This window comes from Solanum verrucosum, unplaced genomic scaffold, assembly GCF_900185275.1.
Source record: "Solanum verrucosum unplaced genomic scaffold, falcon-dt-bn FXZP01000022.1, whole genome shotgun sequence".
NCBI lineage: Eukaryota > Viridiplantae > Streptophyta > Magnoliopsida > Solanales > Solanaceae > Solanum > Solanum verrucosum.
The window spans coordinates 2574264-2718442 of NW_026020086.1; the positions used below are offsets into that span (position 1 = coordinate 2574264).

The 144179-nt window shown below is 33.4% G+C and overlaps 9 protein-coding genes across 16 annotated transcripts; 6 read left to right on the forward strand and 3 right to left on the reverse strand.

Moving 5' to 3' along the window:
• Nucleotides 1-1327: 1327 nt before the first annotated feature.
• On the reverse strand, nt 1328-32358 carry LOC125824467 (transcription initiation factor TFIID subunit 1). Of its 3 annotated transcripts, XM_049503847.1 has the most exons (23): nt 32119-32358; nt 31781-31842; nt 23092-23198; nt 21677-21739; nt 21430-21475; nt 20534-20791; nt 19092-19192; nt 18261-18429; nt 17073-18162; nt 15699-15901; nt 15351-15588; nt 10858-11194; nt 9533-9742; nt 9274-9366; nt 7295-7501; nt 6646-6849; nt 5640-6126; nt 4335-4525; nt 4093-4218; nt 3910-3966; nt 2834-3826; nt 1820-2159; nt 1328-1715 (listed from the first exon to the last, which is right to left on the reverse strand). In XM_049503847.1, the coding sequence occupies exons 2-23, from the start codon at nt 31824-31826 to the stop codon at nt 1708-1710; spliced, it is 5574 nt and encodes a 1857-aa protein (XP_049359804.1). In that variant the 5' UTR covers nt 31827-31842; nt 32119-32358; the 3' UTR covers nt 1328-1707. The 3 variants fall into 3 exon arrangements, with proteins under 3 accessions (XP_049359804.1, XP_049359805.1, XP_049359803.1); XM_049503848.1 differs by having other exon boundaries at nt 1559-2159; nt 4093-4212; XM_049503846.1 differs by having other exon boundaries at nt 1559-2159.
• A 2813-nt stretch (nt 32359-35171) lies between these two features.
• LOC125824476 (bifunctional dethiobiotin synthetase/7,8-diamino-pelargonic acid aminotransferase, mitochondrial) lies at nt 35172-45912 on the reverse strand. The gene is made up of 14 exons (XM_049503859.1): nt 45197-45912; nt 43848-44018; nt 43377-43638; nt 42955-43038; nt 42186-42306; nt 41289-41437; nt 40739-40833; nt 39417-39532; nt 39196-39342; nt 38312-38445; nt 38068-38199; nt 37746-37880; nt 36401-36513; nt 35172-35515 (listed from the first exon to the last, which is right to left on the reverse strand). The coding sequence occupies exons 1-14, from the start codon at nt 45910-45912 to the stop codon at nt 35350-35352; spliced, it is 2541 nt and encodes an 846-aa protein (XP_049359816.1). The 3' UTR covers nt 35172-35349.
• Nucleotides 45913-46788: 876 nt separating this feature from the next.
• LOC125824534 (zeatin O-glucosyltransferase-like) lies at nt 46789-48453 on the forward strand. Its single transcript, XM_049503934.1, has 2 exons — nt 46789-46816; nt 47683-48453. Exons 1-2 carry the CDS (start codon nt 46809-46811, stop codon nt 48419-48421), a joined length of 747 nt encoding a protein of 248 aa, XP_049359891.1. The 5' UTR covers nt 46789-46808; the 3' UTR covers nt 48422-48453.
• A 411-nt stretch (nt 48454-48864) lies between these two features.
• Nucleotides 48865-56633, reverse strand: LOC125824492 (dihydrolipoyllysine-residue acetyltransferase component 2 of pyruvate dehydrogenase complex, mitochondrial-like). The gene is made up of 19 exons (XM_049503879.1): nt 56485-56633; nt 55261-55354; nt 55000-55121; nt 54816-54898; nt 54672-54712; nt 52719-52774; nt 52548-52622; nt 52347-52439; nt 51634-51864; nt 51464-51536; nt 51204-51292; nt 50933-51018; nt 50779-50854; nt 50049-50116; nt 49903-49969; nt 49712-49807; nt 49538-49640; nt 49367-49462; nt 48865-49281 (listed from the first exon to the last, which is right to left on the reverse strand). The coding sequence occupies exons 1-19, from the start codon at nt 56521-56523 to the stop codon at nt 49211-49213; spliced, it is 1659 nt and encodes a 552-aa protein (XP_049359836.1). The 5' UTR covers nt 56524-56633; the 3' UTR covers nt 48865-49210.
• A 1225-nt stretch (nt 56634-57858) lies between these two features.
• LOC125824485 (uncharacterized) lies at nt 57859-66947 on the forward strand. Of its 4 annotated transcripts, none has more exons than XM_049503868.1 (15): nt 57859-58307; nt 59356-59435; nt 59695-59812; nt 59920-60098; nt 61644-61726; nt 61806-61990; nt 62566-62627; nt 62795-62903; nt 63012-63128; nt 63389-63508; nt 63652-63772; nt 63857-64013; nt 64877-64949; nt 65885-66012; nt 66590-66947. In XM_049503868.1, exons 1-15 carry the CDS (start codon nt 58079-58081, stop codon nt 66710-66712), a joined length of 1884 nt encoding a protein of 627 aa, XP_049359825.1. In that variant the 5' UTR covers nt 57859-58078; the 3' UTR covers nt 66713-66947. The 4 variants fall into 4 exon arrangements, with proteins under 4 accessions (XP_049359825.1, XP_049359827.1, XP_049359826.1 ...); XM_049503870.1 differs by having other exon boundaries at nt 58155-58307; nt 59351-59435; nt 59651-59812; XM_049503869.1 differs by having other exon boundaries at nt 58155-58307; nt 59351-59435.
• A 2102-nt stretch (nt 66948-69049) lies between these two features.
• Nucleotides 69050-72860, forward strand: LOC125824473 (LRR receptor-like serine/threonine-protein kinase EFR). The gene is made up of 2 exons (XM_049503856.1): nt 69050-71816; nt 72340-72860. The coding sequence occupies exons 1-2, from the start codon at nt 69155-69157 to the stop codon at nt 72687-72689; spliced, it is 3012 nt and encodes a 1003-aa protein (XP_049359813.1). The 5' UTR covers nt 69050-69154; the 3' UTR covers nt 72690-72860.
• Nucleotides 72861-99055: 26195 nt separating this feature from the next.
• On the forward strand, nt 99056-106201 carry LOC125824471 (serine/threonine-protein kinase ppk1). 3 transcript variants are annotated; one of them, XM_049503852.1, is made up of 9 exons: nt 99056-99381; nt 99622-102319; nt 102405-102509; nt 102789-102941; nt 103952-104115; nt 104257-104404; nt 104967-105086; nt 105170-105257; nt 105584-106201. In XM_049503852.1, exons 2-9 carry the CDS (start codon nt 99944-99946, stop codon nt 105748-105750), a joined length of 3321 nt encoding a protein of 1106 aa, XP_049359809.1. In that variant the 5' UTR covers nt 99056-99381; nt 99622-99943; the 3' UTR covers nt 105751-106201. The 3 variants fall into 3 exon arrangements, with proteins under 3 accessions (XP_049359809.1, XP_049359808.1, XP_049359810.1); XM_049503851.1 differs by having other exon boundaries at nt 99774-102319; XM_049503853.1 differs by having other exon boundaries at nt 99058-99381; nt 99774-102313.
• A 7263-nt stretch (nt 106202-113464) lies between these two features.
• LOC125824521 (transcription factor MYB36) lies at nt 113465-115705 on the forward strand. Its single transcript, XM_049503916.1, has 3 exons — nt 113465-113617; nt 114117-114246; nt 114839-115705. The coding sequence occupies exons 1-3, from the start codon at nt 113482-113484 to the stop codon at nt 115677-115679; spliced, it is 1107 nt and encodes a 368-aa protein (XP_049359873.1). The 5' UTR covers nt 113465-113481; the 3' UTR covers nt 115680-115705.
• Nucleotides 115706-140585: 24880 nt separating this feature from the next.
• LOC125824639 (protein DETOXIFICATION 16-like) lies at nt 140586-143473 on the forward strand. Its single transcript, XM_049504037.1, has 7 exons — nt 140586-140831; nt 141203-141747; nt 141947-142033; nt 142139-142434; nt 142551-142669; nt 142989-143075; nt 143432-143473. The coding sequence occupies exons 1-7, from the start codon at nt 140586-140588 to the stop codon at nt 143471-143473; spliced, it is 1422 nt and encodes a 473-aa protein (XP_049359994.1).
• Nucleotides 143474-144179: the final 706 nt, after the last annotated feature.

Sequence of the window (144179 nt, forward strand, 5' to 3'; positions counted from 1 at the left end):
TATGCGTGCGTGGGTGAAATATCTGGGGGTGTAGTAAAAGGGTCCCACTTAGAAGACTATTTTAGAGAGAAAAAGAAAGAGAGTTTGATATCTTTTTGGTATTTGCTTTATGTCTTTGATGATGTTGGGTGGCTGCCTTAGCTTTGGATAGAATGGTAAGCAAACCAATTAGCTTGAATGAGTGTACACAAGATCTAGACCATTCATTTTGGGTGATCTCACGTCACCATAATTTTAGGTGGTGTCATCTTTTGTCCTTTTTTGAAAGTTTTATAGTCAAGAGTTTTTATGGGCCTGAATTATCACTTTAATCATAAACTATTGATCATGATATATTTAAGTTTAGTTAGTCAAGTAGAGAAGTATTTTTTGAGTGTCAATAGTTGAGACGTGAATTATTAGTTTAATTTCTAACTATTGATCAGGGTGTATTTTAGTTTAGTTAGTCAAGTAGAAAAATATTTTTAAGACTATCAATGTTCGAGGACAAAATTAATAGCCACGCCAAATTTAGGAGTGTTGTAATACTTTCTATCCTTACATTATTTATATTGAAAGATTATAGTGGGATAAGAAGTTCTACTTTTCCTAATAAGGTTTCTTGTATTTGAACTATGAGGATAATATCACTTTAATAGAGAGCGTGATTTACATTTAAGTAGAATTATTCACTGCTTTTGGAATAAATATGGTATCAAATCTAATTAAATTTGAGACAATTAACCTAACAATACATCATACTATATAGTTTCGTCATAAATTGGAACGTCCTCCTCCAACTAAACGACTTCCATAAATTAGTCGATTTATTTTTTTGGAATGAAATTGTTTGCTTCATTATAAAGATTAATTAAAATTCTAACAAAAGTGCATCCTTGTGAAAGGTACTTTATTGCAGCCTAATGTGCAAAACTTATGTTAGGTAAGGATTAAAGATTCGACACTAAAAATAATAATACATGAGTGATATATAATAAGTATCCAGTAATTACAAATAACTATTTCAATAGTTACCTAACAACCATCACTTCAACAATTAAAAACTTCAAATAAAATGACTTTTGTGAACCATATGCATTAAAAAAATAAGGCTTTCATTTTCACCTATTGCTTTTCTTCGACTCCATGTCTGAGAAATAAGTAAAAAAAATTCAAAATCTTATCTAGATAAATATCATGGATACATTATTAGTAGTACATAATACAAGAGCCGAGGATCTTTTAAAACAGTCTCTCTACCTCCACAAATGTAGAGATAAGGTTTGCATACAGAATGAAAATGCCACCATGATGAAAAGTCCTCAACAAGAAAGAGCAAGATGTACTATGAGAAAAAAAAATCCTATTAATTAGCTGAAATTTCATTCTATTCACATAGCTGAAAGGGGCAACCTAGAACTCAGAGGACTATGAGGAATAACCGAATAATTGCTATAATTTACACAACTAGAATGTTTCGCACAAACTGCACATATATTTCACATAATTGAGCTCCCACTCAACAATTAAGATACACTCATCATTCTCTCCTCCACACCTCATCATCGTGTTGCCTTGACCATGGAGTAAAACAAAATGGTCGATACACAGAATCATCAGCTACTAAATCTCATTATACAGTTAAGATACAATCCCTTCAGTCGCGTCTTGTTTATCTGATACATTTGTTGGGGTGGCTGCAACTGACACATCTAGAAGATCTATCCTTTAGATCGCTGAACAATAGACACTAGATTGTGAGTAACCAATGAAAGCTGCTTAATGGAACTTAAAATCAAACAGAAACAAGGTTCAAATATGAAGTATCATCACTCAATACCAGATTCAGCTTCAGCTAAGATGGACTCATTCTCTTCCAGCAAGTAGTCACAAATCTCTAGAAGCTGATCCGCAAGGGGAGGAATACCTGGGTTGCGCCCATCATTGTACAAATGTGCATTGATAGTGATCTGTGCCACATCATGCCTGAATTGCCCGCGGTTTTTATATTCCAGTTTCCTGGCTTTCTCTTTGATGGTAGATAGGTCCATAGGGCGCTTTACATACTTGTGATAATCTGGAGCTTCCTTTCGGGTCACTGGCTTCAAGAAGAGGTATGATACGTTCACATTGTTCTTCAGTGTATCAACAATTTCTTCTAAAATATTTGACAAACCAACCTTCAAACAAATTCAACCACATCTTAGTTAAATGAAAAGACTACGGCACTACTGCCCCTTGGTACTATAAAAGAAGTAAGCAACTCTTAGAAAGAACAGACCAAATAAGATCAGAGGTTTTCTTGCTAAAATCTTGCAGTTCTACTTCTAACTGCAGCTAATTGACCAATAATGACAGAATTATGCATACAGAGAATGTATCTTGCTTAAGGTGTGACAATCAGACGTATCAGAAAAATCAGACCTGTATGTTATTGTTTGCCTAAATGATTGTGTCAAACAACACTTACTAGAGTAGATTCGATCTATATTCCTATGAGAGTAAGTAGGCCTTTATCTTATTCCCTTTCTATTTCACATACAAGGAGGCATGAGTCTCAGTTTTTTTTTTTAAAAAAAAACAGAAACATCCACCCACCATGATGGTAGCTAGACGAGTATTCTCTTACCCAGTACTATTAATTTCTTATTGGAAAATTCTATGAACACCACCATGCAACCAAATTAGCAAATAAGAACATGAGAGAAAGGTCAGTTAGACCACTTGGACGCAACACAAAATGCAATAAGGATTAGATGATCTAGATCTGTGGCATCTGTGGCCATAGTCATGGACTATCACTATTATTACCTGCAGAAGATGAGACAAAAACAAGCATAATAGATTTAGTTACCTCTCCCCCTCTTCGGCGCTTTGTTGGCGGTGCATGCTCTTTAGCATGCCTTCCGGACTCGAAAGTTTGTCTCCGCTTCACCGATCTGTCTCGATCTGGTATCCTTCTGTCGTTCCTTCTGGGAAGAAAATCATCCAAGTAATCATCTCTCATTTCAGTCTTCTTCTTTTTCTTCTTTTTTTCCTTTAGACGTTCTTCTTCCTCCCTCTCTCTTCTTATGGCGTCTTGATAGCTTTCAATCGCCGCTAATTTCTCCTGTTCTTCTAATGCCTTCTGTCGCTCATATATCTGGGCTCTTTCTTCTCTCTGCCTCACAGCAATTCTCCTCCTCTCCTCCTCTTCCCATAATCGTTTATCATCCATTTTTTTCCTTCCTAAAGTCTCTTCATAGAAGTATTCCCTCTCTTGCTGCCCCAAGTACGACAATTCGTTGATTTTCTTTGTCTTCCTGAACTCCATGCCACTGCTTCCATCCAAGAATCCTTCATCCACACTTGTGGAGTCCTTAAGCTGCTTAATTACAATTTTCTTGCTGCGATGTGAGTCTGCAGTCTCCGTTGGTGGCCTTACCAGAATGGAAGGCTTGTGAGCTTCATTGGAATCATCCTCAGCTCTCATCTTATTTGAAAACTTAATTTTATTAAATTTTATGGGGGGTGGTACAGTTCCAATTTCAGCATCTGAAGTCACTGGTATGTCAGAATTAATTGAGGTCGCAGGAGTAGGTTTATCAGGAAGTTTGTCTGTTGAACCACATTTGACCTTCAGAACTTTGGCCTTTGAACTGGAATTATCATCCTCATGAACTTCGACCATCACATTCTTCGTTCCACTTTTTTGGATGGCTTTCTTTGAGAAGATCTGGGGCTGATCCAAGAGATCAGTAGAACCCATAGATTTTCCTGTAGTCTTTTCCAGATCAATGCTTTCTGCTCGTGCCTCCACATCTTCCCCATACTTGGGACAATTCTTATTAGTTCTCATGTGACCAAGCTGTATGATAAGACCAGTCAATTGATTAGCCTTCATAACTTTTTTGGAAAGAATATGATGATTATTCAAATATAACCACAAACCTGACCACAGGCTCCACAGACAAAACTGTCTCTTGCTGACTTCTTCTCTTTCATGGGCTGTGTCCAAGGAGGAGTATCACATCAGTCACGCATATTACAAGAACCAAGAAACACTAGGAAAGGATATATTCTAATTCAAAATATGCAGCTAAATGCTGTAGATAACTATGTAGGGACATTTACCTTTATTCCCTCCCCTAGTATTTTAACTTTCTTATTAAACAATCCAGAGTCCAGAACATCAAACTTTTTCTTGGGTTTCACCTTGCTAGATGGGGTTCTTTTAGCAGTAAACCCTTCAGCCTGCAGCTAAAAAGAAAATCAGAGAATTGTGTCACCTGGTTGGCATATAAATTACATGCCTACAATGTCCTATTTTTATTAGTGGGGCACAATAGAATTACTGAGGAAGAAAGGGAAACAACCTCCTTCTGATCTCCAATGAAATCCAACCCATTTAGCCCATCAAACTTTATGCTTGGCTTGGCAAATATCTGAGGTTTTTTACCCCGATCAGTGCTTTCAGTACTAAACCTGTATCTTATATCTGGCACGAAACCAACTTGTTCGCCCATGGCTTTGTCCTTTTTTTTCTTCTTCCGATCAGCTTCATCATCTGCAAGATAGTAGTTAAATACAAACAATACCAAATAAGAAACATATTTTAAAATAGGCTGCACTTGCTGGCAGGCAACACATAAAATGGTTTCTACCATGAAGAAAGATGTTATGTGTAAGATTATTCTATTGAAGAAGAGGGTTACAATCCACCTTAAAGGAAACTTCTTGTCTTATACCTATAAAAGGGAGTAGGCAGCTTTCTTATGTGCACTTTGGATCAATTTATATATCAACCTCTATTTGGTCATATTTCCTACAATCTTCTTAACCAAAGCTAATTCTGAGTTGGTGAGAGTTTCAAGGATAAGATGCAACTTAACAACTTGTCAAGACTTCTATAAAATTTTAAACAGTACTCAACTCTAGGCCAGGAGTAACATTGATGCTTCATTTGTGAACTTCACGTGAAAAAGGATTTTAGTATTGACTGTTAAGAAGTCCCACATCGATAAAGGGATGGAAATTTGGTCTCCTTATATGGACTTGGACAAACCTCCCCTCATGAGCTAGCTTTTGGGGTTGAGTTAGACCCAGGTGCCATATCTTTACATGGTATCAGAGCCAGGCCCATCCCAGTTTGTTGTTCACCGATGTTGGGCCCCCAATTATAAGTGTTCACGCTCCAACCGAGGTCTGGACGTGCGGCGGAGTGTTAAGAAGTCCCACATCGGTAGAGGGATGAGAATTTGGTCTCCTTATATGGACTTGGACAAACCTCCCCTCATGAGCTAGCTTTTGGGGTTGAGTTAGGCCCAGGTGTCATATCTTTACATTGACCATGCTGATACATATCAACAAAGAACCCAATTCTTGACAATACAAATTCCCATCTCACAGGCATGAAGATACAGCATACTCCACCATCTTTACCCCTACCCAACCAGTAGCAGCATAAGGACCCACCTAATATGATTTTTCTCTCCAAAATTCTCCAACTAAATCTCCATTTTCCAGGAGAAATAGAAAGTAACATTGAAGTGGCACCAACAGAGAAGGTACACCAAATTCTTAAATTTTCTCAATCTTGCAAATTATAGCATCAAGATAACAAGGATGGACTAGAAACAACATATAATAAATATATACACATATATATACATGTTCTATACCATCCATGAGCATGCGGCATAATTCTGCAGCTTCAGCTGCCTCATCCTCGATCTCCTCTTCCACCTGAGCCTGAAAGGGGCGTCTTCTCATCTTGAGTCCTTTGACTCCATCAACATTATCATGTTTGGGCTCATGACTACCCTCCTCACCATCCTCGAAGTCCTCTGCGTCAAGAAGATTTTCCAAGTCACCAGCAAATGAGTCCAGGTCACTGTTCACTTCAGAGTCACTCTCATTTTCTTCCCCATCAACTGCACTAAGATTTTGGACTTGTCGGTCCCAGATTTCCTGACATTTTTCTCTTGTTTGCTGCTGCAGCTGCAAAAAGGACATGCGCTGGCCACGAGCATATTTGCTTATAGTTGTTGGATCAACTTTCACACCGGATGCAGCTTGCTCGCTAGAAAGCTTGCGAATCATAGCAATTCGGTGCCACCTTGTTAGTTTAGCAATCTGCTCCTCTGGAACATTAAACTTGAGAAGAACCTAAAATGTAGGGAAATACACTTGTGAATGAGCAACACATACTTGTGAATTGATAGGATAAAACCCATTGGGCTACTCATCCATAAACCACATTTGACTAGCCACAAGATAAAAGAATGAGAAGGGGAAATGGGGTTCAATCTGGACATGAGCACATCAGAGCCATAGGACAAGCAATCAACTACTCACACACCCATCAACTAGGCTGTAAACTAAATAAAAACATTTCCAACAGAATTAATTTTGTTCTGAATCAGCTTTCATAAGTGGTATATTCATTCAGGTTACAAAATCAAATCAGGGGAATTTATTTTCCTCGCAACTTACCACATAGTATAGTAGAACAAAAGAAGAACCAGTCGGTCCAGATTGATAACAACTAGTTCACATATATGGCAATGGAAACATATGTATGATATAAAAGCCAATTTAACTTTAACTAACCGCATTTGATGCCAAGTAAGTCAAGAAGCTGGAAGTTTTTAAAATTTAATCCTAATACTATCCCGATCTACTCACCTCGCGTGCAGCTTCCATGCTCAGTCTTCGTAGGTCTGCATCAGTGCCTGTTACTGTTGACCCTTTGGCAACAACTGCTTTTTTCTTGGAGATTGCATTTGGTATTGGTGCCTTAGGAGTGGTGCGTACATAACTGAACCCTAATCCCCGACCAGATGGATCACCAACACCAGTAATTTCCAGACGCTCAATATTTTCTCTGTCCTACAGAGAAGTATCAAGAAAGATCAAGTTTCAGGACTAGCTAGAATGCTATGAATTACAGAAAACAATGTGTATGCATATATAACAGCACTAACTCGATGAAACAGTATATGTTACAATAGGAATACTTATTATACTTTTTTAATGATAAAAGGAATGTTCCTTATACTCTATCAAGGCAACAGAAAGTTCTGAACTATTTAAAGACATCAAGGCTGCCATGTCAATGCATCTCTGATGACCAGATAAAAGGTTAAGAAGATTAAAGAAGTGACCATACAAGAACAAGAATGACCAAACATAGTTTCTGAGAAATATTACAGAATTCGGAATTTTATTGGGTTGTGTTTTCTCATACCACCCTTTCCTGGAATACACAATATAAAAGAGACGAACATTTTGTTGAAGACTAGACTACAAGAAAAATGATGCAAGTATGATCTACCTGGTTTGTACAGGCAACAAAGTTGCTACTCAAGTTCCAAGGTGTGATTAGAAGTTCCCTTTCAATATGTGATGCAGCAGCTAAAGCAATCGCTTCATCTGGGAGCTGGTTCATTGCAGCTGATAGACCTGTAGGATGAGTAAGCCGCGTAATACCTAGGCGCTTAAGCCTATACAGGCCAGCTTGCATGCTTTCATATGCACATACCTGAATCAAATGACAAGCACGAAACAAAGAATTTCTGATAAATGGTTGTAAACCCAATAACATAGTCAACGTTAAACGGTAGAGAAGAAGAGACCATATTGGGGCAATATCAGTATAGCGAAAAACATTACTACATTCTCGGAAAATAACATTTGAATCCTAGTTTGCACCAAGGTCAAAAACTTTCAGAAGTCACAATCTCTACCCACTTTGTCAGTTATGAAAATGAAAGGGAATGAATTTTAAATTTCTTATTGCAACAGAGTCCCACAATTTGAACTACTCAACAAGAAAAACAACTTATACCATTCTTGATGAATTATGTTCTAGGTCTTTAATGAATGCTTGGTTTATGTTATGGAAGAAATGTATATGTGATATCAGATATTGCCTCGTCCTAGTTATATATGAAATGAACTAAAGATATAGGATTCTAATAGACTAGAAGTCCTTCCGGCCCCTTGTGACTGTGAATTGAGTGGGGAGCAGCATGATTTAGGCCTTATGTATGTTATATTAAATCTAGCTTAGTGACTATTGTTAAAGTTACATTTAAAAATAATAATTTTAAATATAGTTCAAATAAAGGAAAATTTAAGAACGAAAGTTTAGTCAATTTTAAAGTACCAAATATTAGGAGTTCTTACCTATTACAAATATGTAAAGATTTAATAGCTATAAATTTAATTAATTTCAAAGTCCGAAATATTTTAATTGAACGACAATTATTTGAGGAAAATAGTAAATGACAATTTTATCTATTGTAGAGTCTTTCAATGAAGAGCAAAAAGTTCAATCAACATTTCTAAGTTCCTTCATGCTTTTAGTATAATTCTGTTAAAGAATGCTATAGACAGCTTGGAAACCAAGATAAGGTTATTGACTCATGGCCCTGGAAATTGATTTGGAGGACACTACCTACTAAGATCATGTGCTTCAGTTGGTTAGCCCTCATTAATGCCAGCCGTACTATAGATAACCTAAACAGGAAAGGATATCACAACTGGTTAACAGATGTAATCCTTGCAATTGTCAAAAGGAAACAGTCAACCAACTTTCCTGCATTGTCCAGAAGCTTTTGGCCTTTGGAGCTTGTTTTTCAGCATTTTTGGATTAAATTAGGTAATGCCTCAGAATCTGAGAGAGGCATATGTGAGTTGGAGTCATTGGAAAGTTGATAAGACCATCAAGAAGATCTGGTTGATGATACCTGCTGCTATTTTTTGGAGCCTTTGGAAAGAGAAAAACAGAAGGTGTTTTGATGGCATTTCAACTCCAAGCCATTCTCTTAAGCTAAATGTTTAGATCTCTTTTGTTGGACACTCTTGTTCCCAATAACTAACTCAGTACAGCTTTTGGATTTTATTAGCACTTTAGTTCTTGATTGAGACATTGTATTTGGGGTAAACAATGTTCTCCTACTCTTTTGTTCTTTGGTAACTAGCCACCAGTGACTTTGCATCTCCTTGAAACATTACTTCATCAAAAGAAGCTATATAATACAGATGAAGACGTCTGAATTTGAATGCGCATTTGAATATTAAGCCTCCTCCCAATACCAAATGTGCTAAAGTGGAAAACTCCATCATAATCAAAAGATGAAGCTTTAAGAAAGTGTTATTTGTACCCAAGTTATTTTGACAAGTGCATGACATCTCTTAATGCATCAATTAAAGAATATTTTTTAAACTGGAGAGAGGGAGATCTTTTCAGGGGGGTGGAGGAGAAGATGAGAGAGAAATTTAAAACAAGGATCTTTTGAAAGAACTCACACTTTCCGGTGAAACCAGCCTCCTCAATTCCTCCTCGGATGGTATCCGAAAATTGAACCTCATAACCCATTGGAACTGTCCATTTGATCTTCTCTGCATCATGTCAGCACCCAAGTTACTTACCAGACACATAAGGGGAAGAAGCACACAAAGTGCCACAAAGACGAGTTTTAATAAATTATTTCCCTCTAATGCGGAGTTGAGTAATGCCTGTACTAAAGAATTTACCCAGGAATTGAATGATGTTTCACAAAAGTACCTGCAAATCAGCACAATGCTTGAGTCTTTTCCTAAGAAAGGCCTCTGACAAACTAGGGAACTGTGCGGACAGCTCATCTGCGCGGATGAAAGGACGGGAACCGCGCTTTTCAATAGCTCGAAATTCACGATACATATACACCAATAGTCTGTTCATTATGTAGGTCTGAACACCTTTTGATCCAGGAGAGATTACCTCCATGTGAGGCTCCTTCAAAGATAACAGGGAAAGGCAGATTAAACAAGGAAATAGATCCACCACATATTCGTACAGAAGCAATAACGAACAGATTAGTCATAAAATATTCATATTAATCATCCTCTTCAAGCATAAGATTTCGACATAGCTATAGAATGCTTGCACATTAAAGAAACATGGTTATCCTCTTCAGGTATAAACATCGACATAGCTATAGCATGCTTGCACGTTACAGAAGCATGTATTAGCATACTGCACAAAGAAAAATCCAATATCGAATAGGATCGCAAAATCTAGAGGACTAAGTGAATTGTCCTCAAACACTATTGTAAATTTGGCAACCTGAGTTGAAAGTTAATTGAGTTTATAGAGAGAATGTCATGCCAATACCTCCATCACCAAAAAGTAGAAAAATCCAAAGATAAAGGTAGTTACCACAACTAATGAAAAGCAAACTCTACTTTCCCCCAGGAATAAAAAAAGAAAAAAGCACATGAGTTCAATAAATATGTAGCTTCAGATTCCTTTTCCTTCACGAATTCCGGATCATCCAATTTTTAGCTTATTTATTTCAGATCTGTCAAACTACAATCTGATACTCCACCATCAAGGGCCTGGAACAGCATCAACTCATTGGCATGCCCTGACACTCAGGTCCTGCATCTCGCATGATCATTAAAAGATATAGTAATGGTGTGTATTTTGAATATGCAACTGGTCATCAAAGGTAGTTTTCAATCGCACTAATGAAAAAATTCAGGCAACGTAACATCAAGAGAACTTCTAACCAGATCTAGCAAAACAAGTTGAACGCTTCAAGAAGAATGCATGTGGGCAATGCAAAAATATGAGAAAATCAAAGGCATCCCCATCACAGGAGGACCAATTCATATGCCTTCCGAATTTCAAAACTCAACCTTATTATGCAACAGCACATTGCTTTAGGTTCCATACTGGCAAAAACATAATAACATGAACCCAGAAATTTTCATGATACAATGGTTCAATAAAGTCTACTACAACAATCAATATTTTAGCAAAAAGTTCATCAGAAAATGATAACATAAAATTTGCATAGTGTGATCAAGTAAGTACTCCGATGAGCCAAGTTAAGGATAGTAGATAACCTGTTGCCCTACAACATCAATCCTGTCTATCCGCCTTATGGACAGCTTACCCTTTGTTGAGCGAACCAACAAATAGTCAGTTGATGAGACCTTCTGCTGAAAAATTGGTGCCCTATACATATTTGTTTCAAGAGATGACTGAGCGCAACCAGGTTTTATATCCCCAAGGAAGGGGGATTTATCAGAATGATCAAGTGTGAGTACACTCCCCAATCCAGTATTTCCATTGCGCATCAAGGTGCCTTGCTGATCATTTGGAGATAATTTTTGGTAGTAAGTACACAATCTTGCACCCATTCCAACATTTCCAAGGAGCAAAGGTCTCTCCTCACAGTATCTGCAAGTAGAAGAGCAGACAAAAGTGTTGAGCAGCAGACTAAGGAAAAACATCATAAAGTTGTATATACTTGAAAAGAAGTGATGAAATTCTTTTTCAATATTTTAAATCAAAAGGTTTCATTAGAAACACAACAAGGTGGTGACGAAAATATGTACCATGTGATTGCATAGAGTGCTACGTTATAAAATCTATCCAATTGTTATACGAAAAGGGATCTACTCACACCTAAAATTTAGATTGAAAAAAAAAGAATTGTATTCATCAATAACACCAAGGTGGTCACAAAAATATGTATGGATGTTTTTATGGAGTGCTCATCTGTCAAATCTATCCAACTGCTATACAAAAGGGGGTCGTACACCTTGGCACCAAAAATATAGATGATGAACAAGAGCAACAATATCCAGAAGATGAAGATGAAGTGCTTAGTTTTGTTTCATTTTTGGTGTAAACAGGAGTATAGGGAAGATCTAGAATCAAGTATGGATGTCTTAGGATCATTGTAAATTTTTGTTAAAAGGGTTGAAGATCTTCTAGATACTCCTCCTCAATTGTAATTACGAAACCTGTAACTTGTCGTGGCAAGTTTCTGTTTTTGTGGAAATAGAATACAAGTTGTTACCTTCTCAAAAAAAAAAAATATATATATATAGATGAAAGAAAAAGGATCTTTTAATGCTTCATATATCCACCTCTATACTGTTAAATTAGGTATTGGGCCTAACTCACACCCCAAAAGCTAGCTCAAAGGGAGGAGGATTGCCCAAGCCTTATAAGGAATCCAATCATCTCACTAACCACCAATGTGGAACTTTTGTCATTCTTTAACACCCCACCTCACGCCCAGTGCTTAGCATATGGTGCGTGGGCAATTTTGATCACAAATAGCATTTAAGATGCTATTTGCACAATTCACAGGGAAAACAATTGGCTTCAGTTACATCTCAGAAAGTAAAATTCTTTATTATCCTACTCGGATATTTTGAATTTCCATTACAACAAGAAAAAAGAAAAAGCACTTCAAAAAATTCATACCAATAAACTACTTATGTGCGACACGAATCTCCACTTAATCAATGCAACAGACCTACTCAACTTTGACATAGATCACTTTTCTTTTTATAAGCAAAGGCATATTATTCATCTATCACAGCACCTAGAGAGTGCTGGATGTTTATCAGTACAAAAATGAGTGTCTCATCAGATCATCCTTAATTAAAATTCCTACATTTAGATGATGATGATAATCAGACAACCAGTTACTTCTATTTAATAAACGAGAAATCCCCATGGACCAGGTAGTGCTCAGTTCTAAACTTGGCGGATGATGGGTCAGTCCCTCTACACTTTACTTAAATACCAAGCCTTTTCTATGACAAGGTTCGAACTAGTGATATGCGCGCCTATTCAACACATCGTGTGTTGCACTTTTACCACAAGAATGAAACTACGGCCCCAGAAAAATCAATCAATCTTGCATTCAATATCCACAATATGACCATCCTCTCTAATCAAATACCAGCATAATTGTTATTACATTGGTCCACGGTGTCACTACAATGATAGTGCCTCTATTAGAACTCCTGCCATAGCAATGGCACCTGTATAATATTAATTTCTCACAACAAACTTATTACCGTCCTGCCAAAGCAATGGCACCTGTATAGTATTAATTTCTCACAACAAACTCATTACCCACTGTTATTCTCTTCTTCTTTTTATGAAGGTAACATATTTTATATTATCAAAAGAGTATCCCTCAGACTGTGTTAAGAGAAACATAGTTACAGGAACCTCCAAAAAACAAAAGGCCAATTCCTGAACTAGTTACAATGACCCAATAAAGTCAATTACAGAATCTACATTTTCTACTAGGGCCTTTTTACACCAAAATGAAATTAAAACATAAAATTCATTCTAATCTTCTGTTCTGTGTTAGCTACATGCCTACATCTTCAAAACAACTTGCATTCTATTCTCTCCATATTGTCCACCAGATGCCTGCAGAAATAATTCTCCGTCATCTCTTCTGCCTCTCAAAATTGCCTGGGTCATTCGAGCATGCTAACAACTCAGCAGTTTTCCTAGGCATTATCCATCTAAGTCCTTTCATACCAGGAAAACCTGTCACAAAGTACTGGTAACTTTGCAATGGATAAATAGATGGCTATTTGTTTCATTTCTTTCCCACATAGAAAACATCTAGAACACAATTGCATCCCTCCCTTAATCAGCATATCATGTGTTAGCACAGCCTCCTTACAAGCCAACAGAAACATGCCACTTTGAGTGGTATGTTGACCTTCAAAATGTGCTTCCAGTTCCATGTCCCAAAATGTTGTTGTTCAGACTTCTTCAGTATACCATATGCTGATTTCACAGTGAAGATACCTTTGCTGCCCCCTTTCCAAATCAATTTGCCCACTTTCTTCACATTTCCTTTAAAACCATCCAAGAGTCCGTAGAAGTCAATCATTTTAACAACCTCCCAATCATTAAGATATCTTCTGAAGTTCAAATTTCAACCTTCTAGACTGCAAACCTCAGCAACAGATGCTTGAGGTTGTTGCACCAAATTATAAATATCTGGAAACATTTCTTTAAGGGATCCATTGCCAATCCAATCATAACTCCAGAAAGATTTCTTTGCTCCATCACCAACCTTGATGCTAGTATTGTTGATAAAAATTGACCACTAAGATCTTATTGATTTCCACACTACAACATCTAAATACCCAGTGAGGTCCTACAAGTGTGGTATAGGGAGGGTGAATATTACTCCATTTACTCCACTTCTGTTTCGAAATTTGATCAGAAGGTCCCTTCACTTTGATCCGAGCCCATTTTAGATGATTTCTCAAGGTTGTCTCCTCATCTGTCTCAAACCAGCCACCACATTTATCTTCAATAGATTTGGAAATTTTTCGAGACCATATAACTGAAGCTATTCCCAATATTCTTACCCAAACTCCACCCAGTTTCACAGTTGCAGGAAGACACCCAGCTTCCAGCGATTACCATTGAAGACTCAACAAGTTATTTGTCTACCTCCATTCTCCCATCTTGATGTGTTCTGCCATTTTCCTGGAAGGAAATTCAAAGAGGAATTTTGATTCGTGCATCTCATACATTTGCATCCCTAGTATCGTGTTCCAGTTATTGATGGTCCAGATACAAATTCTGAGAGAATAGTAAACTCTTTGGCACATCGAAATTTCCTACTAGGCACCTGCTCAAAACATGTTCTTTGAGATACCCGGACCATCTACAACGATACGAGATGTGTGAGTGTTTGTACAGGCCATCGAGGCTCGTTTTTCTCCTCATTTATCTGCTTTGAAAACTTCAAAATAGGACTGCTACGCTGTGGTTTTAATGTTTCTTTGTATAAACAGGTCATCCCTGTAATAGCTATTGAAATTTCATGGCATGTTTTCACATGACTGACAGCTATCCAATTTTAGGGAAACAGGTAATGATGGACAATGAGGTACCACAACTCTTAAAGTCCGTACACTGAAAATAAAGCAAAAACTATAGTTTATCGAAAGAATATGGGAGAGGATATCTGTAGCATTCACAAGCCATGCAACTGGTCGTGTCTCACAGCCTCAACTTTCTGTCTATAAACCACTCTTTTCTTGAAACTATACTTCTTATGTCTTCAATGATGAACTTAAACAATCATGCTCACATTAAGATTCAGGTTTCACCAAAGCAAACCTAAGTCTGGGAATAACCTGGAGAAGCATATATACATCTATAAAATTAGCGGGTAAAGAGTTATAAGTGTGAATCATTTAGACTAGTCCCTTAACAACCAACAATCAGCACAACAGATTACCCTAGGGGTAGCAATTTCAACATTTTTGACATACAGATGGTTGTGTAAACAACCTGTCATTGTGTCACTATCCTCGTCACAAATATGTTTCAAGATGAGTGTGCCCCAGGTATCTACAAGCCAATGGTCAAGTGAATGCCACAAGGCGACACAAAACCACAAAAAGATGGAGCATCCACCAGAAGAGAAAAACTACTTGCAATTTAACAGGTATAGGGTATCTGTCCATATTGAGCGTGAACTAATCAAAGAAGAAAGGCCATCAAAATATCTATAGAAAATACCCAATAAATCTTTGGGTTTACTTACTCCATTAGGAAAACATGGCCATCTTTTGCGGAAAGATCAGATTTTTTTTTAAATGCACCAGGAGGACGCAGGGACTTGTTCTCACCAGGAAGCTTTTGTGCCCTAGGCAACAAATGTATCCTGGTACGAACAAGATGCAGCACAGAGTTTGGTGGCACATTTTGGGCAGAAAGAGATTTATCATCTTCAAGCTCCTTCCCACAGTAAATTATCTTCACTGGCTCAGACAGTTTGAAATCTATAGACAAATAACATGGTGAAAGTTAGTAATAGCTGGGATATGAAGGTACTAAATAGATTTAATATAAGTGAAGTTTAGGAACTAAAAGGATAGGAAAAATTACAAACCAAGCTTCTTGGATGCCTTTGACTTAAGGGAAGAAATGGTCTCCTCTGCTGCCACATGAAGTTTACTTCCTTTGCCACCCAAGCTTTTCAATATGATTTTCATTGGCCCTTGTGTAGGCAACTTTCTCTGTTCCTTAAGTACCACCTCATTGTCATGGGGATGCCATAAAGCTCTTGGCCGATGAAAATTTGCAATGTCTTTACTGCAAAGAGGAATAAATCACATCAACAAACATTAAAAACGAAGCAATCAACCAATACATATGATAAATCCAAGAAAACACACCTCCGAATCTTGTTAATAAAGGTCATTAGGTAGTCTAACAAAACACTGATGGCAGTAGGGCACTTATGATGCTAATCCCTAAGTCCATAGAGACTGATGCAATAAAAAACTGTTTTTTCCCTGGGTTGCTTAAGTCCTGATAAGTAAATACAGTCCAAAGATGTTCATTGAACTGCAAAAGCAGTCACTTATGGCTATAAAACACGCAAATAAGCCTGAAAAGTGATGGGTTGAGTTTGGGTTGTTTAATGGGTTAACTTTGGGCTACCTTTTGTCATGGGTTAAGATGGGTCCTGCCCAAACATAGCCCATGCCCAACTGATTATGGACGGGTTGGGCGAGTCAAATGAGTTTGGACAGTATTTATCACCCCTACTCTATAAGTATGACATCACAGAAATCTTCTTGGAAATGAAAAAGAAAGGTAAGTGGAATCTTCTTGGTCAGTCAATCATCATTTACTAAAGGGAGAGGAAGTAGAATGCCCATATGCATCGGTAAGACACCCAATGTTTCAAGTAAAGTATGTTTGTTTCACTTGTCTGCAGCAAAGGAGGCTAATCTCACAGCAGAAAACTTGTAGAGAAAGAAGATCACACAAGTCCGTTGCTTAAATATGTAAATATTTGGAAGGGACATGGAATATCTATAGTTGCATTGCCAAGTCGTAAGGTAGTTATGGTGGACACTGCTGAATTTGTGCAAATTACAGTGGTCAATATCACTGATAGCTAAGATGTGATTTTCGGTTGCGCCATCAGACAAAGCAAATGGAGTGGTGTGTTGTTCTTTTGGCACCTATAGATAATTCGAAAAGAAAAGAGCAAGACAGCTTTCGAAGGGTGTGAACTCCCGCCATTCAGATGTGGTCATGTTTTTCATGTTTTTGTTCCGAATAAACGTTTAATGCACCATGGGGTATAGATGATAGGGTGTTACTTGTAGAGAACTATATTTTTCTATCATTTGAATACCGGGAATTTTTCCCGCCACATCAATGAAGTTATTACTATATCAAAAAAGAAAAAAATTAGAGAAGAATTAACCATTTGTATAAGAGAGTGCCAAATGAAGTACACAAGACTTACTTGCTTAGCTTAGCCTTCATTGTCTGCAGCTTAAGAGCTGGTATTGAGTGCAGAACTTTGAGACCATGTGCAGTGCGTTTCTTTGAATGTGATTTTAGTTGCTGAGTTGACTTTCTGTTCAAATAATATTTGTCATTGGCAATATTGAAACGCCCGGATAAACCACTGAGGCCATATAACTCGGCAGAATCACCAGTACTGGGCTTCACTAAACCAGTTGTGATCATTGCTCCAGCATGAAGCATAAGCTGTTGGCCGTCCCTGTTATCCAGAACTTCAAAAAGCATTTGTTCGTCTTGAAGATCATATATGAGCTTTGGCTTCGGAAAGGGTTGATCTGGTTCCCAAATAATGTTGTCCACCCAAGATTCCTCCAGTATATCTCTATTTTGTAATGTAAGCTTGCTAAATCGCCTTAAGGCATCACTGCTAAGGATTTCATTAGTGTCTTCATCCTTCGGAGTATCTGTGCTCCTTTGCCTATCTGCATTCAAGCGGGACTCTAGTCTCAAAAGCTGAGGGTGATATCTTCCTTCTGATAATGAATTATCCAGGTGTCCTGAAGGTTGTTTTGAACCAAAAGGCTCCACAGAAACACTGCAAGAAAAAAAGGAGCTATGACCTTTTTCATGGGGTTCAATTTCTTTTTCTGACTGTAAACTTTGAGACTCGGCCTCCACATCCAGTTGTTTATCAGTCAATGCTTCATAATCAGGTTCAGAAATCTCACAACTCTCAGCAGTATTATCACTCAATGGAGGAGAATTATCCCAAATAATTCTATCCTCCCAGTCTTGCTGGTCAAGAGGATAGAACTCAGGACAAATGGGTGAGCTCCAATCAGCAGAAAGATCCATTGATAGATTTTCTTTCATTGGTTCAGCACTACAACAAGAATCCTTTTTCTCGATTTTTGGCTTTAAGTCATCAGTCCCTTGAACTGTTCCTGGTTCATTATCCAGCAACGTTAAAGCACTATCATGATGTACATGGGTCATCCTCAACCAAGGAAACTCTTCATAGGACCCTCTCAGTAATTTAACTTCATCTTCTTCAACAATATCCAGTGTGTCCATGGCCTTGTATTTGTCTGTTGATACAAGAATGTGCTACAGAAAGGCTCATCAACTGTACTAATACTACCAAACAGAACTGAAGAAAGAGATTTTTCTTATTTGCAAAAGGTACCTTTGGGAACAGAGCAACGTCGCTCCCTCTTCTCTGCTTTCTTCCGAGGTTTATGAAGGGCAAAAATTTCAGAGAACTTCAGAATTGCCACCCCATCTTCGACACAAAGAACAGGTAGTGGCAGAGAGCTTTGACTTTCAACTGGCTCTTCCAAAGCAAGAGGTTCTTCCTGACAACCAGCATAAAAAGCAGCACTGTTTAGAAAACAAGAGTTATTCTAAAGTAGACAACAGAATAAGACAATTACAGTCTCCATAAAGACAACTTATCTGCAGTTGTTAGCTTATGCCAAGCATAGAGTAGAAGTACATAATAGAGGAGAACAATATTTCGAACACTTAACAGAACTCCTTTCAAATAAACGCAGATCTACAGCGGAATAGACAGGAAGAAAAGAAAAAAGAGAGTGCTTTAATATTTGTCAACTTCCCAATAGTGATAAACTGAGAAGAAAAGAAAAACAGAAGTAAAACTAAAAGTTTTGTATATTACTAAGAGAGGTCCCCCAGAAATTATAGGATTTTAACTAACATTAAAAATACATATATCAAAGGCATTTATAAAATGCATTAACTAACATCATCAATCTTCAAGCATTAAAAGAAATTATTGTCATGGAAGATTATGAACTACTCAAATAGCTATTTCAGGAAAATCTCAAGAAGCCATTGATTGCTCGTAAATAGAAAGTGACGCAAGATATCAATTGTTGATGACCTATTTCACAAGAAGTGAGAAAGAAAGAGATGACATGCACTTCATGCTACAAGTCAGAATAAAAAGAACACAAAAAGATGAGTAGTTTTTCTTTTTAATTTGTAGAGGGCAAACCTCTTGAAGATCTTCACTAGATTCGAGAGCATCTGTGGATATAACTTCTTCTGGAACCTTATTCCCATGAAAAATGACTTCAGCTTCATTGTTGTACTCTCCTACAAACAGAACATGACAAATAGGTCTAACGTGAAGATGCAAAGAGATATATTTAACTGAAATAATGTAACTCCATGATTTATTCCTTTTCCTCCTACAGTAATCTCCCTATCCTTAATTAATTCCTCATATCTCAGCAGATCTTGGAAAGCAATCAAATTTTCATATCTTAACATCTTTTTTTTTCTTCAATGGAAGGATACAGTCAGGAGCAGAATTCTTTGATAGTGTTGTCCAGAAATTTTTGAGATGGAATACAAAGCTAACAGATACTAATCCACTACAAAACACAAAGTGCTCTACTTTTGATGTATATTTCGGAAGAAATAAAGTTACATCTCCTTTTTTCTTTTATTTTTTTTTCGGTTTGTTTTCCACCGGTAGTTTTAGAAAACAGAAGTTAAACACAAATTCGGTCCGAAAATAAAAAAAGATGATTGAAAAAGAAAAAGTGAATTTCGTTAGTTCTGAGAGGCAAATCTGAGCAAGTATTCCTTCTCAAAAACCTGAGCAAGTACTTCAACAATAAGGGCAGATTCAGGACCAAATTCAAACAGAGAGCGATTGTTAAAAGAAAACATGGTGTCTAGACCAGCTTGTGCTCGCCTCGACTAGTTCCATGTGATACCAGTTTGAAGAGCAGTTTGTCCCTTTTCCCTAAATAAACAAGCTGAAGCAAAACAAAATAAAAAGTACGCAACATGTCTTTTGTTATTCGCATTCGGTCCATCCTACCCGCAGCTCCCTGCCTCTTCCCGCTGCAAAATCCATCTGCTCATTCAGAGTCCTGCCATAGCGTCAAGGCATCTAACGCCCCCATGATCTTTCCCTCATAAGACCCCCCACCACCAAAAAAAAAGTATTTTGTCTCATGGACTTGTTCACAGCTGCTGCAAACAATTTTAGTTCACCAAAAATTGCTAGCAGAAAACTGAAATTTGACACAGAAAGCTGCAACAGAAAAAGAGTTTGACAAATACCTACCACAAAGACTTATCTCAAGGATCAACTTTTTTTTATCTTGTGTTCTAGGATAATATCTTGCTTTCACAATTCTCGTTTTATTTTCTGCTGCCCCCTTACAGATGGGACTCTGAGTTATGTCGGCTTTCAAGTTCATTTTAGGTGAGCAGCGCTTTCTGTAATAGAACTGAGGTTTGTACAAACTAACACGAGGAACAGCCCTTTAAATCTAGTAGTGGCAATCAGTGAAGAGATTAAAATATCAAAAGGTAAAGTTACACTCTAAAGATTGTAGACAGTCATCAAAACTTCTGAGTAACAATATAAAAGCATTTACGAAACACCAGTACCCAAGAAAACAATGCTTTTAAACTAACCTTTTACAGGAGTAGATTGAACTTCAGCAGTGTTCTCTACCACCTCCTGTTCCTTCTCTTCATTATCATCCTCATCATAGTTTTCATCATCGAAAACAGAATCACGATTCTCCAAAGTAGTTAGAGAGATTTCTGTTGAAAAATAATCCCTCTTCGGCAATAATAGGTCCTCTTCAGTAACAGTTTGTACCTCGGGTCCTTCATATTGCTCATCAATGTCCTCATAATCTACAGCGTCTTCAGCCTTCTCATCATAATCTGTGTGTTCAATGAAGCAGAGGGAAGAGTAGTAATGAGAAATGACTTCTGAAAGAAAAGATGGGTCGAACTGAATCTAATGGCTTCAGAATGATGATGAAAACCCAGTGTAAGCTCTATGAAACACTGAACCATGTGTTGTGTTTAATGTAAGAATAATAATTTAGAAAACAGAATAAAGAACTATAAGCCCACTGGAGCTTTAACACACCAAGGTCCAGATATAATAACACAAAGAAGAAATGCAGAAACGTTTTCTGGCACGCAAAAGACATAAAAAGAGTCTGTTAAACAAAAGAATGTCAGCTGCAGGTTAGTATTGCTAAGGAGCTCCATTTGGTGGAACTATTTCAAATATCAGCATCTAGCCTAACCATGAATATCAACTTAGTTATAATTTCTAGTATTTCCCAATTCACTGCAGTTATATGAATTATCAGAATGTCAAACACGTAAATTGTTGCTGGCTTTTTCTATAATGTATTACAGGTTCAAACCTATGCTTACAATGTCTAATTAAGAATGCTTTCACTTGTGATAAAAGAGAACTTTTATAGGACGAAAGAAAAGGACAAAAGAATTGTCAACGAAAGTATCAAAGAAACTGCATGAGAGGGCATTCATGGAAAAACATGTACCTTGTTCAGCAGCATCTGCAGATTCTTGTGGGGACTTCACTGACAACTGAACATCCAAGGGAAACAGATATGGAGAAATTATTAGCACCAAACCTAATCAGGTAGAAATTGGGTAACAATCATTCATATTTGTAGTACCTCATCCAAAATACAATACCAAATAAAATCATAGTGATAAAAGATTGGGACTACACTTCTCAGAAGATATAATTCCAAATTATAGAGACAAAAGAGTTCTGTTACATACATCTATCTCTGTCAGAGACGGACCAAGCTTGTCAGCTAAAGCAGCAAGATGCTCCTTGGCGTCCTGAAAAACATAATTTCCATAAGATTTTGACCTCTTGATAAGCAAAGATGACACCACAAGAAGCTCAAACAACACAACATGCGAGATCTGAAAGAGAAAATTGTGGAGCATGAAAATGAAATGAACGATACTTCCACAAATAGGTCATAAACCCTGCTAGCATCCTCCCTTGGATGAGATTGTTAAGATATTAGCTACAGGAAACATCTGGCTCTTGTTGCAATTGTTCTTATTGAAAGAATTACTACACTTAGGGGTCGTTTGGTAGTTGGTTAGGAGGTAAGTTATCCATGTATAACTTCCTGCATAAGTAATGCCATGTTTGATTGCATTCTTTTACAACATACCTAGAGTAAACCCACTAGTGGGGTCTGAAAAGGGTGGTGTGTACACAGACCTTACCCCTACCTTGTAAAGGTAGACAAGTTGTTTACGATAGCCCCTCGGCTCAAGTAAATCACATCATAGCATATCAAAGCGGGTACTAAAAGGAAATAATGGAGAGAAGAACAGTACCAACATTAGTATTACAATAACTGAAGCAAATGAAATAACATGTAATAATAAAAAAGAATAATCCAGTAGGAGAGTAATAATAATCATAATAGTTATAATTATAACACTGATAAAGAAACTAAACAACGCCCAACTACATACTAATCTTCTACCCTAATCCTCGACATCCATAACCTCCTAACTAGGGTCAGTATCCTCGGTAAGCTGCAGGTGTGTCATGTCCAATCGAATCACCTATCCCCAATACTTCCTCTGCCTACCTCTACCTCTCATCAGCCTCACCACAGTCAACCTCTCACACTGCACCATTGGGGCATTTGACCCTATACAATTTCCAACTTAATTCACACTATGTTTTTCTTCACAAAAACATTTGACCCTATACAATTTGCAACTTAATTTTGGGGTAGGCAGCATAGGCACAAAATATTTTGGAAGCAGGAGTGTGTGCTTTTAATTAGAAAAAGGTTTTCCCTTGGGAAAAACTGTTAACCTTCATGGTCCTCCCAAAATTTTGTACTGGATTTCAAGCGAGTAATGTATTCCTTAGGTTTTGCTCCTAGCGACAACTAAAATAAGTGAAAGGGAGCTTGAACACTTCATCACCCTCAATCAATGCCCAACCTCAGGCTGACCACTTTCCACATTAAAATAGAAAACATGGTCCATGTAAAGGTATAATGGAGTTGCTTATGCTGAAATCCCAGCAAATAATTATCCGGTTAAGTTCCACTGCTACTTGGAGACACTTTAGTACCAATACTAACATATTAATTTGGGGTCTCACAGCATATTATATAAGAGTCAAATTACATAGGGAGAAAGGAGCAAATCACCTCGTCAAGGTAGTCAACATCGAGATCACCAGAGTAGTCAACATTACCAAACATAAATCCCAAAAGTCGGTTACCACCGCCAGCTTCCTCATATTCTTCCTCATCATCTGCAAAAACCAGACATAGTTGTCAGTTAAATTACACTGAGATTGCCAGCTTCCTCACTTTGCAGAAACAAGTAGAAATAATGAGACGCTATAATGGACAGAAGAACTCAGCCCTGTAGGCCAAATCAGATAGTTCTTTGCTGATAGACTTTTGGTGTAAAAGGAATGGATAGAGGATAATGAACCCAATTACAGTTAATGGAGTTTTTTGTATAGTATAGCCAGGGTTTTTTCCTTTGCTCCTTTTTCTCTTTACCTGTTCTCTCTTCTGGATTCTTGTTTGAGGCACATTACTGCTGGTTTTTGACATCAATAATACTTACCCATTTCAAAAAAATATTAAGAATAATGAGGCCGATACAAGGCTTCAAAAAGACCATATGTCGGTGTAAAGGAACTAAGCTGGAAGACTAAGGATAGAAGCACACACAATTTGGAATTGATGTGGGAATGCTTGGAATTTCAACTATCATAAATAAGTATTCATAGCTAAAAAATGCTCCCGGGCACTAGTTTCGAGACAATCTTCTGACGTCCCTTCTGGACTTCGGAGGTTTTTTCTTTTCTCCGGTGGACTTCTTCCACCGGAATACTACTCTTTTTTTTTTCTTTCTTTCTCGTTCTTTCTTTCTCTCTTTTTTTTTTTTTTTTTTTTTTTTTAAACTCCATTGCTGTTCAGATGGACAGCAGAGTTTATTTCAGATCTGGGGGGAAGTCTTACGACATCACGGAGTCTAGATCAAAAGCTGAAGTATGGTATGACTGGGTTGAAGATGCTAGGCATCACATGAGGAGAATGGTTCTTAGCAGGGGAGCACTCGGTTGGGTCTGCAAAAGGCTAACAGAGGCTTCAGGGATCAGAGGGAAAGCAGCCAAGTCATGGAGATGCAGGGATTTCTCAACGAACTTCTTTATAGCTTTGAAATTCAATCAATACGGGAGATACCTGTCTCTAATTTCAGTTAAAGGTAGTGACAGAGCAGTTATTATACTCCCAGAAAGTGCATTCAATGAGGGGTGGGGAAAGTTAGCTAAGAAGATAGAAGCATTCATTAATAGGGGTATAAAACAAACAAAAGCATTTAAATTATCAGGGGAGGCAGACTATGCTGCTAACAAGGGGGGAAGGAGTTATAGAGACGTTTTGCAGAAAAGTAAATGGACCAGAATTGAAACAGAGCTAGCAGAAGAAGGCAGCATGTTGCAAGCTCGAGTCCAATTAGAAGACGAAGACCTATTGGCACGTTGTCTAGTGGGGAAATTTTTTGGAGAAGATGATACACCCACTAGAAATGATGTAAGAAGATGGGCTCAACAGACTTGGAATGGAGCGCATGGAGTCCAAGTCTATGATATGAATGGAATTTTATTTCTTTTTGAATTCCAGTCCAGTAAAGCAGCAGAACACGTTTTGATGGGTGACTGGAGAAGACAAGGGAGCAGATTAAAGCTTCAATGGTGGTCGCCGACCATTGGGGCTTTCCCAATAACCCATGAGTTCGAATGGTTTTGGATTCGAGTTCTAGGGTTGCCTCTACATCTCTGGTCCAGGCCAATAATGAAGGAAATTGGAGATCGGTGTGGCGGCTGGATAGAGACAGAAGAAGAAACCGATCTCAAAAATCATCTCCGTTGGGCTAGGATTCGTGTCAAAGGTCCGGCAAAAAAAATTCCGGCATCCATCGAGATCGCCGATGAGGAGAACATCTTCTCTCTACCTATATGGGTAGAATCGCCGGTGACTTTTCGTAAGAAGTACGATGAGGGAGCGTGTACAAGTAAGGAAAGAGACGAGGGTGGGTATCGAGGGAGGAACCCATCAGATCTGTCTAGGTGCAGAGATATTCATAGGTCTGAAAAGCTGCCTGTTAAACCTAACAGAGAAGAAAAGGTTTTTTTTGGTGAAAGAAGTCACGTGGGTGAAAAAGTCATAAAGGGGGCCACTTCAAAACAAATAGAGGGCCACTTGGTTTTAAACCCTGGCCCAAGTCATTTGGGCATGTTAAAAGCCCAATTTTCAAAAGACTGCCCGACAGAACCTGAACCTTTTATTTGCGATGTAAATCGCTGGGAAAAAAATCATGAAATTATATACTCCTCAACTGATCAGAATCTGATGGAAGAAACAAAGGTGAAAGATTCAATTAGCAATTATATACAATCGAAAGTCAACACACAGGTGAATGCTGAAGAATCTCCACAAATTTCGGAAGAGCTAAATGAAGAAGAAGCTGAGTTATATGGGCAGAATAGTTCAAAACAAATCACAATTCTGGGTGACCCAACACCCATTCAATGTGATGCTTCGGAATGCAGCAAAGAAGTCGAAGGCAAGGCAACAGAATGGGTACAGAAAAATCTGTTGAGGCTAAGCAAAGAGTTTGGAGTAGCTTTCGAGGGGTGCACAGAGGAAGCTTTCAATTTACTTTTGAAAATTGACCAGAGGAGGCTCAAAGAGTTAACAAAAATAGACCCCATCTCGGGGACATGTGAGAATCAGATGGTGCCCAAAGAAGTAAGGAATCTTATCTTTGATGTAAATTACAAAGATAAAGAGTCCAGGAGTGCAACAAGGAGTAGAGGGAGAAATGCAACCTCACATTTATCATGAAGCTAAAAATATTTTCATGGAATGTGAGGGGGCTCAACATGGATACCAAGAGGAATCTGGTAAGAAGTAGAATACAACAAGAGGGGGTGGACATAATAGTGTTGGTGGAGACGAAACTTAGGGGGGAGGTAGGGGAGAATGTGCAGCAGTTGGGGGGAAACAGATGGATGGGAGGAATGTGGATGGAATCTTTAGGTAGTAAGGGGGGTATCTTGATAATGTGGGACAAAAGAAATTGGAAAGGGGAACCAGTAGAAAGAGGAAACCAAAGCATTACCTGCAGTTTCAGTGGTTTAAATCAAGACCTCATCTGGTTCATCACTGCAGTATATGCATCATGCGATGGGAGGGAGAGAAAGGAACTGTGGGAGGAGTTGGGTGCAATGAGAAGCTTCTGTGAAGGGCCATTGGTGGTATGTGGGGATTTCAACACCACAAGGTTTCCATCTGAAAAGACCAATTGTAGCAGAATTTCCGAGGCTATGTCTGATTTCTCCAGTTGCATCAATGAATTGGAACTTGTGGATCCCCCTTTATTTGGGGGACCCTACACATGGAGAGGAGGGGAAAATCAGAAAAATGCTTCAAGAATCGACAGATTCCTGTACTCTTTTCCTTGGGATGAAATGTTCACCCAAATTAGACAAAGTACTTTACCTAGTTTGGGGTCTGATCATAATCCAATAGTACTGATCTGTGGGGATGAGGTTTTCAAAAAATCATATTTCAAGTTTGAGAAGTGGTGGTTAAATGTGGAGGGCTTTCGAGACAAAGTTAAGGAGTGGTGGGGTTCCTTTAATGTGACCGGCAGTCCTGACTTTATACTAGCCTCAAAATTGAGCTTCTTAAAAAAGAAGCTCAAAGAATGGAGCAAAGAAAATAGAGGCAACTGGAGGGTCAGAAAAGAACACCTACTGGAACAAATTGGCAGGTGGGAAAACATTCAAGTGCACAGAACATTAACAGATGATGAGCAACTTTTGAAAGCTCATATAGCAATGGAGTATGAGGAAGTAGCTAGAAATGAGGAAATCCATTGGAGACAAAGATCCAGAATTCAGTGGATAAAGAATGGAGATAAGAACACCAAGTTCTTCCACAGAATGGCGACATCCCACAAAAGAAACAATACTATAGAATCCTTAGTGATTAATGGAGAAGAGTCTTCAGATCCTGTTGCAATCAGAAATGAAATTGTGGATTTTTATCAGATTTTGTACAAGGAGACAGAAAGTTGGAGACCATCTTTGAACATCTTAGATGTTCAAACAATCACAGAAGAAGAACAAATTTTGTTGTCTAGAGGCTTTGAGGAGGAAGAAGTTTTGGAAGGAATAAAACAGTGTGCTGTTGATAAAGCACCTGGACCAGATGGCTATACAATGGCTTTCTTCAGTGTTTTTTGGGAAACTATCAAAGACGATGTGATGCAAACCTTCCACAAATTTCATGCTCATCAAAAGTTTGAAAAGAGTTTTAATGCCACTTTTGTAGCTTTAATTCCAAAGAAGGTGGGGGCAAATGAGCTAAAGGATTTTAGACCTATCAGCTTGATCACATGGGTATACAAGATCATAGCTAAGGTGCTGGCAGAAAGGTTAAAAAAGGTGATCAGTAAGCTAATAAACAAGCATCAAATGGCCTTTATCAAAGGAAGGCAAATCATAGATGCTGCACTTCTAGCTAGTGAGTGCATTGATTCTAGAATTAGAGGTGGAATCCCTGGACTGATGTGCAAGCTAGACATTGAGAAGGCATATGACCATTTGAACTGGGAGTTTCTAATCAATGTCCTAAGGCAGATGGGGTTTGGGTGGAGATGGTTAAGCTGGATGAATTTCTGCATTAAAACCACGCGGTTCTCCATACTTGTAAATGGAGAACCAGTTGGGTTTTTTCCAGCAGAAAGAGGCCTGAGACAAGGGGACCCACTATCCCCTTTTCTATTTATCTTAGCCATGGAAGGTTTGGACAGATTGATGAGAGTTGCTTCTCAGAATAACTGGATAAGGGGCTTTTCCATAAAGAACAGGGTAAACGATACAATTGAACTAACACATCTTTTGTATGCAGATGACACATTGGTATTCTGTGAAGCTGAGCAGGAACAAATTTGCTACTTAAGAGTGATCCTGGTGGTCTTTGAGGCTTGCTCAGGATTGAAAGTAAACTGGAGAAAGAGTAGCATTTTTCCAATTAAGGAAGTGCAACAGATTGAGGATCTTGCAAGCATCTTGAAGTGCAAGATAGAGAAGCTCCCAACAGTTTACCTTGGGATGCCTTTGGGTTCTGAGCACAAAGCAGGAAAAATTTGGGATGGCATTATTGAGAAAACAGAGAAGAAATTGGCTATATGGAAATCTCAATACCTATCTCTGGGAGGTAGAGTTACATTAATTAACTCAGTTCTGGATTCTTTACCCACTTATGTGATGTCCCTTTTTCCTATTCCTAGTAGCATAGTGAAGGTTTTAGATGCACTCAGAAGGAACTTCTTATGGCAAGGGAACAAGATAGAAAAGGGGTTCAACCTGGTGAAATGGCCTGTAGTACAACAAAGCAAGGAAAATGGGGGGCTGGGAGTGAGAAATTTAAAAGTTCATAACATGAGCCTCCTCTCAAAATGGTTGTGGAGATATAATCAGGAGGAGCAGACTCTATGGAAAGAGATAATAAACCACAAATATGGGCAAGAGGATTTGTGGTGCACTAGTGAAGTTAATGAAACTTATGGAGTTGGGGTGTGGAGGACCATCAGAAACCTTTGGGAGAGTCTAAACAACAACTCAAAAATTGTGGTGGGTAGAGGAGACAAAACAAAGTTCTGGCTAGATGATTGGTGTGGAAATGGGATTTTGAGGGACTTGTTCCCTATTCTTTTCTCAATATGCACAAATACCAACAGCAAGATACAGGAGATGTGGTCACCACAAGGTTGGAATATAATATTTAGAAGACTGCTAAATGACTGGGAGATTGATGGAATGGTGGAGTGTTTGGGCTTGATTGGTGGATTCCCAGGTACTACTCTAGAGCCAGACAGATTAGCATGGGGACATCACAAAGATGGGGTATTTTCAGTGAATAGATTATACAACTGGGGACTTAAAAGATGTGCAGGAAGATCCATTGGACCTTGGAACACAATATGGAAAAGTGTGGCTCCTGCCAAGGTGAAGTGTTTCACTTGGTTGGTTGCTAGGAAAAAATGTTTGACTCATGAGGCAATGCAGAAGAGGGGCATCAACATAGTATCCAGATGCCTCCTTTGTAAAGAAGCTCTGGAGACTAACAAACACTTATTCATGCACTGTAAGGTAACTGCTCAGGTGTGGGCTCTGTTTACAAGCATAGCCAATGAATATTGGACTATGCCTGAACACACCTCTGACCTTCTTAGCTGCTGGATCAAAAGGGGAGGCAGCAAAAGTCAGAAAAGATGGTGGAGAACAGTTCCAGCATGTATATGGTGGATTATATGGAAAGAAAGGAATCAGAGAATTTTTGAAGGAAAGGAGTGTACAATACAGAAGATCAAATGGAAAGTAATTACTACTTTAGGTTTTTGGTGTAAAGAACAGGATATAGAAGAGGAGATCCAATTAGTGGACTTCATAGGATCTCTGTAAGTTTTTCTTTTTAGTCTTTTCCTTTTGTTGTAACAGTTTTTTTTTTTGGAGGTGGCCAGCATAGCCCTTAATGCTGAGGAATATAAAAAGTTACCAATTTCAAAACTAAGGATAGAAGCACAAAGACCAAAACTTCTTAAAAGTAGATAAGCTACCAAAAATATGTTCCCATACACAAAACACCCAATCATCTATACATATTGGTACATCATGGATGCACCAAAACACAAGACTGAAATTCCCATCTACCTTGTTAATTATGAGATCCATTGCAACCATATGTGGGCCAAGAAACTCACGATATAAAAACTTAACATATAAGCACAACTGCACAAGACTCTGACAATTTCCTTTACTTCTTTCCACACTTCATATTTATTTTTTGACAAGATAAATGATTTTACACACTACATTTATTCTGGAAGGATAAGCAGTAACTTCTAAGCCGCCAGATCACAGGTCTCTTTCTCCAACTTTTAGGCACTAAAACCACCCTTATTCTGTCAATAAAATGGTCAAAGCTTTACACTTCCTCCCCCCCCCCCCCCCGGGCACCCCAACACACACACACAGACAATTTCCTATTTGATATCTAAACCAATCGAATGAGCCACTTAAGTTTCCTTACCTAGTGAAGAACATTAGATGAGCAAGATTCCGCTGGCCCACCTTTCTTCATTCTCTTTTGAATATATCATCAATTTTGAGACTTCCCAAAATCAACCCTGGACCATATTGCACTAACCGAGCAACCAAACTTCTTTTATATTCTTATGATAAGATTATTTATTTACAGCAAATATTGCAAAGTAAGTCTTCAAACGAAACGGAATACATCAATTAGACAGACCAACCAACTAACCCTTTGTTTTTTGAACATTACCAACCAACCCTTATTTCAATAGCATTGCAAGCTTGGATTCTTCAAATCCCACCCCACCCACCCACACTACATGAAATAAAAAATAAAGAAATAATTAAAGAAAAGGTGACATCCTAGCAGGATTGCAAGCTTCCCTTATCACTCAATAAAAGGGGGAAGAGCAGAGTCATATGCAGAGAAGAAGTATATGGAACTCTCAACAGCAAAAAGATGATGCTGATGAGGATGATGATAATAATAATAATAATCACAATGATAAATAAATAATAATATCAAAAGCTCTTTGCAAATACTAGAATGTCTTTCCTGCCAGTTACAGGATAAAGGAGAACTAAAAGTCCTCATAATTCATATCCAAACCAACTATAATTACTGGTAGGCAATCCAGGAGCAAACATTTGTAACAAAGTACGAGACCACATATATTGAGCATTCAGGTTGAAATGAGACATCAATCATACAGAAGCTCCTCCAACAACCTTAGTAATAGTTTCAAAGATACAATACTTTGACATAGTTCTTCTTGAGAAGAGGTCACTGAGTTTATACAACCAGGTGATCCAAGTAATAGAAAAATTCCAAAGAGAATGTTACAAAAATCGAAGCAACATGGAAACCTACCACTAAACCTCCATGCTACATAGTTTAACTTGAAAACTCATCAACAAGTATTAATCTAGAAAACCGACATGTTCCGAATAAAAGGTTTCTGCCCAATTAACTAGACATAGGAACATAAGATTTATAAAATATACCTTACTAAGAAAAATAAGCATTTTAGATACACACAAGTCACAATAAACACACTTCCCAAAGCACCCAAGGGTGTGATCTAAATGATGTAGGTACAATTAAGACTATGCAGACCAGGGTTTGAATTTGGAAAAAAAAAACTAGGTGATTTCTTTCAATCAGCCTAAGCCTTGATGGGAGAATGCAAATACTTGGCAGAAAAATTGAGGTGCAAGTTGGTTATCAGAAAAAAACTTGAAGCGATGAAGCAGCGGGTCAAGCTACGTATTTTAGGAAAATGTGCTTCAAACAATTGCATCCTCACAAAAAGCTTTTGAAACAGCTAGATTAGTATAGGCATTATCGAATCTAAAAAAGAAAAACTTTTGATCTCAACTTAGAAAGAGATGGATTAGTATCGCATTATCGTCCACAGGATACTGAAATTACTAATATTAATTGCAATTTGTAAATTTTAATTTCCAAAATATAGAGTTTTACTTCAAATAAGCTCAAGCTTTGCTCTAGGCTTCACCTCACCAAATTGTTTAACAACAGTTCACAATTCTTCACAAAATTACTGATTTTTCTTCATCCAGCAGATAGTTCAACAATAACCTAACCCAATGTAATCCCACAAGTGGGCTTCGGGAATGGTAGTGAGTATACAGCCTTACCACTAACTAACTATCAAAAGTAAAGCCCAAAAAAAAAGAAAAACTATTACCTTCATCACGCTCATCCCGGGATGAGCCACCAGGTTCATAACCCATCTTTAGGTCAGCAACTCTGCAACAAAAACACTTGATTATTCTTACACTAGCAAAGAACCAACCAAAAACACCCAATACAACCCCAAAGATTCTAATTCAGAAAAGAACCTCCTTTACTTCCCCCCCCCCCCCCTCATCCAAAAACACAAACCAAACTATAGTTTCAAATCGTTATACTTCAATTCATTGCAAGAAACGAAAAGGGTACAATTAATTTCACCAAAAACGAAAAGGGGTTGTTTAATTAGACACAAATAGATGATTAAACATACAAGAAGAAGAGAAAACATACACTTTAATTCGTAGAAAGCTGAAAAGTTCCTCTTTTTCTTTCTTTCTTTTTCGAATATTAGCAAAAAGAAAGTTGTCAAGATAACAGCAACATCGAGAGAGTATTGTTAGCAAGAATTTGAGAAGAGATTTTGGGTGTAATTCAATTTATTTATACAGATTCACTGCGTTCCCTTCTCTTCCCATCTCTGCTCGCTCTAAAGAAAATTTTTGGTTTGGGCGAAGAACAGAGTTTTGCCAAAACGGGTTGTTGGGTTAACCCGTTTCATGGACGGGTCAATATAAGAAAATTAACTTCTTGTTTTTTAAATTTTTTTATGTTTTTTACTTTTTCTTTATGTAAAAGGCACATTATTAGATATTAATAAAGTATCAATTGATTAGGTATTTGTGGTAAAGAAAAATACTTCTTAATTTAATAATTAAATTGTACATGAGAATTTTAAAATTCGAAGAAATAATCTTTTAAATCTTTCTTATTTGAAATTAGAGCCGTTAATTTGGGTAAAGATTTTTTTTTTGCTAACTAAACACATTTATTACCAAAGTAGTAATGTACAACTCAAAAAAGAAATATAACATCAGGCCTTACTCTAACTCTGCGGACTGACCTAGTAAATCACTATGCATAATCTCCCTATCTCCTAACCACAATTTGCTGAACTGGATAATAATTCAGTTGATTCAAACACCTAGCTATCTTTCCATGCATACTTGCTCAAACATAAATCTCTTGAATAATCTTTCTCACAATGATATCCTTGCAACGATGTATATTTTGAAAAACTCTATGATTTCTTTCCATCCACAATTCATAGATAGAGGCAGCAAGTGTCATTCTGAAAATAGTAGCAGCATTGCCCTTACCTTTGCACATTGTTTCATATCACTGTATTTCTCCAACCTAGTTTATCGCATGTCGATAGATTCCTTGTCAATGCAATACTTTTCTCCGCACATAGGAAGCTAAAAAACACTCAAAAAATAAGTGCTCTATATTTTTCCTATTCGATATCACAGAGAGAACATAGAGGGCAAACCTGCATTTCCCATTTTAGCCTCCCATCTTTAGTATATAGTCTACCATGAATAGTCACGTATAAGATGAGTAACCACTTTGGTAAGCCTAGATTGTTGCACATTGGTCTCCTTCGAGGCACACTAGGATGGACACCTATCAATTTATGGTACATCACTTTGATTGAGAACGTGTGTATCTGTAGCAACTCAATTTTAGTCATACCTACCTCTGTAATGTATTTTTGCGCCTTCAATATCTTTTGAACTATCCAACATGCTTGCTTTGGCCTTGTACCCCACAGTGATCCACTTTTGCCATAGTATATATGAACCCGGACTAAGATTTTTGGAGCCTATTTTTAGAAGAAAAAAAAACATTTTAGCCTGGTCCGGATAAGCCCGTTGGTCTGTGGGACTTGAGCAATATGCATTGGACCGGTCCGTGGGATAAATAAAATAAAATAAAGTATTAAAAATAACAAAAGTTCAAACTCAAAGTCTATTTTAAGTTTGAAATATTAAACTTTAGAATCACCAAACGTGATGTACTTAATATTCCTATTACTACCATATCAAATCATCATTCAACATGATGTACGTGTTCTCGCCAAGTATGGAAGTTGCATCCATCATGAAAATATTCAAACACTTGTAGCTAGTCAAAATTGGTGGCATGATTTTTCTCAAATTAATATATTTTTTTGTATATATTTAAATACTATACGTAGTTTTTAAATTTAGTTATTTTAATGTTTAACTAATTGATATTGTATAAATCGTAGATGAGTATGATAATGTCTTGTCAATATTTATGTTAATATTTTTAAATTATAATTGAATTTAAAAAATTATAAAAAAATATACTTTTAAAAAAAGTGGGTTGACCTGGTATGGCCCGCAACCCACGTACTGGTAGGTTGGTTTGCCTGTTTTCTGACCCACAAAAAATAGGTCTGCCCCACCCAGTCCGTTAAATCCAAAGCATGTATGGGCTAAGTTCGAATTGGATAGCCAACCCACATTAACAACTCTATTTGAAATCTAATTTTATAGTAATCTGATTTAGACTTTTTTGTTTTTTTTCTCAAATATGGATGTGTAAACTCTTTTATATAAGTAACTAAAAGTATATTAATCACATGTATTAACAAGTAAAATTATAATCAAGTTTAGACATTTGTTATTTTCTTAAGTAAACAAACATGAAACTACAAAAATACTATGAGACTGTGACTAAATAAAAGCACAAATTGTAAGCACTTTTTAATTTACATGAAGTTGTTTGGTCTAAATACAAGTTATACAACGACTAATAATATATAAATTGTAATTGATGAATTGTAAGAACAAAAATTATAATGCATATATTATTTCTTTTTATATTTTTGATTTGTAATAGAAATTAGCATATTCAATAAAAATAAGGCAAATGACATATGTTTGTAATTTGTCATTGACAAGTGCCTGTAAATCGCATTTTGTAAATGCGATTTATATGTCTTTTTTTTAATGAATGTGATTTATAGATCACATTTAGAAATCGTGATGTATCGTCATGATTATTAAGTCGCATTTAATAAGAATAATTTTATTAATCATATTTGGCATAGGCAATATATAATTCTTTCAAAAACTCCGATTTCAATATATTTTGTAACTTGTAAGTAACATTTGATAAAGAGTGATTTTTATAAATAATTTTCATAATTGTGATTTGCAAGTGACGTTTAACTATTATGAATTGACACGTTTGTTAGTCGTATTTGATAATATGTTTTATAAGTCACTTTTTATAAATATGTTTTGTAAGTCATGGGTCCATGATTTGTTAATCGCAATACTTGAGTTTTGCAACTTCAAATACTCAAAAACTACACTATTTTTGAAAGATACGACACAGCCCAATCAGCAGTTCCGAAGAGAGTGCCATCACAAGTTTTAGGAGGGTCTTCGCTTGTATTATGTATTTATCTATTCTCGTTATGTCTATATTGTGTTAGCTCCATGGGTAGGACTGAATATAAGGTATTTGAATATCCAAAAATTGGTAGTTATTAAATCCGATATCCAATCCAAAATCCATAAATTTTAAAAATAAAATTCCAAGTCTAATCTATAATCCAAAAATCTAAACCAAACATCCAAAAAGTTTGGATTTTGTGTTGACCGTTATGCCCACCCCTAGTGAACTCCTGAGCATAGATTCACTGGTTTAGAGCTCCTCAAGTCTTGAATACACCTTGTTTAACAAGTTGCTGCAACTCTGAGGTGATGTGCAAGGCCCACACATGAGATAAATGACATTGCCAAGAGGCCTCATATAGATTCCGTCTTCGCGGAGCTTCTGAAGGAGAGATCTAGCATATAGAGAAGCATACCTGCATGTTTTGAGACAAAATTCAGCTTCACAAGTACTACAAAAAGATGCAGTACAAGCAAGATAAAACCCGAACTGTCCACTTCATAGTTTTGGTGACAAATCTATATAGAAACTGATGCCGGCACTACAACAAACCGTTTCAGAAACACTTATTAGTATCAGATAATGAGTAAGATAACAACAGTCCTGCATATGGTAACTGACTAATTTTGCAATATATCTAAGAAAGGAACTGACTTTTATGGCGTTCTTGCTAATCAAATACCTGCACTACAAATCAGATGTATAAACATTGATTCTTTTATGATAAACTTCAAATACTAGTTCTTTTCTTTTTTGAGGAGGTAAAGTAATTTTATTGATACAGTAGCACAAAGGATGTGTTATAGGAACTGTACAATGTTGTCGAAGCAAAACAACAAAAGTAGCAAAAGTATTCCCTATCTAGTCCAGTATGGATTCTAACATCTGCAACACTAATTCAGCCTCATTTAGATTTTCCAGCTAAGCAAAACAAAAGTATACAATTAGACTTTAACTTGTTGACAGAGTCATACACTAGTTTTTTCATCTTCGACCAGAAATTGGCCTAACAGTGTTCGCCTTTGGGAAGGCAAATAAGTCCCTCATGTAAGTTATGCAAGCTATTACCAATGAATTATGCATGTCAAAAAAGCAGTCTCTAGATAGTCAGATATGTCTTAAATAAGCTTCTAAATGATTCTTAATTGGAGCTCTATGTCACAGCTTATATATGGTGCACCACTTTAATATGGTATTTAAGGTAAGCATAAGAATTTCCATGTTTAAACAATCACTGCATTGACAATCAAAACGAATAAGAAAACTTCTAATTTACAAGAAAGTAGAATAGACTGCATACCCAGCATTAGAGCCTTCTGCTTGAAGTTCCAATGCACATAGAGTCCCCAACACAACCACTCTATGCACTGCTGGAAGTAAGGAAATTTGTCTCACCATGTCTAAATCCCACAGCTGCAAACATCCAAGAAATGAAGTGGGAAACACAAAATAACATGTTAAAAACAACATGTTGGGAATTCATCTTTTATAACAGGCCCCTTTTCAATTTCTTTTACAAGGTGACCTAGCGTTGCTGCAGTGTTTTCCTAATTTTTTGTTCAAATTAATCGGTGGATAAAGGTAGAAATTTGGGTCAATGTAATGACTCTGGATACTTTCTTCAGTATAATTTGAATTAATGGCACAAAGAACCTATGTTACGACAAAGAGATTCATTTATGGGTATGTGTGTAGCACGGGTGTGTGGGAGTATGCATAGTTACAACAGGTCTTTTGCTACATTTCAGTGGCTTTTACAAAGAATCAGCACGGAGTACCCACACCTAATCAAGGCAAATGAGGGATCCATCTAATGTGGCAAAACCCAAACAGCAATTTTAAAGTCGATCAAAATCACACTTGGTGCTCTAGAGTGTGCCCCAATTTTTTTTATTGATGACAAGGGAAACCCGCAGCCGCTACCCTTTGGGTGCGCACGGGGTAAAACCCCCACTCCTATGCAATAGCTCGCAAACCACATAGGAGAGGTAATCCACACTAGGCAAGCCCGGTGCGACGAGCTCGACCCAGAAGTCAAACCCCTTGCTTTCGCTGGCAAGGGGTTTCGAACTTGAGACCTCCAACATGGAAGTCCTAAGCCCAAACCACTAGGCCACCCCGAAGGGTACGCCCCAATTTTATTTTATTTTGAATATTTTGGTATACTACACTAATATGCTAACCCAGCTTCGATAGGTTGCAAATTTATGGGCTCCAATTGTTTGTGCAAAGAAATTTTAATTAGGGAAATTGCATAAATAGCCGTGCACCCCAAAAAATAGCAGGAAGATGTATTATATATACATTTACGTATATAGGTTAGCAGATGTAAATACTTTTGTCCGAGCGGCCAAATGTGTAATTTCCCCTTTTAATTATCCTAGAATATTGTGCTGAATAGTCTGAAACAAGGACATTTACATGTTTCCACCAAAACAGTCTAGGAGACAAAAATCAGAGAACTGTACTTTATCAAGGGAGAAAACAGAAAACTGTTATTAGGGAACTTTCATAAAAATGAGGAGCGACTCTGTTTTCGGGAACAGAAAGGGAATGCAACTTTTAGTAATCGTTGTTTTTATAAATGCAAATTCCTAGTGATTAAACTACAATAACATTTATCAGCCAACTGCTTTTTCACATACCTCCCTGAGCAGCATGGCTTCAGATATCAGATTATGATTTGTTTTGGAGTCCTTAAACCATTTGATTGACTTTACAGCAGCTGTACAACCCACTGCATGAGCAGTGTAAGAGTGACCGTGCAAGAGTGCCTGGAGCTGAAGCAAAGGAATGAGGTTACACCACCAATCATATGATGTTATATTTGAGTACTTGAATTGGCCAACCACGAATGAGAAGCAAAAAGGGCATTTTAGCAGATCCAACAAAGTTTTGGCTGAAACAAGTTTTTCGCTCACAGAAGCAAATACTTGACAAGCAGATGGTAAACACTGATGAATATACCTTTGAATCTCCAACAAATGCTTCAAAAACAGCTTCTGATGCTAAAGTGACAGCCAAGGGCACAATGCCACCAGTCATCAACTTGGCAAAACAGGCTATATCTGGCTTACAGCGGATAAACTCCGTAGCAGACTGAAAAAGCAAAAGCCACAAACTGAAATTCCTAAAACCAGAGAATTGATACATCGAGTGATCTGGCTAAGAACCCAGAAAACTCATACGTCAAATAATCTAGTAAACAAACCTCTGCTCCCAGACGCCAGAATCCTGTAAAAACCTCATCGAAAATAACAGGAATTTTTTGATTTCGGCATTCTTTAACAAGTACTCTCTGAAATAGTGGATCAACCATTTCCATTCCTCCAGCACCTTGTATCACTGCAAATAATTGCAAGTAAACCGCATTGCTACAGAAACTTCAAGAATCATTACAAATGGCATAAAATATTCTTAATTAATTGTCACCATAGACATTAAAGAAAATCATTAAGGGGTCGTTTGGTAGAGTGTATTAGAAGAAATAATGCATGCATTAGCTTTGTGTATTAGTACTACCTTGTTTGGCAAGCATTAGTTATACACTCGTATATTGAGGTGTGCATTACTAATGCATGCCAATTTCCCCTCAAACCCTTTTTTACATCTTTTCCGTCATATTTGTGGAGGGTATCTTTGTAAATAAATAATTATAAAATAAATTATGCAATACATGCTATTTTTAATACACCAAACCAAATAATGCATAAGAAATGATCTTTGCACAACTAATACAAACATTACTAATACACTCTATTTAGCATTATTCTTATACACCCTACAAACGACCACTAAGAATATTTTACACAATATTACTTGTTTGTTTAGTAAGTTATAATAATAATTCCATAAATTAGAATTTTTTTTAATCTCATATAACCAAAAACTCCTATATGGAAAGCCATTGCGCATGTTTTTCACCAAAAATTTCAAAAAGAAAAGTAAACCATATATGATAAAGGTTATGAAAGAGAAAGATAAAAAAAAGTAAATGCATCTAGAATTATGTAAAGCATGAGTCGTGAGCAAGAAGGAAAAGATGGAGGGGAAGAAAAGACCAAAAAGAAACTTGTGCATATGTCAAAGTCTTGCCTGGTTCTATAATCAATGCTCCAGTCCGAGTAGATCCGCTTGAGTCAATAATTAGCTGTAGTGTTTTCCATATATACGAGTGATATATATCAGCAAGATTTGAAGTGTCACGGCTTTCCTTGAAAATATTCTCGCGCAAACTGAAAGCTGAAAAGAAAACCAATGCTTAGATTATTGAAAAACTGAAATAAGAATATCACCAGAATTTACGCTTCACTTACTCAAATCTTCAAGACTGGGTTTAAGAGTTTCAATCTCCTGAGGAAGGCTAAGTTTCCAAACACCATCACGCATGGCAACTGTCGGTGGATCTAAAAAATGACCTCTTCCCTTATACCTGCAAATTTACAATATGTTCAATACTTCAGATTTTACCTAAGACAACTGTAAAGATATCATGGTCACCCTAACTGCAAAGACATACACAATCTGACATGGAATGTATGAGTTAAAAGAATAAAAGAATGAAGTTCCTAGATCAAAACAGAACCCAAGAAGATTCACAGTCTGACAACATTAGGCATAGCATATTTCTTTAACCATTATGAACACCGGAAGACATGTACAAGTTTTCTTTTTAATTTCATATACTACTAATTAAACAGCAGTATCAAATTGCTCACACAAATCAGGATGATCATCATGAGCTTCACATAACTACTCAAATAGCTATAAGTTTTGGCACTTCTTTTTGGGCACTTGATCATGTGGAATATCTTCTTTAAATAGCAGCCCAAGTAATCAGGCATGGCTCTCCTACCAAAGGATCCATTCTGCCATGCATTTTAAGTAAAGCTGGTTCAGGCTGATGAATTATTTTCATATCAAGCAGATCAAGGAAAAGGTCAACTACTCCAATAAAGTTTTTGTTTGTCACCTCTCTATTTTGGAATTCCAAAAGAACAGAGTGGAAGTGTTTGCACTGATTACATCTCACCCCATACTTCACCATATGGATTATGGACAGTCAAATGTATTTCTTTTTTTTTTTTTTTTGAGAATGGTAAAGTTGACAGTCAAATGTATTTCAATCTTCTCAAATAAATAATTTGAGTTTTAATCAAATTGCCAAAGCTGTTCCAAGTAACTTCTAAAACTTGAGCAGAAATACAGCTCTCATTACTCAGGTCTATCTACTGACTTTGTATAATGTGCATGCTGCAAGGCAATTTGACCCATGTTCATCTTTCTCTCAGTGTGACACCACAATGGCATCATAATCTATTTTGCGCAGAAGCATCAGTTCTGTTTCAATGCTTCTATATATTTATTACCAGTAAAATTTGTTGATTTGGAAATGCATGATTTGTATAAATGAAAAAAGAACCCATAATAAAAATGTTTTCATCTTCTAGAGCCTTGGTAATCATGCAGAAATATTTAGTTACGCACAGAATAATTGAATTATCCTGTTTAGTTATGAGTAACTGATATCTAATGGCAATGATAATTCAACCTCCCAAAAGAAATAACAAAATTCTTTTGCAGCAATGAAAAGCTGCCGCCGAAAAAACGAAAATCTTTCACGAAGATAAGGCAATACCATGGTTGCTGGTAAAAACCAGTATAAGGTGATGGCGCCTGTGCTTCCATAGCACCCAAAGTGTCACCGTGGTAAGATCCTCTGAGTGCTAAAACCTGGTTCATGACACAGAAAGCTCCATACATAAACTAGCATTTTGCAATGCATATGATAGAGATACTACATGCTTTGATGTCAAGTTTGTGAAAGGGAAGAAACTTGAGTACTAGGTCTTCTAGCATTTTCCAGCAGCATCTGACCTTACAAGTTACAACTAAATGTCAAGTGCCAGCCGAAAGCAAGACGGCTTAATATGGTGAAGAAAATAAAACGAGTGATTTGAAAAGCTACTTAGCTTTTGCTCAAACTTGACATTAACTGAAATGTCAGATCTTTACAAGCACCCAATTGGACTGGTGCATTGATCATTCCTTGTTCTCCAAGTACACTAAGTAAATGAAGTGGCCCTTTTCAACAGTGAAAACTGATACTTTGGGACACATTTGGCCAATCAACATTATCAACTCAACAGATAAAACAAAGTGCAACTACTTGGTTAAGTATTACCCACCTTTAAATCAACACGACTTTCAGCATTCTTAGCCACCAAATCATCAGAGACAATCTTGTGATCAAACAAGAACTTCCGTAGTGCCATTTTAAGAGCAATTTCAATTGCAGTAGAGCCATTATCTGAAAAGTATACTCTCGATGCCCACCCTACAAAAACAAGGTTGTTAGAGAACTAATCTTCGTGCAGTCTGGAAATGTTTAACATTATTTGGGTATACAAGACATGAAAAACACTATGGCACACAAGAATTGTTACAATAGCATTTCATAAGATCAGATACAGTCTTAACTAAAAAATTTGGTGACAAATATCTAAGAAATACGAATTAGGACATTTGAAAAGAAACAAATGAAAAGGAATTCCAATATTTTCCTATCGGCACATCATGTAAAAATAGTTTTCATGGTTATGGAACAAGCATAAAGGAATGTACGATTCCAAAACATCTCAACCAATTTTCAGAATTTTCAAGCCACGGAAAAAATATAAGCATAAAAGCTAAAATCGAGGCATTACTTGCCTATATAGGTAGTATTTAACTGCTTATGTTTAGATGGTTAGGATTCTTGCCAAACAATTTTTTTTTGAAGGTAAACTTCTTGCCGAACATGTAGGAATAAAACAGATTACCAGTTGATAAAGATGTGAACACAGAACCACATGAAAAAATTGCTGCATGAACAATTAGCAACATGGTCCCTCAAAGAGCTGTAATCAAGAAAAACTACAAGAAACTCAAATAAATATAAAGATTGAATTCATGTAATACATGCTCTCTCATGGAGAAATACAAAGAGTTTCAATGATAAGAACACTGATTAGCCTCATAACTCCAGCTCGCTAATTTCACTAAGAAATAACAAGGCAAGCGAGGACAGGGTTTAACAGACAAACCTTTTCCCACGCCTTCAAGCAAAAGTTCAGCACATTCCAAAGCCGGCTCGTAAACATTTTCAGGAAACATAACATGCCCATATCTAGCAGTAGCATAACCCATATCTCGTGCAAGCTCAATCTGAAACCATCTAAAGACAAACAGAGGAAATCGAGTTATAGTCTTATATAATGCTAACAATTTAAATAACAGGGTAAAGTCTTAAAGAGAACAAAGCAAAGCATATGCGAACAAATCTAGTATTTTTGCTCCAGGAGATGTCCCTCTAACTGTAAGATAATTTACCAAATAAAGCTTCATTTTTTTAATTTTTATTTTATTTTTGTGGTTTGGTTGTCGTTTTGTCAAGGAAGAACCACCTTCATTCAGCAGCATATAAGGAAAAAGTGTTACCTTTCTCAGGAATTTCGGTTTCTCTGTTTCAGAGCATAGGAAAAAAGTATTAGCAAGGTTACATAATCTAAATTATGTCCAGGCTCGTGATTTCTGCACTCTTAAGCTATCAGGAAAATCATCCTCATTAATTAGCTCATTTAAGGCTCATTGGAGATGATTGCATCTATGATTGATAAGTTTGTGATAAAGGGGATAACTGTTTCAACAAATTGCCAATCATGTTCAATCATATGCATCTCCATTCCCCTTGTTCACTATTCGAACACAAGCATGCACATGCAAAAGAAAAGTTCTCGGTTATAGTGACTTGCTATAAAACAATCATTGAGGTTGGCTAAATTGCTATTAGCAAGGGCATATCTACAGACTGACCTGTAAAGTAGCATCAGGTCCCTGTGTCCACCAACTTGCACATGCATCAAATTGTTGAGTGATTAAATCAACATTATTATTAACCTGCAGAAAAAGCAGAAAACAAACCAGCGTGTGAGTAGAAGGTTAACACACAGCATAAGAAAGGAATAAACAGTTTCTCTCCTGATAGAAACAGCCGATAGATGGAAGCAGTTGTAACATCAAAAAAGAAGGTGAAAAAGGCTATAGAGGAAAACAAGAAGAATACCAGCAACAATAATATCACTAATATGTAGATAATTTGCAGCAGTCGAAGAGTTTTAGGACAATTATTTCTAGTACCGACTGCTGAGCATATATTTCCAAAAGTACTGTCAGAAATGAACTAGATCAATGACAAAAACAATAGCATATTCATAACTTGAGGTAACATTCACAACCTTGTGCACCGCGAAGTTTTCTCCACACCGTGAATCTATAACTGTCACATTTTCTTCTGGTACAAGTTTGTGTTGAGTAAAGGGCCACCAGAAAATATCATGTGCCTTCCTTGGCATGTTGCGTAATCTAGATGTTCTCTCCAGAAAATTTGACTGCATTATTTCTTCAAGAGAATGAAAAGTAGACAGCGCTTCTTGGAACCACTCCATCAGGTTATTTGACATCTCCTTTGGTATAGGTGGAAGAACAAGCACAGGAACCCTGTCAGCCAAGAAATGAACTTTCAGCTCTTTTTGTTTCATAATGAAAATACATGGAAACAAGATTGGGTGGCACACCCATCGATATTATTAGGGCCTAAACTGAAGCAGTAAAGATACTCACGGATAATGCCTAATTACTGGTGTTATGCAATATTTTCCACTTCAAAATAAAAATTCAAGTCAATAGAAAAACAGCTAAAGGTTCACCTTCTCCGTAAGTAAGATGATAATGGGCCCTCATTAACTAGGCCATGGTCTTCAAATATTACAGCAACAACATCATAACCTCGAAGTGTTAAACTTTCATAGGCTGAAATAGTTCCTGAAATACCCCCTAGCCTTCCATCACCAACAAGAATAGCTGGGAAGCGAAAAGGTCTGTAAAAGAAGAAAGCAAATCAAAAATTGGCTGTTGAGCCATAACAACTAAAATTGTGAATCTGCCAAAACACGAAACGAAAAGAAGCTGTTACATTTGAAATGTAAATGCAGCAGTCTCTAAAGTACTTACGTACAAGAGTAACAGCTATTAATATTGTTTTCTTTGAAAGGCATCTAATTTTGGGCAATTCAATTAAACATGATTTGATAACCAATAAAGAAAGATCTTGCTTGCAGTATTATAAGGTTGAGTGTCCACCTCTGCCATTCTTATTCATCTTAGTTTTGAACAATGAACAATGTAAGTAGCATGTATCCTAAAGCTGAGCGTACATTTCTACTGTTTGTATTCAGCTTACCATTGATCTCCTTCTTGATAGGTGAAGTAGTTTAGAAAACTTTGACTTTAAGAAAAATTCTCAACAAGTTCAGGTTGAAAAATCTTTCTTACTTTGCATCTTTAGTGGGCTTGTAATGATGGATTGTTACTTTAGGGGTTCAAAATAAGAGAAGATAGCTAGAAATCATGATGGTATGCTAGAAGTACTGACAGTCACATCGCCTTGTCTACAATTTTTCCTGTCAAGCAATTCCATTTGCCAACTCAATTCATCAAGTAGTAGTCACTAACATAGCGCACTTGAGGCAAAAGTTGCCTATTTATAAGAGGCATCTCACTAAATTAGTCACCAAGAAAATTTCTTCTAGGAATAGTACTAATTACTAATGGTCACATCACTGTTAGGAATGTAAGCTGAGATTTTGACATAGATAACTAACTAGATTCTTTTTGATAACCAATTGACTAGATTCTTCGTTTGTGTTTTTGCTTACTTATGTACAAGCAACTATAATATCGTCAAGTAGGCTTGACATTACAGCACTCTTAACATTAAGCTCATTATACTTTATTCAAAAAAAACATTAAGCTCATTATACTTCCATGGTTCTACCAAGTCAACGCTAGACAAAATGTATGTTTTCTTTTTCAAGATGAGAACAAAAGCTGTAATCTTTACATTGGAGTACCAGTGAGACTAAAATTCCGGATATATCGTTCCTAGTATATTTTCATCTACAAACCAATTGTGTATCTAAGTACCTAAAATCTGCAGTTAATACTCTCGACATATAGAAAGCTAAAAAATTCCAAGTAACTCGAAAAACCCACGCACCTATACAAGTCGCATTGAAGTGAACCAGATGGTCCTGGACTGGCAACACCACCAGCAGTCTCAATAACACACAAAATTTCACCTTTTTCACTTTCTGATTCACTCCCTAAGCAACCCTTCAACATCCCCAACAACTCAGCATCCTCCACTCTAGCATTTTCCCTCTCCGCCACTAAATGTGGCGATAACGCCTCTTTCCACCCGTACATTGTCTTACAAACCAACTTCGAAAAACCCTTCATCTCAGACCCTTGCAACTTACTTTCCTCATACAACCCCAAATTCACAACCCCATTCCCACAGCTCATATCTTTATCCCTTTCTATTTCAAACCCGCCTACCGAAACAGCTTCTGAAGCTGAAACTGATGCTTTGAGCACATGATTCGAGGCAAAAACAGAGAATTCAGGTCGATTTTGGGAGAAAAATTCAGAATACTTATTATAAACGAAGCGGGAATCTGAGTCCTCGGGGAACCCAGTTTGGACAGGCTTCAAGTAGAGGAATTTACGGTGTGGGGAAGAAAGGAAAGAAGTGGAAAGGCCAGCAGAGACTAAGGTTTTCCCTAAGGAAGTGTTGGCAGCCCATATGGTATAGATTGGGTGGCTGAGTGGGTATTCAATGGAGGGCAATGTTGGTCGTGAATGCGTTGAAATAAAGCGGCGTACAGAGTTCCGGGGGAGGATTCCGGCGAAAAGAGTGGTGGGTAGTGACATGGCGGAGGAGGAACCCTAGAGATTCTGTAGACTGTAGAGTGTGAGTGGAAGTGAAGGCAAGGGCTAGCAGTTAAATAGTTATTGTGATTTTATTACTGCGCAAACTATATTGCTGGTGCTCGGACTCATAAAAAATGTTGACCTTGCATACATGTGAGACAACATTTTTGAGAAATCAATCAATACATAGAAATAAAGTTTAGGTGGTAAAATTATCGTCTTTACTCGATAGCTCGAATTTTAACTAATATTTTGGTAAACATATCATGTTTCTATCATGAAGATCTCCAAGCATGCATAGCTCACTTGCGATATCCATCAAATTATTAAGTAATTTCATTTCATGAATACTATGCTATAAAGTGAATATTACGTGTTATTTTAATTATTAGATTGTTTAAGTTGTTTGTTTTGAAAATATAATCAACCACGAGAACAATTTTAATATTGCAATAGCTCAAAAAGACCGAGAGCTCCACCTTCTGAGCACCCTATAGACAGTCTGGTTGGAGAGGAGTGGCAAGTACTTCAAAAAAAAATAACAAAGCACCATCAACCCTTGATTGAGATTTAGATGCTTATATTTTTGGTGCAAGGCCTAAGTGACTGTCCATTTTCCTTAGGCTGTCCATTTTCCTTGCACACAAATTTGTTGCACTGGTGTTGGACCCAAATCCATAGCTTTTGGAATATTCAACATATATTTGTCCATATTTTTGAAGAGTCGAGCAACATAGTTTCTAAAAAAAAAGGAAAAGATGAGAATAATGCTTTGAGTCTAACAAAGTTGATTTTCTATTCAATTTTACATAGTGCTAGCATCACCTTTGGCTTAAAATATATTTTGTGCTGTCACCTCTGGTTCTTTGTTTCTAGGCTGCTGCCATATGATGTAGATGATGAGGTAAGGTTCAGTTTTTAAAAAATCATATCTTATAATCTGACAAAGTTCAGTTTTTTTTTAAAAATCCTATTCCTTAGACTGCCTTAATATATGTATTGTTGACTTTCTTTTGCTTATTAACCAAGAAACATTATCTAGAGATAAGTTTAACAAATTCTATATAACAAGATCTACACAAGTAACACCAGTGAACTTGCCCAAAAAAAGTCTTAAAGAACCATGGCAGATGATCAACACAAAGATAGTTACAACAAAAGCAGTTTAGAATCTGTTGTTGTATTTGTAGTGCCATTTCCAGCACAAGGCCATCTTAACCAGCTGTTACAATTTTCATGTCTGATATCTTCATTTGGAGTTCCAGTTCATTTTGTTGGCTACACAACTCATATTCAGCAAGCTAAATCAAGAAACCTTCAAGATATGCAGCAAATTCATTTTCATGAATTCCCAACTCCACATTTTGATTCACCTCCTCCAATAATTCCAAATTCCATCATGAAATTTCCAACACATCTCCAACCATCTTTTGAAGCATCTAAACAGTAACACGAACCATTTACGAATCTCCTTCATGAATTCTCCAATAAAGTGAAGAGAATTGTGGTTATACATGATCCTCTTATGTCTTCTGTGGTTCAAGATTTTTCTAGTATTCCAAATGCTGAGTCCTATGCCTTTCATTGTATCTCAGCTTTCACTCAATTCTTTAGCTTTTGGGATGCTATTGGAAGACCTTTTCCAGTAGAGGGAATGCCAAAAGCTATACCATCAATGGAAGGGTGTTTTTCTTTTGAAATCATGAACTTTATGGCCTATCAGTATGAGTTTATGCACTACAGGACAGGTGATATATTCAACTCATGCAGATTGATCGAAGGAACTTATGTCAATTTGCTAAGCAAGTTGGAGATGAATGCAAACAAGAAGCAATGGTCCATTGGACCTATACTACAAAAGGGTTCAAGCACCAGGCACAAAAGTTTGGAGTGGCTAGACAAACAAGGTCCAAATTCTGTTCTTTATATCTCTTTTGGATCATCGACTACAATGACCGATAAACAGATTCAAGAACTGGCTATGGGGCTAGAAAACAGCAAGCAGAAGTTCTTGTGGGTACTGAGAGACGCAGATAAAGGTAATGTTTTTTATGACGAAACGAGAAAAGCAAGATTACCAGAAGGGTATCAAGAAAGAACTGAAGGAACAGGTATTGTAGTAACAGATTGGGCACCACAGTTAGAAATTTTGGGACGCACTTCTATCGGTGGATTTATGAGTCATTGTGGATGGAATTCATGTATGGAAAGTATGACAATGGGAGTTCCTATATTAGCTTGGCCAATGCACTCTGAACAACCATGGAATGCTACACTAATAACTGAAATTTTAGAAGTTGGCATTCAAGTGACAGAACAAGCACACCAAATGGAAGTTGTTAACTCATCAACTATTGAGAAAGTTGTGAACAGACTGATGGTGTCTAAAGAAGGGGAGGAGTTAAGAAGCAGGGCTGAAAAGTTGGGTAGACAAGTTTGGCAATCAAGAGATGAAGGAGGTGTTTCTCAACTAGAGCTTAGTTCTTTCATGGCTCATCTTAGCAGATAGATGATCTATGCTGCTCGTATTCTTTGAAAATGTTGGCAGGTTCATGTCAGATTTCCTAAAAGTAATGCATTTTTAAAGAATGTGATACGGTGCTGCAACATTTTTTGGGGAGTCTGAATAAAACAGGCGTTGATGCACTAAATTTGCTTATTGTTGTATGTCTTTTCATTAGTATGGCAAAGATTGAGTGAATAAAACAAATTATATTATGCGTATTAGGATCAAAAGCTTATCAAAAGTTATAACTTGATAGTAAGGTATAACTTTATTTTCTTAATCAAGTCCATCAAACGAACATAATTTGATTGCACAAAGGTTCAATGCGATCATTGTGCAAGTTTATCAAGGATTCAAACAGACAGAAGAACGCTATCGAAGTAAACAGATAAATCTGGCTTATGTCAACCAAGAAGATAATCAAGGATTCAAGCAACAGACTCATGTTGATGCATCTCAAAACTTGAGAGATTAGTGAATCTTATTTTTTCAAAATGAATTTACAGCAAGTATTCCATCTACTTCAGACAGATAATCAACTCAATGATCTCGAGCAAAAAACTGGAGGTTTACACTCTGCATCGAAAAGCCTAAATCAATGGTACTTTAGCCTTACAGCCTCATTTATTCCCAAGTTGTTCAGCCACTTCCCCTAAAAAAGATGCTTATATCAAGCAATAAGATCGGGCCATGGCACGTAAAATCCCATTTATCATACATCCAAGTACATCCCATTTTGTTGAGGAAAACGTGAAGAATTCAAAGGATCGACCAAAAAAAGGAAGTATCAATCTACAGTAACATAGACTCGGGATTCTCTATGTAGCCTTTGAATGCTTTGAGCCATTCTGCACCAATTGCGCCTAGACAAAAGGAAATTATTAAAGGTTAACCGTGAATGTTTTTTAAAAAGAGGATATGAAGAGTCCACTGTCTAAAGTCACTCACCATCAATCACCCGGTGATCACAGCTCAATGTTACAGACATCATACTGGCAAACTTATACTGGCCTTCACTGGACCCTGGAAGCACCCTTTTCTCAGCTGTTCAAGAAGAAGCAATGATGAACACAAGATATCCTCGCTGAAACAAAACAATTTAATGAGATGCAAACTTACCAGATCCAACGGCTAGGATGGCTGATTGTGGAGGGTTAATGATGGCACAGAACTGTTTAATGCCAAAAGGCCCTCCCAAATTGCTGACGGTGAATGTCCCACCCTGTGAAATAAGAAAAATATGAATTGAATTTCTGTCCAATGAAAAAGAAGATATTTAACTGCAATGCCCACCTCATAATCCTGTGGTTTTAAGCTGTTCTCTTTTGCTTTCTGAGCTAAGTTCTTCACTTCCTCGGAAATAGTGGATAAACCTTTCTTATCAGCATCCTGCCAACAGCACAGATTTTCCAACATGAAATATAACTGGTAGTAAGAATCAAGAAACATCCAATTATAAGCACTAGACTGGGATGAGAACAAACCCGGACGACAGGAACATAAAGACCATTGTCAGTCTGCACTGCTACATTGATATTCACATTGTGATACCTGTGTTTGCAAGAAAGAATGCACTATTAATTTACATTGCAAACTAGAGAAGTCTTCTCACTTCATGTATTTCACTTACTGACGAATGTAGTCATTGGTCCATGAACTGTTGCACTGAGGAACTTTTCGAAGAGCCAAAGCAGCAGCCTGCAATGAAGTTAATTACCCAGGTCATCTCTCTCTGAGACAGGTCACTATAAATAACAGATGACAATATCTCTTATACATCCTGTATAATGTACTACTTCCATTCAAAAAAAGAAAAATATAAAATGACGTCGAAACAGTGGTCAAAAGACCCAAGTATCAGTTCACATTCAGACATTTGATTTCTTCAACACAAGTGTGAAATTTACATATTTAGAAACTAATATTAAAAGTACAACTGAAAGTTGAAACTCTTTGTCAATCAATTGAAACACTTTTTACAGTTAAAATATATTTATTATCCAGAAAAATTTGTTCGACTTCGAAATAGTTCTAAATGTCATATATATTGTGGGACAGAGGAGCAACTGTTTTTTGACAAAGTGCAGCAATTAAGAAAGCAAGTTAGGAATTACTCAGACTTCTTATGCGAGAAATAGACGAGATTCCAGCTCCAATTTTGGCACAAAGGTCCATGCATAGTCACTCTCTCTCTGTCTTTGTTTTTTGACAAGACCTTTTCTCTCTTTTCTGGACCCTCCATGAAAATACAAAAAGAACGCTGGAATTGTCTCATTGAGACGAGATAACAAGACCATGGCTTTTTCTTTTCCTTTTTCCTTGTCAGGTGGTACAGTGGATCTTAATGGAGTATTTCTTACCTTTATTACAAGATCATTAACAGATAACTTCTTTCCTCCTGAAGCCTCTTGCAATGAATTGAGCTTGCTCCTCAGTCTGTGGACCAAGCAACTAGCAAGATAAATAACAGAAAAAAATAAAATTTGGCTGTTGGACAATAAAAGTAATACTCACTCTATAAGTTTGTCGACGCATGTATCAACAGTCAAATAGTAATGGGGAATGGTTTGCTTTGATAACAGCAACCTAGAAGCTGTCGCCTGCACAGATTACACCAAAACTGGTATAAATAGGACAAAACCTTGTGCTTGTAAAAGAAGTAGGTAAACAAAAAGTATACCAAACACTTCATACAAGGGATGAATTGGAGATAACACGGACAAGCATCTAAAATTGACTAATTCTGGGAACATGAGGATTCATCCCCTAGAGGTGTAAATAGTACCTTTCTGATCTGTGCAACAGGAATATCCGTGTAATCTAGAGATGTGTCAGCCTTGGGAGCTGCTGCAGGGGCTTCCTTTCCGCGTGAAGCTACATGATCAAGGGGAAAAAAAGATTATTGATTCTTCTACAACCATATCACAACTTTTTAGGGAAATCTTTCCTTCCATAAGAGAAAGAAGGAAATATGTTCAGTGACATAAAACCAACAGTAACATCAACTAGCATATAAGTATAGATGCAGACTAGGAAGAAGGTTACCAAGATAATCATCAATATCAGCTTTCACGATACGTCCCTCAGGACCTGTTCCTTTGATGTTTGTGAGAGATATCTGTTCATGTTCATACAAATGCAGATTTACCCTCAAGGCTAAAACATGTAACCTGAATCATATTATCAAAACAAATTTAACCGAAGAAAATAAGTACATTGTGATCTTCCGCAATTTTCCTAGCTAGCGGACTAGCAAAAATGCGATCCGCCGCACTAGGTTTAGAAACTTTTGGCTGTGATGGAGTAACAGGTTTCTCGGCAACCTCTTCTTTGGGAGGAGGTGGAGAAGCAGGAGCTTTTGGTGAAGGCGTGGCATCTGATGTTGAAGGCTGGTAATCTTTAAATTTTGCAATGTCATCTTCCTCTTCAACAGTAACAGCGATCACCTACAGAATTTTCAACAGTCATCAATTTTTTTATAATTAATTCTCACAATGATGTAGCTTTTGTTGGCATGTAGCTCAAGGCACAATGAAATTCACAAAGGAAAGAAATTTCTGCTAGGTCAATTATATGAGGTTAGGAGCATATTGTGATTGAACTGATGCAAATAGAGGAATTGTCAGTTTCATTATTCAGCTATCAGCTAAAGTATCAAAGGTTCAGCAAAGCGCCAGCCTATAAACGAAGTACCAACTAGAATATAAGTCAAATGTGGGAACTAGAAGAACCAAGCATTAGAAAGTGATGTGTGATGCATCAACTATAAAGAAGCCGATCTATACAAGTACGTATAGATGTTACATCGACACAGTGGAGGTCCTGAATAAACAAGTGATACCACATGGCGTGAAGTCCAAATTATCTAACACCAAGATACAACACTCCACAATTGATACTCTCAATTGAAATATTTAATCATCAATACCTCTCCAACTTTGATACTGCTTGCTCCGTCTCCGTGAAGAATCTTAGCTAGATATCCTTCTTCCATGCACTCCATCTCCACTGTTGCTTTATCCTACGGGTATGAATGAGTAGTGTGAATACCAGAATCCAGAAGCTAAGACACATAAGGGAGAACTCTCCCTTAGCACATCATGATAACAGCAGCTAAAAATAATCTTACTGTTTCCACTTCACAGAGCACTTCACCAGGAGAAACTTTATCGCCCTCTTTCTTTAACCATCTGGCAATATTTCCCTGCATCATAAGTATCGAACAGCTAAGGCGCTAAAACAAACATAAGTGTAAAGAAATAATGATTCTCGAAGAGATTTAGTGAGAGAAGTTATATACCTCTGTCATTGTAGGTGAAAGAGAAGGCATCCCAATCGCTTGGTGTGGAGGAAGATCTGAAACAGAGAAGATGCCAGGTTAATTTGACTCCAAAATCGAGGGTTCTCCCTCTTTGGTTCCATGTTTCCAAATTAAACCAACTAAGGATAAGAAGGATCCCTTTAGCAATTTCTTGTATAAGGTGAGGTACTATTATTCAAGATAGTATCAAGGAGGTACTGAAAAATTACAGCAAGAAAAAGAGTAACAATGACTCCAATACAATTTTTTCACCAAGGAGTTCAAACGTCTTAAAGATGTGCTAACTTTTCTAAAATGTTCTCCTTACACCATATACATACAAATAATGAAAGCATCTATATTTTACAAAAGATAAGTTCTGTTTTTTCTCTTCGAAATATCTCTTACTCCTTTCTAGCCATATAGTCCATATGATGCATAATGGGCTGTTCTCCAGATCTGTTTCTGCATGCAATCAACAATATGTCCATGCCAGCGCTGTATTAGACTCTTCACATCCTTGGATAACATTCAATACACTCCAAATACTCCCAGGAAAAGTGCCCAAATCTGTCATGTCTGGTCACAATGTAGAAGTAAAAGATTACTGGTCTCCGCTGATCTTTCAGCGAAGAAACATCTGCTGCATATTGTCATTCCTCTTCTCTGAAGAGTATCCATGCATAAATTCTTAGCTGCAAGTGCTGCTATCCATCCAAAACAAGCAATCCTGGGACGTGCTTTTGGTCTCCGGATCAATTTCCAAGGTCAATGAGCCTCCAAGTTTCTTTTGCAACTACATATATGCACTCGTAACAGTAAAAGTTCGTTTTTACTTGCCAGACAAATCTGTGAATCCCTCTTTGCAACATCCAGTAACTGGTCCCAGCAGACCCAATAATCTACTGATATCATCTACTTCCTAAATTGTATCAGTCACCCATGTTATTCAAACAATCAGCCACCATGAGAGTCATAATACAAAGTTAAACTATACAGGACTGGAAATTCATCCTTCAAACTCCCCATATCCGACCAGTTATCCATCCAAATTAACTTCTCATTTCCAATCAGCTTAACAGATTTCTGGAATTCATCCCACAATATATATGTTTCCAGATTGTCTGGGCTTTCAGTGATCCAACTTCCCATAATTAGTCATAACAACTTCCTTCCATATGTCTTCCCTGTTATCATTTAACCTCCAAAGCCATTTGCAAGGAAGATTCTTGTTCTGTGGCTTGAGGTTCTTAATGACCATTCCTCCCCCTTCTATCTTTCATAACCTCTTTCCACTTTACTAAATGATTTTTTTTCTTTCTGAGCTACCTTTGGAACCTGTTTTTTTTTTTCTACAATCTTTGGGATGGGGATAGTGACATTAAATATGTGGGAATACCATCCAAGACACTATTCACCAAAGCCAGTCTTCCTTCCAAAGAACAGGTACTATTTCTTCCAAGGTGATAGTTTCTTCTCACAATTGCCAATGACCCCCTTGCAAATCTCTAAATTACTCCCTTTGTTTCAATTTGTTTGCCAGGTTTAGATTTGGCACAGAGTTCAAGAAAGTAAAGAAAACTTTACATCCGAAAGTTTCAGTTGGAAAACTATTCAACTTTACAGTTGGCACGCGACAGACCTAAATATACAGTTGGAGAACTATTCAACTTCACGTTCGAAAATTTCAGACAGATCTTCAATGTATCTATCAGCATTTATAGAGTACAACTAAGTAGTAAATAGGGAAAATGACAATGAAAAATGACTTACTCAGTGTGCATTGACATGACGTTGTCCGATGAACCTTAACCGATAATAGGAACTAAAGTTGCAGCAACTAGATAAATGCTCACTAAAATAAAGAATGGTTTATAAGCAGTTTGGAGGAGCCCTGAGGACAGAGTTTCTAAGTAAATAGCCAAATGCTAAAATGACACTAAAAACAAGTACCTGAAGCACTGGAGAAACCCCTCCTTGAAGGCGCTTGTGATCTGACACAAAGAAGACAAATCAGAATCTGCTTTAAGAGAATGATCAAACATTATCTTCATTTTTAAAAAAAATAAAAAGGCAGTAGAAAGCCACAGAACAAACCCTGAAGACCTTCTAATGAAAGACATGCTACCGGTGGAGGTGCATGGAGCAATTGTAGTTCTCAGAGCATTTCCACATGACATCTATGGTTAGAAGCACATTAAGATAACTTTATGTAAATATTGCTGCTCGAAATTCAACAGGTAAAAGAAGGGTGACAAAGAAATAGAGGTTTAGTCACAACCCTGGGAGATACTGTTCTACAACTGTTGTTGGAGACAGCTGAACCTGAGTAGCATCTATTGAAGGACTTAGGAATGTTGTGTCTCTCTCCGGATATGAGACCAAACTGGCACCTTAAAATATCTGTAAAAGCCACACATATTTGGATAATGAAATACAAAAAAATTAAAAATATCACCAATAACAGACAATGCAAGAGCCAATAACAAGAAAAATAAGTAACCAATGACAAACATAACAATAATTAAATCTACTAACTTACCATCTCCCTTCTCCATAGAAGGCCTCGTGCCATTACTAAACCAACGGACAAGAACAGCAGAGTCATGTCGTATCAAGTTCGAAGAACTCCCGATCTGCAAATAATTTGAAAGCAAGGGAAACAGAAGAAAATGAGATGAACAGGTTCTGGAACAATTCACACACATTTGGATGTTCTAAGGGAAATACCAGGTAAATGACTTAGATTAGGCTATGGCATTTGAAAGAAATGACCTGAATTAGCTGCACCCTAAGTATATAATTGTTCTTGGTCTGTGAAGATGTGTTGTTAGGTGCTCCAATTTATTTTCTCATTGAGGTTAAAGTATATCCCTTTGTTTTCTCCTTTTTTAACACCGCGGAAGAAGATGGAATACTTATTACCTAGAAAGGAAAGACGAGGGACTGGAAAAAACAACTAAATACATATAGCAAGTATGTTCTATTTCCATGAACGAAATGGTTTGGCCAAGTTGCTTAAGATTCAGAGTGATTTCACCATATGACTAATATCAAGTAGCAAGCCATATACCAAGAGTTTAAAAGACAAAAACTGCTATCAACAAAATAAAAAGATATCTTTTTTTTGCATCCAACAGTGTGGCCTAGTAAACTGCTACAACAAAATAAAAAGCTTCTCCTTTTTGCACCCAACGGTGTGGCCTAGTAAAACTGCTACGACAAAATTAAAACATTTTCCTTTTCGCACCCAAGTGTATAGCCTAGCGTCCAATAAAGTAGGACGAGAACCATGAGGTCTCAGGTTCAAATAAATACTAGTCAATTTCTTCCAATCTCCTTAAGCCTTAGGTGCTCAGACTTGCAGGTGGAAGACAACAGGTACCTGGTGGAATAATCCAGAGGTGCAAAATGCACCTTTCATCTAAGTATGAGCACTAAACATCTTCTGACGGTCAAATTACCAGTCATGAGAAAATGCATCCATCTCATTCAACCTAACATCAATACAAATCACACCAACTCCAAATTCCTAAAATTCATATCTCAACTACAACCACAAATTTTAAGCTCCGATTCCAAATCTTATACAAAATCAAACATAACCAATAACAAGTCTATCTCAATGAAGAAAACAAAAACACTCCTATTGACTATAAAATGCCGCACCTCCACAAGTAATTACAGATCACGTCAATCAAACAATCGTAGATTTTAAGGATTCAAAATTACATAAACAAAAAAACAAAAAAATCTGAATCTGTACCTTTTTGGAGTGACGAAGAACGTGAGTAGCATAAGTCATGATTTTGATCTTCTTCTCCGGTGAAAGAAAGCAACCGGAAAGGGGCGGCGGAAGGTGGCTTTTCGAGTACGAAATTGGGCAGACAAAAGATGCTATAAAAATGAAGGATTTTTTTTTCCTTTTTTCTGTTTTTCTGTTTTATTAGTATTTAAATTTATTTTTAACAAAAATGTGTGTAGGTGGGCTACTAAGGTCAGCGATACAGCGGCTCTTAAATTTGGAAAATACACCATAAAAATGTGTTATAAATCATAGGTTCGAATTAAAATAATCAATAATGTTTACATTAAAACAAGTTATTTAGAGTACGATCGTTCCTTTCTCATACTTTGTATGGATGCATAATTGTTTGTACGCTATGCCATTTTTTTTTCATTTTAGAAATATTTTTTTATAAAGTAAATAGTAATTATCAAAATAATTATATTGTATGAAATATATATCTATTAATACAAATATTTTAACGAAGTAGGTCTTCAATGAATTATATTTTTATAATTAATATTAAAGAAAAAATTCATATATTGGGCAGGAAAGTGTTAATCGACGATTTTCTTAGTTTAATATGATTCAAATGTATATATTTAATGATTTCCTTTTTTCCTTTTTGTTTTCGTTAAATAGTAAAAAAAAATTATTGGATAAATTTTTCTTATGTTGTTTGGGGTTTTGGGCATAGGAAAAGGAGAAATGATAGATGTCTTAGTGAGAAGGTGTGAGAGTTGGCAATTTATAGCGGATGTCATGTGAGGTAGAGATCAATTAAAAATGAATTGAGAAAATTTATTATATAGAAAGAAGTATTGACACATTTTAAATCTTATGTACATGATCTTAGATAGAAGTATGAAAATCGCGAATTAGGATAGAAGGTTAGTTGATTATTGTGCCTTAACAACTAACCTACAAACAAACAAGAACAACCCAATACGATAGTGCAATAACTGAAACACGTGAAACAACAAACGATGATAGATAATATAAGCAAGCATAATACGAATAGTACAACACCAACACCAACAAGCCTACACACTTGAAAAGCAACAACACCGCTCTATTACCTACTAACCTTATACTCTAGGCGGCGGCATCCATACCCTTTTATTCATGGTTTCGGGCAAATTCAATTATTTTCCCATCTTGAATCTCGTTCAATCCATAAACACTTGCAATTCCATCCCTAATTGTGACCATTCCACCAATTTCATCCACGTGAAAGTTCGTATAAAAGTGACTAATTCAACTTTTTAATAGACTAATTAGTTCCGCAAAAAATTGAAAATGTGAATATTCACTATTATATTTATCATGATAAATCAAGACAAGCACAAAAACACAAACAAATAATGATACTGTATTAACCATAAACAAAAAAAAAAAGAAAAACAATTAATAATATTTGAGAAATCAAATTTAGATTCTCATCATCTTCTTCTTCTTCACAATTTTTTTTTTCCAGATCTTGATAAATCAAATCCAGAATACATATAATCATACTGACAGTACAAAATTAAGAAAAAAGAGAAGAAAAAAAAAGAAAGAGGAAAAGGACAAAATGGATTTTAAAGAAAAAAAGGATAAAAAATTGGATTCAAGAAAATCCATGACAGATACAACCCCACTTCTTGACTCTACACATCAAAACCAGCGCCATAGCTATTACCGTTTTAATTCTTTTCCAATTTCTAACTCTTTTGCTGTGGAAATGACAACTAATATCCTTCCTAGGCAGCTTCGTTCAGTGTTTCTTGGTGTGGATGTTGGTACTGGCAGTGCTCGAGCAGGTGGGATTTTTCTCTTTTGATTGAGTATTGTGAGTTTGGTGTTTGTTGGTATGAATTAATTGTAAAGTTGGTTTTTTTAATGGGGTTTTGAGATTGGTTATGGTTAAAAAAATATGGCTTTTTTGTGTTGATGTTGACTTAATGGTGTGGATGTTGGTACTGGCAGTGCTCGTGCAAGTGGTGCTTGTGGGGGTGGGGGTTGAATGAATTCTTGCAGTATTGTGAATATGGTGCTTGTTGGTGTGCATTAATTGTGAAATTGATTCTTTTATGGGGGTTTGAGGTTGGTGTTGTGAAAAAGTTGAGGTTGGTCTTTTGAATGCTTGCTGTATTGTGATTATGGTGCTTGTTTGAATTAACTATAAAATTGTTTTTTTAATGAGGTTTTGAGGTTGCTTATGGTGAAAAAATCATGGCTTTTGAATGGTTGCAGTATTTTGAATATGGTGCTTGTTAGAATTTAGTGTAAAGTTGTTCTTTTCCTGGAGTTTTGAGGTTGGTTATGGTGAAAAAATCACGTCTTTTGAATGCTTGCAGTATTGTTATTATGGTGCTTGTTTGAATTAACTGTAAAGTTGGTTTTTTAATGGGGTTTTGAGGTTGTTTATGTCGAAAAAACTTGGCTTTTGAATGGTTGCAGTATTGTGAATATGGTGCTTGTTCGAATTAAGTGTAAAGTTGATTTTTACCTGAAGTTTTGAGGTTGGTTATGGTGAAAAAATCATGGCTTTTTTGCGTTGATGTTGACTTAATGGTGTGGATGTTGGAACTGGAAGTGCTTGTTTTTGAATGAATTCTTGCTGTCTCATGAATGTGGTGCTTGGTGAGTTTTGTTTTTGAGTGAAATCTTGCAGTATTATGAATATGGTGCTTGTTGGTATGAATTAATTGTGAAATTGGTTTTTTTCCCTGGGGGTTTGATGTTGGTTATGTTTCTCTTTTTTTATGTTGACTCGATGATATCACTTCTCAAATGTTAAGCTTCTGTTACTATTTTCAGCACTGAGTGGTCATATGTAACTAATGTTAAGATCACAATCTAGTGCAGGTCTCTTTAATGAGGACGGGAAGCTTCTAGGTTCTGCTAGTAGTCCAATACAGATATGGAAAGACGGTGACTGTGTTGAGGTCAGATGTTGTAACTATTTTTAAATGGACATTCCTTGTTCTTGCCTTTTGTTGTTTGTCTATATGATTGATTTCTCTCAATCTCTTTTGGTCAACTTTTGTTGGTTGTGTCACGTTACAATATGTTTACTTGATAGTAATATGCTTTTAAAAGGTAGCAATGAGAAAACCATACTCTGTTTTGCTGAAGTAGTGCTTGATTTCTTCCTTTTCAGTTCTTTGTGCTTCTGATTTCATTTGTGTGGTTTGTCGAATTCAGCAATCTTCAACTGATATTTGGTTAGCGATCTGCACTGCTGTAAAAACGGCATGTGACCTCGGCAGTGTTTCCAAGGAAGAAGTTAAGGGACTGGGGTTCGCTGCTACTTGTTCTCTTGGTATATACTCACTAACTTCTGCAGTTCATCAGTCCGGCGTGTTGATTGAGGTATACATACTGAATTACGGTAGTAAATAACATGGATGAATTGATTCCTCTATGCAGTTGCTGTTGATTCTGAGGGTGAACCTGTCACGGTTTCATGGAGTGGTGATACTAGAAGAAACATCATAGTGTGGATGGACCATAGAGCTGTAAAACAAGCTGAGAGGATCAACGCCTCTAATTCACCTGTACTACAGTATTGTGGTGGAGGTGTATCCCCCGAGATGGAGCCACCAAAGGTACATACACTAGTAGGAAGGACTGCTGCTTATGTCTTGGATCTTTTACCTAAATGCGATTTTTTATTTTTAAAGTATGTATTGGTTAGTTTAGCTGACCCCTTATGGCAACATTTCTACTAGAATGTTAATGGTAAGTTAGTCAAATATTAGTTAGTGCCACACTGAAGAGATATTAAGTGACGGGGTATTTCACACCTCTCATACTACTTAATGGAGTCATCTATGCATCCCAAGAATCTCTTCTCTTGTCTTCACATAGAATCAGAGCCTCTACAATTTTGATATATTCTAATTCACACCATTCACCTGGCTAGAATTTTCACTCTGTTTCTTAGTTTTATATTCTAGTCTCTGCTGGACCGTTCCAGTGGGATTGTGAGTTTTTCAGTGACTGCTCCATTTGTTGGGGCCTTTTCCCCGTTGGTAATTCTCCTGGCTAGTTCTGGTTCAGGCTCGGTGATTGTTCATTATCCCAGTGTTGTTCAAAATTATCAAACTTAAGTTTTACCACTTGAGTATCAAGGCATATGTTAAAATTTAGAGTTAAGTCAGTCCAAAATTTTAAAAGCATCCTTTCCTAAAAAGCATCTCAGATTTCTTTCCCTCCAAACAGTCCACCAAATGCAACCTGGTACCATCTTCCATCTGCTTTTTGTCTCGGAAGACTTCCTCCCCTGTTCCAACATTTCAACAATTATAAGGAACTTTTTGGCAATATCCATCTGATATGCTGAAAGATGTTCCATATTACTTCATAATGTAGAGCTAAATGCTTGTTAGTCTCGGCTGTCTTGCCACAAAGGTGAAATTTATCACACAATTGAATGCCAAAAGATACTTATTTCGGCTAGAAGCCTGTGAAATCTGTCTAAATAGTGTAAGGTACATTGAAAGAGTAGTTATATGCTTCCACTTTTGATGGTTGGGTGAATTTGTGGAAGTTTTCATGTGGATGACCCCTTTTATCTTGGTAGTTGCTTGGCATGAGGTGATCTGGGCAGCACTTGTTCAGTGTGTAGCTTTTATGCCCCGTTCCACATCTACCTTCTCTCCTGCCACTACCCAAGAAAAAGGGTGCAGGAGTATAGAAGTAAGTAAGCAATAGAATAAGTTCTGTCCTGTAAAGAGACTGACTTAGAGGTTAGGTTGTCAGAAATTTGCTTTTCAATGTTGAATTCTTAACATTCACTTGCTTTTGTGTGCTCCTGAAGGATACTTTTGGAACCGTATGGAAAGAGTGATGTTATTGGGGATGATGACATGCATACCTTCTTACCTAGTAATGAATAAATATCAGCGATATCACCTGTACTTTCCTGCTGAATCTGATAGTCAAATAAGTATGTGATATTTTTTTTGATGAAGCAAGTTGAATAAGTATGTGTTGTTTGTGTGCTTGCTCTTGACATCTTTACGCTTCTTTTCTTTCTACTGTAGGAAGTCGAAAAGGAAAATTTGAAATTTCTACTTAATTACTTCCTTGATCATCACATCTTGATATGCTCTATCTACTTCTTGTTAATACAAAATTGCTTTTTACAGCTCTTGTGGGTGAAGGAAAATCTCCAAGAATCCTGGTCGATGGTATTTAGGTGGATGGATCTAAGTGATTGGTTAACATACAAGTAAGAAATAGCTCCTGAACTTTAACTCTTGAAGTTTTAACAGGAAGAGGTGATGCCATCTATTCTGTTAACTTATTAGAGCAACAGGAGATGACACGAGGAGTTTATGCACCACTGTATGCAAATGGACATATCTAGGCCATGCGCACATGCAGCAGATAAATGAGAAAGATTCCTGTGCTATGGAATCTTGTGGATGGGATGATGGATTCTGGGAGGAGATTGGCTTAGGTGATCTTGTTGATGGGCATCATGCTAAGATAGGTATTTTTGAAGCTTCACTTAAATTGCTAAAATGTATGATTTGAAAAAATTTCAGGGAACTGACTTTGTTGCAAACTTGTCAATCTCTATTCGTCATCTTATTTGAAGTCATGCTACAATGTGCGGCTGTTGAAAGAGTCTTTGAAAGTTGAGCAATGAGTCTCAGAAAGCAGATACAGTCACCTCTCATATATTAGGGATTAGTTTGGGGATTGGTCTTCTCTCACCATAAAAGAAGAGGAAAAATCACAAATTTGTGCATTTTTCATGTTAGGTTGCCATCAGCATTTACTGATCCGTGTCCTGGGAAACAGTGGTAGATCTGCTTAGCTACCTATTTATTTTCTTTTTTTGTTCCATTTTCGTGTATTTCTTTTTGTTTTGTATTGTTTTCTAATTTATCTATGGATTGAAATTTATAAAACCTGCCAACTTAAAAAAAGTATCTTTTGAACTGTTTAGGCACATTGTCGCAAAGGGTCAATATTTATTGTGTTGTTCGTATAGTGGAATATCTTTTAGTCTGAAGAACTGCTTAGTTATCTTATTCATGATTTTATAATAAACATGTGCAGGGCGAAGTGTAGCATTCCCCGGTCATGCATTGGGTTCAGGTTTAACACCACATGCTGCAAAGGTGAAGTATTTATAAAAATCACATTGCATCTTGACTATTAGCAAAAGTGAAAAGAAGCACACAATCATTCCCAATGATGCAAGCATTTGTGATTTTGACGGTTATAAGTCACCTTACTTTCTTCATGCTATAATGTTACTTTACTAAGGTGCTGCTTTCTGTTTCAGGAATTGGGTTTGATGGCAGGGACACCAGTAGGTACTGCTCTGATAGATGCTCATGCTGGTGGTGTTGGTGTAATGGAAAGTGTGCTTGCATCAGATTCTGAATCTATAGGTTGTTATTATTGAGTACTCTTCTGGATATGTTGAATGCTCAAAATATCTTTGCTTATATTATTGACTATATTTACTTATTGACGGATTGTTCCTGCATGTTTGAAAGTTGATGAGGATGCTATAAGTAGGCGTATGGTGCTTGTATGTGGTACTTCCACATGCCACATGGCTGTATCCCGGACAAAATTATTCATACCTGGAGTCTGGGGACCTTTCTGGTCAGGTACACTTCCACTTGCAATGTACAGTTGTTCTTTCAAACCATTTTTGTTCAAATGATGTAAATGTCTCTCGGGATATGCATAGTCAAACTGACATTGTAATGCTGAAAAGCTGTAAAAGAAATGCTTATGGTTAGATATTAGGTTCTGCATTTAGTTGAAACATTAATCTTGGAGGGTTCCCATTTTTTAGCTGCAAATGCTATTGCTTTTGTTACAAGCAAATGATGCTCCATCATTTTGCTCTTTGCAATATTTTCAGCAATGGTGCCCGAGTACTGGCTTACTGAAGGAGGACAGAGTGCTACTGGTTCATTGCTAGACCATATAATTGAGAATCATGTTGCATCTCCTCATCTTGCAAATCGTGCTGCATCTCGAAGTAAGATGACCTTGATGTGGCATTTATGTAAATATGTCTGGTGCTCCTTGTCAAAGTTTTCTTGACTCCCATGCAATTTGCTTTTTGCTCTCCTTTTGTGGTGGTCTCCTGCTTAAAAGTTAAAAGTTTGTATCTTTTGCTAGGAATCTCAATATTTGACTTGTTGAATGAGATACTGGAATCAATGAAGCAAGATGAGGGGTCACCATTTATAGCTGCATTGACTAATGATATGCATATTCTCCCTGATTTTCATGGCAACAGGTATAGTACTGTAGGATGGTTAATTTGTTTTTTTACCTTGATTGCCTACTATCTGTAATAAATTACATGCAAAATTTCTTTCAGGTCCCCTATTGCAGATCCAAAGTCAAAAGGTATGATTTCTGGTTTAACACTTGACACTAGTGAAAAGCAGCTGGCACTTCTTTACCTTGCCACAGTACAAGGCATTGCATATGGAACCCGCCATATAGTAGAGCATTGCAATGCTAATGGACACAAGGTGAGGGACTCATTTCCTGATACTACTTGTATTTAGTTAGTTTAGTGAAGAGTTTTTAAACCTGTAAAGTTTGGTATGCTTGAGCTCTCCTTAATGTTGACTTGTATGACCTTTTCTGGCTAGCATATGCATCTTTGAATAGACTTTGAATGTTGAAACTCAGTCATTCAAAGCAAAGATGATGTAAGCTTTTTGGTAACAGTGGTGGGAGGTTAGGATGTGTCTGAGAAAGAACCTAGATAATGCAGTGTTTGTGTGTCTCAACGTTTCTTATTGATCACTTTGATCTTCTACAACAACAAAAAACAAAAAAACCCAGTGTAAATTCATGAATGAGGTCTGGGGAGGGCAGTGTGTACACAGACCTTACCCCTACCTTGGGAAGGTAAAGAGGTTGTTTCGATAGATCCTCTGCTCAAATAAAGATAAGGAAAAGAAAGAAAATAAAGAAGGGAAAGCATTCCAAAGCAGTTTTGGATGCATAAAATCGAAAGTGAAGAAGCCATGGCAAATAGTAAGAAAACATTACATAGCATTTCACAGATAAATAATATGATAACCAAAGTACAAGAAACAACAAATAATACTAACAGGAATTGAAGAACAAGAAACTACTAGAATAATACTAATACTAAGAAAGTAGATGCAGATATGGTGCTCCAAACTACCACCAAGCCTATCCCAGTGGAAAGTGAGACAACACTCAACTACTAACATCACTTTGATCTTCTCTTTATTGCTTTTCTTATGCTGAGAGCTTTTAACATGACGTGTACATGCCTTCCATTTTGATACCTGAACCAATAATTACCGGATTGATTGAAATGATCATCTTCTTCCTTGTATTGTTTCTTTATGTCCAGATTGACACACTACTTGCCTGTGGTGGACTTGCAAAGAATTGCCTATTTGTTCAAGAGCATGCGGATATTATTGGTCTCTCTCTCTCTCTCCCTCGTTCCCATTTTATGCTATTTATCAATGAGTTATGTGATATACATGAAGTGGATGAAAATGTAATGCATTTACTCTCTCTGCATAAATATATTGCAAAAGATTAATGAGAGAACTAAAATTTATTAAAATAGTTTCATTAGCTCCCAAGGTATTATAAAATGAAATTATGATATGTTTCTAGTGGGGCATTTGAAAGAAATAGATTAGTTAGTAGATTGTGTCTCACGCAACATTCTGAATCAGTTAGTCAGTTGAAGCAAATTAAAACCAAAGCTAAAACGTTATTGCGTTACCCAGTGGTTCAGGAGCTGCTAACTGGCATTTAGGTCTAGAAGAGCATCTTTCACAAATCGAACTTTTGGGTATTTGTTTAGCTATACTTGTAAAATTCATTGTCCAACCGTCCTTGTTGATGCCGGCAAAAGTAGACAAAGCTTGCTTAGCATCCTCGTTGTTGATACCAATGCAAAAAATCAAAACTTGCATAATATCCTTGCTGGGTTTCCTCTAGAACAGTACAACGACTACACCTCAGTTCCAAGCAAGTTGGGTCGGCAAAATAAAAACTCTTTGTTGCCGGTGGTCGAACCTCGGTCAGTCGGTCACCATCGTGATGGGCGGGAATACTCACCAGTATACTACAACAACTTGGTTAACTCCCCTAGAACAGTAAACGGTGAAATAGAAGGAAATAACCTGAAACAACAAGTTAGGAAGTGATAGACTTCTATGGATGGTAATGAATCCTAAACTTTCCCTCGAGCTTTCCAATTGCTGGAAAGGGTGTATTATAGATTTCAATTTATTATCTTTCAGTATCTCTGTGAAGCCTTCAACATTGGTACTGAATAATCCTAGATTTCTCCGTGTTTGGATATATTAATCAATTCCAAGCTGTATTATGTCTTGTGCAGGTTACCCTATCATTCTCCCTCGCGAAAATGAATCTGTGCTATTGGGGTCTGCTATTCTTGGTGCTGTTGCGTCAAAGAAATATCATACTGTTCGTGATGCCATGAAGGCAATGAATGCAGCTGGTCAGGTGTGCGACTGTTTACACTATCTACTTTTCTCACTGAAAGAACAATCTTTTATGACATAGCTGTTGCCTTCCTGAACTTTAAAACATTCATTTGTTTATTGTCCATTCTCTCTCTCTCTTGCAATTTGCTCATGCTTTTGCATTTTTAACTTTTAAAATTCCATTGGCTCCGACTTTACCTCTCCGTGGTTGGTCGATTTGGGTAAACTTGTCTCTTTTAGGAACTATACCATCCACACCCTGATGCAGAAATCACAGATAATAAAATTCCTTGTGTTTAGATCTCGTTGGGACAACAGATTAAATGTTCCGCGGAGTCTTTTACTGCACTTTCATGTTACTTGCTTAGAGAGGCTGTCTTCATTCTTGTGTTTGCTTCTTCCTGACGACCTAATGGAAAGACACCCCGTCTTCTCTCCTCCACCGCCACCCTTCTTGGTGCCATACACCAGATTCTAGTAATTTTATCTTTCATCTCCACCTTGGAACTAAACTTGGCTGCTACTTGAAAAATGTCTTTCCTGTTAAGGTTCATTGTGCCATATTGTTCTTATGTTTCTCATGCGGTTGATGGCAGGTTGTTCATCCGTCTCAAGACGTGAAAGTGAAGAAGTACCACGATGCCAAATACAGCATCTTCCGCGACCTTTATGAACAGCAACAGAAGCATCGCTCACTTATGGCCGAGGCTCTGTCATGAAGTTTTTTTCCTTCATTGTTGTCGCGCCTTTTGGTATACGGATTACTACAAACCATGTCATCCAGGAACGAAGGAAAACGCGATACCAGTTCCCAGTCCCCCTCCTCTTCCTCCTGCATTTCTTTGAACCACATTATGTAGTGTATAAGAAGTCATTTGAAAATGTTCACCTATTCAACTATTATCACATGTACAGTTGAATTTTGTTTGACTTGTTCATGTCATATGAAAAATTCTTTATGTTTTATGTCAACGGTGTATATAACTTAAACTCATTTCGAAATGATTTCAGAATTCAAAGTTAACCGAATATTACATAACAAAATTGGAAACTCGCAAGAAAGATTAACACTAAAGTATTCATTCTTAAATGTGTCCATTCCTTCTGCTTGTATAACATTATACATATAAATGTGTGTATATAATACATACATATAACACAAATGAGAAATTCGCGCTTTATTAAATCAAAGTTAAATATTCTTGGTGAAATTTAAATCATCAATATTAGTATTCAGTTGTTTACATCAAATCGATCTACGAATCCTTTGACTTATTAATAACATTTGATGTCTTTATTTTGTTTTGTCGACACTAATGTCAATATCTTGTTGGTTGGAAGTTAGGTGTATTTTTTCCCTTTACCAAGTAATGCATAAAATTAGGAAGACTATTCTTCATCCAATTTGAGCCATTTATTAACTATATTATATATTATCGCGTTCTCATTTTTCTAATGAGTTCAACGTTCAGAGTTGATTTCTCATATGATCACAAAGTCACTTGCTTTGTTAAAGATAATTTCAGATATTTATCCATCATAAGTATATCAAATTACCTTAAAAAAATAAATTAGACTGACTGCAAAAATAATTTTTTTTCTCTAATATTGATTAGAAAAAAATTAGTATTCTACACACTTAGTAAAAAATTGGAACTTATAACGTGTAAAGAGTACACTCAGTACAGTACTATTGACATTTAGACCATCTTGAATTTTGTCATATTTGCTGGTTTCCTTGATTTTGACTGATTAAGGTTCACACTTTAATAGGATTTTAAACCTTTCTCATTATTTGAAATCATTAATAATCAAGTTCCTATCTACTATAAAGTCAATTTCTTTTTCGGTTTTTCATTCGGTATCTGGTATTCACATTAGGATCCAACTAATTCAAATTCACGCAAAGGAAAACACTCTACCAAGATTTGTTTTCCATACCTAAAGCTCAAAATCGAGATCTTTGATTAAGGGTAGAGGAATCCTATTCTTCCCACCACATCCTTTGGCGGTATCTACTTCAAAGTTATACTTCCTCTGTTCCAATTTATATGATTTACTTTCATTTTTGGTCAGTTAAAAAAATGACATATTTCTATATTTAACAACAATTTAGCTTTAAAATGATCATTTTACCCTTAATAAAATGATTTATAGTCACACGAATATCGATAATTCATTTTAGACCATAAATTTCAAAAATCTTTTTTTTCTTAAACTCCGTATCAAGTCAAACTAAATCCTATAAATTAGAACGGAGGGAGTAATCTTTGGTCAAACATGAACATCTCACAACATTTTTTAAATTCCCATTGGAAAAAAGATGACAAAAGAACATAGCAAGTACTACAAATTGTTTATAAATAGCTTGATTATTACACATACTTAAATAAGTACTTTCTAGTCTCCTTTAACAATAGCATCTTCTTGTACTTTCTAGTTTAAAAAATGACATATTTCTATATTTAACAACAATTTAGCTTTAAAATGATCATTTTACCCTTAATAAAATGATTTATAGTCATACAAATATCGATAATTCATTTTAGATCATAAATTTCAAAAGTTTTTTTTTTCTTTAACTCCATGTCAAATTAAACTAACTCATATAAATTAGAACGGAGGAGTAATCTTTGGTCAAACATGAACATCTCACAACATTTTCTTAATTCCCATTGGAAAAAAAGACGACAAAAGAACATAGCAAGTATTACAAATTGTTTATAAATAGCTTGATTATTATACATATTGAAATAAGTACTTTCTAGTCTCCTTTAATAATAGCATCTTCTTATTTTTGTCTGTTAGCTTATAATTCGAAGAGTAGATCTTTATGCCCAAGTGATTTCGTTAAATCATTTGAGAAGTTGGTCAATCTGGTTCAAATCACGAATTTCTTGAGAAAAAAAATCCTTGACAAGATGGAGAAAAGCTATGTTCTTTTCCTAATCTTATTAGTATTTCAAGAATCAATTTTTTCCCTACATGCAACTTCCACAAATGAAACAGACATAGAAACTTTGTTATCATTTAAACAACTCATTACAAATAACTCTTCTTTCCTTTCCAAGAATTGGACATCAAATACTTCATTTTGCTCATGGTTTGGTATCACTTGTAATCCAAAAAACCAAAGAGTCATAGCTTTAAATCTCCCAAACATGAATCTTCAAGGCAAAATTTCACCATCAATAGCTAACTTATCCTTTCTTACTATACTTAACTTTAGTAACAACATTTTTCAAGGCACTCTTCCTTATGAACTTGGAAATTTGCCTCTTTTGGAAGTCATTGATGTTCATAACAATCAACTAGAAGGAACTCTTCATCCTTTTGTTGGTAACATTACAAAGTTAGAGAGATTGAGGTTAGATGGAAATAGATTTAGTGGTAAAATTCCATCTGAGATTGGGAATCTAAGCCAACTTGTTGAGTTAGATTTGTCACATAATCAGTTTTCAGGTTCAATCCCTGGATTGATCTTCAGCATGTCATCGTTACGTGCTGTGTATTTGGTTAACAATAGTCTTTCTGGTTCATTCTTGGTTGATGAAATAAAGGGTATGATGAATCTTGAAGTTATAGACCTTAGTTATAATCGAATCATCGGTGAGATTCCTTCAAGACTTTGTCACTTCAGTAAGCTAAGAACTCTTGTTCTGTCTTACAACAATTTAACAGGTCAAATTCCGAGAAATATTGGTTGTTTATCAAGGCTTGAGAGTTTTTATATAACTCAGAATGCAATAAGTGGTACAATTCCACTTTCATTGAGTAATATTTCCACTTTTCAATTTCTTGGTTGTGTGAACAACCATATAAGTGGTACAATTCCTCAAGAACTTGGAAATTTACCAAACTTGAAGATGTTGGGATTTGATTTCAATAATCTTACTGGTGTAATACCAGAATCTATCTTCAATATATCTTCTTTGGAGTACATTGCTTTCAGTGATAACAATCTCTCAGGGCGAATTCCAACCACTCTTGGACTTAAACTTCCAAACCTTAAAGGAATTTTCTTGCCAGATAATCAACTTGAAGGACAAATCCCAATGTATATCACAAATGCTTCTAACCTTATTGAGCTAGAGCTGTCCTATAACTTGTTCACAGGCATAGTTCCAAGTGATTTGGGAAATCTACGCCAGCTCGAGTTCTTGAATCTTGGTGGTAATCAGCTTACAAATGAACTAGGACAAGAAGAGCTTGGATTCTTGAACTCTTTGGTGGATTGTAGGAGGCTGCAGTTTCTGATATTGGCTAACAACCCCTTGAATGGCGTCTTGCCTGATTCGGTTAGTAATCTTTCGTCTACTATTGAAATGTTTAACATAGAGAATGGTCAGATAAATGGACAAATTCCAAGAGGAGTAGGCAATATAAGCAGCATGTTATCGCTAGTCTTGAACGGTAACCGATTGACAGGAACCATTCCACCAGAGATTGGTGAGCTAAAGCAACTTCAGAGGCTTTATCTAAGCAAAAACAAGCTACAAGGTTCAATTCCAGAGGAAATATGTGACTTGGTAAACTTGGGAGATGCATTTCTACACGAAAACGAGCTCTCTGGGGCTATTCCAAGTTGCATTGGAAAACTCACTAGACTGCAAAGGCTTTCATTTGGCTTCAATAAGTTCACCTCAAGCCTACCTTCAAGTCTATGGGAAATGGATAGCCTGATTTTTCTAAACGTGACGCGAAATTCAATACAAGGGGAACTTCCTATTGACATTGGAAAATTGAAATCTATTGAAGGTATAGATTTTTCAAGCAACCAACTTTCCGGTGTGATTCCAAGTACATTCGGAGACCTCATAGGCCTGAGTTATCTTTCACTCTCAAACAACTCGTTACGGAGTGCAATTCCTTCATCATTTGGCAGTTTGTTAAGTTTGGAGTTCTTGGATTTATCTTCAAATGAGTTATCAGGAAACATCCCAAAGTCCTTAGAAAAACTTCAGTTCCTTAAAGAAATCAATCTTTCCTACAACCATTTAGAAGGTGAAATACCTACTAGTGGTGTGTTTGCAAACTCTTCTTCTCAATATTTTGTTGGAAATAGAGGTTTATGTGGAAAACCTATATCAGAAGTTTCTCAATGTGCTACGAAACGATCAAAGTCTAGAAAACATGTGCTAGTAGTTGTCATTCCTGTGATTGCATCAATTTTCCTCATATTTGTTGTTCTGTTCGTATGGATTAAGCGAAGATCAAGAAGAACAAAACTTCAAGACCATGATCAAGAGTTAACAGAAATCACAACACACCAGTTGATCACATACCGTGAACTTCAACAAGCAACGGATAGTTTCAGTGGCTCTAACATGATTGGTTCAGGAGGTTCTGGTTCTGTTTACAAGGGCATATTGGCTAACGGAACAATGGTCGCGATAAAGGTTCTAAATATGCAAAATGAGGAAGGATGCAAGAGGTTTGATACCGAATGTGAAGTGATGAGAAGCATTAAACATAGAAATCTTGTCAAGGTGATCACTACATGTTCCAATCAATACGTTAGAGCCATCGTTCTCGAGTATATGCCAAATGGAAGCCTTGAAAGTTGGTTGTATAATAAGGAACATCAAGTCTTAGACATGTTTCAAAGAGTTAGCATAATGCTTGATGTTGCAATGGCATTGGAATATCTTCACTATGGTTATGATACACCTATAGTCCATTGTGACTTGAAGCCTCAAAATGTTTTATTAGATGCTGACTTGGTGGCACATGTTGGTGATTTTGGCATTTCAAAGATTTTAGGTGAAAACAACTCCATGGCACAAACTAACACATTGGGTACTATTGGCTACATTGCACCAGGTAAACAGTTCTTCTCTGACTACTCTTCCTAATATAAGGCATATTTTCGGTCATCTTCTCTCTGAAAAATAGAATATTGGTCAATTAAGTTGATTTAGGTGCTACTTACTATGCCTGAATCTAGTTTCACTAACGCTAGGCTAAGTCTTGAACTTTTGAGCTGACCGTTCACTTTCTTTGTAGCAAGAGGGCATCTCTTTGCCCCTTTATTGGTTGTATCAACTAAACTGCCCTTCCATATAGATCGTCGAGATTCTAGCTTCCTATTAATCTTGAAAAGTTCTAGCTTAGTTCTTTTTTTTTTGTTAGAATTATCTTTTTAATTAGACCGGACCCACTTTTATACTTATCCTACAAGTGCTATTGGGGACCCACTCAAAAGAAAAAACTTGAACTAAGAAAAGTCCACCCCTTAATAGATTAGGGCAGAATCAACTGGATTTAACTTATATCTACTGATAGTATAGAAGCTATGTTTAATTCGTTATAACATATTAATTTCCTTTCCTTTTTGTGTTTTTAGAATATGGCTCAGAGGGAATAGTGTCCACGAGTGGTGATGCTTATAGTTATGGTATAATGTTAATAGAGATATTGACAAGAAGCAGACCAACAAATGAGTTTTTCAATGAAAACATGAACTTGAGGCAATGGGTCAGTGAATCATTTCCAAGTTCTTTGAAGACAGTTGTTGATGAAAATATTTTATTTGGAGAAAATGAGATTTTCATATTTAGTATGATGGAGTTGGCTTTGGAATGCACAAAAGAAAGACAAGAAGAGAGGGTAAATATGAAAGATGTAGTGAATAGACTTGGTAAAACTAAAGAGGACCTCTTCTTGGAAACAAAGAAGAAAAAATCTTATGAGTAAAATTTTATTTATTTTTAGTTTATGGTTTAGTTATTCTTTAGGGAAAGTTACATATCTGATCGCTTGATCAAAAATATTTGTACTTACTAGCTACTTGTTATTCAATATATGTATATTGTATACACTAATTATACATATATCATATATTTATCGGCTATCTTTTTCTGCGGATCGCTAGTTATGTTAATTTATCATATTTTAGCCATTTATTGGCTAGTTATAACATATTGACTGATCCTTCCCTTTTACCAACTTTTAGTTCTTTTTACAAATTTGATGTCGATAAATTTGTTACCTAAAAGATTATTTCGACCAAGTGAACCTTCAGGGGATTTTTTTCTTTTTTCTTTTCTACTTTGTACCTATGAGATTCCTCTCCCTCAACCTGAAGCTTTGATTTTGAGTCTCGGAAACAAAGAATTAATTTTGGTTCACTAGTTAGAAAGGATTCATGATTTAAATTTTATGGATTTGAAACAATAGAATAGCGAAATCAGCATTTTACTCAAATATAGAAAGAAAATACTATCTTCTAATTAATTTAAATAGAGATTCAAGAAAAACATCTATTATATAGAAAAGATGACATTACGAGTAGTTTTTCATTCACAACATTAATTAATGATATCACATTAATTAATTAATATTCTAATTTATCTTCTAAGCTCCAATTCTGCAATAATGGCCAAAACAATCCTTCATGCAACCTTTCCATTGTTTGTCATCTGTACAAAATAAATATGTTAATGAATTTGAAAGAAAAAAAAGTAATAATAAGAAAGATAAAAAATAATTTCAAGATATGATCCATTACAATTTGAATAAACGAAAATGATTAATCCACTTATAGACAAATCTAAAACTTGAAGCTGATGAATTTCTACAATAATATCAAATTAAAGGTTGATTTATGCTAACGTTTCATTTTTAGGCCAATAATTAGATTTTGTCCCAATTTTCTTATAAATTGTGCAAATATAACACTTGGAAAGTTATCCTTCTAGACAACGTACCATGATCTATTGTTTCTCATAGAAAAATTTAATTTATTCAAAAGAATTTTTTTGACCGTGGTCTAAAAGGTCCATTAAATACAAAAGAAACAAAAAAATAAATATAGAGTTCAAACAAAAAATACTGAACTCACATGAACCATACCCCATACTATAGATTTGCCCCTATCATATAACCAAATAACATTTATAGCTAGTCATAAAACATAACCTCCCCAAATATTGAAAATTCTTTAAGATCTATATCAGAGAAAGAAATGACACGCCACACGTTAATCCCAAAGAGAAAATGATCTCTTGTGATCAGTTACGGCTTAACTAAAAAAATATCAGATAAAGATCTCATAGAAAAATTTAATTTATTCAAAAGAATTTTTTTGACTGTGGTCTAAAGGGTCCATTAAATACAAAAGAAACAAAAAAATAAATATAGAGTTCGAACAAAAAATACTGAACTCACATGAACCATACCCCATACTATAGATCTGCCCCTATCATATAACCAAATAACATTTATAGCTAGTCATAAAACATAACCTCCCCAAATATTGAAAATTCTTTAAGATCTATATCAGAGAAAGAAATGACACGCCACACGTTAATCCCAAAGAGAAAATGATCTCCTGTGATCAGTTACGACTTAACTAAAAAAATATCAGATAAAGATCTCATACATTCTACTTATCGATCTTCTTAACTAAAAGAACATTCGTAACGGAACATAAAAATCTATTCAAACTCCAAAAAAATTGAAAAAAAGAATGTACCTTTGATTAAACTTGCACACTTGTCAATTGAACAACCAAGATTGCAATAATCCATTGGAGAAAAAACATTTTTATTAAGAGAAGAAACTTGACATTCTCTTCCACATGATATATAACACCCAGGATTTTGGAAACATGCTTCACTACATTCCCTAAAACATTTTTGATCCAATTTACAATTAACAAATTGTGAATTAGAGATCAAAATGAGCATCACCATTAATTTCATAAATGAAATAATATTTGCCATATTTTTTTTTTTTGTTAACTTGTTTGTTCTCACTTTATGTTTTTGGGTGCCTTATAATATATAGATTTGAGTCATTAATTATTTGTGACTTATATAGTTGTTGTTGATCTTGCATTATATTACCACTATCTTCTTATATGGAAATTAAATTAAATGTATTTAAAATAATTGACTTTTTTACTTTACTATATATAATAAGTGAGAATATCTACTACTTAGCACATGACAAGTGTTGGATGATATGTGCTTAGATAGTGTTGAACATTCTTCTTTTATGGTTGTACCTTTAAAATTTATATTATTGGACAATTTAACACCATTAATTACCTACTACTTTATTAGCCGAAAAGTTTGACCTCATTTGGGCCCATTTATTATTTATATGTTTTCAATTTTCAATATATGTTGTCCATCTAATTCTTTTTTTCAACCTTTTATTTTAAACTTCTTGAAATTTAATTACATATTTATTACTCTCTCTATGCACTTTTAATTGTTATGATTTCCTTTTTAGAGTCAAACTATATAAGTATTAAGTGGGAATATCTACTACTTAGCAAATGACAAGTGTTGGATGATATATGCTTAGATAATGTTGTACATTCTTCTTTTATGGTTGTACCTTTAAAATTTATATTATTGGACAATTTAACACCATTAATTACCTACTACTTTATTAGCTGAAAAGTTTGACCTCATTTGGGCCCATTTATTATTTATATGTTTTCAATTTTCAATATATGTTGTTCATCTAATTCTTTTTTTCAACATTTTATTTTAAACTTCTTGAAATTTAATTACATATTTATTACTCTCTCTATGCACTTTTAATTGTTATGATTTCCTTTTTAGAGTCAAACTATAAGAATTTTAACTAATATTTTACAATGTTTTTTTTCATCATATTCATAGGCAAAAAATTACAATTTATAGTACTTTTTGTATAGATTTTGCATATTTAATTTTTTTGTTTAAAATATCGAATTAATACAATATGATTTAACTTTGAAAATTAGTCAAATGGACTTTTAAAAAGCGCAACATGACAAATACAAGTGGACGGAGAGAGTATATTTTAGCTACAAAATATATTAGATGTACAACTTTTTAAAAAAATTAAATTTTTATTGCGTTGACTCTTGAAATCTTATAATTGTCATATGAATTTGAACAAATTATATATTATTGAAAGTTACATAAAAGATGTTATAAATCACAATAATTAGCAATTAAAAATATTTTTAAATCATAACTATATATATATATATAATAAGTGGAAATATCTACTACTTAGCACATGACAAGTGTTGAATGATATGTGCTTAGATAATGTTGTACATTCTTCTTTTATGGTTGTACCTTTAAAATTTATATTATTGGACAATTTAACACCATTAATTACCTACTACTTTATTAGCTGAAAAGTTTGACCTCATTTGGGCCCATTTATTATTTATATGTTTTCAATTTTCAATATATGTTGTTCATCTAATTCTTTTTTTCAACATTTTATTTTAAACTTCTTGAAATTTAATTACATATTTATTACTCTCTCTATGCACTTTTAATTGTTATGATTTCCTTTTTAGAGTCAAACTATAAGAATTTTAACTAATATTTTACAATGTGTTTTTTCATCATATTCAGAGGCAAAAATTACAATTTATAGTACTTTTTGTATAGATTTTGCATATTTAATTTTTTTGTTTAAAATATCGAATTAATACAATCTGATTTAACTTTGAAAATTAGTCAAATGGACTTTCAAAAAGCGCAACATGACAAATACAAGTGGACAAAGAGAGTATATTTTAGCTACAAAATATATTAGATGTACAACTTTTTTAAAAATTTAAATTTTTATTGCGTTGACTCTTGAAATCTTATCATTGCCATATGAATTTGAACAAATTATATATTATTAAAAGTTACATAAAAGATGCTATAAATCACAATAATTATCAATTAAAAATATTTTTAAATCATATAAGAAATTTGGTTGACTAATTGGAATAGAATAAGTAACATGTACTATTTGAAAATAACGTAAAAAATTCTAGAATTCACAATAAATTGATAACTGAAAATATTTATGATTATTCACGTGAATTGAAACATGAGTAACCTATATTATTCAAAACTAACGCAAAAATACTATAAATCACAACAATTTAATGACTTCAAATATATTTTTAAGAAAACATATAAAAAATCGACTGATCTTCAAATCCCATTTATATCACATAAATTAAAACAAAAAAAATAATATTTATTGGGCCCGTGCTAGCACGGGCACCAAATATCTATATAAATATGTCACAAATGAAAAAGTCCCAATCAAGGAAGCAACATTTATCATTTACAAATGACTTAAAAAGCATTAAAAATTACAATAATTACCAATTTAAAATATTTAAAAGCTATATAATAAAATACGTTGACTCTCAGAATTCTATCAGGCTCACACATATTGGGACAAAAAAAATAACATTTTAAAATTACCAAAAAAGTATTATAAATAATAATAATTAACAACTTAAAATATCTGAAAGACATTTTAAAAGGGTTAATTTTGTAATTTTATCCATATCACATAAATTAGGACAAAGTGACTAGTAATGTACGTTATTTGAAAGTTACATAAAAATATTATAAATCACAATAATTAATAACTTAAAACATTTTTAAAAAAAATATGAAAATTTGGATGACTCTCCAAATTTCATTTGTGTCACATAAATTGAGACAACAAAAATAACATATATTGGGTCCATTTTAATTTATTTGTCTTATTTTTTTTATTTAAAAATTGTGTAAAAATACTATAAATCATGATAATTGACAAGATAAAATATGTTTTGAAAAAAATACAAAAAATTTCACTGATTCTTGAAGTGAATCTATCGTAAAAATACTATAAATCACGATAATTGACAACATAAAATATTTCAAAAATGTTGTATGTGTAGCATCAAAGAAAGTACAGGTTTGTGATAAAAAAACTTATTCATTTATCCACGCAAACAATCGCTTCAAAAACTCGGTTATTAGCCCCAAAACATACCATTTATATTATTGGGCCCGTGCTATTATCTAATATATCATATATATGAGAATTAAAGGATATATATTTAAACAGTTGACATATTTATAAGACATTAAATCTATTATTATTTATATATATGTGGAAATTAAAGAATATATATTTAAAACAGTTGATATATTTGGAAAAGCAATTACTTTGGTATAATACATATCATCACATGATTATTTTAGGATATGTATTTAAATAGTTGACATATTTCTTAGATCAACGAATCTGTTGGAATGTACCAGACACCAAATCAATAAAAAATTTAAGAAAAGAGCAAAGAAAATAACCATACAAAAATCTCTTATATTTTATTTATCGATCTCCTACGAAAGGGGCTAAACAAACATTTGTAATGTATCGATATAAAATGGATCTCCCAACCCCAGGAATAAATGAAAAACACCACATGACTCAAATAACATTTATAATAGGCAGGGCCGGCTCTAGGTATACTTTAATAAGGCATTGGCCTTAGGCCCCCAATTTTAGAGGGCGTCAATTATTTACCAAGAATAAAATATGTGTTAATTTTTTATAGAAAAAATATTGATTATTTATGATAAAAAATATATATTTAAAATTATTATTTTATTCTCTTCAATCCCATTCAAATAGAAGAAATCAAGAAAATATTGCTTTATTTTCTTACACTCTGTCTACTAATACCATATTATTTTCTTTTTAACTCCTTTTACACTCTCTTCTTTAAATTGTTGATAAGTTAGAGTAATATTCGATCAAAAATATCAATTAATAGTCGAAAAGTGTTGAACAAATTGAATTGTAAATTCTTTTTCCATTTCTTCTTAGATTTTCAAGCATTACAACAATCATAGTAAAATGTGGGGTAACCAAATTATCAACTTCATCAAAGCTATGGTTCTAACTCTTATATTTATTTGAAATTTGTCAACTTATTACTTGTAGAACTATGTTAACAATTCATTTAATGATTTCCCGAGTAAAATAATATTTTTCAACGTTGAATTAATAAAATCTTATTTAAAACTAATAATTGAAAAAGAAATAAAATAAATCATTTATATATAAAAAATAAATATTAAGTAATACTTTGCATTTAAAAATGTAAGAAAAATAATTTTTAAATAAATGCATGTGAAGTTTATTTAGATTTTAGGCCTCTAATTAAAATTTCGCTTTAGGGCCTCCAATTACGTTGAGCCACCCTGATAATAGGCCATAAAATCGATCTCACAAAAATTATTGCCTTCCATCCTAGATATATACAAGTTTGGGACAAAATTACAAGCATTTACGAATAGATCAATTTATTACTGTATAGATCTGCTCCATCATATAATTAAAAAACATTTGTAATAGATCATGAAATCATTAATCAATTATTCAAATCCCTAAAAGAAGTTAGAAAAAAGAATGTATACGTTTGATTAAACTTGCACATTTGTGAATTGAACAACCAAGATTGCAATAATTCATTAGATCATCATTACATACTTTATAACAAACTAAATAAGTTTTTGACCTTGGCATCCTCTAATACACTCCTTAAAACAATATTCATCCAATTTACAATATATATACTAACTTTGAATTAGAGATCATAATTAGCATCACCATAGTTGTAATCAATGAAATAATTAGCCATATTTTATTTTGAACTAATTATTGTTTTGTGATTTGATGATCTGATGGTGCTTCTTTTATATATATATATATATTTTACTCTTATTTAGAAGTGAGAGTTGGAAAAGACCAACATTGCATTAATACTCTTGTACAACATGCATACAATTTTGTACATTAACTTTTCAATGCATTAATTAGTTGTACAATGTGCAAAAACAATTGTACATTAATAGAAGGACTAACACCAAGGACTAACATTGCAATTATTATTATTACTCATTAGTCCTTATTAGAATTATTATTATTACTCATTAGTCCTTATTAGAATTATTATTATTACTCATTTGGCTTCATCTACTTCTACTTTTTCTACACATATTTTTCTTTAATAAAATAATTATTGCCTCCATTTTTTTTTTAATTTTTAACATTTATTTTTAATTTTAAAACATTGGAAATTTTATGTTAAAAATTTAAATAATAGAAAAAATGATTTATTTAACTTTTATCATCATCGATACAACTAATTTATTTGACGTTTTTTCTTAATCTTCATCTCATCATTAATGTTATTTATATAATTTTCTTAAATCACTTATTTTTTCTTTTTTAACTCTTTTTTTATATATATAAAAGTTGGATATGTAAATGATGATGTCACATTTCTTAGAAGCTAACATTACTATTTATCTAATTTGTCCAAAAAAATTTTAAAAAAAGAAGATATCATACGCAAATTTATGGTTAAACTTAAACTATTTGATTCTCGAAAAATAAAAAGTCTCACATAAAATGGGACAGACAAAGGATAACTCTTAATTAAATTTATTTCACTTTTTATTTTTCATTTTTAGCATAATTTTTCAAGTTGGATTTCTAGGAATTCTATAGTAGACCCATTTAAATTTTACTTTTTTGTTTTAAATTAGAGAACTTGGCCGCACTTTGCGCGATCATTTAAATTAAATAATTTTTTTTAATTTTATATTTACTTTGTTGTTTAATTGTAATATTATTATTTGTCTTAATAATATGAAGATTGTGAAAAAAAATAAAGCTTCACAAATTTTACATCTATTAAATGAGGAAAAATATTTTTTTTATCAAATAAGTTAAAATATATTTGCTAATAACAAATTCTTCCATTGCATGAAGTTCATCCTTTAATATATAATATATATTTCGGTCTACCATTCTCCTTAAATATCTAAGAAATATCTCATAATGTCAAATAAGACTATAATACTCTCTCTGTCCCTAATTACTTCTCCACTTTTAAATTTACGCATTTGTTAAGAAATCAATTAATGACATAGTCAGTTTATCATTTTACCCCTATTAATTATGAAGTAGATGAAAAGTTCTGCAATTTTCAAAGTAATTGCTCATTTAATTGAGGGTATAATAGGTAAAAAAATATTCTTTCTTGATTTGTCAAAATGGACAAGTAATTAGAGACAACTATAAAAGGAAAAGTAAACAAGTAATTAGGGACAGAGGGAGTACTAAACAAATGCATCAACAAATGAAATTTAAATTAAAAATATATTGAATAATGACATAAAGATACCTTAATAGAATTTCCTATCCATTTACAAAAAAAAAAAAACGTCACCCTTTCAATTTCATTATATCTTCTTATTTAGTAAAAGAATCATCATTTATTATATTTTACTCCACCTTCATTTGTACCGTCAGAGTTTTAAGAATAAACATTAAATTTTAAATTGAAATAAAATTCATTGAAAAATGACAGAAAAAATAATAATAGTATATGAAAATTAAAATAAGGTGCAAGAAAAGCCTTTTCACAATAATTTTTTCAAATATATTGACAACAATTAAAATGAAGCTGTTATTTTATCTTTAAAATTAAGTTTCATTGAATTGAATTAGTACAATGAGAAAAAATATTAAACTAATAACTTTTTGATGTTATTAAATGCATTCTATTTTTAATTGAGTAGTAGATTAAAAGTTCCGAATTAGGATATATTATTAAATAATATCTTACTCTCTCCTTAATTATTATGGTATTGCAAACATTTATTTTCCTTAAATCGTGATTCATTTTCCATTTACAGTTATATCCAATTAATTTCTAATGTATTGAATGTGGTTATGGGATATTGAAATAATATCTTTATTTTTCCTTAATCATAATAAAATTATAATTTAACATTTATTTTTCTGAAATGATAATTTTGTTTTAATTCCTAGAACATGTTGTTTACTATATTGAATGTAATTATAATAAAACATATTGTATTTAGTATGACAAAAGAACTCAAAAAATGGAGAAATTAGATAAATAGTAATCTTAACTTCTAAGAAATGTCACATCATCATTTACATATCCAACTTTATATATATAAAAGAGTTAAAAAAGAAAAAATAAGTGATTAAACAAAATTATATAAATAACATTAATGATAAGATGAAGATTAAGAAAAAACGTCAAAAAAATTCGTAGTATTGATGATGATAAAAGTTAAATAAATCATTTTTTCTATTATTAAAATTTTTAACATAAAATTTCCAATCTTTTAAAATTAAAAATAAAGCTTAAAAAAAAATTCGAGGCAATAATTATTTTAAAGAAAATATAACCAAAATTGTCAAAAAAAATATATAAAAATAAGTAACTATCTATTAGTAAGAATGGTGTCACTACATTTTCTATTTTAACTTTATTGTTACGTATGGATAGAAACTTTTACATGAAGAAATGATCCAAAAAATTAAAAATAATGATTCCTTAAATGGTGATTCCTTTTCCATTTACAGCTTTTCAATTAATTTTTAATGTATTATATATGCTTATGGATATTGGAATAATAATTTTATCTTTCCTTAATCATAATAAATTATATTTTAACCTTTGTTTTTGTGAAATGATAATTTTCTTTTCATTCGTACAACATATTGATTAATATATTAAATGTAATTATAATAAAACATGTTGTATTTAGTATGACAAAAGAATTCAAAAATTTTAAAAATTATAGAAATAGTAATCCTAACTTCTAAGAAATGTCACAAATATATATATATATATATATATATATATATATATATATATATATATATATATGTATATATCTAAGAAAATGATATAAATTACATTAATGATGAAATGAAGATTAAGAAAAGAAGTAAAACAAATTAATAATAATTTTGATGATGATAGGAGTTAAATAAATCATTTTTTATATTTTGTAAATTTTCAATATAAATTTTTCAGTCTTTTAAAATTAGAAAATGCTACAAAAATAAAACTAAAACTAAAAATCGAGGCAACAATTATTTTAAGGAAAAAATAACAAAAAATGTCAGAAACATTGATCAGAATAAATAAGTATCTATTGCTAAGAAGGTGTCACCCCACATTTTCTATTTTAGCTTTATTATTACATATAGATAGAAACTTTAAGATGAAGAATGATCCAAAAATTTTAAAAATAACAAATCAATTATGTAAAAATACATGTGTAATTCTTATAAAGTTATAATAACTAATTTCTTCAAATAAATAATTAAATGAAAGAAAAAAAAGTAATTAAGAAAATAATATAAATAACACTAATTATGAGATTAATAGCATTGATGAGGAAAGGAACTAAATATGATCATCTTTTTAAATTCTTTTTTAAGAAAATATATATAAACTTTAATTAAAGATAAATAAGAAAAAAAAACTTTAATTAAAGATACAAAAAATCAAGACAAAATAAAAGAAGAAAGAAATTAGAAGAATAATGAGGTTGAAAGAAATAATATCTAATTTTCTCTCTTTTCAAGTCACAAAATAAATTTTTGCTTGTTCTCCTCCTAATTTGATACGAATTCCATAAATAGAATGATTTTTTCTCCAAATAATTTTTCTTACCCTTTGAAACACTAATCAGGCTTCTTATAAATTTCTCAATCACAATGAATTTTCTCTCCTTGTAGGAGGAATAAACATTTTTTCAAAATGTCTTTTATTTTGAAAAGAATTTTTTGTTACATAATCTCTTTCTTTACATCAATGTCTTCACAAGAATAATGAGATATTCTCTCTTTCTCTTTTGTTAAAAAAGTCACATGACCTAGAAATTTGATGGACATCTTAGCGACAAAAGTTGATACCATATATTGATCATTATCGTCAGAAGAAGAAGAACCAAAGTGAAGAAATTTGTTCTTATTTGTTACAAATGCTCAACTATTTTGTTTTTATTTTATAGGCTAAATAATTATAAACAGTTATAAAAAATGAATAGTTTTTATCTTTTCATCTTCCATTTTCATTTACTTAAATTTATATTAGTGTAATGGATGTTATAAAGGGCATAATTAATTGGGTATGACATAAATACATTTTTTTTAAGTACAAATAAAAAATACAAAACAAAGATAAAATGTCAAAAAAAGGAAAAAAATATGAATACAAATACTGGTCATAGAGAGATGCCACATCAAATTGTCAATATTCAACTTTATATATACATATATAGGTTCATGCCCTTAGATGTTATTTTATTACTTTAGCTGGCATCGACATTTTTGTAAATCTGATATCTACTTTGGAACATTTTATAATGTGGCATAGGCTGACAATTCAGATCATAAATTTAAAATAATAAAATTTCATTTATTATAATACTAATATCAATATCATAAAGAGATATATATATATATATATATCATTTAAAAAATATATAAAAAGTATTATGAATTGTAATAATTAACCGTTTTTTTTTAAAATCATATAACTAATTTGATTTACACTCCAAAATTCATAGGTGTCACATAATTTACACATTAATTCTTCATTACTTAATATATGTAATTATATCAATGACATATAAATTGAAATTAAAAAATACATATTTTATTTGAAAATCACGTAATAGTACTATAAGATATAATAATTAACAACTTAACATATTTAAAAATTTTAGTTGACTCTCCAAATTCCATATGTCTCATGTAATTGAGACAGAGAAAAACATATATTGGTTTAAAATTAATAAAAATATTATAAATTATAATAATTAACAACTTAAAATTTATAAAAAAATCCTTTCAAAATTTTTAGTTGGCTTTCCAAATTCAATCGGTATTACAATAATTAAAACATATAAATTAACATAGATTGGACTCCTGCTGACATTTATGTTTCCTTTTTCTAAATTTTTTCTTTTATACTTTATATAAATAATTTTTTTATGTAAAAAGTATTATAAATCATAATAATTAATAGCTTAAAATATTTCAAAACATATAAATAGTTTTTGTTAACTTTCAAAATTTCATCTATACCGCATAAATTGGGAGAAATATAGATATATAGATATTTTAAGTTGCTAATTATTGTGAGTTATAGTACGTTTTATGTAATTTTCATATATATTACTCGGTCCTGATTTATGTGATACAAATGAAATTTCAAAAGTCAATGAATTTTTTATAAGTTTTTTTTTATATTAACTTGTTAATTATTGTGATTTCTAATATATTTACGTAAAACATACTCTAAATACAAATAATTAGCAACTTAAAATATATAAAAACATACTAAAAAATTGATTAATTTCAAATTTCATATGTACCACATAAATTAAAACAGAAACAGTAACATATATTCACGGGGTCTCATATCTAGTATATATATAAGAGAGAGAGAGAGAGAGATTATTGATATTGCAAGTGTAAATAATTAAATTTGTCTAATTTGTTATGGAGGAGATTGCATTTAATTATTGTTATGGAGTAATTATGATTTAACATTATAATGATCACGATTTAATTAATATTTTAATCAACTTTTCTAATTTCATCTATTTTTAATGATTTAACATTACAAAGAATCATGATTTAATTAAAATTTTCATTTATAATATTTTCTAACTGCAAAATGCCACTTCAATTTTTCTTAATTTCTTTTAGAAAAAAGGAAAAATAAATTGGGAATATTAATCTAAGTATAGAGTCAAGGAAAACATATATCATTGAAATGCTAGGAATAATTTCATAGATTACCTTTTTTTCACAAAAAACTATAATCATAAAATAAAACTTTGAAGACTATATATAAAATAAAATAAAACTAAGCTCTAATTTTTGCAGTAATTGTTGGAACAATCATTTATGCAACCTTTCCATTGTTTGTCATCTGCATATAAATATGTAAAATAAATATGTTAGTAAATACGACAAGGAGGAAAACTAAACAATAATTAAAAAAATACGACAAGGAGGAAATGATCTCATACGATTCGTTCTAAGCTGAATAGAAAAAATATATGTTCTATGAACACACTTTGATGTTTTATCTTACGATCGATTGTGTTTATTTTTACGATGTAGTGTGTGAAAAGCACCACATCATGACTCCATGAATATTTTTTGTAATGCACCATAAATTAATATTTATCTCTGTTAGATATTGATAATCATTAAGATCTATTTAAGATCGAAAGATCGTTGAAAATAATATATGATTTTAACTATCAATAGTTGTGGTAGAATAGTAAATATTACTCCATCTCTAATTAAAGATCTTGAGTTCGAACTATGAGAATGAAGTCTTTTTGGTGATGAACGCTTTACCCCCCAAAAGTGAGACTTTCTGACACAGATCTGATCTCCTATGAAAGGATCATATGGCTAAACAAACATTTGTAATGGATCGACAACATAAAACCGATCTCTTAATCGTACCCTAGACATTGAGTTTATTCTTAATCGATCTTGTGGCATAAAAAACACATGACCCGAATAAAATTTATATTAAATCATAAAATCAATCTAACAAAACCCTAAATCAACAACAACAACATACATAAACATTCGTGTAATTTCACAAGTGAGAATTTGAAAATGATGAGATATACGTAGACCTTATCTTTATCTTTGTTATGATAGAGACCTGTTTTTCGATAGATCCCCGATTCTTAAAAAAGGTAATCAAAGCAAAAAAATCCCTAGAAGAAGTTGAAAAAAAGAAGAGGAAGATACCTTTGATTAAACTTGCACATTTGTTAATTGAACAATCAAGATTGCAATAGTTCAATATTTGACTAGCATCCTCACATGTTTTTTCACAAACTAAATAACAATCAGGTTTTTGACCTTGACATCCTCTAATACACTCCTTAAAACAATATTCATCCAATTTACTATATACTAATTTTGAATTAGAGATCAAAATTAGCATCACCATAATTGTCATCAATGGAATAATTTCATTCTTTTTAACCATATTTTTTTTGGAACTAACTTATTGTGTTGTGATTTGATGAACTGATGGTGCTTCTTATATATACATAATATAATTAATACATATAGATAGAGATAGATTATTAATAATGCAAGAGTAATGTTTAACTAGTACAATATATGAATTATGCATATATGTGTTGTACTTTGTATTTTAATAGTTGTACTTCACTTTGGTAGCATTAAAGTTGCTCTTACAATGTTGACTTTACATAATTAATTTTGTTTGCTAAAATGAATATTACATTAAATATTTTTTTTCCCAAGAAGCAAAGGAGAACATTACCGTAATCTCTCTAATAAAGGTGACTTCGTAATAAGGGGGCCTCAAACCCGAGACCTTTGTTAAGGTTTGAAAAAGTACTTACCACTCCATCACGGTCCTTCTACTACAAGACATTTTCAAGAGCTTTCAAAAGTTTTTCGTATGAAATTTAACTGGTCAATAAGAGGGGGGTACTTTCAATGAGAAGAATATCAGAGAGCCAGGGGTGGAATCACCTTGTTGGTAGCGTCCTTGATTATATTTAATTGTCAATAGTATCGATGTCTTTAAATTATGTGAAGTGAATAAAAATATCCTTCATATAGTTTGGTCTAAAAATGTCCTTGCCGTCAATATTTTGGTTCAACAAGAGCAGTTTTAGACTAAAGTATTAACGGTAAAAATATTTTTGGATCAAACAATAAACATAAGAACATTTTTATTCATTTCACATAATTTAAGGATATCTTTAACCTTTTCCAATTAATCTTTATCGAACTTGTAAAAAACTTGGCTCACGTATGTGAGAAATGGGCCTAAAGGCAAACGTGATGGTAAACTTCCACATCTATTTTTTTTAAAAATGATTTAACACTCTAACACATCACAATTTGATTATTATTTTCATCCACTTCTCTTAGTTTCTTTTTACTAAATTTGTAAAAAGACTAATATCAAAAGTGTACTTAGTAACTTAATAATAAAAACCTAAAAAATAAATCTATGAATTTTTTCTCTTTTTTAATTATAGTGTATCCCTCTACTTTGAAATATAATTATATGTCTCATTATTGTATATTTATGACCAACAAGAGGAATCATATGCTCTTAGTATATGATAGGCACAAAAACACAAAACACACATCATAAAAGTATAAAAATGAAACCACTTTATACAAACACATCACATAAATGATAATACATACTTCAATAATTAAAGTTTTTCTTTTGGAATGTCTGGGCATTATTCGAACGTTATTAGCATTTTTAAATTAAATATATATAGTTTGACAATTATGTAAAAAAAATGTTGTAAGTGAAATAATAATTAATAATTTAAATTATTTAAAAGGTATAGAAAAAAATCACGATCATTTTTTTTGTTGGAAAAAGGTCTGAAAAATATTTCAATTTTGGCCGAAATTATTGTTACGATACCAAACTTTATGGAAGACCTTTTACCCCTGCACTATTTAATAGTATATTTTAGAGGTATATATGTGCCCACGTGGACACATTACTATTTAAAATGATGCAATATTTATGATGTCCACGTAGACACATATATACCTTTAAAATACACTATTAAATAGTACATGGGGTACGTAAAGGTCATTTCCAAAGTTTGATATCGTAACAGCAATTTCGGCCAAAGTTAAAAATATTTTTCAGACCTCTTTCCCTTTTTTTTTTTTGCTTGACTTACTAAATTCGAATATTGTCACATAAATTGAGATGGATCTGATGGACTATTATTGACTTGTATTAAGATATGCACTAGCATGTCACACGAGAAGCATTATCAATTGACATTTGACACAACTATATGTGAGTTTGATTAAGTCGGTGGATTAAAAGTAATGGATAAGTATAAAATATTAAAAACACTTTTAACTATTGAAATTGGTTTTATTTTATCAATAAACAATTGTTTTTGAATAAGTATGTTGAAGGTGATGTACTATATAAACATTTCCAAATATTCGGTTAGGAGTAATGGATAAGTATAAAATATTAAAAACACTTTTAACTATTGAAATTGGTTTAATTTTATCAATAAACAATTGTTTTTGAATAAGTATGTTGAAGGTGATGTACTATATAAACATTTCCAAATATTCGGTTAGGAGCGCCACCTCCGAATAGATCCTGCAATACTTAATTTTATTTAATTGAGACTCCAATACGAATTTTAAAGATCAAATGGGAAACAAAAAAAAAAGTGAAATACAAATATTAAAACACATAGTACAACTACAACATATTTACATAGTAATACACATATATCAATAATATAGAGGATATATATAGTCTTCAAAGCTTTTATTTTTTTTATTTTTTTTGTTAATGCTTCATATTGATTGTATATTTGGCTTAGTATTCCCAATTTGTTTTGCTTTTCATTGACAAAAAAAAATTAAGAAAAGTTATTATTATTCGCTTTAGATTCACACGAATTTGTCTTTCAAGTGGTATCATATTGATGCTTAAAAACACATGTACCATGTGAATTTTGATGGTATCTTATAAAGTTGGCAAAAGGCATAAATTGCCCCCTAAACTTGTATCCAAAAGTCATTTACACACTTTAACTAATGGGGCGACCTATTACACACCTTAAGTACATAAAAGTATATTTATTTTCCCCTTTCGTCACTCAACCCAGGGCGCGTTTCGCTCCACATAGTTGAGCGCATCAACACGCTAATAAAGTCATTTTTATTTATTTTTTTAATTAAAAAACCCAACCCAACGGTTATATTCTCATTCTCTTCATATAACCCACCCACCCGACCCTAATGAACAAAACCCCTAAATTTTCACCCAAAAATCTAAATCAAGAACCCTAAATTCAAACATAGTTCAAAATTCCTTCTTTTGAATCAAAGGTAACTCTTTTTCATTATTATTCATTCATCTCTTTTCCATTTTGATTCATTTCTCTCTTTTTCATTTTGATTTGTTTCTATCTATTTCGTTTTTTGAATTTTTAGTTGTTTGATTCGCGGTAATTCTTATTAAGGTGCTACAATGGCTCGAATAAGCTTGACTAGGCTCTGTTTACAAGAGGAAGATCATGAATTGGAAGAGGTGCGATGCAAACACGGATTTATTTTGCCTTTGCTGACCTCTTGGACCCCGAGAAATCCTTGTAGAAGATATTGGGGTTGTCCTTACTATGGGGTAAGTTAATCTTTTTTAAGAGTTGAATAATTCATGTTGTTGTTTCAAAAGCCATAGAATGATTCATTTTGTTTTTTAAGAATGCTAGATCATGCGATTTTTGGCTTTGGAAAGATGATTATATTGATCCAAGATCCAAAATTGTGATTCCCAAGTTGTTGGGAAGAATTGCGGAGCTTGAACATAGTGTCGAATCCTCTCAAAAAATTGAAACTTTGGATAAGGAAATCAACAAGCCTACTAAGTTGACCAAATCTATGGAAAGCAAAATAGATATGAACAAGAAAGAGTAAAAAATGGACAATTTTGATGATGATTTGAAGAAGATGAAAGCAGTTGAAAAGAAATGGAAAAACAAATTGGCCAAGACCAAGAAAAGGGAGAAACAACTTTGGATTGCTCTGTTGTGTGTTTGTATTTTAGGTGTAAGTTTAGTATTTCAAAGAGTATTGTTTCTGAAAGGAGAAGGATATTCAAGGAAATTGTCATGATCTCTTCTTGTACCAAAAAATTGCAATATTGTGTTGAACTTGTAAGGCTTTTGTGTAATGAAAAGAATTTACAAAGCTTCCCTTATCTTAATTTGTCTCATTTATTGTTGCAAGTATTTGATTTTGTATTTGGCCATAAGCTATACATTTAGTGTGTACACTATCTGCTCAACAAAACTATACGTTTATGTAGCCACTACTAAAGTAGTCACTGATTGCCCTTCATAAACGCAGAAACCATTAACTAAAAGAGAAGCAATATTGTTACATAAACAGACATTCATAACTGCATAATCATTAATCAAAATAGAAGTTAATATCTGTCAAAGCAGTTACATAATCAAACACCACAAATCAAAATGCAGTCACAACTGCAATTCATTGTCTTAAGTATAAGGGTACTAAATAGGGATAAAGTGCATTGCATTGTCTATCACCCAACAAAACATAATGTCTACATTGCATTACCAACAAAAATCTACCAAAACAAGTTAGATTGTATTAGAGCTCTCTTGGCTCAAATGTGCAGCCTTAGACCTAGTCTCCATTTGTTTTCTTCCCCTCATCTCTTCAAGTTGGCTTGAGGTCATAGCTTGTTTTTTCTTTCATTTCACACCACATGGTGATTTATGTCCAAGATCTCCAGTGACAACTGCTGAAGATTTCACATTTCTAAATCTTTCACTAGGCATTCCAGGCTGTTCAAATCAATATAGATAATCTTAATTTGTGATTAAAGAAAAAATAATAAATGATATTTAAGTATAGAAATAGGGAACTTACATTAATAATAGTAGCACCACTTTGTGTGTGTAGTACACCCATTCCAACCATTCTTGTTCTGCTAGCAACACTATCCTAAAAAACAACAAAATATTCAATAAAATAACTTATTTAAAACTTATACATAAAGTAAATAAAGGAAACTATATCACTTTTTCTATTGAACCCTTTAGTCTACCCCTTCCTCTTCCAGTTGGAGCATTAGATGTTGCTCTTGGGCCAACAATTTGTGTTGATGTTGGTGCAGCAGCAGGGCCAACAATTTGTGTTACGTTGATGTTGGTGCAGTAGCAGGGCCAGAAGGAGGTCTTGAACTTGGTGCAGCAGGGTCAGAAGGAGGTCTTGAACTTGGTCTAACAGCAGGTCTTGAACTTGGTCCAACAGTAAAGCTTGTGCCAGAAGCAGGTGCACCAAGAGGACACTTTCTTTTATTGTGACCCTTGTTATGACAAGTGCTGCATGACATCTCAATCCCTCTTTTGGATAATTTTCCAGTTTTACTGGTTTCACCTAGCTCTTTCTTCCTTTTCTTGCCAGGCCTTCCTGGCATCTTCCTAACAGGAGGTGGTGTCACAGAGATGTGTTGTGATTCTGGCCACATTTTCAGATTCATAACTGGCTGAATGAAGTAGTTGTATGTCTTCAGGTATGTTTCTCTGTTATACCAATGAGAAATGTAATTGATTGGGTCCAATTTCCTATGGTGAAGAGCAGTTATTGCATGAGGACATGGTATGCCTTTCAACATTCATGCTCTACAACTACATATTTGCCTTTGAATATCTACTACATGTCTGTATGGTCCATGAAGTACCTCATACCTTATATCTGAATTCCATTCAATGCTGCATTTCATAGACTTAGTTGTGTTATCTTGTAGAACTTTCATTGCCATTGGAGAAATGTCACAGATCCAAGTATTGCAAAACTCTCTCACCTGCCCTATTCTTTTCACCATTTTCACCCTAATTTCTTCAAGCATTGTAATTATAGTCGTATGTCTTGCTGCTAATATCCATGAATTGAAACATTCAGCCATGTTACTGTCTACAACATCACATTTTGAGGTAACATTAAAGTAAAACTTGCTCCATCTTTCAGGATTATAATACAACTAGTGATCCATTATATTATTGCTCAACCTTTTCATATAACTAATGTTATTTTTTAACTCAGCCTCAAAAGTAGACCTTGCACACCTTCAGAAATATTTCTTTCTCTCAAGACGTCTCTATCTCTTTGACCAGTTAGCAAGGATGTGTCTAGCACACATTATATGCTCAATATTTAGCAAATGATCAGTTATGACAATTTCAAGACCCTATAAGAAAATTCAAGACATGAAACTAAGAAACTAAGACATTCATAAATAAATGGCATTCAAGACATGAAATAAATAAAAAAAATCAATAAATATTCTAACCTTTTGCATATCTGATATGATTGTGAGGTCTGTACCATCTCTCAACTGAAGATCTTCCTTTAGAAGTTTGACAAACCAAGTCCAAATAAACTTATTTTCAACTTTAACTACTGCCCAAGCCAGTGGCAACATTTGATTGTTCCCCATCTTTACAAACAACAACCAATAATTGACCTTTAGATACTCTCTTTAGAAAACAACCATCCAAACCAATGCACCTTCTACAACCAGCCAAGAAGGACTTCTTCATTGCATCAAAACATATGTAGAAGCCTTGAAACATTTTTCTACCATTTTCAAATGTTTCTTCATGAAGCTTTACTACACATGTACTACCTGGATTAGTTCTTAGCAACTCATCTCTGTAGTCCAAAATCCTCCCAAACTCAAGAACATAGTCACCTATTAACTCTTGTAATACTTTGTTTCTTGCTCTCATACACACTGTTCTTTCAACATATAAATCCAATTCTTTTTTAATAAGCCCTTAAAACTCAAAGATTCTAATGTCAGGTTGTTCCTTTATCCTTTCACTGTAGTGACTAGATAAGAACTTGCTATTACAAAGCTTGTTCCTATTAGTAGGATCACATTTTTGAACTGGATTGTATGTCTTTACAACAAAATTATTTGTCCTAGAATCAAAGCTAGCAAATAAAACCCAAGGACAACCAACTGTACACCTAACCCTTACCCTTGTTGGTTCATTAATATACATTTCAATTGCAACATGTTCAGCAACAACATATTTGGTAACAACAAATCTAAACTCATTAACACTTATAAATACAAGACCCAATTCCCACACTACTTTCTGAGAAGATGCATCAAATACAACTCTATTCACCTTCTTTCTCCTTCTTGGCTTAACTCCCTCTCTCTCTCTTTGTTGAACCTCTTCATCATTATCACTGAAAGCATCTGGATCTGTTTCAAAACTGACAGCTTCATCTGAGGGATAATAAGGCTCATCACCAGCTAGTTTGCCTTCTAAGTTATTTCTATTACCACCTGTAAATTCATCATACCCAGCATCTGGTCCTTTTTTTTCTGTTACTAACTTGACATGATCAAGCAATGTAGTTCTTTCTCTCATTTTCCTTCTCTTTCTTTTACTCCTTTCCTTCCTAAAACTTCATAGTTCATCATTTACATCATTCCCATTAAATCCCCCCCCCCATTCAATGATTCTCTATCTGAATCTTGTTCATTAGAATGATGGACATGATCAGGAATTGGATCAGATGAAGGATGAACATGGTCAAGAGTTGGATCAGTAGAAGGATGGATAGGGGTTGGAGTTTGATGAGTATTTAGAGCAGTGAAAGAGTGTACATAAGAAGATGTATTTGAATTGACAGAGGCAGGGGCATAAGCAGGGGCAGGGTTTGAGGCAAGGTTTGAGGCATTTTCTTGGGCCTTATGTGTTGGTTCTAATTCAGCATCAAAAGATGCATTAGGCCCACTATTTTAAGATGCTCCCTCACCTACTCCACTTTCCTCATATTCCAATAAAGTTGGGACCATAATTGGATTAGCAACAAAGTGACACACAAAACAGTCCAAAATATCTCCATGACTCAAACACTCATCAATTAAAGTAGTATCATAGTCATATTTGATTTCTAACATAGCAGTACTTTTAGGAAGTTTCACATACAACACACATTGTCCAGGTTCATACCCCAACTTTTTCAGACAATCCCTCAATTCAAAATAAGATAACCTATTTATATCAACATCTAAAAACTCATAAACTCCTCCACCATGATATGGTTTCCCCTTGTATCCCTTTTTTCCAATCTTAATAACACCACCGTGATAAAATCTCAAAGTAATCAATTCAAAAGACATTTTAACCTGAAAATAATGTTATCAGTTGACCCTCAACAACAACGACAAAACATATACAACAACAAAATTCATAAAACAACAAAGGGGAATCATGTGAATGAAAGACGACATACAATAAACTTGAAAAAAAAAGTAAAGACGAAATAACCCTTAGTAAAAAGTATGAACTATGCAGTAACCTTAGAAATGTTTGACTGACCTTTCAGATATGGAGACGACAACAAACTATGAACGATGAACGCCTCAATTGTACCCACCAAACCCTAGTAACCATCGATTTGCTTCCACCAAACGATGAACGTCTCGATCGACAACACACCAATGTTCTTCAAATATAAAGTGAAAACTTGATTAGATGGTTAAAACTACAAGGATGCTTCAAAAACACCACAAAATCGAAGAAATCTTTAGCTAAAATTAGGATTTACAGATGATTTTTTTCGATTAGGTTTTTGTGTTCTTAGAGAAAGGAAACGGGTGGGTGAAATAAATGGACTAGGGTAAAATAAAATGGATTTGGGTGAAAAGAATCGGGGTTTGGGTGAAAAGAAACGGGTTTGGGTCAAATGAATCGGATTAGGGTCTTTTATTACGTGGCTTAACTAGGAGGCGAGTGACTCTCACTTTAGGCATAATGTCCTGGGTTGGGTGACGGAATGGGGAAATAAATATACTTTTATGTACTTAAGGTGTGTAACAGGTCACCCCATTAGTTAAAGTGTGTAAATGACTTTTGGGTATATGTTTAGGGGGAAATTTATGCCTTTTGCCTATAAAGTTTAGGGTTTAAGTCATATACGATATCTTAAAATTGTCCGCATATTTCAGTTAGACATCTTAACTTGGGCCAGTACCTATTGAACACTTTAATCTCAACAAATTTATATCTATAAAACACAAAATGAAAATATGTTGAAAGACAGAAGTGCGTGTGTCTCAAACACAAATATATAGCAGATAGACCAATAAAATGATGACACGTGGCAATTAGATAATTTTTTTTTTTTTTTTAAAATAAGTTATTTTCAATCAACACATGCCCGCCCCTACCCCTCTTTTTCTTCGTCAAAATTTGCTGCCATTTCAAAGCTCTTCACCCATTTTGATTTTATTTTCTTTAATCACTTACTATCATAATTATCTAAATAAAAATAATGAGTTTTGCTGAAAAATAATCAACTCATATTATTTTTATAAAAAAAATGAAGCTTTACTGGAATATTTGAGATTTTGATCTATATAATAATAACTTTAAAAAATGAGGTAAAAACAAAAGAAGAATAAAAAAGGGTGAGAGAAAGAGAGGCTGACGTACTTAGAGCCTATAGGATGGTTGCAGTAAAGAATAGGGGTGTGAAAAATCGATTTAACCAATAAATTGAATCGAAAAAAACACTATTGATTTATTGATATTGGGTTATTGGGCTAACAGTTTTTAAACGGTTTTGCAAAATTTTTTATTGAGTTATTGGTTCGGTTTTCGATTTTATGATTTTTGTTAATGGTTAAATCGATAACCCAATAAGACTATACTAAATTTACTAGTCTTATTGTTAATGGTTAAACGATTGTTACTTTCACACTTTTTGTTAATGGTTAAACGATTGTTACTTTCACACTTTTTTCCTTTGAATGTGTCTAATGTCTAAACTTGCAAGAAAAATGATTGTTACTTTTATGATTATTACTTTCATGCCAAATGCTGAAAAAATCATATGGTTTATATGAAAATTTTCTTATCTTGTATATAATATATATGAGTATTTTCTTATTGGTTAAACCGAAAACTGAATCATTAAGTACCATAAACCGATTAACCAAAAATCGATAAGAAATATATTATTGGTTTGGTTATCGGTTTGACGTATTTACAAACTGAAAACCGATAAGCCGAATCAATAACACATAAAATCAAACCGAACCGATCGATGCCCACCCCTAGTGAGGAAGAAGACAGGGCTTTTTCATTTTATTTTTTGTTATTATTTTTAAAAAAAATTAAGTATATAAGTTGGAAAACAAAAAAAGAAAAAAATATGACTATTAATTGCTATACGCGCTCAAGGAGTGTGGAACACACTTTTTTTGCCATGTCAGTATTTTGTGTCTGGAATGATTTTTGAATAAATAAGGTGTTCAATAGGTACAACAAGCCCTAGTTGAGGTGTCCAAGTGATATTGCGGACAACTTTAAGCGGCGGTAGATGACTTAAGCCTAAAGTTTATATTCTTTTTCCATTTCGACATGAGATTCATCTAAAATATAATATCCACCTCATTTTTAGAAGTTTGTCAATTTAGAAATCTGTCAATCTTGGTTGAATTGTCCTTATCAACCCGTCTTTCATCATAAACGTCACAAAATGCTTAATAAAAATTACACGAATAAAAAATTGAATTTATTAATATTTGAAGGATTAAAAGTGCTAATATCCCTAAAAAGAAAGAATGTTAAATGTTTGTTTGAAGCACTTTTTGTTTTTTCGAAAAATAGAATCTCAATCGGAGACAACTTTTGTTGTACTTTCTTAAAGAGAATTCTCAAAAAAGTTAAAAAACATATTCACCAAATTTATTTTGGACCCTCCATAGTGCCTATGTTAGTTATTCCTTTTCTCTAATTTTTCAGTCCATATTCGATAATAATTTTTAATAAAGTCTCAATTTAACGTTAGATATTCATATTAAAACTTTGATTAGTTTGATTGTTCACTATATAAAGTCATTTAAGCCAAAATAAAATAAAATGGTCCTAAACAAATAAAAATTAATATTCAAAATTCAATTTTGAAATTTCTAGCAATATTGATCGTGTTTATTCCTTCATTACATACATATAATACAACTTTTTATTCAGTGTATAATATTCATATTGAAATTTCAACTTTTTTTATCTAACGTTGAATACTCATATAGAACCTTTAATTAATCTAATTATCCATTGGGCAAACCGAGTTTTTAAAAAAATAATCTTTGATAAAAAATTTTATACGCTCAAAATGCCAAATAGTTATTGCCTCCATTCCATATTAGTTGATCAATTTTCTCTTTACACGCAATATTAAGAAATCATAAATAAGAAGATAATTTTACTAAATCACCCCTTAAAAACTATTTAAGAATTTTACAAACAAATATGGACACTTTGAAAAGAATTATCGGCAAGGGTAACATAGGAAAAATTTAATTAATGATTTAATGATTTAGTAACGTAATCAACTAATAGTACGAGATAACTACTTTTAGTAAGATGATCAACTGATATGAGACGGAAGGAGTATTATTTAGTAACAGAAGCTAACCGCTATAAGTTCATTCTTTGGATCTCGCTTCAGCAAAGGAACTCGAACTCGAACTCGAACTCAAGACCTCCCTAATTAATTATTTTTAAGCATAGAACTCAAACCTGAAACCTCTCCTAATTGGTTATTTTCAACATAGAAACTCCAACTCAAAACCACACATAATTGATTGTTTTTAGCATAGAAACTCAAACCTGAAACCTCTGCTAGTTGGTTATTTTCATCATAGAAACTCGAACTCGAGACCTCTCCTGATTGATTGTTTTTAGCATGGAACACGAACCTGAAACCTCTCCTAATTGGTTATTCAACATAGAAACTCAAACTCGAAACCTCACATGATTAATTGTTTTTAGCATAGAAACTCGAACTTGAATCCTCTCCTAGATGATTATTTTCAACATAGAAACTCGAGCTCGAGACCTCTCCTGATTGATTGTTTTTAGCATTGTACTCAAACCTGAATCCTCTCCCTAATTGGATATTTTCAACATAGAAACTCAAACTCAAAACCTCACATAATTGATTGATTTTAGCATAGAAACTCAAACTTGAAACCTCTGCTAGTTGGTTATTTTCATCATAGAAACTCGAACTTGAGACCTCTCCTGATTGATTGTTTTTAACATGGAACTTGAACCTGAAACCTCTCCTAATTGGTTATTTTCAACATAGAAGCTCAAACTCGAAACCTCACATGATTAATTATTTTTAGCATAGAAACTCGAACCTGAATTCTCTCCTAGCTGGTTATTTTCAACATAGAAACTTGAGCTCGAGACCTCTCCTGATTGATTGTTTTAGCATTGTACTCAAACCTGAATCCTCTCCCTAATTGGTTATTTTCAACATAGAAACTCAAACTTGAAATCTCACATAATTGATTGTTTTTAGCGCGGAAACTCGAACCTGAATCCTCTCCTAGATAGTTATTTTGAACATAGTTCAAACTTGAGCTCGGGACCTCTCCCAATTGATTGTTTTTAGCATAGGAACTCGAACCTAAAACCTCTGTTTGGTTATTTTCAACATAGAAATTCAAACTCAAACCTTTCCTAATTAATTATTCTAGCATAGAAACTCAAACACAATGTCAATACCTCTCCCAATTGATTATTTTCAACATAGAAACTCAAACCGAGACCTCTCTTAGTATTTTTGGTCGTGTTTATTCCTTCATCGCTTACATATATGACATAGCAAGTGAAGAGTATATACCTAAATCAAAGATAAATTGATGCCTCGATTCCATGTACTCAAAAGTTGCCAAGTGTCCTTCTACCTGGCATCACCCCACCCCCTAAACACCCCCACCCTACTACCCCACCAATTTACACAGAGCAAAGCATCAATCTTCTCAGCTATGGCGCCTTCATCTTCTCTCATTTCTCTCTAATTGCTAGATTCCATACATATAGCCTTATGCTTTCAATTTACACAATCTTTTATGGTAACAAATAACTAGTTTTTAATTTGTTTCTATATCTATTTGTTATTTTTGTGGGATTTTTGGGTACTTAGAGATTAAAGATTCGATTTTTAGAGTCTTTTATAGGAGATTTGATACACGAAAGCTTGAATTTTGGTGGGTTTTTTCTGGAATTGGAAGATTCTTGAAAAGTTGGAAGCTTTGGTTGAAATCAGAATTCAAGAATGGCATTTTCTTTATAAGGTAATTTTACTGTTTTTTCATGTTTATTTGATTCATTTAGTTAATGGGGTGTGAGGTTGTTGAATTGTTTGTTTAATATTTGGAGCTTTTTTGGATTGTTTGAGCTGAAAGATTGGATTTTTTTGGGTTTTGGGAATGAATCGTTTGAGTTATATATGAACTATTTTGTGAATTTATTTGGTAATTGTGATAATACTGATGTGTAATGCTCATTTGGGTTTTTGATTTATTGCTAAATAGGGTTTGTAGAGTTTTGATTTGTTGGCTTAGTATTTGATGTGTTCTTGGATTGACTTGAGCTGAAGATTGGTGATTTTTATCTGTTGAATTCTGTTTAGTTTTATTTTGTTGGGAGAATTCTTGAATTTGAAGTAATTGGTGAATATTTCTAGGCTATTGATGATTCTTGGTGGACATGGTTGTTAACTTGCTCGAATTTTCAAGTAGCTGAATTTGGGTGTTTTTGAGGTGTGATTTTTGGAGTATTATGAGTTCTGATACTAACTCAGAACGTTCGGATTCTGACTGCTAAGTGAGAGAGCAGCAAGCTTTGTAACACTCCATGGATAGTCCCACAATGACCAACCCTGGTTCGGTTTCTAGTTCTAACGATGATACATCACGTGTTAAGTTTTTGTGTAGTTTCTCTGGAAGTATATTGCCCAGGCCACAGGATGGGAAGCTTCGGTATGTGGGTGGTGAGACAAGAATAGTGTGTGTTCCGCGTGATATTTCTTATGAGGAACTCATGGCTAAAATGAGGGAGATCTATGAGGGGGCAATGGTACTGAAGTATCAGCAGCCTGATGAGGATCTTGATGCTCTTGTCTCTGTAGTGAATGACGATGATGTGGTCAATATGATGGAGGAATACGATAAGTTGGATTCTGGTGATGGATTTACTAGGCTGAGGATCTTTCTGTTTTTGCACCCTGATCAAGATGGATCCTTGCATTTCTGTGATGGGGATGAGAGGGAAAATGAGAGAAGGTATGTGGATGCTTTGAATAGCCTTAATGAATCCCCAGATTACAGAACGGGACAACATAATGAATTTCAGGTTACAGGTCCATTAGATGATCTCCATGGTGCAGAGCAGTGCTTTAGTCAGATGACTCTTGATGGTAGTCTCCATAATTTGAGGAGTAACGAAGTGCCTATATCTCAGGTCAATTTGCGTCACCTTACAATACCACATTTGGGTATAGCTCAGCCCCAACAATCAGTTAATCAGAGGTATAATGAAATGGAGGCCCCATGGAGTCCAGCATACTATTCTCCTAGACAGCCGGGATACCTTGATCCACGGCCATTATCAGAGTTTCCTAATTCTCCTTCTTCGTCGCGGTACTATTCTCCATACCCTGAATTTCAAGAGAGAAATTTTGATAGATTGCCTGAAGAGTACAGTCGTCTTCAGGTTAATCATCCATCCCTATATGATCACCAGCCTCAATATACAGATAACGCACTATTATTTCCGAATGGACCTGTAGTAGACAAGGCTGGCTTTCCAGGCAACATCCTTCATGGTGCTACTGCATTCGAGGGGAACAGTATATGTGAGCATTGCCGAATGACTTTTCAGCGCAATCAGCCTCATCCTGATTCCTCTTGGAGGCCTGGAGAACATTCCCTTCTCGATACAGGAAATGGATTCCACCAGGTTGCAAACCCTTGTGCTGAGTGCCCACCAAAAAGAGAAATGTTCCCAGTGACTACAGATGCCAGTTTGCACCACTCATACTACCCTGTGGAACAAAATGATCTTCGCAGTCGCCAGGGCGACATTCATAGTCATGAAAGAGGATGGAGCGTGCAGCATCAACCAAATGCTCGAGTTGAGGAACCACAAATCCATGCGTCTGGAGCCGGTAGCAATTTGGTGGATGGCCATCAGGTCCTGGGACAAGGTCTTAATAATGAAGACCTTCGTCACATTCGAACTGGACGGGATCCTGGTAGTCAGGTATATCATGATCAGGTGGTAGGCACGGGATCTCAGATTCATCTTCCCTCTATGGAAGATCGTGGAGTTCGCTATGGAAACTCACCTTATGCTTATGGACCAGATACGGCATACCAGGTTCCTCAAGCAAATATGCCTGCACATTCTTTGTGGAGGAATATCCAAAACCCAAGTCATGGAGGTCCTTCTTACGAGGTTGGTAATTCACCACAGCTGGTTAATGGTTCTGCTAGTCCTGGATTTGTCAGGGGTATAATGGAAAGTATCCCTAGGTTGCAATCTGGGATGGAGAACCAAAATGCTTGGCTTGATTCTTCACAGAAAAAGATGGTCTTTGATGGTTTTTCTATTCCTGAATATTCTCTTGCACCATCCCAAAACTTGATCTCAAATGCTCACAACCAGGGAAATCAGCCCATGCATACTGTGGAAGCTATTCAGGCCCCAGGTGGCATGCAGACTATTGCAACTTTGCAGGATCCGGTGTTAAAATCTGATTCTGGACCTTTCTTTGGTGATAGGCCAGCTACGTTGAGTAGGTCTGGAATAAGGTTAACTGCTGATATATGTGCCAGCGAGAAGGAGAGTATTATTCACCAGGAAGGGGAACAACTATGTCCTTCAGGTTTGGCGGAAGTCTCTAATATATGCAGCAGCAGTCCAACCAAATCATTAATGGACACAATTCCACTTAACCCTGTATCTCCTGTGACCACTTTCCTGGAAAATGCTGTAAAAGAAGGTGTTTCTGCAGATACAGAGACTATTGATGCTTGCATAACTTATAAGAACGAGAAGCCGCAAAAGGATCAGCTGACTTCCTTATCTGATGAGATTCCTTCTGCAGAAAAGGTAGCATCACTAAGTGTCAAGGATGCAAAAGCCGAAGTCCAAGAAAATGCTGATTCCACTCATGAGCATGACACTGCTAAAGTGGCGCATGAGAATGATGCTGAGTTAGCTGTGAGGGTCATGATATTATTATTATTATCAGTGCATCATGTATGTTTTAAAAGACATTATTCTGTATGTAATACAATCTGTTGATTTACAGGATGACCAAGGGGGCTTGGAATTTGATTCAGACAATGACAATGTTAATAACTCCAAGATTGAGTCAACAAAGGCTGAGGAAGAAGCTATCGAGAAGGGATTGCAGGTTCTTAAAATCACTTCATTTTGCCTCCTCTTCCCTCACTGTTCTGAAACACTTCAATTCACATTGCAACTGTGATTCTTCTACGATTATGGGGAAGACTTTTCTAGATAAATCTTGTGTCATGTTAGCTGCTTCTTAGATTTTCCTGAGGAAATTGTACAGAAAAACCTTCTGCATTTATTTGTTTATGTTCTATTCATTTTTAGTGAATACTTTGTCAGGTTTTGTTTGCTTTGTACATCTTATTGGAATAAAACTATATGCATTGCTTTGTTACAGACAATCAAGAATGAAGATCTCGAGGAGATCCGGGAGTTGGGTTCTGGGACATATGGATCAGTTTTTCATGGAAAGTGGAAGGGGTCAGATGTCGCTATAAAGAGAATCAAAGCCAGTTGCTTTTCTGGTAGGCCATCTGATAGGGAGCGTCTGGTATGTCCTTAATATATACATATATTAATTTTTTCTCAAAACTTCTTGTCTGTAATTCTGTTCCAAATGTGGAATATAGTTGTTTGCACTAGATATTGCACTTGTTTCCGGCTGATAAGATGCTCAGGAGCTACCAAGGAGTAGTAATATTTTAGAACAGGCAATAAACCAAGTTCCTTTAAGGGTGGATGAGTGCCTGTGAAAATAGCTAAAGTTACTGCGAGTTGTGAGACAAATCTAATTTTACTACAATTTTCTAAATTGTCTGTAATTTAAGAAATTAACCTTTGACTCGGAGGTCTTAAAGCACACTGATGTCTGATCTAAAGAATATTCCCCCAGGTGAATCAAATTTTGGCTTAGGCAGTGAACTGTGAAGACATTCCTGTTCCGTGAACTATATCAATATGTAGTAGGTAGCACTGATTTCAACTGTCACTAGGTTATATTACAGTGAGATATGACACTTTCCCTCTTTATTTTCTCCTTTAAGATGACCACTTTTCATATCATATTTATTTTGAATGTCTACACAGTAAAAACATAAAGATCCATTATTATCCTAAACAAAGACGAGGAAGAATAAGCCATTTTGGTAGTTGTTATCCGGAATGTAGGGCTTTTGAGGAATGCCTTTACACTCATCATACTTTCTTGCATTTTTTTACTGTATCCTAGTATTAGGTAGATATTGTCAGTGTTGACAGGAAAAAGCCAGTTCTAACCTGTACACCTTCTAATCAGAAGTTTTGAACACTACTTTAGCCATTTTCTACCCAAATTAGGAAGAAAATAAGAGGAAGAAGTTGAAAAGAGGGACGTAAATGACATTGGCCAAGTGTGGTCAAAATTTGTATTACCACTTCTACTTGTGACTTTTGAGTTCTTATGGTGAAAATTAATTTGAAGCTACCCTTTGCTTATAGTGCCTCTTTGTTCCATTCTGTCTTTATTCTCCAGAATTAGTCTAGATTTTGTAGCCGATCGTAATGGCCTCTTCTATTCATTAGATTGCAGATTTCTGGAGGGAAGCTCTGACATTGAGTTCACTGCACCATCCAAATGTTGTTTCGTTTTACGGTGTAGTTCGTGATGGACCAGATGGATCTTTAGCAACTGTTACAGAATTCATGGTCAATGGATCATTGAAACAGTTCTTGCAGAAAAAGGACAGGTACTTTTTGCTTTTCAGATATCTAGAAGGTATCTTTCTGAGTTGGATTTATTGTTTTCCTACTTAATTTAAAGGACATTATCAATATTTCTAGATAGTCTAAATCCCCAACATATCTTTGCTAACAAAAATATTTAACAGGACTATTGATCGTCGTAAAAGGCTTATTATTGCCATGGATGCTGCTTTTGGTATGGAGTATCTGCATGGAAAAAACATTGTTCACTTTGATCTAAAATGTGAGAATCTGTTGGTAAATATGCGGGATCCACATCGACCCGTCTGCAAGGTATGATGAATGCTCATATACTCATATTTGATAGGCAATATCCTTGAGTGCCACATCCTAGTTGTTTAGATATTTCAGTATCATTATACAACAACATATCCTGTGTAGTTCCTCTAGTGAGGTCTGGAGTGGAGAGGGGTAGTGTGTACACAGACCTTAACCCTACCGTGGGAGGTAGATAGTCTGTTTTCGATAGATAGACCGTTGGCTCAACAAAGTAACAGGATGTGAAGAAACCAAGACAGAATACTACACAAGGCATGACAAAGCATTCTGAAAAAGGAACAGTAACTTCGACAAAATAATTCGATGAGCGAATTACAAGGGACAATATATAGTAAATGAAATCAAAGGAACAAGAACCTACAAGAGTAATACTACGACTACTGGTATAGAAGGATAAGCAAGACTACACTCAACTACCCACTAACATACAAGAACCTATTTTCAGTACCATTATCTGAAGCTAAAAAGACATTTAGATTTGTTGAGCTCAGTAAAGCTGTAGCTCTCGTACTGTATTGGATCGGTAGTTCCTGACACAACATTTCTTTACCTTTAGATTGGTGATCTTGGCCTATCAAAGGTGAAACAACACACCTTGGTCTCAGGAGGTGTTCGTGGCACTTTACCCTGGATGGCACCAGAGCTCCTAAGTGGAAAAACTAAGGTGACAGAGAAGGTAATGTCTTGTCTTTAGATGTGGTAGTCATCTTTCGGTGTGTGCTCTTTCATGAAGTGATCGTTATATTTTTTGTGATGCAGATTGATGTTTATTCTTTTGGAATTGTTATGTGGGAGTTGCTCACTGGTGATGAACCATATGCAGATATGCATTGTGCTTCAATAATAGGTATGTGCCCATTTCTTAATACTTGTTTTTCCTTTTCACTTTGTTTGCTAGAGAAATCAATCTCTGTCTACTTGCTTGACTTCCCTACCTTTCCTCAAAACAAATGCTTTTAGCGAATCACCGCCCCAAAAAGGAATTAAAAAAGAATTAGACAAATTCAGAAATATAGCAGGATGTCTTATGAGTATGCTCAAACTGCTATTGGAATTGTTATGTAGAAAACCTCGGTTACCTCAAGTTATAGAGGTTATATACATAGTGTTTTGATGGAGAAAACCTCTGTTACTTGAGGGATTACTCATGTTTTTTCTTTCAATGATATATAGGAGGAATTGTTAACAATACACTGCGTCCCCAAATTCCAACATGGTGTGATCCCGAATGGAAAGCGCTAATGGAGAGCTGTTGGGGCCCTGATCCTGCAGAGAGGCCATCATTCTCAGAAATCTCTCAGAAATTGAGAACTATGGCAGCGGCAATGAATGTCAAATGATACTGTTGCCATACTCGCTCCTTCCAATATAGTCATTTACATATTGACCGATAAAGATCAAAATAAATGGTATCCCGTGTTTTCGCTTCAAAGTTGTTATCGCTATAATAAACTTATATATGTTTTCCCGTCCGATGACTTCATATGCCTATTTATATTATGAAGCCATTGCAACTCGGACGTTCTAGCAGCCTATTTACTGTGATCTCGAAGCAGATTAGTACGTTTATCCATCTTCTTCATCCAGGAACTTATTTTCTGGGAAAGACCACCGGTGTTGGCTGGTATTTCAACTTTGTGAAGGTCGGTATATGTTAACGTGCTATTGCAGTTCATTCAGATATTGATTTTTGTTGTTTCAGATATCTGTTGGAACTGGTAAAGGCAGTTGTACATAGATTAATGACAATTTATACATCTGAAGTTATATGAATTTTCAATTTCTGTATCACATTAACATCCACCTGAATTTTGTAGTGTTATATGCACAAATTTAGTCTCTTGAAGAACTATAAATACTTTCTATCAGTATAATTTATCTTGATATAACATGTTTTGCGTCGTGATTATATAAATATATTTTACGATGTTGGTGCATAGATGCGAATCTCTTTCGTATATCATGCTTTATATTTGTCGCACCCTAAATCTGAAGAATCGAACATGCATCCGATGCTATATGTAATAATTTACAGGGCCTTACAGTATTTCTTGCATACATGTGTATGTGATGCAGTAGGTCAATAACCTACAAAATTTCATGTCTCAGAGTTGGATCAAAGCGGACAATACCTTAATAGTTGAGCTTCGATTTGTTGCATAGTTTTTTCGATTATGGCTTGTTAAGACGATTCATTTTGTATATGGAGTACTAATAGTACTTCATGTTCTATCTCTACTCTTTCAAATTTATCGAAAAAGCATGTCTCGGTTTCAAGTTAGTCAAAATTTTTGATTAGTATACTTTTGATTATTGATCTATCAAAAATCTCTTTTTTCTCTAATTGAAATATCCTTAAAGATTAGTATCATAGGATTTGAAATTCGATGAATAATGAGTCTGTATGTTTATCCTTCTTCATCGGTTCATCCTAATACCATCATATATAATAGATTTGAACTCATTACATGCGCCTTCTTTACATATCACATACTATGGTAGCTTCACATATCACATACTATTGTAGAAGGATAACAAAAATCTCTCTTTTATACAAGCTAACTAAAGCTTTTGTATCAAAAGTATACATTAATGATTGTCCTCTTACCTTTGCTACTAACTCTCTTTTATGTGCTTTTCTATCTTATTGTTTAGCTTTTCAAGGATATAATCCCTTTATCTAACCTAAAAAAAGATGCATGAAACTAAACATAAAGTTATTAACAACACTTAATTTGCCCAAACTTTATGATATTTTATAAAAATATACACAAAAAAGATTGATACTATATTATTGTCCCAATCTACCAAACCAACCTAATTAGACAAGCTAGTGTTTGTATAAACACCTAGTTGACTTAATTCCCTTTTTTTTCATATATTATTTTATTTTATTAGTTTCTTGATATTTGCATGGACCAATTAGATTAAAAAGAGAATTTTAATTAAAAAAATATTATAAATAGTAAAATAAAAGGTCAAATTCCATTACATCATCATTAATTCTACTTGTTGATCTTTCTAGAAAGTAAGAAACTGCATTTTTTGTTTTTTTTTTTTAAACTTTTTTTGTGTACCTAATACACGGCATTGTACTTTTCAATAAAAAGTCAAATTCATGTACATGCTCATTTTGACTTGCCATATGTCAAGTGAAAATATTTAGAGTAAAACAGTAAAGAAAATAATTAAAAAATAAGGGTCATTTGCCCCCTATTTTGTGATAATTTTTAATTTATGTCCTTGTGACCGAATAACTTTTTTGTAGGATATAAATTTATATTTTCATATCATAATGTCCTTCAATATATGTTTGAACATGACTTTAATTTCTAAAGAACATATTCTGTTAATGAACAACAAAAAATAAAGATTACTCCATTTAATATAAAGAGCAAAACATATGATTTTATGAAGTATATTACCACATTTGTTTGACTTTTAACAACTAACCATATTGTGAATATTGGGATTTAGAGAAACAAACCATTAATAACATCGACGGAACCACGAATTTTACTTATAAAATTCAAACTATGAACATACAAAACATACAAAGAAATTAAGGAGATTCATCATATCTATTATACTGTATAAAAATAATAATTTTGAGTTTGTATATGCAGTGTAAGGTTTTCGTGAAGAGGGCCGGATAAACTTCCTTGCACCTCCCTACCTCCACTCATCATGTGTGCTTGAATGAATGAGATTCCTCTATGCTTAATTGAAGGTTTCAAGTTCGAGCTTCTTTCTAATAGAGAACATTTTCTTTTAAAATACGCCATACGCTACTCAGATTTGATCAATTAATTAGGTTAATAAATTTAGAATACAAGATATTTTGTGATAACTTAATTATAAAGTGATCAAAGGGATAAGGCCAAGTAAATTTCCTTGGATGCCACATTATGATATAATTCATTATGGGTTTGTTAAAATGAGGGGTTGACAATGGTAACATATGAGTTAAAAAATTGAAGGATTAGGAATACTCAAATTATGCTAAGCTATTTTTTATTCTTTTATATAGTATTATCCAACAAAAAGTGCATGAAGTGATAATAACACTTATATTAATTTATGATTGCACATTAATTATTGTTGAAGAAAAACAAAAGTCATTAAAGGTCTCCTTCAAAGAATATTTGGTTATAGATTGTATAGAAAATTAATTATTTTAAAAGTTTAATTATGTGTATCAAGAGTCCACATATTAGGGCATATTTGTCAACCCTATTGTAATTAAGGCCATATAATATATTTTTTCTGAGTCCTAGGTCTATATACAATGCCTTATAATATTTAAATTAAATAAATTAATTTCCCTTAATTCCCTAATGTCACTTTCATTAATCTCTGTCTTGTGGGTGATCATAGTATCATAATTTAATTATATAACTTGAAATAATAGTCATAATCTACTTTATTATATGAACGTTTTTTTTTTTTTTTTTTTTTTTTTTTATGACAAGGAAAACCCGCAGCCGCTATCCTTTGGGTGCGCACAGGGTAAAACCCCCGCTCCTATGCAATAGCTCGCAAACCACATAGGAGAGGTAACCCACACTAGGCAAGCCCGGTGCGACGAGCTCGATCCAGAAGGCAAACCCCTTGCTTTCGCAAGTAAGGGGTTTCGAACTTGAGACCTCCAACATGAAAGTCCCAAGCCCAAACCACTGGGCCACCCCTAAGGGTTGAACGTTTTTATTCATATTTATGAACATCGTTAAGTGGATAAAAATATGAAACTTATTAATATAGTTCTATTTTCATATAGGTTCAACGAAACTCAACAACTTGGGGTGTAAATGAATGGTTTTAAATTGAAAATTAATTATTTGAACACTAATATAAGTTCAAAAGCACTTTTTCTAAATAAAAAAAAAAAACCTTTCTACTCACCCTCTTATTCTACACTATTTGCAGATTCATATTATGATTTTTCCCAATTTTCTTTCACACAAAATTAATAAAAACTACACCTTTTAGCCTTAGGTAGCTTATGATAATTGAGATTCCATAAGTCAAAAGACACATACTTAGCATAAAAAAATTAAAACTAATCAATCACTTGTACTATATGAGAGATTAATTAGGAAAATGAATAAATATTGTGGGGTTGTTTTGGTAGACAAAAAAGGTATTGTGTCCTAGCTAGATATTAATTAGGTGCATCAAGATCAACATGGCTTGTGGTGTAGTGGTGAGATTGCTTTACCCTTAATCAGAGGTCTCGAGTTTGAGCCTTGGGTATGTTGAAAATCTTGTTATGGGAGCGCCACTCCTAAATGGGTCCTGTAGTGCGAGATTCAAATTTAATTAAAGCTCCAATATGGACTCCAGACACCAAGCCAGGAAAAAAATTAAGTGTATAAAGTAAAGTCAAATTAAGCTAACACCAATGATGCAACATTATTATTTTTGGTGTTTAGCCAACAAACAGCCATACTTATCTTGTTATATTATCAATAATACTAAAAGCTATTGATGATATGATATTTTCACCATTTTTTGGTACTTGTCACCATATATATATATATATATATATAGTCTATTTCGTATAGAAAATATTTAGTTCAGTTAAACCCGTAATTAAGCATATATTTGCTAATTGCCAAGCTAGATACTTTCTATATCTCAATTTATGTATCATACTTTCCATTACAATATGTCCCAAAATGAATCATGTGTCATATTTCTTTATTTAGAGAAAAAAAAAACTTTGAACTTTCTATTTTACTTTCAATGAGATGATTTATAGACACGCAAATGTTTATGACTAATTTCATATCACAAAATTCAAAGAGTCTTTCTTCTTCTTCTTCTTCTTCTTCTTCTTCTTCTTCTTTTTTTCTTAAACTTTGTATTCAGTCAAACACCATTATATAAATTGGGATAAAATGAATAAGAAATTTAAAAAGTTTACCAAATAACCGTTCACCAATCCAATCACTTGAACTAAAAATAGTTGCCGAAGATATAACATATGTATGTATAGTCCATATTAATTAATGTATAATCATGTATATACTTTATATATCAGTATAACTATTAATGTATACTCATGTATATACTTTTTATATAAATATAATTACTAGAAAAAGTAAACGATAAATCCGACCAACTATTTAATCATGTAAAGAGATCCATATTAATTTAGGTACATAAAGTAAAGTCAATTAAGCTAGCACCAATGATACCACATCATATATTTAGGTATATATGTTTAGCCAACATAGAGCCATACTTATCTTGTTATAAATATAATTTTTTAATATAATAATTATTTATAAGACAAGTGTTGATGATGCATGAAAATTGATTAATGTTTAGTGTCAATGGAGAGAGAGAGAGATATTCTTGTTTATAAATAAAGACAAACAGAAACATGTTTTCTTGTTCCTAAAGATCTGACTCAATTTGATTACTAATTAATTAATTTATTAAAACACCTTTAGAAATTTTGTTAGTTTTCTTCTTGTTATTTCTATGCAAGTGAGGTTCTTTGGACCTCTTTTCCCTCTAATAATCTTTTTAATATACATAACAAATGTTTTTATTAGGACATAATATAATATGATGTAGTAGAGGGACCAAGGTCAATGAAGTTCTAATATTCTCTCTCTGAAAAAAAAACTTTGATTTTTCTTAGAATAAATATTCATTTATTGTTTTCTTACGTTTTCTCGGAGGGGAAGGGATAAAGTCTCCGTATATTCTATAATCTTTAAAATGAACGGGAGCCATGCCTTAGGCGCAAAGAGTGGTCCATTTCAAACTCTTCGCTGAAAATTATATATGTGGTATACGATGGTTAAATTTTAGCTGTTAATTGTTATGATGTGTATATGTAATTTTGAAACATTCTTAACACAACTAACAAAAAATTTGCACACTCTTTATCAAATTTCTGGCTGCGTCACTACATGCTCCCCAAACTCTATTTATAGTATTACGTATCGTGGGTATGTTATTATTGTTATTATATTGATGGTGTATAATGCTAAAAAATGTGAATTTATCGATGGAAATTTTCCGAGGAATGTATGTCGAAAATATGAGATTTTTGACAGAATATAAGTCGAAAAAGCCTAAGACGAAAATCGTGTTTTTAGTAGTGGTAAGTTGGTTAAAAGGTAGTTAGAGGTAATCTATTGAACAAATCGATTAACAATCTAAAACAAATGATCAATAACATGTTAAATTACACTGACGATATTTAAAATTTATTATATACGCATATAACATAATATCAAGAGATAATTCCATGTTCTTGATTGAAAACCCTAGCCAAGTTGTTTTAAATAGGGTGTCTGAAAGCAACAAATAATTAATGTAAATTATCGTTAATGCCGTAATTAGCGACTTAACTGGTTGATATATATGAGAAGATGTTATTAATTTATTGTATTAAAGAAGACTTATAAGGTACGTTTATATGATGGGGCTGAATAGAAAATGACTATTACACTATTTCTTTTTATTTTATTAAATATAATAATTCATCACGATTTTGTACTAATCAACTTATTTGAAAATTAGAGTTTAGTTTATAGCCCAATTTTATGTAAATGCATGTCGTTCACTTACCTAGTTCTTCCTTTGTTTACCGTTAATGCACTTATCGTAATATTTATTTTTGCTATATTATTTTGTTTTCTCCATTATTTTCAACATGACATTTTACCATCATATTTCCTTTTTCAAATCTGATATGTAATATATATGTTATGGTTTTCATGAGCCGAGAGTCTTTCGAAAATATTTTTTTTACCCTCACAAAATATAGGGATAAAGTCTGTGACTTTGCGTACACATCATCCTCTCTCGACCCCACCTATGAAATTACATTGGGTATATATGTGTTGTTGTGTTAGAAATATTCCGGTAATAGAACTCTACTAACCGACTTTCGTTCGCAAGAACAATCGGTCCATCAAACAATAATATCATCATATTCAATGTAATTTCACAAGTAAAATCTGTTGAAGGTAGAACATACACACACCTTAATGTTATCTTAATTTATGTGTGAAAAATTGTCTTTGATAGTCACTCGACTCGATAGAAAAGAAAATGAATATTAATAAATTGTCAATATATGCATGTTGGCCGACATAAAATGTCTATCAAGTTAGAGTCCAAATAGTTTTACCCACATAAATATGTCGCTCCATCTCAATTTATTTCACTTTTTTTTTTCATTATTGTTTAAGCAATTTTTCATCAAATTCCCAAACAAATCATTTGCTCTAAAATTTAAAGGGGTTTATAATGTCCCAAATAGTTTCACCTATTCTCTTAAGGTTTTGGAATATAGATTGAACGCTCAAATTCTTTCACATGATATCAGAGTCAAATTTTTGTAAACTTCACTCAATTTAGTTCATCGAGCCACTATCTGAAAAAATAATACACTTATCCCTCTCGAAAGGACTTTCAAAGAGGTTTATAATAGCCTAAGTCATTTCCGTCATTACTTTCGATTGAACGCTCAAATACTTTTATAAATGAATAAACAAAGAATGAAACATGATCTAAACATGATACTGCATATCTATTTCAAGAATATTTTAATTAGATCATCGAACATTTTTCTTACTCGTAAAATATTCGATACGCACACAATAATATTTTTGAAGAATTCGACGAGCATAAGTAAATATAAAAAATGTTAGGGCACCGTTGGCGACAAACTAAAAGGATGGAGCCTTCTTTAGAATTTCATCCACATAATAAAATAACATATAATGAGAAAAAGATACACAATTTTAATATTATATTTTGAGAGAAATTTGCAATAGTAAGTTGTCATGTTATTAATAAAATAATATTAGTAGTAAGCTAATCCAAAAATGACAGATAAAACCCTAGAGAAATGAGAAGACTTTTTTGGTTTTTCAAAAGTATGACATCATTGATCATCCACTCTTTTTCTACCTATAAAATCAAGTCTTCTCTTCCCAAAATATTTCAAACCAACAATTATCACAAAATATTTCAAGTATTAACAAAGAATTTTGGAAGAAAAAAATTCATTAGAAGCAACAAAAAATAAATTAAATCTAAATATGGGGAGAGCTCCATGTTGTGACAAAGCAAATGTGAAAAAAGGACCATGGTCACCAGAAGAAGATGCAACACTAAAGGCATATATTGAAGAAAATGGCACTGGTAACAATTGGATTGCTCTTCCCCAAAAAATAGGTATCAAATTCTTCTATTTGTCTCTCTATGCATCGATTGTTTCGATCGAAAAATACCTTTAAAATGATTTTTTGGGTTTAAGAAAGACCTAAAGGAAACTTATTTTGGAATTGAGATGTAGTTGTTGTTGTTGTCGTAGGGGATAAGTAAGAACTAAGACACATGGAAATTTATTAGAATTTAAACCTTAATTATTGAGAGTTTTTCAAGACTACTTTGATTGATGATTTTCTAAAAAAATAGTTTTTATGGCTTAACAAAGACCTACAAATAATCCTTTGAAACTTGTTTGGGATTGAGATGTATTAGTTGTTGTTAGGGCTTAAGACACATGCAAATTTTATAAAATTTTAAAACTTAATTATTGGGATTTTTTTTTTTGGAGTAATTTGATTAATTGATGATGTTTAAAAGATATTTTTTAATTTTAGGGCTTAAGAAAAACCTAAAAATCCTCGAAAACTTGCTTGTAACTGAGACGTTGTTATTGTTGTTGTAGGGCTTAAGAGATGTGGGAAGAGTTGCAGGCTAAGATGGTTGAATTACTTAAGACCTAATATTAAACATGGTGGATTTACTGAAGAAGAAGACAATATCATTTGTAGCCTCTATATTAGTATTGGCAGCAGGTAATATATTTATCTCTTTCTTTCATTTCATAGATAAACACAAAACAATAACAACAAAAAGTAATGGAAATCCAACTAAATTACTTTGTCCTTTAGTTCTTGTTGTTAAGAGATAATTGTTATGAATTAATTTCTCTCTTCTCTATAAGATTTGTAAGACCTTTACTTCATGTTTCTTGCTCATGATCCTCAAGGTTTAACTTTGTTTAAGTATGTGACGATCATCGCATCTGAAAGCGTGTTAAGTTGTCAGAGAAAATAATCTTTTATTTACCTAATTATATTATGTATCAAAACAGTCTTTATTTGATTATGTCTAAAACCCTGTTTAAATCTTCGACCATCTCATATGAAAGTTTAGGCTAATAGAGATCATATTATTAGTCCTCTTAGACCTTTTCTTCATGTTGCTTGTTGATGATCCAAATTACTTTCTCAGGGTTTAACTTTGTTTAAGTATGTGATGACCATCCCATCTGAAAGAGTGATTAAGCTGTTTTAGATAGCATACTTCTGATTATTTAATTATATTGTGTATCAAAACGAACTTAATCTGATTGTGTTTAGAACCCTTTTTTTGTGAAAACTTTAGGTGGTCTATAATAGCTGCACAACTTCCTGGAAGAACAGACAATGATATCAAGAATTACTGGAACACTAGACTTAAGAAGAAGCTTCTTGGAAAAAGAAAACAATCTCAAATGAATAGATTATTGCTTGCTAATGGTGGCCAAGATCTTAAGGACATAAATGGATTAGAAGAAAATTCATTATTACAAAACCTAAGCAACTCAGCTCTAGAAAGGCTTCAACTTCATATGCAACTTCAAACACTACAAAACCCTCTTTCTTTCTATAATAATCCATCACTTTGGCCTAAGTTAACCCCTCTCCAACAAAAAATGATCCAAACCCTACAAGCTAATGGTTTAAATGAGAATCAATCACCCCTTTACACACCGATAAACCCTAGTGAAAACCATGCTCATGAACTAGGGCAAAAAGTTGGGAGAAATGAATATGCTAGTACTACTTTCAAGGTGAATGATCAAGTGGAAAAAAGTAGTCCAATTAATGACTTTAACAACAATCAAAAAAATGTTCTTGACACAAACATAGGACAAGAAAACATGAAAGAGGTCCAAATTCAGGGCGTTCAGGGTTTCACTCAGCTGGAGATTGATAGCCTAATTCTCAACAACAAGGGATCAATAGGCCTAAACATGCATTCAGAGAATCAACAAATAGGTTCCGAATTCGATTGCTTTAAAGAGATGGATGATGGATCAAGGGACAATATGGCATGGTGGTCTAATGATTTTGATACAAATACAGCTTCTTCATCAAATTCTTGGGGTTCATCCTCAAATATTCTTCAGAATTCTCATGAAGGAATGTATCAAGATTATGCACTAGGGTATAATTTGCAATAATAGATATATAATTATGAGGGTGTAGAGAGGTAATATTTGATAAATATTGCAAGGGGGAAATAGGGAAAGCTTGTGAGTAAATTAATTAAATGTTGTAAATTTTTTTGTGTGAATAATGCTTTCTCTTTGTCATCTAGCTAGCCAAATAACTTGTATGACATGACTGTCAATTACTTTTTTGTTTTGTGTTATCTTAATGTAAAACATATAGTAATATTATGCATCTAATTAAGTCCATTTTGAGAGTTAACATATTCAATTCACGAATCAAAAACCTATCTCCACAACTAGCTCTAGTTTGAATATGTATATTATACACTTAGTCGTGGAACATTCTAAGTATTTACTTTAAGCTAAGGCTCGTTCTTGTATATATATCTCGATTACTTTTATAGTAGCAGTTGTTGTCTGGTTAGCAACAAAGCTAGAAATTTCGTTATGTATGGAAAATAATATTTAACATATAAATAGTATAATCCTCTATCTATATATTATAATTATATGTGTATATATATGTGTGTGTATTCAGACTTGAAATTGAATTATTCTTCCAAAGACTACAAGACAAAACCAACCAAATTTCCGCCCAATGAACGTGAGCTACAACTTTAATGTATGTGAATTTATTTTCCAATTATTATTTTTTTTGGAAGGATTTAATTTCTTAAACAAGGGAGAAACAAAAGAGAGATGAGTTATTACCAAGTCTGTGATGGCATGGACGGAATTCCTTTTCATTCTTAACGAGTAGATAATATGTCGTCTTTTGAGTCTAGGAAATGGAGAAACCTCCGATGGAAAACTCTCTCCATCTTAATAATGTCTTTTGCACTGCGAATTTGAATTTGTTGGTATAATAAATTTTGAATATTAGATGAATATAGTCAATATTTATTTATTGACTCATTGTATTTTAACCTACATTACTATATTTTATAAATAATGTCTACTGGTCATTTTTCGATTACGTCATTGAAGAATAGTCACTTTTCTTGAATTTCAAATTCCATAGAAAAAAAAAATCTTGAATTTTTCAAATACAATAGCTAAATATTGTTATTTGTGAATTTTACCTGTACATAAGTTGGTATTTCTTTTCTAGGCCCATATCCTATTAGTGAGCTGGGTATGTTTACCCAATTGATGGGCTTAAATTAGTTCATTGATAGGGTCATTTGCACTTTTGTCAAATAGTCTTTAATTTATGGAAAATTCATCCCTTTCAAAATAAGTTTTTTTTTTCGAAGTATAAATTTATATCTTTCATAGATTTCACAAGTTATGTCCGAATATGACATCAGTTTCTAAAAAACTTATGATCCATTGTTAAAGAGAAATGTGATAATCAAAGACCAACCGTATATGTATTACAAAAAAACTCATTAAACAAGAATACATAGTTGATTATGAATGCAGTAAATCAAATGAATTGTGATATAATTTCATACTAGAATTCATAAAATATGAAATCAAGGATGATTTGACATCGTCAAAATTCTTTATACTAACGATATATATGACTTAAAATCAAAATATAATTGATGATTTTTCTTGGGAGATTACAAAAAGAATGTGAAAGTTGTTATTTTCTTACCAATTTTGTTATGGAATATTAATGTGTAACAGCTAGTGTATTATTCAGCATTTCTTAATTAAAATTGATTAATATCTAACCACTTGGATAATTATTCAATTCATCATTGCAAAAGTATCAAGAATCACGTTTTTTCTCCTCGTAATATCTTTAAAACTCAAAATTTAAATATATATATATATATATATATATATATATATATATATATATATATATAGCAATTTTCACATCAAAACTCACAAACCAAAATATTTTTATATTTTTAATTTTTCACACTAAATTAAAGTTGTCCCACTTGAAGATTTTTCCTCATGCTTCATCCTTCATCAAGCTATGGAAAAAAATTATGGCTAATTTTTGTGTTTTTGCTTCTCTTCTCCTTCACAACTTCATGTATGTAATTCTTCACCTTATATCACTATATTTCTCTTGTTTTAATTAATTGATTGTATTTTTTTGTCTTCTTCTTGTTTGAGTTATTTCTTTGAATTTCTGCGTAGGATTTGATATCTATACTATAGTTTGATTAATTTAAATTTGTTTCATGTAACACAAAGCTCTCTATCATCTTTTGCTTTCACTTTATAGAGCTTGTTTGATAACGCTACTACAAATTTAAAATTCTTTTTTTAAAAAAAATAAAATGAAGTGCTTATTTTGGACAATTAGGTGTTTAATTTGTTCAAAATTCTAAGTGGGAAGTTGGGGTTTTGGATTAAAGGTACTTTGAATGAAATATATGATAAAAATATTTTTCAAAATAATCAGATTTTATAAATCTGGTCAAACATGCTCGGTTTCTATAGACGTTACTGGGTGGCATAATGAAAGAAGTATCTCAAAATTTAGATGGAACATGGATTTACATTTGAATTTAATATTTTTATATACTGACACTATAAATAATTTAATTCCTTCTAGGAAATTTTAAGACTATACATGACAAATATAGTCTTCTTTTTCTATATTCAGAGTTGGAAGAGTGAGTGATTTGAGTAATGAATATTTGATTCTATTTTTAATATAAAATTGATTCACACCAATTCTATATATTTTTCATAGCATAACGACTAAACATAAATTAGAACTTGAAAATAAAATCAAATATAAGAATTGCAGTGCAATGAATATAATTCTTTCACCATTAATCCACAATTTTGATTGGAGCGTTTTTTCCTTAAATGAACCTAAAAGATCAAATTAGTCAGGACCTCAATATGTATATCAGATATGAGTGTGAAACCAAATAAAATATAAATTTGATAATAAAAGTTTCAATTGCCCTTTTAACTTCTTGTTGTTATTCTACTTACTTGATTTTTTTTTTTTTTTTTTTTTGTAGGTGGGCTTGACTATACAAGAAAATGTTGTCCATCAGATATACAAATATACCAAGGCCCATCAGGATTTAATGGTCTTCATACACCTCAATATACAGTCCAAATTGTGAATGAAGCATCAACTATTGATGGAGTATTTGATGTTCAAATACATTGTGGTGAATTTGCTTCTACAGATTTTATTGAACCATCAGTTTTTAGAAGAATTGGTGATTGTGGAATCTGTCTCTTGAAAAATGGTAGTAGGATTCTACCTGGAGAAGTGATTTCTTTTGTGTATTCTAATATTCTTCCTTATGATTTATCTGTTATTCAAGTTAAGTGTTGAGTATTCGAGACATATATTCAAGATTTTAAGTTTATGAGTTCTGATTTCTGAGTCCTTTCAGTTTTTTGCTTGCTGCGTTCGGAAACAAATCATTATACATATTAAGTGATTTCTTTTATGTATTCTAATATTCTTCCTTATGATTTATCTATAATACAAGTTAAGTGTTGAGTATTTGAGAGAGATATCCAAGATTTTTAAGTTTATGACTTTTGATTGTTGAGTCCTTTTAGGTTTGGAAAGAAATCATTATACATATTACATGATTTCTTTTGTGTATTCTAATATTTTCCTTATGGTTTATCTGTTATTCAAGTTAAGCGTTGAGTATTCGAAACAAATATCCAAAAATTTTAAGTTTATGAGTTTTGATTGTTGAGTCCTTTTAGGTTTGGAAACAAATCATTATATATATTAAGTGATTTCTTTTGTGTATTCTAGTATTCTTTCTTGTGGTCTATTTGTTATTCAAGTTAAGTGTTGAGTATTCGAGACATATATTTTAAGTTTATGAGTTGTGATTTCTGAGTTCGTTTAGTTTTTTGCTTGTTGCGTTTGAAAACAAATCATTAAACAAGTATATATAGAGTTTGGTTTTTATTGGATTTTCTAAAAAGATACGTTTCCTTTAGGTTTCCTACATGGTGTCCTGATGCCCGCTTTGGGATGGATTAATTTGTATTCATACCGGAAAGTTCATTTTGGGGTGAAAAAAGTGTGGAATGTATTAAAACAACTTTGTTTTCATATTTTGAACCTACAACTTTTAATTAAAAATGTATTGATATTTATCGTTTTACCATAACGTTTGATGGTTTAATTATTTTCAACTTGAAATATTATTCCATATTTACTTATTTGAAATCCTGGATATGCTTCGAAATGTTGTCATAATTTATATCATTTTACTTTAGATTTGTTAAAATTCTTTTAATTAACATGTTGCAATTGGTCATTTCGTGAATTATTTCACAAATGTAAATAAGCAAATGCCATTGTCATGTATCCTAACCATCATAAATTTACTGAAAGAGTGAAATATAATCTCAAGCCTATAATTATGAGATAATTGAATTATTCCAATTAGTCAAAGGAAGATTAAAAGATTACTGAGACATGAATTAACATAAACATACTAATTTTGGAAGCCATAGTGAAATAAAGATCATTAAAAAAAAACACTCCAACAAATTAAAACCAACATAAACATAAAAACATTCGCACAACAATAAAATACTTGAAGATAACAATCAAACCACTACTACCACAATCCCTAATTTACTTTCAACACCCCAACAATAACATAGAGAATATTAATTATCCAAGCTTTTCAATAGACAGAGTTGCCTCGATATACGTGATCTATAGTAAGAGATGCATGCCAACTAACCCAGACACGACTAATAATTATTAAACCTATTGTAGTTGTTGGATTTGTTTGGATTCTCATAAGTAGTAGTCGTCTTGTACTTAACATTAGTTTCATACTCAGTAGTAACACCATGAATTTTGTCATTCACTTTGTAAGTCGATTTATAATTAGCTTCCTCTCTATAGCCTTCACGTCCACTACGCCTATCTACAAATTCACCGGACTTATAAGTCTCGGTGACCCTGCTAGATGTACCGCCACCATAATCGTTGTAACTTGTCTTAGTACTCTTGTGTATTTCATCAGAATTGTAGCCTTTTGATGCTTCTGCTTCATAACATTCTATGTAACCAACATAGCCAACATTTTCATTGTTTTTTCCAGCCATTTGGAAACAAATTTGGAAGAAAAAGGTGAAAATGGAAGAGGAAATAAAAATATGAGTATTTTTTATTTTTTGGGGACTTGTTTTGGTTGGTGTTTTGGCTTGGTATATATAGGGAAAATTGTAGGGTAACTAACGTGCATGTACTAGTAACTTTTTATTGGATGGGTAAAGATAAGAGAGAATATTTGGTTTTATATATAGTCAATGACATTTATAATTTTAGGGGTATATATGAGTCACTTTCAGAACGAGAGGGTCTATCAGCTCTAAATGATAAAGTTGATGAGTATATCAGACTGTTTACCCTTACAATAACAACAACATTTCTAGTGGGGTCTCGAAAGGTAACATATATGCGAAATCTTATCCTTATTTTGTGGAGTAGAGAAACGATTTTTAGTAGATCCTCGATTTAAATGGTGAGAATATTTATTTTAGTAAAATTATAAGTGGTACATGAGATCATTTTCTCGATTACTTGCTATATAATAATGATCTTTTATGATTATCTAGAATTGGAAATTGAAGAAAAAAAATGATATGTTATGTTTTTATCTTATGAAAAATGATCATGATCATATAATTAAAAGAATAATCATAAATGAATCGTAAGAATATTGATCTCCTATTATTGAAGAGAGAGAAAAGAAATCGATCTCTATCCTTCATTTTAGTGAGAAAATAAAAAATAAAAGACTAAAACAATAACAATAGCATTCAATTGTATCTCAAAGATTATCGAACGTTGATAATTATCTTGAACTAGATATCTCACGTTTGATATAAAATGTTTTGCACCCAAAGTAAAACTTTTCAATGCAATTTTCATTCAAATTAATTAAGTTTCAAAATGGACATCAAATAATGAGTGAACCAAAAAAGAAAATATTATATATATATATATATATATATTATGCTAAATGATAAAGTGATTTTGATAATTATATTCCATATCTAACAAATTAATTTTATTTTAGTCTTTATTGTATTCGAAGTATATACAAACAGCTAAACAAAAACATTTTTTGCACTGTCAAAATCTTTTTCTTTAACTACTAGATAAAGTAGTATAATTTCAAATCTGCATGAACGGATTCCTACAAAATATGCCAGTAAATCGAATCAAATCAATAGTACCTATATTTACACGTTAGCTTGAGATGAGCATGAGAAAATTGTGAAATATTAATTTATTTATGTTGTATGAAAAATAACAACATTATATACGTATGTCCAAAAATTAGCGATAACTTCTTAGAGTTTTCAAAAATAATAGTAATAGCATACTTAATATAATTTCACAAATGAAGTTTAATGAGTGAATATGTCGTATGTATCAGAGCTTATTTATATTTTTATAAAGTAGAGAAATTATTTCGATAAATTTTAGACTTAAAAAGAATCGTGTTATGGAACATGTTTCCAAGAAATGCACTAGTGAAAAGCTACTATAAAATTTGGAAGAAAGAAAAGTACTACTTTCTCTGTGCCATTTTATGTTACATCTTTTTTTTTTGTCTGTTCTAAAAAAATGTCATATTATTATAATTAGAAATAATTTAACTATAATTTTTTTTTAACCCTTATGAAATGATTTATAACCATATAAATATCTAAGAATAATTTTAGATCACAAATTTTGAAAGTCATCCTTTTTTTTTTCTTACACAACATAGCAAATCAAACATCGTCACATAAAATGAGACAAATTGGCTTACTTTTGAACATGTTTTTTTTGCAATGAAAACTTTATTCTTGATTCTTCAAGAATTTGTATGAAAGTCTTCTATTTGTTTTTCTTCGATATTTCAATTTTTTTTACTTCACCATCACTCGGTTATAAGTAGAAACTAATAAAAAAGAATTCTACGAGCTTAAAAAATATCAACCTTTCGTAGTCTAATTTAAAAAGTATAATTATTTATTAGCTGACCACAACCTTTGATTGTCTAATTATTTTCATCTTGAAATTAATGTTATCCATAATTACTTATTTGAAATCCAATATGCTTTGAATTGTTATCAAAATTTACATCATTTCAGAAATAGTGAAATTAAACTACCTCAAGGTATAAATTCAAATTAGTCGAGCGTAAAATCTGATGAAATACCAACCAACCAAGAGTCTTTTGTTCTTGGGAATTGATTGTACACAAGATTAGGTGAGATCAGATTTGTATACTATATATATATATATATATATATGGTGACGGTATATATTTATTCATGAATCAAATACAATATAAATTTTATCCCATTAGTCCAAGAATTATATTCCATGAATAATTTAACCGAACCAAACAACCCCTTAGTGTTCACTTAAGAGAAAGAAGGATGAGAGATTATTTTTGCTAAACAATTAAGAGAAGATTAAAAGATTATTGAGACACAAAATTAAACATATATAAACATACTAGTTTAGGAAGTCAATAATACACAAACAAATTCATGAAAAATACCAAAGTAATCACCATACGATCACTCCAACAACTTTAAACAAACATTAAACATAAAAACATTCAGCAACAATAACATAGAAAATATTACTCGAGATGTGCATAAGCTGATCCAAACACGACTAATAATAATTAACCTTCTTGTAGTTGTTGGATTTGTTATGATAAGTAGTGGTCTTCTTGCACTTAACACTAGTTTCATACTCAGTAGTAACACCATGAGTTTTGTCATTCACTTTATAAGTCGATTTATAATTAGCTTCCTCTCTATAACCTTCACGTCCACTACGCCTATCAACAAATTCACCAGACTTGTAACTTGTCTTGGTACTTGTTTGTATTTCACCAGAATTGTAACCTTTTGGTGCTTTAACAAATTCTACTAAACCAACACAAGGAATAACATTATCATTGTTTTTTCTAGCCATTTGGAACAAAGTAAGAAAAGGTGAAAAAAGGAGAGAAATGTGGATTTCTTTTTTGGTGATTTGGGTTGTAATAGATAGGGAAAATTGTAGGGTAACAAAAGGGTATATTGAACGTTTGATTTATTGATTTTGGATGTGTAACGTTTGTTTATTTATGTGCATGTACTAGTAATAATTACTTTTTATTAGGTGGGAAAGATAAGAGAGAATGTTTGGTTTAATAGTCCATTATGGATATAATTTTAGTTAATATATCATGATAATGTATTAAGAGAAATTTTACGAGTGGAGTCTGAAAAGGTAAAATATATACAAATTTTATTTTTATCTTTGTGGAGTAGAAAAGACTATTATTCTGCTCGAACGGTAAGAATATTATTTTTTTTGGTAAAATTGTAAGTGGCACAAGAGATATTTTTTCTCGATTACTTGCTATATAAAGTGTTATTACGACTAATTATGTTGTGGATTAATGATCTTTTATGATTATCTGGAATTTGGATTGAAGAAAAAAGGGAAAGACATAAATTCTTCCTTGAATTTGTTTTGAAAAATCAGTTACACGCTTAAACTATGACGATCCATTACATATCTTTAGTATCTAAAAGTGAATTTATTTACCCCCTAAAACTGACATGGCAAAAAAATAAAATAAAGGATAAAAAAATGCACGTCATAAAAGTTTAAGTTAAAAAAATAAAAAATCAAAATTCTCTTTACACTCCACACTCCCCCACCCCCACAGATACACATATTTCTTCTTCACACCTCCATCCATTACCCTCTTCTTCTTCATTCTTTATTTTTCATCACAACATCAAAAGCATCATAATGGCGTGAGTTTGTTGTGGTTGTTTGTTAGTTGTTTAGATCTAGAAGTGCAAAGCTCACTGAAACGTCATTGGAGCCATGTTGAAGCTTTGAACTTGCCGGAACACTTGCAACTAGGGGTGGCAGGGGGACCGGGTGGGCCCGCCCCGGCCCGCGACCTGTCCGAGAATCGGCCCGCCGGACCCGGTCCCGTATGAAGTTGGCGGGATGGGGGATTTCGGGATAGGGGACCGGAACCGGTTCGGTTCACCCGTTGGTCCCGGTCGACCCGGCCCGGTCCCGGCCCGGATGAACCGGCCGGTTCGCGGGATCCCCTAACTTTTTTTTTTTTTTTTTTTTTTTTTTAAATTCTATCCGTTGGGCAACGGCTAGTGGGCCCCCCCAACGGATATTTTGGCAGTTTTTCCCCCCAACCAACACCCCCTACCACCCCTACTTTTAATAATTTACTTTAAACCCTCAAGTTATTATAAATACACTTTAACCCACTTTTAATATTATAAATACCCCTCTATCCCTTATTATTTCTTACAAAATTATATATTCTCTCATCTATTTTTTATATTCTTTCAAGTCTCAACTCTCAATCTTAAGTCTCAAATCTCAATATTTTATTTCATTTAAGTCTCATATTATATCATAATACATATATTTCAATTCTAAGTTTTCATATTATATATCATAATATATATATCTAAGTTTTCATATTATATTTGCTATCAAATATTGGAGTTCCAAATTACAAGTTACAAGTTACAAGTTACAACAAACTACAAGCTTCAAGAATCGGTTATAACGTCTGCTATTAACGCAGACGTTTGGTACATTCGTTTCATAATATTTATATTTTATTTTTCGTCATTAATTTTTGTGTTATTATTATTTTTATATTATACTTTACATATAATTAAATATGAGTTCTAACAAAAAAAATACCGGTAAAGGAAAAGAGAAGGAACCAAGTGGCATTAGTAGATTATTTAATTTTACTAAAAAAAGTAGTAAGGAAAAAAATAAGAGTAAATGTGGTGGTACTTCTAGAGTTAGATTTAATACAAATGATTCTACTTATGTTGATGATACTTCTTATGATATTGATTCAAATGCTCAACTCGATCATGAACTTTTACAACAAATTTATGGTGATATTAATCCTTATCTTGATGAAAATTCAGGTGAAGAAGTAGAAGTTGGTTCGGGAGAAGATGAATTAGAAGATACACCTACTAGTCCGGTGACAAATGTTCCAAATGAAACTACAAATTCAACGGAGCAAAATTCTGGACGCCCACCCCTTATACCTCCTACAAGGGAGAAGGTGAAGTATCAACGCCCTAAAACTTCTGTTGTGTGGCAATTTATGACTTTAGATAAGGAAAATTCTATTGCTATTTGTAATAAATGTAAGCAACCTTTTAAACATAAACAAGGTGGAGGTCAAGGTGGGACGGGGGGCTTAAATAGACATTTGTTATCTTGTGTGCCGATTCAATATAAAGAAGCTAAATCATTAGCCGATAGAAAAAAAGGAATTCCAGTTAATGATTTTGATATTAATGTTAATGAATCGGTAGGGGCTTCTAACATGGTTCAAGGAACATTAGATCCTTCTAACCCCGGTGGTCCACTAACACAACGTAAATATAATAAGGAAAGAGATCGTGAAAATTTAGCTAAAATGGTTTCTGTTTGTGGTTTACCTTATAGTTTTCCTTCACATCCCGGTTTTATTGAATATATTCAACAAACTTATAATCCTAATTATAGAGGTTTTTCAAGAAATACTGTTAAATCTGATGTTTTTGTATATCAAGGTAAACATTGTCAATATCTTCGTTGTGTGTTTAGCATATTAGATTGTAAAGTATCTATAACTTCGGACATGGGTCGTAGTGTTAATGGACGTGATTATTTAACTGTTACAGCACATTGGATTGATCATAACTGGAATTTGCAAAAAAGAATCTTAAGTTATAAAGAATGTGTAGAGAAAAAAACTGGTGCATATTTAGCTTCAAATATTTTGAGTGTTATAGATTATTACATGCTTATAGATAAAGTAATGTTTGTCGCATTAGATAATGCATCTAATAATGTAAACGCTGCTAGTATGTTAAAAATTAGATTATGTCCAATTGATGATAATTCTTTTCATGTTAGATGTGTTGCACATGTATTAAATTTAGTTGTACAAGATGGTATTTCATTATTTGAATGTGGTTGTATGAAAATTGAATATGTTGTTGCCTGGATTTTTTATGCTAATAGAGTTGCTAGAATTAGGGAATTTAATGAGCGTTGTGTACTATGTGATTTGCCACCAAGAAAAATTCCAAGACATATTAAAACAAGGTGGAATTCTTTTTACGAAATGCTTTCAGTTGCTTACGAATATAGAGGACCCATACAAATGGTGTTTAATGCTCATAATGCTGACCCATTAGACAGAATTTGTGAAGAAGATTGGGAAGAAAGTAATGAACTATTAGAATTTTTAAGACTTTTTTATGATGCAACAACCATGTTTTCTGGAATTTATTATCCTACTATTTCATCAGTATTAATAAATATTTGTGCTATTTCAATTCAATTTTCTAAATACAAAAATATTGAAAAATTTAGAGTTGCAATTGAAGGTATGATTGAAAAATTTAAAAAATATTTTTTTCCTATTCCTCAAATTTTTTTAACTGCTACTTTACTTCATCCTGACTATAAATTACAAGGTGTGCAGGGACTTGTTGACACTTTTTATAATACCTTAGAAATTTCACCGGAAATAAATCCAACTAGTCAAATGTGTAAGTGTAGCATAAAAGTAGAAGCAAAAATTTTGTATGAAAAATATAGAACTACAGGAAATATTCAAGAAGTTGGTCAAACTTCTAATCCTCAGAGTAAAGCTCGAATTTCAAGTTATATGCGAGATTTTCTTGGTCTTAATTCTACTAACCGTGATGATTTTGAAGAATATCTTAATCAATCTTTAGAAACAGTGGAAGATGAAGATGGCAATGAAGATTTATTAGCATGGTGGAGGAGGCGGAGCGTTGCATTTCCAATTTTAAGCAAAATGGTTCGTGATGTTCTAGCTATTTAAGCTTCATCAGTTGCATCAGAGGCTGCTTTTAGTGCGGCAAGGTTTCAACTTGGCGATCATAGACATTCATTGGCGGAAGACTGTTTGGAAATATCAGTTTTATTTAGAGACTGGGTCAACGCCGAAAGGAGAAATGATAATTTGCCAAAGTTAAGTTCCAAACAAGAAGCTTGGATTAATGCGGTACTTGGATCTAGTGATGATGAATTAGAGTCACAAGAGTTTCTAGCAAGTTTGCCAACACCGGAGGATGTTACCGTCGATATGATGCGACAATTAGAATTGAATTTTAAAGGAAAATACAAATATTAGATTACATCAGAGAACTAATTGAAACAGAACCCTTCCTAGAAGGTGGCTGCTTAAATTAGTTACTCATCTAATATTTGTAACAAATATTAGTTTTACATATGAGAACTTATTGAAACAGAACCCTTCCTAGAAGGTGGCTGCGTAGATTAGTTACTCCACTAATATTTGTAAATTGTAACTTCTAAGTTCTAAGTTGCAATTAGATTTTATTGAATAAATTTGAAGGCTTTATTAAGTCTTTTTTATATAACTATTGTCTTGCATTTTAATTTTAATATATTCATACATATTTACATATATACTAATTTGTTTGAAAATAGTTGAACATAATAAAAAGAGAACTAGCTATTACAAAATTTTATAATAAGGAACAAATGTTAAAAAATGGAACTTTAATACATCAACTAACACCTAGATTATTAAAAAAAAAAAAAGAAGGAAAATTCAAAGTATTGCACATAACGTCTTTTTTTGGGGCCTTTTCTTCAAAATCAAAATTTCAAGTTTAAATTACTTTAAAATATTTAAAAGACAAATTTGAACTTCTCAAATTTGTAATTTCAAAATTGAAAATTGAAAATTGAAGTTTGAAATTTGAAATTTGAAAGTTGAATTTGAAATTTGAAATTTGAAATTTGAAAGTTGAATTTGAAACTTGAAATTTGAAATTTGAAGTTTGAAATTTGAAGTTTGAAATTGAAATTTGAATTTTGAAATTTGAAAACTTAAGCATTATTTATTAGCTAAAAATGTTATTGAAAAAAAATCAAATAAACTAAAAATGTTATTCAATAACATATAATTTCAATACAAATAAATAAGTATATAAAAAATAAAAAATCCCCCGTCCCGTCCCGTCCCGTCCCCCCAAAACCCGTCCCATCCCGTATATATAGTGGGACGGGATGGGACTTATTTTTGTCCCCCCAATCCCGGTCCCCCCAAAATCCCCCCAGAACCGTCCCCCGTCCCGTCCCCCAGTCCCCGTCCCCGTCCCCTTGCCAGCCTTACTTGCAACAAAAATCAAAATTAAAAAAAAATCGAAAAGGGGTAAGGGAGAGAGATTTGGTTAGGTGTTTTTCGATGACTGATTTGGAATTTTTGGGGGTTGTTTGTGGTTGTTCTTCCCCGGAGATGGGTTGGATGTTTTGAAAAGAAGAGGGGACGGCGTTGTGGAGGTGAGTTTGTGATGATGATGGGTTGACTCTTTTTCACGGGAGAAGAAGAAGAGAATTGTGATATAAATTCAAATGAATCATTTTCTGGTGAAATTAGAGGTAAAGAGGGTAGGATTTAGCGAGGAAAAAGATATAATTATTAGAGAATTTTAATTATTAATTAGTGTAAAATAGAGTTAACAAAAGAAAAGTTGATTAATAAATAATAAAATAAAAATAATATATATAAAATTATAATTTCTAACGTGGCATTGATATGACATCAGGTGTAATCGACCACATACTGTGAGAGTGGTGTTACACGTCTTAGGATGATATTAAATTCACTTTTGAATAGTAAGGCCGATGTGTAATAGGTTGTCATAATAGTTTAAGCATGTAACAGACTTTTCCTTACAAGTTTGAGGGGAAATTTGTTTTACTCGAAAATATAAATAAAAGAAAAATGACCGAGTTTTCAAAAAATCGATTAAACTTATGATTTAAGGGAAATCGAATTTCCAAAAGAACAGAGTCGCCACTTAATTTTTAGTAAAAATCAAGAAAAAATCAAAGGTTTTCAAAAGATTTAAACAGATAAAATCAATTGAAAATAAAAGGATTCGAAGTTCAATGTACATTCCGAGAAGATGTTAGGCCCTCGGAATGTCCGCTAACTCACGGTTGACCGGCAATTTGACCAAAATGATTTTGACTAATTTTGAAATTTTAATTTAAATAAAAGAATTCATTTATTTTAACTAATTATTTTTAAAATTTAACTAAGTAAAGAACTCACGACTTTGACTAATTTTGAAAGTTTAACGAAGTAAAAGAACTCATTTATTTTAACTAATTATTTTTAAAATTTAACTAAGTAAAGAACTCACGACTTTGACTAATTTTGAAAGTTTAATGAGTAAAAGAAAATATTTATTTTAACTAATTATTTTTAAAATTTAACTAAGTAAAGAACTCACGACTTTGACTAATTTTGAAAGTTTAACGAAGTAAAAGAACTCATTTATTTTAACTTATTCATTTATTACTATTATTATTTTTTATCATTCTATTTATCTTAAGGGGGAATGAGCTAAAGGAGAATTTTCTAAAGGGGAATGGATCATAAAATGTCAACAAGACAAATATTAAAATAAAAACTAAGCAATAAAATATATATACTTTAATTCGAAAATAAAATGAAATGAACATTTTTGGGGAATTTAGTTAAGTTAAACCATAAAATAATTAAAACGTTAGTCAAATATAATAAAATAAATGAGAGCAAGGAGAGGAATATTAAATTTGGGCCTTTGGCCCAAATCTTGGACTTGCTGAAATTCCCTTGGGCTTTTGGCCCCATTTTCCTTCAAGAAATCTGTGTATACACATCACGTATACCATTGTATATGAGCCATATTTTAGACCCTTTTTCCTGTGTATTTGAGCCGTATTCCTCACATATATTGTAGCCTGGTTTTGGCTTTCAAAAATCTGCACTTCTTGGTTTCAGCCCTGTAATTTGACTTTTCAGAGCCTGAAAATTCGATTTCTACTCCTCATTTATTGGCTTCAACCTGTCCGTCAGTTTCAAAGGGACCGGCTGGCTCAAGCGATAAAAATAGAGCATTTACGGCTCGACTCGGAAATGCAAGGAAGAGATGTCGATCACGAACTCAAAGGGGTTCACACACCACACGACAAAAAGCAAAAAAAATAGTATTTTGAAATGAAGAAAGACAAACAAATGAGACATGATTCTAATTAAAACAAGAATAATTTAAGTGTCTCAAAATTCAAAGGGGGCTACCAAAGTCACTGTTCTGGGCAACGCATGACATTTAGAAGGCAAAATGAACTAACTAACTATATATATATCAGCAAACGAACACTCAGGAAACAAAAAAAGGTGAACAAAGAGAAAATGAAATAAAGCTAGGAAAAACTGAACACTAAACTATTAAAACTCCAGATGTAGACACATTCCCAGACACATACATATATATATACGAAAATAATATCTGTAAAGAAATGGACATGGACATAAGCAAACAGACTTAGAAATATTCAACTAAAAATAAGCATGGATTGTCACTCGGACCTTATGAAACTAAGATTACGAACATCTATTATGCAAAATTAAGCTACCGCCTAACAAGACATTATAGACAAGAGGAAGAACAAAATCAAGCCATCAAGACCACAACAATCTTTATATTGTATTGACGAAAAACAAGAACAAACAATGAAGAAGCCAAACAATACAACTAACACATTCACAACCAACATTAAGCATACGATACACGAGAGTCTCATTTCAGAGACGGAAAAGAGTATAAAAGAGAAAGAAGTTTACCTTTTGGTCGAGCAGTAACTGGGACAGGACGAACTGAGCGGTAACAATCTTTCACCACCAAAATACGATTCCCAAAAATCCAATGAGCAGCGAGAACAAAGACTAAGCCCAAAAATCCCCTTTCGGAGACTAATCTAGATATCTATAGTATAACTGGAGTTTTTAGTGTAGGTTTATCTGACCAATTCTTATATTTTTTTCCCAACTTTTTTCCAATATAAAATTTTCCAAACTCCCAAATTTTTTTTTTCTCCCCCTTATCAGTAAATAATGAACAATATAAATAGAAGGGAATCCGGTTCGGAAAAAATGGGGGGAAAGGGTGAAAAACGGATAGGAAAGGGTCCATTCGAAATTCAAATGCCATCAATTTCTTTCACCATTGAAGGAAGGGAGGCATACTTTTTCTGAAATTTTTGCCCTATTCCGGAAGGGGAAAGGGCGAATCGACGCCTCAAATCGACTCTAATGTCCTTGAGATGCCACGTGGAGCGATCTCACGTTGACAAGGACGAAAAAACGCGTGCTGGACTGCTGGAAGCCTGGAACAATACTGGGTTATTTTAAATCGTTTGAAATTGAAGAAACTCGATGATTAATTTATAATGTGGAGGTCCAAAATTGGGCATCAACAAAATTTATGTTTTTTCCCAAGAAATACATATTATGATTTTATCTTATAAAAAGGGGAAAAGGCATAAATTTCCCCTCAAATTTGTACCGAAAAGTCAGTTACACGATTAAACTATTATGACGACTTATTATACATTTTTACTATATAAAAGTGAATTTAATACCACTCTCAGACGTGTATCACCCCTCTTGTGTGGTGTATTACACTCACTGCCATACCAGCGCCACGCCAGAAATTAAAATTTTGATATTTCTTTTATTTTTTTCTTAATTAATTAACTTTTTTTAAAAATCTATTTTCCACTAATTAATTATTAAAATTCTGTAGTAATTATATCTTCTTACTCACTAAATGCTACCCAATTTATCACTAATATCAACTAAAAAATTATTCATTTGAATTTATATCACATTTCTCTTCGTTTTTTCCGATGAAGAACAATCAACTCATCACCACCACAAATCCACCTCCACAACATCATCCTCTCTTCTTTTCTGAAGAGTCAACCCATTTCGGGCAAAGAAAAGCCACCAAATTATAGCCACCTAAACGACCAAAAATTTCAAATCAATTAACGACAAATATCTAACCAAACCCCTTTTCCTTACCCCCCCTTTCTGATTTTTCTCGTTTGCTTTCTGTTGCAGGTGTTCCGACAAGCTCAATGCTTCAATCATCGCTCCAATGAAGTTTTGCGCTTCTAGATCTGAACAACTAACAAACAACCACAAAAACTCACGCCATTGTGATGAAAAATTAAAAGTTGTGCTGAAAAATAAAGAATGAAGAAGAAGAGGTTAATGGGCGAGGGCAGAGGCAGATCTAGGATTCAGAGGTTGTGAGTTTCACGTATTTAAATAGGATAAACGGGCCGGTTCCTTCTATTTACTGATATTTATAAATAACTTGGTCAAATATGCATATTTAGTAATTTTTCTTTTAGATATTCTTATACTCCCTCCGTCCCATTTTATGTGGCACCATTTCCTTTTTGATCAGTCTAAAAAAGAATGTCACATTTCCTAATATGGTAAGTATTTAAAGGTACAATTCCTCTTTTACCCTTGTTGGTCCCACTTAATCTTAAAATAATATTCCAGTACATTTATGAGGAGAGAGAAAAGTGAATCTACTTTTTAAAGGGCAATTTGGTAAATATTTCAAAGTCTTCATTTATTTTTTAAACTCCATCCCGGTCAAATGTTGCCACATAAAATGGGACGGAGGGAGTATTAAAGATACCTGAGTAGTTCAATTTTTTTGATAGTAATAGGAGATCTATTCTCTAAAACCTTCAGGAAATTAGAGATTCTCCACCTTAGAAATTTGAACTTGTATAAATCACCTAATATCATTACTTTATTGTATTCATATTTCATTACCTCAATGTGTTATTGGAGATATATAATTGAGAAAAAATATATAAAAAAATTATATCTTCAACCAGTCGTCTTCGCTTAAGATATATAGTTGAGAAAAAATATTTAAAAAAATTATAACTTCAATCCGCATAGCATGACTTAAAAGATTGAAAGAACCTTCAAATTCAAAAAACTCTAATATAATAATATCAATCATTTTTAAAACTTTATTTATTTATTTTTAATTAAAATACTATTAAAATATATTTTTATTAATATTTATACGATATTCAAAATTTGGTACTCATTAATAATTAATATAGAATATATACGCAATACTAATATCAAAAGATAAATACTTAGTGAAAGATAATTTTTTATAAAAGAAATTAGGAATTAATTAAAGTAAAAACTAGTCAATTGGATTATAAATAAATAACGATAGCAAATAAGGAAGAACTAGGAAACCGGGAGGGGGGGGGGAGGGGAGGCTTACAAAGGGTTTCGAACCCTCAACATCTGTGAGGTGGTCTCAACCTTTTACCAATAACACCAATAAGGATTATGGTTCATGGGAATATATGATTAATTTGTATACATATATACATACATACATACAAAGTTTTAACCGAGACACTGGGCGTCGTGGTACCTTCACCGATACACATAGATTCGCCCCTCTGTAGGGGTGTGAAGAAGAAAGATGTGTGTGTAGGAGTATGGAGTGTAAAGAGGATTTTTTTAATTTCTTTTTATAAACTTAAATTTTATTGCGCATTTTTTTATTTTTTATTTTTACCACGTCAATTTTAAGGGATAAATAAATTCACTTTTAGATAGTAAAAATGTGTAATATATCGCTATGATAATTTAAGATAATATCCTCAATCCCCATTACTCCCCAACACAATTAGGAAAGTAGTCATGCGTAGTCTAAGAGTTTTACAAAGTTTGGAAGCCACTTGCCTTAAAACGAACTCCAAAAGTTACTTGACTTGAGCCTTTCCTTTCCGAGTATAATCCGGATCACGATAATCTATTCAAACAATTATTCACAATCACAATTCGAGTCCAATGACACCAAAATCAAGAAATTTAGGGAAAAAGGGAAAAAGGGTCCAAAAGTCTCAGACCGGAAAACGATACCCAAATCTGGAATTTTTTTATGTAAAATGATCCTTAAAGTATTTGGAAGCTAATGGTGAAAACCAATTTGAAAACGGAGTTGAAATCAATTTACAAACTCAATTTGAAGAAAAATCCACATTCTTGAAGAAGCCTAAAATATTCGGATCCGAAACCCCGACTCGAAAATGAAATATCTCTTGAAAAACATCTTACCCATGCTTAGATAAGTTCAAATATGAAATTTCATCAAAAACGGAGTTAAGATCGACCTTGAAATTCTCAATTTATCAAACTTTAACTTTACCGGGAAAGTCCAAATTGTACGCGGTTAATATGATGAAAATAATCGATGAATCAATAATTTTATGTTAAAATCAGTTTACCCATAACATAAGAGCGTTTAATTAACATTCAGGGACAAACTCAAGGGGGAATTTATGCCTTTACCCTATAAAAATGATCATATAGTTAGAATAATATTTATAAATGAATCATAAAATTGATATTCATTTATTTGCGAGAGAGAAAGAAATCGAGCTCTACCCTTTCTTTTAGCGAAGAAAATCCAAAGAAAAAGCCTAAAAAAATAACAAGGATTGTAAGTATCTTTTTCATCTTTAACCAAATATCTTAAGTTGAAGTCTTAACAACAAAGTCATCTGATTGTAGACATTGAAATTTTGTGGGATCCTACAAGATGTTGCGTTCAATTCGAGTTGAGACTCTATAAATTGTGTTCAACTCAAATTAGGATTCTTGGAGGTTACTCAATCCTAAAGACTACAAAATCAAATCTTTCGTTACGATCCCCTTTTCCATATATATCCTAAGAACTAAAATAATTTTCGTACCAGAATAAAATCAAATCTTTTTCCTTATATCCTAATAACTTAAATAACATTTGTATTTTCTTTCTTATTTTTTCCCATAATGGTGTTACTACTGAGTATGAAACTAGTGTTAAGTGTAAGAAGACTACTACTTATGATAACAAGTCCAAGAATTATAATAGGGTTAATTATTATTAATGATATCTGAATTAGCTTGTGCGTACCTCAAGTAGTAGACTATATGAATTGTGCTAGTAGTGGTTTAATTTTATTGTTTCAAGGATATTGTTATTGTTGGGGTTAATGTTTTTATGTTTGTGTTGGTTCTAAGTTGTTGGAGTAATGATTTGGTATTTTTACGAATTTATTTATGTACTTTGATTTCACTATGGGTTTAATTTTTATGATGGCAGGATATATATGCCATTAATGAAAAAAAAAATTGTCTCTTATGTTTGAAGAAAGAGTTTGAAATAATCATTTAAATATATCGTTATACGATTTTGGTTATTTAAATTTACGATCAAGTATGAGATTAGTGTCAAGTGCAAGAAGATTACTACTTATGATAATAGCCCTAATAAATCCAACAACTACAATCGTGATGTTTGAATTTGTTTATGCGCATCTCGAATAATATTTATCGTTGGGTGTTTTTTGCTTGTTGCATTTAAGGATGTTATTGTTGGGGGTATGTTTTTATGTTTATGGTTATGTTGGTAGTTCTTGGAGTGACTTTTGGATTTCATCAATTTGTTTAGGTACTTCGGTACATGTTAAATTGTTGGGAGAGTTTTCTCCAAAAAAAAATAATCTTGCGATACAGAAATTCAAATTAGTTGATATCTAATGAGAATATTGAATATTAGATATATATCGGATGAAAATTAAAAAAATCACATAAAATATATATCTTCTTTAATTACATACATTCGCCCAATAAATTGTAAAATTTTTTTAAAAAAAAAATCTACTTTGGGTTAATCCAAACTTATCAAATAATCAAGGTGACGTGACACCTTTTTATAACCAATAACATTGCTAATTAATGCATGCATGTCATTGACACGTGTGTATATGAATGTGACTTATGTTGTGAGTGTGGGTAAGTCATTTTGGAATGGATAAAAGAATCCTGACTAGGTGGAACTATTTTTGTTTTTTTTTGTAATTAAAATTTATTAAAATTATATTAAATAGTATGTCTTTAAAAAAGAAAAAAATCAATAAATGTAATTTTCCGGAATTATATGTTGTTACAATGTGAACAAAAGAAGTTAAGAGGAAAAGTCACACTATTTGTTACACTCCAAATAATGCATTTATTTGTTCTAATCTCAACTCTTATCAAGTTCAGCAGCCTCTGAGTCTCATAATTTCGAAAAAAATTGTACATTAATTAAATTAAATTAAAGTAGAATAAAAAAATATTTTTTTATTTCTTTTAAAAAATACCCTTACTTAATCTTCAACTTCAAACTCTCTCTTATATAATAATAAAAAATAATAATGATAATACCAATTTGGTTTCTATCAATTTTGAAATTAAATAATACCATTTATAACTAATAAATAATTATTCAAATAGTTGTTATTTTAAAATATTAAAATAAAATTAATTATTAATTTCAGCCTAACCTTTTATTCAATAAGAATAAATAACAAAAATTAATTACTTTAATGAAAAAAGAAAATATTATTGGATTGAGATAAATGGATAATGATAAGTTAGTTAACTTACACATTTAATCAATGTCTTTTAAAAGTTGAGTGAAAAAAAATGTGACATGTAAAACAAATCAGAGGATAAATATTCACTTCATTTAATATATAATTTTTTAAAAGGAATTGTGAAATGTATTTGGACAAGTAAAGTGAACATAGGGAGAGGAAAAATCTGTAATCTCAAAAAAATAAAAAAAATAAACATGAAGTTACACCTTTCTCTTTGATATATTTTTTTTATTACATTAGTTGTTGATTGTAATAATCCCCAAACTTTTTTTTAGTTCTCATGTTATTTTTTCCAAAAGTCAATTTGACTAATTTTTAAAGTTAAATTAGATTACATTAATTTGAATATCCTAAATTAAAATTTTAGATATTCAAAAGCTAGACAAAAGTACTATACATTGCATTTTTTTGCAGATGAAAAAATGTATCATTAACTATTAATTAAAGTTCTTATCATTTGACTCTAAAAAAGAAAACCATACCAACTAAAAAAGCATAGAGAGAATACTAATTTACAAATTGGAGATTATATTTTTTTAAACTAAAGCATGATAATTAAAATAAGTCAAAGAAAATATATAAGGGTCATTAATACTAATATCCTTATTTTGTGCTAATTTTTAATTTATAACAAAGTAAAAATAAAATAAAATTGATGGACATAAATATATTCTTTATAATCACATGTTTCCCAAATTATCCATAATATGATTTCAATTTCTAAAATAATTAGAAACTCCTCCCATGATTTCAGTTTCTAAAGAACTTATATCGAGTTTCTAGAAGACAAAAGGGTAATTAGTGCAATTTTCAACAAGTTTACAACTATAAATAGGTCCAAAACAAAGTCCAATATCATTAATTCATCTTTTTACTTCTCCTCTGACTCAGTTGATTGCTCAATTCCCAAGAAGAAATAAGACAAGCATCAATCTAACTTGGTACTTCTTTTTTATTTTTAAGCTTTTTGATAAGTTTTTATATATACATTTTGTGTTTTTTTTTTCTTTTTATTTGTCTAAGAAATGATGAAGTTTTTTTTTTATATACAAATGTTCTTTTCTTAGATTCACTCTGTGTATAATTAATGGGGTTAATCTGTTCTTTGAACATTTGTGCAATTTTCTTTTTTGATTTTCAACAATCACTCAAGAAAAAAAAAAGAGTTGGCATTTGATGATTGTAGGCATCTCTACATGTTTGAGTTTTCATTTTTTGTGATTAGGAATTTTTTATAAGTATATGCTAAGGATGTTCACTATTAAAAAAAAATAATTTAGTGAATTCGCAAGGTCATGGTTGGAAGGTGAGGCTCTCTTATGGGGAGATTTGGAATCGAATTTAGTTTTCATTTGCTACTCGGTCATGCGCTCATTGGATGAGGTTTATCTAGTGCAATTTACATCATCTGTGTGGTTTCCGAGTTATTACAGAATGAACAACTTATCACAAAATGCTTATCCGAAGGATAGATCGAGATTGTGACAAAGGTCGTGGATTTTTTTTTTAAAAAAAACAATAAAAATCAACCTCCAAAAAAATCGATCTCCAAAGCTTGATTTAAGATTATTTATTTTAAAAAAAACATCCATCTTTGGGGGTTAATTTTTTAGTGCTCATAGTCGAGAAAGTATAAATCAATCTCTGGAGGTCCTTTTTTTTGGGTAAAATATCGACCCCGAGAGGTTGATTTTTTATTGTAATTTTGTTTTACGATATACCAACCTATGTATATTGTTTTTTACAAAAAAATATTTTTAAAGAAACCGACTTCTTAAGGTTGGGTTTTTCGCAAAAAAAAACACTCAGTGCAGTTTCACAATAATTCTTATTGTACAAGATATCGAATGCGAGCTTCTATTTCATCCACTCTACTCTAATACGATGTGTGACATCATTATTACTCTCCCCATTTTCTTAAATTATTGACCCAAGATACTTGAGACTTCCTATCTTGGAGTTGAATTGTGTATCAATCCTTACCTCCACATCTGCCATATGGGTTTCACCGTTGAACTTGCACTGTAAATACTATATATTAGTCCTTCTCAATTCAAATCCTTTAGACTTCAGGGTCTATCTCCAAACCTAGACAAACCTCTAGCATTTCATTAACTCTATTACATGCCTCATCGATTAAAACTATGTCATCTGCAAATGCAAATAACATACACCAAGAGACCTCCGCTTAGATATGTCGTGTCAATCCATCCATCACCAACACCAATAAAAATAGGCTAAGAGTTGATTTCTGGTGCAATCCCATCATAATTGAGAAATTCTCTGAGTCTCCTCTCACTATCTTCGTTCACATCTTGGCTTCCTTATAAATATCCTTAATCGCACTAAATTAAACTACAAGTACACCTCTAGCCTTCAAACATTCCAATAGAACCCTCTAGAGACTCTGTTATATTCCTTTTCTAGGTCAATGCACAACATATATATGTCCCTCTTCCTCTAACTATAATACTTCATTGATCTCCTTACGAGATGAAAGCTTCTGCAAAAATGAATTTGAAGAGTATAAAGAAAATAAAATTAAAGTCTAATTAATTTAACTAATAAGCATTAATGGTATAATAGTAGGAATGTATCCTACCAACGGTACAATTTATAATTGTATAAATTAAAATCGATCTTTGGAGCCAGAGGTCAATATTTCGATAAAAAAAACATTCCTTTTAAAAAAATTGATATTTGAAGGGCGATTTTTTATATCAACTAAGTATAATATCTACCTCAACTTTAAAAGACTGATTTTGTTCAAAATTACCGAAAAATCGACCTTTGAATATCGATTTGGGAGGTTAATTTCGACTTTTTAAAATAATTATCCAACATTATCTTCCTCGATATAGTTATCAGCATACTATACAAAGAAAGAGTAGATGTTAAGTCAAAATAGAAAGACGAAAATGTTTATAAAAAATTGAAGGACCATTTTACCTTTTACTTAAATACTGTTTCTATAGTATTATGTTACTTAAAAGTAAACTTACCATCCAAAATAATATACTACACACGTATTATAAATCATATACTACACACGTATTATAAAAAAAAAATTATACAATATATTGGGTGAATTTTATATTCATTTAATACAGTAAGGATCTTATATTTATTTTAAATTGTAATTTTTTTTCTTTTGGAGATGTATACAGAAAACGACTTTATATAATATATAGTAATTTAACAAAATGTAAAGTCATTACTCATAAAAGTTGACCCTTTTAGCCACCACCAAACCTTAATTAACTTGAAACAATTTTTTAGGACAATCTAACCATGACAAGAGTCAACTAGCAATTATTATATTTCATGGTAAAAAATATAATACTCTTTGTAGTAATTAACAATCAAAATATACATGCTAAAAGTTAGTTGACAAAATCACTAAGAAAAAGAAAACTGAAATTAGTTATCAACTTCATCGTCAAACTGTCACTAAATAACTCATAGGTAACATAATTTTTTGATAATATAGCGATGAATTGTACTTTATTTAGCTATAGAATTTGTCCGTTGCTAATTTTTGTGTTTTTTTGTAGTGAATGGATATTGAAGAAAGGAAAGAAGACCTTGAGTGTCCCAATTTAGGAATTGAGAGAAAATATGATGAGATTTTTGTACAAGTGAAGAAGTTATTGGTATTGGCAGGGCCTTTGATGTTAGTTAATATTTTGTTATATTCCTTACAAGTGATCTCTGTTATGTTTGTTGGTCATCAAGGAGAGTTAGCTCTTTCTGGTGCTTCAATGGCTACTTCCTTTGCCTTTGTTACCGGTTTCGGCTTGTTGGTTAGTCTTACTTTAAATTCTTCCTTTTTATCGCATTTATAGTCAAACATTTACATAACGAGATGTTGTTATAGAGAACATAGAGTATAACATAATATGAAAGTCAGATTCAAAGAAAATTTGGTTGTTGTATTGAATGTTGTTGTAAAGAGGTCTGACTGTACATATATGTATGGAAGATAGTTATTGGATGTATTTGGGTACAATTGAACATCTTTATAATGGTGTTGTTTGTATGGAAATTTTGTGGTTGCTATAGTGAGACGTTGTTATATTAAACACATAATATAAATAAATGTCTGAAAATCTGCGCGTAACATATGTATATAGAAACTAGTTTCTAACTTTTTTATTTACGTGCTTTTGATCAGATGGGAATGGGAAGTGCATTGGAAACACTGTGTGGTCAATCATATGGTGCAAATCAATATCATATGCTTGGTATTCATATGCAAAGGGCAATGTTTGTTAATCTTTTGGCTAGCATACCACTTGCTTGTATTTGGGCTAATGCAGGACGTATTCTTGTAATCTTGAGACAAGATCCAGAAATAGCAGCTGAAGCAGGAATTTACGCACGCTTCATGATACCGAGCATCTTTGCCTATGGACTACTTGAATGCCAAATTAGGTTTCTACAAGCTCAAAACAATGTTGTCCCTATGATGCTTACTGCAGGAGGCACCGCGTTGCTGCATGTTTTTGGTTGTTGGATTCTTGTGCTCAAATCTGGCCTTGGAAGCAGAGGAGCTGCTCTGGCTAATGCTACATCTTACTGGATTAATGTGTTCTCGTTAGTTGCGTATATTAAGATATCACCTTCCTTCAAAAGTACTTGGACCGGATTCTCAACTGAAGCATTTTCTGATATCCCAAGATATCTTAAACTAGCAGTTCCCTCCGCTCTCATGATATGGTATTCCTCAACTGCTTTCCTATAATCTAATCATTGTGTTGCTCGGACTCTCCAAAAACTGTTGTCATACCCGTGTCAGATCCTCCAATAATGCATTATTGGAGGATGTGACATGCACCTGACAACATTTCTGAAGAGTCGGAGCAACATAGTACAAATAATGTCTATTTGACTCTTTTCATTTTTTTTGAAAACTCAGCTTGGAGATATGGTCGTTTGAAATGATGGTTCTGTTGTCTGGTCTTCTTCCTAATCCGAAACTAGAAACCTCAGTTCTTTCCATCAGGCTAGTTAGTTTTTCAACACATTGATTTCACTTGCAAACATCATGTTTGATGTTTATATTATGTTTGATTGCCCGGCCTAACGTTACTATTACTTAATTTTCCAGCCTTAATACATCTGCTATGGTACATATGTTGCCTCAAGGACTAGGTGGAGCTACAAGTGTAAGAGTTTCCAATGAATTGGGAGCTGGACGACCAAAAATAGCTCGTCTTGTAGCACGTACTGCAACAATCTTAGCTACTACAGAAGGCATTCTAGTAGCTATTGTCATGGTTTCGATCCGTAAAGTCTGGGGCCATTGCTATAGCAATGAAGAAGAAATAGTGAAATATGTTGGGAAAATGTGTTTCTTTTTAGCAGGATCTCACTTCTTAGATGCACATCAATCTATATTTTCAGGTTTGTCTAAATTGTGTATATGAGACAAATATTACTTCTTATACATATATAATAAATCTTGAATACTCTTAGCGAAATTCGTAGCTTCGTCATTGACCTTATAAAAAATATTTCAGGTATTGCTAGAGGATGTGGGTGGCAAAAGATAGGTGCATATGTCAATTTGGGAGCCTTTTATCTGTGGGGAATACCAATTGGTATTGTGTTAGCTTTTGTCTGTCATGTTGGAGGAAAGGTACTATTCCTTCACACATTTCATTTTCATTGCATTACATTCTCGAGTTTAAGTTATATGCACTGACAGAGTGTTAAGATTTTCTTACGTTATCAAATGTATTGTGACCGGTTATTATAGAAGATTGTTTTCCCCTTTTATTGAGGTTACCAATTAATTTAACGTTCATATAGAGAATCAAGTGTTGTTACTTTTTAAGCGACTTAATGGTGTAAAATTTTTTTACAACGTCAATGTGTAGAACTTATACTCTTTATTATGAGTTGAATTATGTGGCAAAAAAATTGATGGTATACATATTTGTCTAATTGTGCAAAAGGGACTTTGGTTGGGAATCATTCTGGCCATTTCTGCTCAAGTTGTGATTTACTCTGTTATTATTCTGAGAACAAATTGGGATGAACAGGTTAGTTTTTTGCTCCTTTTTAAGGTTTGTTTCAATTTCAACAACCTATGTTGCTCGGATTCTTCAAAAATGTCACCAGGTGTGTGTCAGATCTTCTTAAAGTAGTGCATTTTTAAGGATCTTACATGAGTGTGGCAATACTTTTTGAAGAGTCTGAGCAACATTGACAACTTGCAAGAACTAATCTCATGTGTTGCTCGGACTCCTTAAAAATGCTATAGGGTACGTGTTGTATCCTCCAAAGTAGTGCCTTTTTTGAGGATTCAACACGGATACACCAACATTTTTGGAGAGTCCGAGCAATGCTCAAGATCTAGGAATCATTGTAGATAATGTAAGTTTGTTGTGTTTTGTAGGCAAAGAAAGCAGCAGTTAGGGTGACTCAAGAATCAACATAGAATAAAATGGTAAATGAGATTGACATCTAGCATAAAGCAGATCAATTTCATGCTCCATCCAAATCAATGTTGCTTAAGACTCTCCAAAAATATAGCAACACTCGAATCGGATTATCCACAAGTTTAGGAAGGATTGTTTTTGTGTTTGTTCTTTACCAAACGAAATATTCCTTCCGTTTCATTTTATGTAGCAGTGTTTAATTGGACATGGACTTCAAGAGAGTAAGAAAAAGGCGAACTTCGCCACATATCAAAGAAAGCTTTAGAAATCGTTGTTTTAAACATGTCATTACATTTCTACATGTTGGTTTAGTCCAATTCTGTTATTTAACCAACTTTCCCGCTAATTGTATCCTTCAACTAACTCACTAACAAGGCTAACTAATCAGCTAACTAATTATGCTAACTCAGGTACTAACTATAATATTCTGATATGAGTATGTACGTATTCCCCAAATAATCATGAAAATTAAGTTAACATGCTATAACGTATTCGCCACTTACATAATACAACTTCATTATATTCAGTTTAAAATCCCCGTAACGTAGTATCAGCCAACTTATGATGTATGCTGTCACGATCCGAGCCTACACCTGGAAGTGGCAGACACTTGAGAACCATTACTGGTCCCCAAGCGAATCCTCATCATGGCTGACTACAAGCGGAAGACTAACCCAAGCATACATAAGCATCAAATTGAAAGAA

What these genes read in the sequence shown, in the direction of transcription:
- LOC125824467 (XM_049503846.1), bottom strand. Translation starts at nt 31,826, where the DNA reads ATGGGTTATGAACCTGGTGGCTCATCCCGGGATGAGCGTGATGAAG. An exon ending in CGTCTCTGACAGAGATAGAT is followed by an intron (nt 21,476 to 21,676) that starts GTATGTAACAGA and finishes TTGGATGTTCAG; the next exon opens with TTGTCAGTGAAGTCCCCACA. An exon ending in ACGTTGCTCTGTTCCCAAAG is followed by an intron (nt 18,163 to 18,260) that starts GTACCTTTTGCA and finishes TTGTATCAACAG; the next exon opens with ACAAATACAAGGCCATGGAC.
- LOC125824476 (XM_049503859.1), bottom strand. Translation starts at nt 45,912, where the DNA reads ATGTCACTACCCACCACTCTTTTCGCCGGAATCCTCCCCCGGAACTCT. An exon ending in GACCTGATGCTACTTTACAG is followed by an intron (nt 42,307 to 42,954) that starts GTCAGTCTGTAG and finishes AGATGGTTTCAG; the next exon opens with ATTGAGCTTGCACGAGATAT. An exon ending in GCTTGAAGGCGTGGGAAAAG is followed by an intron (nt 41,438 to 42,185) that starts GTTTGTCTGTTA and finishes TTGTTTTTGTAG; the next exon opens with GGTGGGCATCGAGAGTATAC.
- LOC125824492 (XM_049503879.1), bottom strand. Translation starts at nt 56,523, where the DNA reads ATGACTTATGCTACTCACGTTCTTCGTCACTCCAAAAAG. An exon ending in TTCTATGGAGAAGGGAGATG is followed by an intron (nt 55,122 to 55,260) that starts GTAAGTTAGTAG and finishes TGGCTTTTACAG; the next exon opens with ATATTTTAAGGTGCCAGTTT. An exon ending in TAAAACCACAGGATTATGAG is followed by an intron (nt 49,641 to 49,711) that starts GTGGGCATTGCA and finishes CTTATTTCACAG; the next exon opens with GGTGGGACATTCACCGTCAG.
- LOC125824485 (XM_049503868.1), top strand. Translation starts at nt 58,079, where the DNA reads ATGGATTTTAAAGAAAAAAAGGATAAAAAATTGGATTCAAGAAAATCC. An exon ending in TAACACCACATGCTGCAAAG is followed by an intron (nt 62,628 to 62,794) that starts GTGAAGTATTTA and finishes TTTCTGTTTCAG; the next exon opens with GAATTGGGTTTGATGGCAGG. An exon ending in AGAGCATGCGGATATTATTG is followed by an intron (nt 64,950 to 65,884) that starts GTCTCTCTCTCT and finishes TGTCTTGTGCAG; the next exon opens with GTTACCCTATCATTCTCCCT.
- LOC125824473 (XM_049503856.1), top strand. Translation starts at nt 69,155, where the DNA reads ATGAATCTTCAAGGCAAAATTTCACCATCAATAGCTAACTTATCCTTT. An exon ending in TATTGGCTACATTGCACCAG is followed by an intron (nt 71,817 to 72,339) that starts GTAAACAGTTCT and finishes TTGTGTTTTTAG; the next exon opens with AATATGGCTCAGAGGGAATA.
- LOC125824471 (XM_049503852.1), top strand. Translation starts at nt 99,944, where the DNA reads ATGGATAGTCCCACAATGACCAACCCTGGTTCGGTTTCTAGTTCTAAC. An exon ending in CTATCGAGAAGGGATTGCAG is followed by an intron (nt 102,510 to 102,788) that starts GTTCTTAAAATC and finishes GCTTTGTTACAG; the next exon opens with ACAATCAAGAATGAAGATCT. An exon ending in AAACTAAGGTGACAGAGAAG is followed by an intron (nt 105,087 to 105,169) that starts GTAATGTCTTGT and finishes TTTGTGATGCAG; the next exon opens with ATTGATGTTTATTCTTTTGG.
- LOC125824521 (XM_049503916.1), top strand. Translation starts at nt 113,482, where the DNA reads ATGGGGAGAGCTCCATGTTGTGACAAAGCAAATGTGAAAAAAGGACCA. An exon ending in TGCTCTTCCCCAAAAAATAG is followed by an intron (nt 113,618 to 114,116) that starts GTATCAAATTCT and finishes TTGTTGTTGTAG; the next exon opens with GGCTTAAGAGATGTGGGAAG. An exon ending in TATATTAGTATTGGCAGCAG is followed by an intron (nt 114,247 to 114,838) that starts GTAATATATTTA and finishes TGAAAACTTTAG; the next exon opens with GTGGTCTATAATAGCTGCAC.
- LOC125824639 (XM_049504037.1), top strand. Translation starts at nt 140,586, where the DNA reads ATGGATATTGAAGAAAGGAAAGAAGACCTTGAGTGTCCCAATTTAGGA. An exon ending in CCCTCCGCTCTCATGATATG is followed by an intron (nt 141,748 to 141,946) that starts GTATTCCTCAAC and finishes TTGAAAACTCAG; the next exon opens with CTTGGAGATATGGTCGTTTG. An exon ending in GAACAAATTGGGATGAACAG is followed by an intron (nt 143,076 to 143,431) that starts GTTAGTTTTTTG and finishes TGTGTTTTGTAG; the next exon opens with GCAAAGAAAGCAGCAGTTAG.